We start from the raw sequence: 106,277 nt of genomic DNA, 5'->3' as shown, positions 1-106,277 counted from the left end.
CCACTAGAGTAGCTTTGCATGAGTCACAGTATAAAGAAGGATTATTATTAGTGCAGTCTATTTTTATTAGTGCTGTGTAGAACAAGTTGTTTAAACTCTCTCCTCTTTAACACCACCTACCTTTCTTCCCATTGGCTGCCCCTTGCAAACAGAAGGTTTGAACAGCTGGTGGGTGGGGCTTGTGTGCCCACAGCCAGAACAATGACCTTTGATCTCGTTATTTGAAAGTCTGGTGTATCCAGGATAAACACAAAACATATGGAAGCTTGGCTTTAACAGCGGGGATCTTTAACAAGTTTCTGTCTAAGCCTCCTGTCAATATTATTTGGACTGTTCAAACACTATTTAAACTCTCATTATGAACAATATTTAGCATTTTCATAACCATGGTGACGACTCTAGTTTTTTTTACACAATCAAGATCAATTATAGAGCATCGCACACACATTTATTATAACCACAGCGACTCCACCCAGAGCTTTTCGTTTCTTCGTCTGCTCCAGCGCCTTCATGGATCTGAGTCAGCCGTGTCCTTTGGACCAACCTGCCGTTTCCAGGGGCCGGGCGGCCGCCTCTTCTCCAAAGGTCTATCAGCACAAACATGATGGGCAGAGATTTGCAGACATATCTGGCTTTTCAAACAGAAAGCAAAGCTGCAGTCATGGCATTTGAGAAATTTAAAGGCGATTACAGTAGGAGACAGAAACCAGCGTGTCTGGCCTACACAGATGTTTGTCACCACACCCCAATCTTCCAGCTGCATTACAGGATGTTAGTTTAAAATACATTCAAATATGCAGTGTTTAAAACTGACTCTTCAATGTTTGTAGTGAGGCTAACCACAGGCCGCTGGTTGCCTTCAGGGCGTATATTTTAAAGTATTATTTACCTGAACAAATATGGTTGTCGGGTCACTGTCCCTGATATGGAATCTTATCTGCAAACACAGCCGGGGTGGTGGCAGCAGTGGTGGTGGCCTGTGGGGGGGCGGGGGGAATAAATGTATAACACATTTCTCTCACAGCTTGGGTATCTGTGCATTTGCATAAAGGGTCTGTGCTGTCTCTCACATCTGCAGCACGGTGCCGCAAAGGGCTTCTGCTGGCCACTGTTATTGTTGGATAATATTTAATTTTCCATTCAGTGGAGTGCGTGTGTGTTTGAAAGGAAGAATGGGGGTGGTGGGGATGGTGTGTGTGTGTGTGTGTGTGTGTGTGTGTGGGTGTCTGTAAAATGCCAGGCACATAAATGAACTGTGGAGCCAGCAGTCAGCAGTGTATACTTTCCTGTTATACACAACATTTGTGTATTTTATGGGCACAGAAGAAAACATTGCTACAGGGAAGGATTGCAAAAATTAAAACACTGTTAGTCCAAGTCCTAGCAGCCTTCTTCTTTACTTTAAATACACTTGCTGGCCACTTTATTAGGCACATCTGTAATAACTTAGTAATCTAATAATTTTATCAGCCAATCAAATGGTTTGCAACTTACAGCCCTTAGTCATGTAAACATGGTCAAGATGATTTACTGAAACGGAGCATCAGCATGGGGAAGAAAGGTGGTTTAAAAGGTTGTTGGTGCCAGACGGGCTGGTAAATCAGAAACTGCAGATCTGCTGGGATTTTCCCATATAGCCACCTCTGGGGTTTATGGAGAAGGGTTTGAAAAGGAGGAGATATCCAGTAAGCAGCAGTTCTCTAGTAGTTCGCTAGAAGTCAGAAGACAATGACCAAATGGCTTTTTGCTGTTAGGAAGGCAACAGTAACTCGAATAACCACTTGTTACAATCGAAGTATGCAGAAGAGCATGAATGCACAACGTGCTAAGCATTGAAGCAGACGGGCTACAGCAGCAGCAGAAGACCACGTCGGGTGCCAGTCATGTCAGCTAAGAACAGGAAACTGAGGCTATAATTTACACAAGCTATCCAAAATAAAATAACAGAAGAATGGTCTGATGAGTCTCGATTTCTGCTTCGAGATCATAAAATGGCATAAACAACATGGAAGTGTGAATCCATTCTGGCTTGTATCAGCAGTTCAGGCTGCTGTTAGAGGTGTAATCGTGTGGGAGATATTTTCTTGTCACACTTTGAGGCCCTTGGTACCAACTGAGCAATGTTAGCTCATCAGCCTGCATGAGTATTGTTGCTGACCAAGTTCATCTCTTTATGACCACAGTAGTTAACACACCTTAATCATCTTAAACTGGTATCTTGAACACGACAGGAAATCCTCTTTAGTTTGGAAACTATTGCAGAAAGAATTAAAGTGGCTATAACTTTAGCTTATAAAGTGGCCAGCAAGTGTAAAAAAAACACCAAATAAATAAATAAATAATTCCAGTGGCTCCAAACCTTGAGGTCACTTCTTATTTGGAACGTAAGCGAATAACCCATACAGAAATTTAGATTCTTTCTTTCTTACTATTTTGTTTTTCCAATCTTTTGCGAAATTTCTGCATATCTGTCCTTCCCTGTTCCTGGACTTTATTTAAATGAAACGTCAGAGGAAGGGGACTCCCTGGAACAACACAATAGCACAACAGAGTGATGTAAAACTACTTTCCCGAGAAGAGTGTTGAGAGAATCCCATTGAATACTTTAACAAAACAAGCTGTGTTATCTCACGTGGTCACAGTTTTATTATACAGTATGAATCTCTTGAAGTATATGAAGTCATTAAGAAGTCATACAAAAACCCCAAATGGCTACTTTAAAGTACAGTGGAAAGAAATTAGAGCAGCGTACAATGGAAAAAGTAAAGGGGATAAATAACAAACAAACTAGGTAACAGAGGTAAATGTTTGTCCAGTATGTGTTTGGTATCATTTTCGTTATAACACCGCTCGCTCCAGTCTCTTGAGTTCAACTGACTCATGTGGTCAGGTTGTGTTATCACCTTTGTGCCTCCCTTCCTGTCTTGTTTCAGTCCGGATTTGTGTTTCACAAGCGACCTGTTCACATGTCACACTTGCAAGTCACAGCAGAGGGTGTCGGTGCTTTGTGGTGAGGGGTTTGCCTTTCGCTGGTGAAGTTAGCAGCAGCCAGGAGAGCGAAAGGGGAGGGGAGAAGAGGGCAGGGGAGGGGTTACGAGCCCAGTCCCGCGGAACATCCTGCGACCACATCTGAGAGAGTCGGAACGAAGCTCGGCACGGTCCCCTCACCGCCACCTCCTCTTTCTGCGCGCCGATCGTCGCTTTCGTGCCCAGGAGCACGCGCGGGCCGATTGTCCTGGTGACCCGCTCTGCGAGTCGCGGGCTCTCCTGGACTTATGTTTTTATCTCTGGACGCGCGGTGGTGGGACATCCGGAATGGGGAATCCGTAGGAGAAGACTACGCTGGCTGGTTTTACTGTTTGCGATAAAAAAACAAGAGAACGCAGGCGCGTAGACGCGCTGGCCCGCATAACCTACGCACGAGATGGACTTCAAGAAGACAAAATTTGGCAAGTAAGTTGATTTCCCACGAAAAGAAGAAAAAAAGTTTGAGCGTTGTTATCTAGGAGCATGTTTTTGTTTTCGTTTGTGACAGATGCTGTGCATCCATGCGTACTGACGCGCCGGCACGTGCGCGATCAGAGGGATATGTTATAGATTAGTTTGTGTGAGAAAGCCAGAGAGAGGGAGGGAGGGGGTGTGCAGAGCAGTTATCTTTATTAAAAATATAAAAAGTTTTTTTTTGTTTTTTAAAATCTTACTGTGGTGATCAATGCGTTTGATGTATAAGTCGCTTTTTGGTATCTGTGCAATCCATCGGGCTTTCCTTGGGAAGTTGAAAATAGTTCAGTGTCAGTTAACTTTAGACAGAACCGGTCTGTGTGTGTGTGTGTGTGTGTGTGTGTGTGTGTGTGTGTGTGTGTGTGTGTGTGTGTGTGTGAGAGAGAGAGAGAGAGAGAGCGGTAATCATGAGAACCAGAGTCCCAGAGGAGATTAACTTGATCTTTGCTGTAAAAGGAATAGCCTTGAAGTCACAAATATTGGATACACACACGCACACACAATCCGTGGGGGTTTATTCATTTTACCACATTCCTTAGCTCCTTACCCTAACCATCACAGCTGAATGCCAGCATTCCCATAATTCTGGCCTTTACCCTAAATCCAAGTCTTGGCCTTGAAAAAAAAAAAACAGCGTGATCTAACTAAACTAGCTTGTGTTGGTACATTCAGGTTAAAGTCCCCACTGGGCTTGATAAAACACACACACACACACACACACACACACACACACACACACACACACACACACACACACACACACACACACAGATTCCTCTGGTGTACACTCACCACCAGCTGGGATCCAAAGGTTCTGATCCTCTTATATGCAACTGATCTTATTAATGTATGGAATGTGCTATAATGCTCAGTGAGATGAAAACAGGGGTGCCACATGCACGCACGTAACTGTGCCGTGACACATCTGAAGAGGGGAAGAGGTGAGCGCACAGAGAGGGAGACTCTCAATAGAAGAAAGGGATGCTGATACAATAATGCCCTGTCTGATCAGCCTTTGAATCTGCATCCCTCTATTTCACTTCATTACTCACACACACACACACACACACACACACAAAGCCCTCCTGTCATAACTGATTAGAACACATCAGAGTACCACATTCAGGTCCACACTGAGCCACAGTACAGCAACAGTGCTCAGAAAAATACTGCTCCCTTGTTCTGTTGCTTGGCACAGCCTGAAGGGACATCGGACAAAGAAACGAGGAATGGCAGTCACAGAGCGATCTAATGTTTTCTCGCCAAATGCTTTTTTCGCTTTTTATTACACGTTTATTACAAGTTTAATGTGTACAGAATTATTTTTTGTTTTTTTTTAAATTTTGCAGTAGGAAAACATTTAATAAAAGCACAAGAAGATGTAACGCATGAGTCCTGGTGTGTGTGGGAGCCAAATGGAGGTTGTTTGTACATGACAGAGCCCTGATGACATTTTCCACCACCCAGACCAACAACAACCCCCCGAAAAAGACTCCTGTTATGAGGGAATACATTCATATTTATGCATATTTAGGTTTGTCTAATCTCAAACAGTTATGAAAACCTAGAAATGTATCTGTTCATGCTTTTTGATCCTTCAGGGTCAGCTGGGTCCTTGCTCTTGTATTTTGGTAAAAACTATAAAAGGCACAGATGCTGATCTGTTATTAAATTCTGCTATCAGCCACTGGCCTAGCTTCTGTGTCTGCAGACTCGTGTTCTGTAGATTAGTTTGGCAGAGAGGGAAACCTGAAATTTTCCTGCGTGCGAACACAAGTCGGCCCACACGGACCTGATATCAGGGCGAAATGGCAAAGTGTAGTTTTAGCACGTTGCCTTGCTGTGAACATAGACGACGGGGAAGCCATTTTTAAGTGCAAAAAGGTGAAAAGGGGTTAAGAAGTCCACGCTCCAAAACCAGAGGGAGTTCGCTCCCTGCATGTGGGCACAAATTGAGGAAATGCTTTCTGTCTGGGAAAAACCGATCAGGCAGGAATAATGAAATAGAGGGAGAAGCTGGAGAAGTAAGTCCCGGAACAAGCATCGGGTTCTTTCAGAGCTTTGAGGGCATGAGGACAGATATCACCTGAAGGAGAATGTGAAGGAAACAGCAAATATTAACTCAAAATCTACAAAGAAGACAAAAATGAGAGGATGAGGAGGTCATAGTGAGGCTGATTGCCAACATGTTGCCATCAGTTAATGAGCACAACTCAAGCAGACTTGACTCAGCTGGCTGCCGGCCACTGACAAAGTTACATTTTGAGGATGTAATTTGCAGTTAATTAAAGGTGATAAATACCAATGCATGGTGTTACAATACTCAGCACATCACAAAATGTTAAAAATCACAATAAAATCATAACATGAGTTATAAATATTGTGATAAAAGTTTTACTGCTTTACTTACCTCTCCACAAAGTTGTGGCGTTCAAACAAACAAAACAAAAAAAACCCTGCTGTCATCTTCACATTGGTCAATTGTACATTCTAAAATCTGATATTTTTGAATTTGAAAGGAAGTCACAGTGGTTTCCTTTCTCCCACAAGCTAAATTTTGCTAAAGATACTTTCTTTTTCATAGTCACGTGGCTTTCAAAGGGTTCCTTTATCACATATCTGTGAAGCGTCAAAGATTTGGATTCAGAAAGTGTTTTTTTTCCCTCCAATGTCTGGTCAGAGTTTTGATAGCCTCATATCTTTTAGACATTTAGGTGACTAGTGTGACAAGTCATTGTGCATAAGCTTAAGCAGCCACGTTACCTTCCCTTATCTGCTCTCCTTCTTCTGCTTTACTTCCTCCCGACTTACTCTTTCCATTCATCTTTTATAACAACGCAAAGACGAGGCATGTGATGGTGAGTGCACGGCCTAAATGTGTAATCAAATAACACAGCTCACCAACAGCGACACACCTGTGGCCCTGCATGAGAGGCTTCTTTTAAATCAGTGTGTGTGTGTTTGTGTGTCCGTGTTCATCCTGATGTAAAAAAATGTGATTTCGTAACATCTCCAGATGTGTTTTTTCCCTTTAAGCTGGGATTGAGAGGTTTACTGCTGATTACGTAAATACAACACACACACACACACACACACACACACACACCTACGCATATACACACACCCGCACACACACATGTAGGAACTTTCTCATGGCAAATAATGCAATGTGGTTAATAGTTAATGGCTAGTGGTGTCCCTTTGTGGTGGTAACAATGAAGCACTCTAAAATGCAGACAGCGTGATGAGGATTAGAGAGCTGCAAATCCTTTCACAATGACCATCTCACACACACACACACACACACACACACATGAACAAGAACAAGAAGTAAGGCCTCCAGATCTCCTTTCATTATCTAAACACATACTTTCTCCCCTCCGTCTTCCCCCTCTCGGTCCTCTCTCAGGTTCATGAACTGCAGGGTGCCAGCCAGCAAGAGATACCAGCCCACTGAATATGAACACGTTGCAAACTGTGCCACACATGGGGTAAGTCTAAATAAATAAAAGCAAACAAACAACACACAATCATTGTACACTAGGAAATAGACGTGTCGCTGCTGTGTTAGCTCGGAGGATCCTCTGAAAAGATGAGGATTGTGAAGAATGAGGCACAGTGATGTGTGATGGAAGCTTTGCGCTGTAATCTGTGAATCAGCCTGTAGTTTCCTCTAATCTGCCGTAATCCCTGTGTGTCCCTATGGAAGACTGTGACTGCCAAAATCAAAAATTAAATAGACATGAAGTGTAAAATAGTGACTTTCACCTCCTATACTTTACTTTTCTGTTTCATTTACAAAATATTCCTCAATTTATAAATAAATTAAAAAGCTAATTAAAACTGATAATTATGTAAAACTACAATAGTTAGATGTTTTTAATCAGTGCTAATTAGTGCGCATTAATGATGAATCATAGATAGATCCAATACCCCACTAAATCTCTCATGACAGTTAAAATACGTTCAAACGTGTACATAGTGAATATAGTTGCAAGGTCGCCGTTTGGACTGCAGTTGAACTGTCAAATGTGCAAATATATGTAGTATTTGTATAAAATATTTGCATACACCATATAGATGTTTGCACTCAGTCCCAGAGGGAATGTTTATGTAAAGTTACGTCAAAATTGGTCCACTTGTCTAGGAGGAGATAGGGAACATACAAACATAGATGCATACGCTACGATCACTATAGTATGATATACATCGTTACTGCTTCCATAGGAATTAAGAAGGTCAGTAGCAGCCAACTGCACTGGATTAACTGCTCAGGGGGGTTTCCACCTCTATAAAAGCAGAACTTTTGGCAGTTTGCTCATCAGGAGTTCGCAGGCGTGTTAACACAATACCACAATCTTGCCAGGAGTGGACGTGCCAGCAAACTCATGCCAAGGTCAGACCGTGCACTGCTCAGAGAAGCTGTAAAACACCCAAAATTCCATATCTGGGATTCCACAGGCCTCAGTTAACATGTTATGACAGCACAATTACAGAAAGACTCAACAAGTATGGCTTGTTTTGAATGGTTACCTGGGAAGCTGCATCTGAATGAACCAGATTACTTCTGAAACAAAGGAGAGATGTGTGGCCATAATGCAGCCGCGGGACCTGGGCACCTTGCAGTCACTGAGTTGACCATGATGTCTTCTGAATACCAAATTATTGTAGACTCAAATGTGAGGCCATCTGTCTGGCGGCTAAAACTTGGCCAAAACTGGGTCATGTGACAGGACAGTGATGCCAAACACAGTCAGAAAAAGAAAAGACTTGTAGTGTTGAAACGATCCAGTCAACGTTCAGATCCCAGCCCGACTGAAAAGCTGTGGTGTTATCTTAACAGAGCTGTGCATGAACAAATACCCACAAAACTCAATGAGCTGAATTGTCGTGAAGAGGAGTGGGTGGAAATTCCTCCGGGATGATGTGAGAGACTGTTAAAGTAAAAAATGAGTCATAGTCATTTATATATGACATACCCTGATATATTTATGTATGATTTTGGCAGCTTGTGCCCTCCATACACATCAATGATACAAGCAGCGAGAGGAGACACTACAGCTCTAATGGCCGTAAAGCTTTAAACAGGATATTCTATAGCCATTTGTGTTCATGATGTATGTTTTGATCATCCCCTCTCCTGCCACAAAGCCCATTAGCGTGCCAGTCTGTGGGTCGGTGTATCTCGTAAACATACAAACACAATGGCCTACTTGTGTTACCAAAAAAAGTTCAGTTTTCATCAGTCATTAACACTTATAAAGGATCCAAGTGGACTTTTAGTGAAATTGTGGTTAATATTTTCTTTATATCCTACTTTTGTCCCTTGGTTGTTTACAGAATAACATCAAATACAAAATCCGTAAATATAGTTTATGACCTTTTTGGGAAATATACTTACCTGCTTTTCTTGCTGGGAGTTTGATGAGAAAACACGACGCCACAATGAGTGGAAATAAGGCGGAAACTTTATTGGCTCTGCTCAAAGGTAATAAACTCCTCGTGGATTTATGGGGGAGTTATACGCTGGTATAATAACCACGGAGTTATTAAGTCTGGCAAATAAATAATCCCACACATTACCCCCATGAAAGCGCAATGTGTTATTTTTCAAAGGTGTTAATCAGTGTTGTTTTGGACAGAGCCAGACTTTCTGCTAAGCGAAACTTTACTAGAGCTACAGACTCAAGAGTGCTATCAAAAAGTGATTTCTCCTGGGCTCAGAGGAAGAGAAATGTGAAAAGTTTCATTTTCAGGAAGAGTGAAAAATGCCATTTTTCATGACAGCGGTAAAGAAAGTTAATCGTGTAAGGGGATGGAGTTCTGGGTACATTTTAATATTTATTTATTTAGCTGTTTGGAACTTGATTAGCATTATGAACAATGACATGAGTGTGAATGAACTGCACATATTAAAGTCTGACATGATTGTTGGATTTTTGAATCTTTTCCAGTTGTGGATTCTTCCCAGTATGGTCGGTGGGTCCGTCCTCTACTTTCTGTCCGTGGATCGATGGCATCGTGTCGCTGCCTGGCTCTATGGGAGCGGCCTCACCGGCTTATTCATCACCTCAACTCTTTTCCATACTGCTGCCTGGAAAATCAGCCACCTCAGGTGTGTGTTTGTGTGTGTGTGTGTGTGTGTGTGGGGGGTACTTATCGTGTGGTTTACGACACAGTCAGATGAACACTTTGTTTGTTGCAACCCAAAGGTTTTACAAAAACACCAGACGAGGAACAATAATCAAGAAATTTCATGTCACTTTGGCTCACAAAAATGTTTTTTTGGTGAGTTTTTTTGTAGTCAAAGTGTCCAAAACAGAAGTTATTTGTGATACTGAGGTATGACAAGCAAATTTTATTTTGGCTAACAGCTTTTCCAAAACAACAACAACCAAAACGTCCCACAAAGGAAAGTATTGGGAGAAAAAAAAGATTGTTATGGAAAGGAGAGACAGGTTATTGATGGAAAAGATGGCAACTGAAGTGTTAGCTTACACACTTTTTATCTACTTCCAGGGGCAGTAGTCTCGCTTCTTTATATATTGGTAGGAAAATGGGAACAAGGTTATGATGATTTATTGAAACATGCGCAAAGGTACTTGAAAATGCAGTGTATTTAGGTACTTTAAGAATAGTTCTCCAGGCTTCGTGAAAGACATTCAAAGCTCTTCTTTGGATGTTAGCCGCCTTTCGTTCTGTTCTCTGTCAGGATGATCCCACACAAATTAAGTTGTTGCCAGTCAGATGCTTTTCAGATGGTATTGCATGATGGTTCTTTCCTGGGTTTGTAATTCCAAGATTTTGACAAGATCCTCAATAACACAGTCCGAATCCATAACAGATCCTCTGCTGTGTTTTACAGATGGCTGTAGACACTCACTGTTGTACCTCTCTCCTGTCCTTTCCATACATATTAAAATGAATCTGAGCCAGAAAAAATGTCCAATTTGGATTAATCACTTCATCGGACCTGTTGTCACTGCTTTTCAGTTCTTCTGCAATTTGCCGTATTTCAACCTTTTCTCCCAATTTCCCTTCCTTAATAATAGCTTCTTGACAGCCACCCTTCCACTGAGACCATTTTTGATGAGGCTTCAGTGAACAGTAAATAGGATGCATCTCTCAGGTCCTGTGTCAGGTCTTTGCAGGATTATCTCCGACTTCTTGAGGTCATGACTTTCAGATAGTGTTCGTCTGCTGTAGTTTTTAGGCCCCCCACTTCTTCTTTTGTCCTCCACTTCTCCAGTTTACTTAAACATTTTAAGGACACACTGCACACCATGCTGATATGGCAAGTTTTCAAAAGAAATGGGAACATGTGTTGACATGTTTTTACTCACAACAAGGTGGCTAAAGATACAATTTAAAATTGGTTCCTTGCTAAGGTGTCTGTTATTTGTTAGTCACCTTTTTGATCCTTGAGCGGTTCACAGGTCAATTTGTTATGTATTTCAACAAGAACAGGTATTTTAATGCTGCTATATAAAAATAAATTTCCAGGAGATCTAAAATCATTACATGGATTATGCTTATAAAATGTGCTCATAGTTTTGGTTTAACCCTGTAAGATCAAGCCTCCACGAGGGTTGATCTTAGCAGGCCACGTCACCGGGTGACTATTCTTGTATGAAGAACAGCAGATGGTTTTTTGTCGCATTGCTGCAGGTGTATAAAATCAAGCATCTAACCATGCATTGTAAATAGCTCACCAACTCTACACTAACTGTAACAGGATGCCACCATTGCAAGAAGTCAGTTTGTGAAATTCCCTCCACAATCAACTGCAAGTTATATTATTGCAAAGTGGAACCACAGCAAGGCAGCCACAAAGTGTCACACCAGGTAAAGTTACAGAGCGTGGTCGGTGAGTCCTGAGGCCCACAGCATGTAAAAATCATCAGTAACTGCAGTGCCTCAAACATGAACGTTAACACCAAAAGGCACCAAAAGCCATTTGTGTTAACGTTGTAACGTGAAGGTGATCCAGTGCATTTCGTTATACAACCCTGAAGTCTTGGATGCATATTAAGAAAAGGTGCATGATTTGTAGGACTCATTTTGACTTTTTAAATGTGTTCCTGCTCTGGTCTTTCAGCCATATTGCTGTCCAAAAAACAAACAACACTTTCCACATTTTGGTGGACAATCATATGACCCCCTATGAGTAAGCAGTTGGCGACAGTGGGGAAGGAAAAACTCCCTTTTATCAGGAAGAAACCTCCAGGAGAATCGGGCTCAGGAAGGGGCGGGGCCATCTACACCAACTGGTTGGGGTGTGGGGAGGAAGACAATAAAATCTTCATACAGCCTGAATCCTTTGAATTTTAGACTTATTATGTTACTCTAACTGAATCTTCACAAATGAGCTCATGCCTCCTCCTCTCTCCGTGTAGGAAGGTGGAGCAGCGCTTCCACATGTGTGACAGAATGGCCATCTACTTCTTCATCGCGGCCTCCTACTCTCCATGGTGGGTCACGTGACTACAGCAAAAAAAAAAAAAAAAAGACCAGAGCAGACACACTGTAACCGTGTCGTGTTTCCTCAGGTTGATGCTGAGGGAGCTGGGACCCTGGACGTGCCACATGCGCTGGCTCATCTGGGTCATGGCGTGCATAGGCTCGGCGTATGTCTTCTTTTTCCATGAGAGGTAACACAGCCTCCATTTGTGTCTGTGTGCACTAATTTGACACAGTTAACCTGAAGCCAAACACCTCCATTCAAGTGTTGACAGAAAACACAAGACTGCTGTTTGGAGCACAAATAATTACGCAGGAAAATGGAGGTATTGTTATTTTTATTATGACTTCACGGTCCGGTTTTCTACCTGCAGGTACAAGCTGGTTGAGTTGCTGGGATATGTGGCCATGGGGGCTGTTCCTGCTTTGGTCATTCTCTCTATGGTAAGTCTACATCACAAAGATGAGTCTTTCTCAGCTTCTGCCACTCCCCTTCCCCCCTGCAGACTTCCTTCCACCACTGTTACTATTTAAAGAACCAAACCGTGGCTTTTGTTTGAGTGCCCCATAACCCACAGATGCGTCTAATTGCTGGTAATAGAACTGCTGACTATTTTCCAATGCATAAGTCTTACATTGACTTCCCCTGTTGCACTGAATCACTGATTTCCATTTGATTATGCTCTTGAATTCAACTTATAGAAGCCTGAAATTGTCACTTTCTCTTGGGTAAGACAGTCAACACCTACTGAAGTAGCTGCCACATTCACTTACAGCCCGAGCCGTTATGGAATGATTTTTTTCATGTCCCCCTGAAGATAAAGGTAGTAACGTAGCTCATTCTCTAGCTCCATAAATCACGCTGTGTTTTAGTTTCATGTCTGAGAAAATGTATTTCTTGACATCTCTTTTATTAAAGGGAAAAGCAGGCATAAATCTTATTGTCATATTTTACAAAAAGGCCTTAAACAATGTGCTCAGAACCTGAATCGGATTCATTTGGGTTTGTTTTTACCCACCAAGCCCTTATGTTTCGTAGCACTTCATAGTACAGCCTGGGACTTATGGTGCAATTTTCTAATGTCTATTCTTCTTTTTTTTTTTTTTTTAATTCATGCTCTAGATTTCAATGCATAAAAACACATGAAGGACAGAAGAAACAGAAATCATTTAGGCCAGGTAGGGCATGACTTGATATACAGTATACTCCCAAAAGTATTCACTCACCCATGTAAATCACTGAATTTAGGTTTTCTAATCACGTTTATGGTCACAGGTGTATAAAACCTGGCAAATAGGCATGCAGACTGCTTCTAAAGATCTCAGGAAATCAGCGAATTCCAGCATGGTACTGTGATAGTCCAGCCCAGTCAGGAAATTTTCTCACTACTAAATATTCCACAATCAGCTGTTAGTGGTATTATAACAAAATGGAAGTGATAGGAAACGACAGCAACTCAGGCACAAAGCAGTAGGTCGCACATATTCCAACATGCACCTTAAAATCATGTGTTATTACAATGTAATGAGAAGTGGTTAGGATAGTCCGTGATAAAGCCTGGGTCCCTAATAAGTCAACGTAAGAAACATTGTTGGTCTGATCTTCTAAAATAACCAAAAAGTACTCATTACTCAGTATAATTTGTTGATTCTTTCTTTTAAAGCTTTGTTATTATGCTGTACCTACAGGTAAGGAATTTTAGGTGTGGAAAGTTACACCCTAAACTGTGAAAAAGTCCATGGTAAATGTTGGAAAACTACATCAAGTATTGGGCTGTTCGATGAAATGCTACTCCATCTTTTATGGAGTGGGCATATAAAACTGCATTTCTCAAAAATTTGGGAAACCTCTTTTAAATAAGAGTATTTCTTATTTCAGATGAATCCACGTTAATTCAACCAAAAACTGTATATATCTTTACAGTTTATTCACTGCAAGTTAAAACAAAGCGTCTTTAAATTAATTACCAGCAAACTTTCTTATGTTCCAGGTGGAGCGCACAGGTGTGTGTGAACTGGCCGTGGGAGGTGTCTTCTATGGAGTAGGCGTGGTCTTCTTTAAGAGCGATGGCCTCGTGCCATTCGCCCATGCGATCTGGCATCTGTTTGTGGCGGTTGGAGCAGGCATTCATTACTACGCCATCTGGAGGTACCTGTATTTACCGGGGACACAGCTGCAGACGTCGAGGTGACCGGCTGCCGACTGACGTTATGCGTTTCCATGCTGACAGGCTGAATGACTAAAGTGCATTTCATGTAGTCAGGACGTTAGTGTTTTGACTACGGTAAGCTTCACTTACGAAGCTGTGACACCTGGGACCAATTTTTGTACTGTGTGCTGACTATATAACATCTAGCCTGACTACACCAAATTGACGCTAATTTATAATGTATAATTCTGCTGTTTTAGACATAATTAGCGACACTGACACTGGTTTGTGTGCCATGTTGACTGTGTAGTGTTTCAGACGAGATCCAAGTGCCAGGCCTGTATTATAAAATCTTCATTCCTGCTTATCTCTGTCGGTTAAAGGAAAAGTTTCACATTTTGGGAAATGTGTTTATTTTCTTGCAGAGGTAGATGAGAAGATTGATAACAATCTATAATGTTTGTGGTAACCACGATACTGTACACAGACATGGTCAGATCTACAGATTCTACATCGCGCCATCACAGAGACATTTGATCACGTCAACGATCTGACCCTTCAAAGAGCCCTGATCCCAGACAGACATCATGGAATCAGTTTGGGATCACATGAACAGAAGCAACAGCTTCAGGTTATATTTCACCATGTTTCAAACATCCTCAGTGACAGGCATCCTGAAAAACACTGTTCAAGTGCAATGAAGGAGAACGGGTGCAAATTCAGACCTGAAAATAATGCTCAGTGTTTTGTTACGGCTTGCTGTTGAGCGTTGAGGTTGGACAGTGGTGTGCACTGGTGCATCACAGCCTGCTTTTGCCTGGTGGGTGTTGGAGGTGTTGCCCCATTACTTGTACACCCCGCCAAATTATTTAAAGCATTTCATTCCTACTGTAAAAAATAGAGATCATCTTTTGATGGGCTCTTACCAGCAAATCAGCAAACGCTCAGGAGTTAGGACTTCATTGCTACACAAGCACTCACAGTACACTTAACTCTGAACCCCTGCACACCACTCAGGTTTCTTGACTGTATCATTGCTGCTGATGCTGTCGCACTGACAGACATTTACTTCCTAAACTACACTGTTAAAAAAAAAAAGAAAAGAAACACTTTTTAATCAGATTATAGCACCAAGTCAATTAAACCTCTGGGGTATTGATCTGGTCTCTAGCAGAAGGCGTTTTCAGTCAGTTTCAACTGCTTTGGTGTTGATGAAAAAAACAACAGGTGCATTAGAGGGGCAACAATGAGACCCCCACCAAAACAGGAATGGTTTTACAGGTGGAGGCCATTTTTCCCTCCCCATCTTGTTTGATTCTTTTGTGTTTGGCTAGGCTCAGTGTCAGACAGTCATGCTGGATATCTATGCTGATATGAACTCGGTAATGTGTTAACCCATCAGCTGGATCGGTATCTGCTTCTTTGTGTAAGGAGGAACATAATGAGCACTGCCAGAGCCACAAAATGACCCCCAGGAGGCCACCAAACAATTAGAAACAGACTTCATGAGGGTGGCCTGATGGGTTGATGTCCTCTAGTGGGCCCTGCGCTCACTGCCCGGAAACATAGAGCCTGATTAGTATTTGCCATAGAATACCAGAATTGTCAGGTCCACCACTGACACCCCGTGCCTTTCTCAGATGAGCACAGGTTCACCCATGTGACAGAGATGAAAAGTCCTGAAGCAGCAGAGGAAAACATTATACTCCCAGTTCAGCATGACCGGTTTGGTGGTAGAGCAGAGAAAGTCTGGGGAGGGATTTCCATGGAGGGACACACAGACCTCTACAGGCAATGTTGGTGTTGGGATGAAACCTTTGGATCCCACAGACCCTAGGATGGTGCAGTGGGTACTGGCTTCCTCCTGCTGCATGACAATGCCTGCAGGCATTTCCTGGAAGAAGAAAGAATTGATACTACTGACTGGTCCCAATGCTCACCTGACCTAAATCCAACAGAACACCTCTGGGACATCGTTTTTCAGTCCATCCGACGCCATCAGGCTGCACCTCAGACTGTTCAGGAGCTCAATGATGCCCTGGTCCAGATAAAGATTTCAGGGTATCTTTGAATTCAGCCCTCTGTAGGTTGATCATTTTAATTTCCTTCAAACGATGTGTCATCTTTTGGTTCCTCATTACCCGGCCCATATCAGCGTAGATATCAACCGTGGTGTTCTTTCCCACTGAGATATTTTGTGGCTTTTAAAGTGTTCCTTTCAACACCAGCTGCTCAACTGTTGGTCACGACTATTCTGGGCATTATTTTACAAGCATGAGGTTACTGGAAAATCAATAAAGAAACCAGAGTATCACTGTTTTTATGCCAGAATAGTAAAACTGTAAGAGTCTTATCGATCTTCTCATCTTTACAAGAATATATATGCACTTTCCCAAAATGATGAAGCATTCCTTACAGGCATATCTGTTACTGAGCATTCCTAAGCTGTTAAACTCCCTACTTTCAGTAATCCAACCACAATTAATGTGCCAAAACTCACTACACAGGAATCCCTTTCTGCTGTTGGTGCTACAAACTTGCTCAGTGGTAAAATATGACAGTCAGGAAGTCGACCAACAAAGCTGTCATTGATAGGCTTTCAATATGGATTTGGCTGTAAAAGCTGTTACAGATTTTACCACCTTATGTGACCCCTTGAGAGGATCTGCATTTGACTTCAGTTCATTTTCACAGTACATGCACAGCCCCTGGTTTCGTAATTAAACATACTCATCTTTGGCCGACTGAGACCGAATTAAGCAATCTGCAGACAGACTTTAAGGTCACATATGTCTGTGTCACACACTGGAGCCAGACTGTAAATGATCAACCTGATGATAACAGACGAGAGTAGAACCAGCTACTCGTGTGTGGCTGTGACTCAGTTTTGTTCAAATTGAATTTTCCTAAAACTGTAATTTGATTTAAAAGACAAAGAAGTCCGTCTCATTATGAAAATGTCAAGGTCTAACGCATTTCGTATCCTGTTCGGGGGACTTTAAATGCCAGTTGTTTTGTCTAAATGCTGCGCTCTTTACTTCTGAGCACTTTTCTATCAACAGTGATGTGTAATGTAGAATTTGCTACAGTCCTCTGACTATGACAGAATCAACGTAGATCGTAAATGCAAATTTCTATTTCCACATTTCAAGATTTTCTTAACTTCTAGTACTTCATTACTTCTGTTTTAATTCTTGAAAACAGAGCACTTACTCAGGAAATGAGCAATTTTTTTATCTTTTTTTTTAATCAGATGATCTATTTTGTAAAATGATATTTCTGTCAAATCACTGTAATAAAGAAGAAACATATTACACTGCAAGGGATCTGTGTGTTTTATGAAAATCATATCAGCGTCAACATCAAACAAATCAATTACAAAAATAATGTGCAAAAACCAAATGCATTGTCAGCGCAGGATGATGTGTTTTGTACATGAGTGTGTGTGTTTGTGTCACTGTGAGTGTGTGAGGCTTGTGAGGGCTCGCAGTTGAAGCGGCAATGCCACATTAGTGTCTCTGTGCCACTGCGGTGCGATGACATGGGGAGGTGGTGTCAGGACACTCTGAGCTACGCCGGGGGCCTTCAGCAGCGACCACAACTCCTCCCCTCGTGTTACTATAGCAACGAGGTCCTCCTCATCAGAGCACCAGGCAACCGATCCGCTTCTGGTTACAGTTCTTAGTTTAGAGAGGAACAGAGACACCCTAAAAGGAAAAACAAAGCAAAACACACACAAACGATATCAGAACATTACAAAGTCCTGGATGAAAAAAAGAAATATTGCATGTTTAAAAACAAAAAGTCTGTTACCGAGGTATGAGGTCATGTGACCGTGATGCCAGCTTAGCGAGAGCGCTCATTAAAGTGTTGATGACTTTAGGGGCCGGGCAAACCATTCCAGTTGGAGGGGCAGACGAAGTGATCTCAAACAGCACCGCCTCCAGCGCTTCAAAACAGGAAGTGATGAGGCTCACGGAACAGCGAGAGTCACATGACACAGAGAGGTACTCTCCCAGCACCCACACCTGAGAGACAAACAAGCTCAGTGCTGTTTCAGCATCAGGTTTTGAGCAAATGCTGAAATGTGAGAATCACTGGGCTTTTGCACATAACCCAAGATACACAGAAGGGTCAGCACTCTCTTTACCACATGTGTATAGAGTTCCTCTTTGCTGTAGACGTTGGCTGTGCTTCCAGCAAACTCCAGCAGCTCGTGGGACTGGTTCACGACCAGAGAGGGGTGGAGCTTACACAGCCTCAACAGGTGGCAGCTGAACACCCTGCAGAAACAGCGAGAAGTGGTTGAAGCGAGTGAGTGAGGAGATGAGGATGAGAGTGAGACAGGCAGCAGCGCTTTAGTGTTCGGGTGTACCGGTGTATCTCTTTGATGTACGCAGGGATGTTAAGGAGCAGGCTGCTTCTCTCCAGCAACACCAGAATCAAATGAGCCAAAAGCTTCTCGTCAGCGATCTGAAAGAGACGCGCGACATATTTTTTTAATAAGGCGCATATTGTAAACTGCAACACAAGCAAGTACAGACGCAACAAATTTGTAAAGAATGCTGAATCTTTTCACCGTAACAATTGTGTTGAAGAAAACGTGCAACAACACGGGGACCGTCCGGGCACACTGAGTGACTCTCGGCCAGTCAGCAGCTTCAACCAGCAGCTCATGGAGCGTGCTCAGTCGGTCCATTGTGTCACCTAAACGGGGAGATGCAAAATTACAATGATTTCACTGGCTAGAGCCTAAATTTCTGCTGTTTAGATTTAAACAGATTTTTACTGTCGTTTGTAGAGACAATTCCTACCATTACCAATAAAAAGCAAGATAAATACACTGTGTGTTGATCAAAAATGTTATCATTATTTGGGGCTTTTTTGCCTTTATCATACAGTGCAGTGGAGAGAAGACAGGAAAGCAGGGAAAGAGCCTTGGGTCAGAGTCAGACCTGAGCCCAATGAACAGTTGGGCCTTTTATGCTTATTTGTTTTCTGTCTAAAGCTGTGAAACCTTTCCTTCTGTTCTGTGACTTGTCCTACCTGAGCCTGCCTCCGTTCGGAGCAGGAAGAGGAAAAGCCCTCTGAAAGAAGGGTTTCGAAATGCATCCAGTGACACGAAGCTGCGACCGACTGGCTCAGAGATGGGCAAACATGTAGACCTGTGACACATGAGACCCAGTGAGACGGGGATAAAAACTGTGCATGTAGCCAAATTGCTGTGGGAAGCAGTTTTTCTCCTGTGTGCGCCTGAACCTGTGCTGCAGGACCAGCGTGGCAGAGAGACAGGGCAGGTCAAGCAGGGTGTGAAGCAGCTCCACTGCAGTTCCAGTTGTAACCATAGACGGCAGCAGATCCACAAAGTCATCCACCATCGCTGGACTGTCCCATGCTAAAAACTACACAGAAAGAGAGAAAATGTAAGGAATCAAACGTACGTATATGATCTAACAATTGTTGCACATTTTCTCAGCTTTTTACCTTCAGCAGATTTGGAAAGTAGCGCGTGTACTGTGGAACCCGAAGCTCTATGCTTTCTAGGTTAAGTCGAAGGAAGCGTAGAAGCTCGTGTGCCAGGAATGGGTCATTGAAAAGCTCCGTAGGAAACCGACCAAACACCACCTTCCACACGTTCTCACAGTCCACTGCAGCAATCTCGCCTGATCGGATATAAATAAACATATTCAGCCTTGCATGCACAGAAAAAGGGGTCATGTATGATGTCATCGTATGAGGAACCACTTTACAGTGAACACACGTGACCCTGTTTTCAGTTCTAAACTTGTGGCAGCTGTGAGCACATGTTGCTGTGTATGCGCACCGTGGTTGAGGTAGAACTGTGCTATGGGCAGCAGGACTCTGGCATACGACAGCTCTGAGCTGAGGCGACCAAAGAGAGCCTTTATGCAGGGGAAGGTCCTGTAGACCAGCGACGCGTCCTCAACACACACGCAGTCCAGGATGCACACGGCCTCCACCAGACACTGAAACAGGAAACAGGACACAAGGGCAGCAACATAAATCTTGATAACACTGCAGAACTTTCTTTTGGTTAACACCAGTGGTTTCTCTAATGCAGGGATGTCAAACATAAGGCCCTGGGGCCAGAATCGGCCTGCCGAGGAATCCAATCCAGCCCACTGGAAAATGTGAAGGAGGCCTTAGTTTTTACACACTAACTACATTTTCGTAGATTTTACAACTTTTCCAACCGATAAAAACCTCAGTCATGGCCAATCATACTGCACTAAAAAACAAAAAGTAATAGATAAACATCTTAATGACAGAAGAGTTCCTCTTTTTTCATTATCTACAATAGAAATGTCTTTTTTTATAGTTGGTCTGAAGTTTAAAAAAAGATTTTCTGTACACGTCTATTCCTTACAATTTAATCATGCTGACAGGTTTCCTCCACTTACTGCAGCTGCATTTCTCCATCGTGTTAAAAATCAGAGACGCACTGTTCAAACTGCACTTCTTTTCTCTTATATGAAGATATCTGAGGGACACGTTGTAGTTAAACTACACAGGAAGGGGAGTTTTCTCTGGTCCGGCCCCTTTGAGGTCAGAGTGGGCTGTGACCTCAAAGGGGTGATGTCACAGCCCAGACTTGATGTCTGGTTCAGCAACATTTATCCCCAAATGAAGAATGACTGAGCACTTTATGCACTCAACAGCTGTAAACAACCTCCAGAGGGATACATTCCACCTTCCCTCTGAGTCACTAATTCACATAGTTTGGCTGTTTTTTGTTTTGACATGTTTCTATTTATTTACATTATACTGTGAGTCATTCCCAAACTGAAGTGTTACATATCCACACAAAGTCAGAAAAACAAGTCAAACTGTGAGCTTGTATCAGCAAACAGCAGTGCATCTTACAACACCATTCTGTGGAAGTGTAATGCAAAGAATGTAAAATGTAATTAGGGGGTTAGGGGCATTGTTTTGGGTTAGAAAATGACAGTGTAGATCAGCAACTGAGCCAGACTAAGCCAAGCATCCTATCTAGGTCTCCTTCTTTAAGCCTGACTTCTTAAACAGAACACCAGGAGGTGCTCTTTACTTCTTTACTACAACACAGTGAACAGGAAAAGCTACAGCTATCTACATCAACACTGTGGCTCTTAGTTTAAGCATTAAAGGAAGTCGGGCTGTTTAAGTGCCAAGTGTCTAAAAGTGATTTAAACCCCTCAGTTTTACAAACTGAACCATGAAATGTGTTTCCATAGTGATAATAAATGATACGCAGACTCACCGCTTTTTGCAGTTCTGTATCGGTCTTCTTGTGTGCCTCTGATGGTAAGAGAACAAATAAAGACCTGTGCATGAGGAATTCTGCTACACGGCTCACTTTTCTCTCACCCAGTGCAATTTCATGCGCACAAACACTCACTGCGGTCACTCTGTTCGATGAGGCGCTGGCAGTACTGGAAAGCCTTCTCTCTGAGACGCTCCTTTGGAGGCAGCAGTCGGCTGGAGGAGGACGTCGCCGAAACCATAGAAACTACGGACCCGTCCACCTCTGATCGGTCATCTGTGACAACGTGCAACGGCTCGGGAATTAGAGGTCGTGACCTTCTCAGTATAATGATTCGTGATTAAGGTCTATATCCGATTGCTATCCGAAATGATGTTTCTGATGATGTTAAGTAGAATCACTACAGGTTAGTAAAATGCCTCATGCCTCGACTGAAACCTACTGTTGCAGTCTCTAATTTCACCTCTTAGAACACAAAGGAATGAAAGAAATCAACACAAATGTGCTCATATTTTTGTGATGTTAATCAAAGCTTTGTTACAGTATTTTTAAAGAGTGTCATGCAAGGGATCAAAAGAAGCTTTATTAGACCACATTAGCTAGTAATAACTTTGATATACACTTTCATTTTAGGAACCTTGTTTTCTTTGCTCATATTTCAGGCACCAGTACTGTGAAGCATGATTTGAGGCTCTAACATCAAGTTTAACCCTTGCTTACCCGTCTTACCGGGATTCACCAGCATAGCACCCACAGCCCAACCTGCTCCAGGACAGATCCACATGTACTACCAAAACACCACCTTCTGACCCTGCTGCACAGACAGTGTCAGGATCTCCCTTTTAGAGACGTCTAAATCCAGACAAACATCAATAAGAGAAAAAATTCTCAACAGAGGGAGCATTATTCTTTTCTTTTCTTCCTGCTGGTTACAACCAAATTTAAAGCCATTTACTTTGATTTATATGACATTATAATCCAAATACAGAGAGTATTAACGAATTGTCAACTATTAGATAAGAAGGCCTACTTGCTAGTTTGAATTTTAGAATTGTTGTTTACTCGCACTCATGAAGCCCAAGGTGGCAGCTGAAAGAAAAGTCCGCTCCTACAAACCACTCCACTCCTTATACCAGCTTCACAATCGCTACAGAATCCTATTTAAGATTTTACTTTCTTTTGCTTTTAATTTACTAAATGGTATGGCTCCACTTTATACTCCAGAACTGCTAACACTAACACTGGAGAATCCACTAATGTTACAGTCCAGGTTTGAAAGAAAAGAGGACACTGGACTTTCACTGTTTTAGCCATAACACTGTGGAACAACCTTCCTCTTACTACTAGATTAGCACGATCAGTTCCCTGATTGCGGCACTGAACCGCTGTTACATGCAGGATGGATTCATGCTTCTGTGCTGTTTACACCAAATTCTGACCACCTGAATGTTGCTGCAGAAACTGAGATGTAACAGACCAGGCAATGTTTTCCTGATCATCTTTTGTCCGATTTTGGTGAGCATGTGTGAATTGTAACCACATTTTCCTGTTCTTAGGTGACAAGAGTGGCACTCGATACGTTCTTGTGCTGCTCCATCTCATCTGCTTCAAGTCTCAAGTCTCTTCTGCATATTGTATCGAGTTGTTATTTGACTTCTACGTCTTATAAGTTTGAAGCGTCCTGACGATTCCATCTTCCACAAATGACTAGATTTTCTTTTCATTTTCCTCAAATTTGTATTCTTGTGGGACATTTATGGGTTTAGCCGTATCCATGTTTGCGTTTGGTCACATGGTACCAAAACCACCTCTTTACATTGACCAGCTTATAGCTTGATTTGGTAAATCTCGGCTGACTTGTCAAGTTGACGCTGCTTAGCAGAACTATGGTAGAGCCAGATAGTAAAACAGATCCTGGATAAGTTGAACTTTCTTTGGTAATCTGTAACTGTTTCCATGCCAAATTATACAATTAAATCATTGCGAAAAATGTATGACAATTCAGAGTGATCAGAATATTAAGCTCACATAAATCATTTACAGTTTTGGTAAAAGATTCAAAACGCCATCAGATTACAGTTTTATAACTCATCCTTACAAAAACATGTTTTGACCGTGTGGAGAAAGGCGAACCATCGCTGCGTGACTAAGATTAGCTTCATATTTTGTTTGTATCTTCGAGCCAGTCTGTGGGCGACACTGATTTACCCAAATCACTCATATCAGCATCTGTTTGTATCAGTGGATTCTGTATGAGGCCAACTGGACTGGATGAGTCACACTGACAATGTAAACAAAACAGCGTCTACATTAAAACTGAACAAATTCACTTTGTTAACAGCAAACTGATGACCCAGCAGTCCCTCTGCGCACACCGGACGCATTATGATCTTTAGCTTTAACATGAGCTCACTACCGAGGGCTAGATGTAAGTAACCATACACGTTTGAGAAAGTGAACGATTATCACTGATGACACAATGACTAATAATTGTCGGAATGCTATTATAAGAAAGCAACACAGTCAAATTAGGGTCGAAGACCACAAACATCCAAACACAGAAGTTTCGAAATGAAAACGAGCTCACCGCCCACGCTTTACACAACACATGCAATGTGTGGCTTAAAAGTGGCTGCTGTCAGAGTATATTTAATCATGATTAGGAACTCATTAGAAAAATTAGGGGAAGGCAAACGACTGTGGAAAGAGGAGGTTAAAAGTCAGAGATCATGATTTCTGATTAGAGACTTGTTTGTTAGTTAAAGCTTAGAGTTGTGAGTTGATCCGTACCGCCTCCAGTTAAAGAACAGTGGGGGAGTTCAGCTTATTTAATTCTTAGAATCAGGCACATGCAGGGAAGGTTCACAACCTCTGATGTCTTACCATTTGAAAATGAGTGGGAGTGGGAGAGTGACAGGCTGAGTTGTAGCCTGTTTGCTGAAGATGATGAAAACACAGAGCAGGTCATCTGAGACTTAGTCATATGAAGCAATAACAGCCCTAATAACTCTTACCTTGAAGCAAAGGCTCCTCAAAAAATAGAATAGTCATTCTTGGACAAGTATTATACGGCCATTCAAACACCTGCCATTTAAGCTAATTCATAACTAATAGAAGCAAAAATGGCTCAGATGAACAGAACTGTGGAGCTGTTTGTAAATAAAAATACATAAAAGTGACACTAGCTTATTACAGCAAATGGTCATACCTGCATCTACTGTGGTGCTGCAGCTGGAATGGTAGGTGAGAAGCCAATGACGCAGCATGGAAAAGGAGTAGACGTTCATCCACTGGTCTTCAGTGAAGCCCTGACCCACACATAGGACAGTGAAGAAATCTCCAGACACAGACCCATCCAGCTCTGCTATAGGCACCGGCTGACAGAGGGGGAAGGAAAAGAAATCCACACATAATCCAGTTTAGCTTTACTAACTTATATATTCACTAGTTCAATACCTTCCTGGAAGAGTCACAAGCTTAATGTAATCCTTTACTTGCTAATACTAATAATACTTACCTAATACTTGCTCAATATGAAAATTAACTGCTCACCTGACGGGATCTGGGCCCCGTGAAGAATCCCCCAGAGGAAGTCCCGACTCCCTGCATGACGCTGGCATAACGCAGCCAATCAACTAGCTTTTTGCTTACAAGGGTCATTTGATCTGCAGACAGTCAGAATTGGAGAGAGATCTGAGTGAAACACTCTCCAGTGAAAACAACTTAAAGCAATAAGATAAGACACATGGAGGTGAATCCAGAGGTTTCCCTTTACCCCTCATTATCACTCTTCTCCAAATTAATTGTACTTTGAAGGACTAAACAGGCTTGAAAACAGACAAAAATTTTCTTTATATACAGTTGAATTTTATGAAATGACCAACAAACATCATAACACGGTGTGTTCTACACTGGGTGAACAATTAGTTGGTGCACATAGCAGATGCAGGAAGTGATGTGGAATTCTTTTTTGCTTTTTTGATAAAAGTCCAGATCTGTATCTGTATGTCCCGCTACCTTCGCTGAGGCACTCTGGGCTGTGTGTGAGGACGCTGTTGAGGACAGGCAGGGTGTGCATGAGCGAGTGAGTCGGCCCTTCAGACGGTCGACTCTCCAGATTGCGAAGGAGTTGAGTGCAGAGAGATGAAAGATCACCCCTGGATACAGCCTGTCAGGATTTAAAGTGTGAAAGAGGATTGGATCAGATAATGCCTTAAAAAAAATCCAACAAGTAACACACACACACACACACACACACACACACACCACAAACTGGGACTGTGTTACCAAATGTCTTCTATATTTAAAGTTACAACACACTGGCTAATTATTTTCCCAATAGCCTGAGCTGCAAAATGATGTGGTGAGTCTTATAAATACATGTCTCACAGTAATGAAGAAGTAGGCTCAACCGCTCAATTTCAGTTCTGCCCACCTGTGAGAGCAGCAGACCAGCAGCGTGACTGTTCAGCTGGTGGTTGTAATTCAGCTCCTGACCAGTGAGGGGCAGCGTCTCTCTGAGCACAGCTGCGCTCAGCACCTGATGCTGCTCCGCAGGTGATGAGAGAAGCGCTACAAACCTCTTCTGGAGCTCTAAAGGCAGCCTTGGGTTGACGACAGCAGAGGAGAAATAAGACTGTGGCAGGAAGTTTATAGCGGATATTAAATACAAAGACAACGCACTTATTTATCCCACAGTGATGCAGACCCAAGACATTTGGCTTGACTTGATTTTTAATAATTACATTAAGCTGAGGGATAGTTTTAAACATGATTACAACTTTAATTAAAAGTGTGGGAAGAAAGGGAAGCTGCTCTTTACTGTGAAAAAAAGACCACATGGAAAGTGAAAGGGGGGAACTGTTGAAAACACTACCTTTGAGAACACAGAGCAAAGGGACAGCAACTTGCAGACGTAACAGCAAAATGTAAGACCCGACATTTATTCGTTTGAACTTTAGTGGAACTCTTAACTCTTAGGTGGTCACGGTGGATGAAACATAGTTGTTGCAAGCAAACAGATGACATGATAAGATGATAGGTGCTGAGAGCAGAGGAGACCACGACAGTGTGGAAATGTGGGTGTCTGATCACCGATTTCAACCCCCCCAGTTTCTAGGCATCCTGACTAAACCACAATCCCAAAGTTTTCAAAGGGAAACAGGCATCATGTACAGGAAGTGCTACTGAAATTGGCAACTAAAAAAAAAGTGTAGTGTTTGCGTACCCTGAATCTCTGACACTAATGAGGAAAGAGTGGGAGGAGGGAGTGAAAAAAAGTGGGTTTAGAGAAAGAGATAAGTAGCTTAAGTTATAAGAAATGAATACACAAAGGTGGAGATGAATCATTAAGTTTAAAATGTAGAGCAGTGAGAATGAAAAGCTCATCCACGACATGAAGTATGAGAGGCGTGGGTGGGAGTTCTTACGTTCGGGTGTACTTGGTGGCAGAAAGGATGAGGTGCAGCCTCTGCAGGGAGTCCACTGTGTCGTGACCGAGCTCCTTGCCCTGAAGCATCTTCATTAATCTGCTGTAAAACTTCTGCAGCTCAGACTCCTGAATCTCCCTGCAAACGACAGAGTGCGGCTGGTTTTGATCTCTTTAAAGACCCCTGACAGATCTCACGGAAGCTAAACACTCGTTGAAAAAAATAAATAAAACCCTGACAGAGTTATGTGACAGCGAACACATTTCTTTCTACTCAAGTTAAAGTCGCAAACGCTTTAAAGAGCCCTGAGAAGAATGTATCTTTAAAGTGCGTTTGAATAAAATGTAGATATGTTCAACATGCTAGCTAGCTTTAGTTTCAGTAGCTAAACAGATTAAAGGGAAGCGAAATGCGGGGAGAGGTGAAAGAAAGAAAGCTATCCTTTCATTCTGTTCTTACCTTGCTTGTTTAATTAAACTCTCTGAAGCGTGAGAATACATTTTGAAAGAATATTATTCTGCCACATCTGTCTGAAGCGGAAGGTAAACAGTCCGTTTGCTAATCGAGTCCTGACTGGAATCACATGACGTGACAATAGTTCCGCTAATGCTCTCAAACCACTGTCGGACCCTCCCACTCCGTTTGTATTCAAACAGTTTAAAGAAAAGGTGCACGGTGGCAGGCATATTTACGGACGAGCCGAATAAAAATGACTGTGCCTACAAACCTTCTTCGGAAGCTTTTGAAAAGGTTCCAGGTTTTTGCGACAGTCCTTACACAATACGTTACAATCAGATGACAACGAATTTTCCCAATTATAGAAGGGTAAATTTAATTCTTGATAGGTTACATTGTAACTTTTAATGTTGTTATGTCTTTATATTTAAACATTTAACTTGGTTTGATACTTTTATGGATACATTTTTTCTTCTTCTCTCGCCTCTCCAGCTTTGTCCTACTAAACCTGAGCTGTCCCTTTGATGTGATCGTTTCTAATCCTGTCCATCCTGAAGAAACTTAGCGTCTTTAGCTCTGCCTCTATACATGATAGCAAGCCTCACTACCGTCTTGTAGTGCTGATACTTGTAGTGTGCATACTAATACAGAGCCAGCAATGCCAATATCAATACTGAGAACGATACTTTCAACTTTCATGCTAGTATCGATCTGATACCAATACCAGTGTTGGTATCAATACTATAGATCTGCGGACCCTCACATTCTGTAACCTTCGCTTTCACTCTTCCCTTCTTAGGCTATTGTCCCACAAAACCTACACCACTTGTCTCCACCCACTCCACCCTGCCTGCACTCTCTTCTTCACCTCTCTTGTGCACTGTCCATTGGTTTGGATGGTTGACCTGGGGGAAACTCCAGGTCAACCGTTCACACTTACGCTCAAACTCACACGTTCACTATCTCTACTCCTTGCTGCTTCACTGTTACACCTGTCTCCCTCTCATCCACACACGTATTCTGTCTTGCTTCTAATGACTTTCATTCCTCTCCTCTCCAGTGTATACCTCCACCTCTCCAACCTCTTTTCCACCCACTCCCTTCTCTCACTACAGATCACAATGGCGTCCCTAAACATCACAGTCCATGGAGACTCCTGGCTGAGCTAATCCATCAGCACTTCCTCTTCCATCACTACTGTCTTGCTGTCCTCGTATGTCCCTCATGCAGTACCACAGTTCCTCTCTTGGCACCCTATCATGTTCATTTTTCTTTAAATCTACAAAGACACAGTGCTACTCCTTCTAATCTTCTCTGTGCTTTTCCATCAACACTCTCAAAACAAACATCCCATCTGCAGCGCTCTTTCTCATCATGAAGCCACACTGCTGCCTACTGCTCGTCACCTCTCTTCTTAACCTATAGCTTTAACGACTCTTTCCCACAGCTTCACAGTACGGCTCATCAGCTTATCTCCATGTCATCTGGACCAATCTCCTGACTGGTCTTCATTTACTATGATAACTTATGTAAAATAAATTGTGTTTACTTCCTTTAGTTTTGATCGCTCATTGTGTTGAATTCTTTCTACAAGTCTGTCTGCAACACACAGTTTTTTTAAACTGTTTCTGAATCGGTCAAAGTAACACTTCTATTTGCTTTAATGCAAATTAGCCCCTAGCCGTGTGCTCTTTCTCCAGTGAAGAGAATACAGCTCCTTCTCTATGTTAATGATAGTCACATAATCCCACCACAACCTCTTCTTCCCCTATTCAGACATGAAAGACATTACAAAATTGCGCACTATACGCAGTTTGCGCGCGTGTAAAGACAAGTTTTTTTTTTAGCCAGTTGTGGCTGAAACTTCACTTGTATGTGAAATCTAGACGAATGGCCCATTGGCTCTTATGGACTAAAGCAAGAGATAAATAGTTTATGTAGGCTAGTGTCAGGGTGCTGAAATGTTGCCATCATCAATGTAACAATATCCCGGTAAAGTAAATATAGGCCACATAAAGCCATAAAAATACAAGCACCTATAGGCTGCCTATTTCCAAAGGGTGTTTTCACGTTATGATCGCTTGATCCTCGGGAATGCATGTAAGTGTTTCTCTCCCTGAAGCATAGCATCAGACGAAGATAATGAAGTGAAATAAAAGGGGGAAAAAGAAACTGCTGTTAAGCTGATATCACCCAGCTGAGTTTACGTCAGATTGTTAGACAAGAAGCATAACAATCCTCATATAAAACACTGTAAACTCACAGGTCCCTGTTAGAGTGGACGGGTTTATGGCAGGGCAGTGATGCCGTATCTGATCACAGCCACAGCGCAAACACTTGCAGGTCACGGCGGCTGCTGCGGGGTTGCGCTCTTCCTCACCTCCGTGCGCAGAGCTTGTTATTTCCATCCGAGCTCACACCGCCCGCCTCCTCTCTCTCTCTTTCTCTCTCTCTCTCTCTGTTTCTCTATCTCTATCTGAGGCAGTGAGTCGGGGCCGCAGCTCCCATGCGCTCTCCGCTAACTTTTTAAAAAAGAAACTTCTCATTCTTTCGGATAAATGGAGACAACCTGAGCTTTTAGGATCCATGGTGGAACAACCAGTGTTTAGATTTTAACGAGGCAAGAAAAACAACTGAATCAGGCTCCACACCACAGCTAGAGGCCAACTTTACCGTCTCTGCGACTCTTTGAAATTCACATCCGCCGCATCTCAGGTAAGCCAAAAAAATGGCCGGTATAGAATTGCCCGTCTCCCCTGCCTTTCCCCCATAAATATGCCAAAAGTTTTAATATTTATTATTGAGGGAAAAGGTTCACCAACAGCCTTGTAAACGTGCCGCACTTTTTTTGGAGTGGAAAAAGCGAGGAGTCACACAGGCTTTACACCTCATATCACCGCAGCGATGACAGACTTTCTAAACCGTGCTGTGTGTCATCTAGATTAGAGCTATGATTAAAATATAGACCGCACCAACCATTTGAAAACAAGGCAGGTATTCTCTCAGAAGAAACGACATTCGATAAAAGATGATGGCAAATCTGTCATCTGCATTTATGACTCCGTTCACCTGTTTTTCTGGCTCTTACATTAGAACATTTATAGGCTATTAGATGTGTAATATAATATCTGCAATCCTGTCATGGTCTGCTCTTTATCTGGCAATATCCAAATGTTTGGGATTCCAGCAGCAGGTGGAGAAACAATGACATCCAGTGAGAGTGAGAGTGAGGGAGACGGAAGGACACACACACATGTCACGGACAGCGCACTGAGATGTGACTGGCGTCGGCTTGTAAAAAACCAAAAACCTTATCATGTTTGCTGAAAGTGTTGAGTAATATTTGTCAGGAAATGGGACGATCTAATTTTAAAAAGTGCACAAAAAGGGACACCACCCCACCAACAGCATGCACTCTGTTTTCAAATGCTGCTAGCAGAAAAAGGAGTAATATTTACTTGCTGTCAAAGCTGGTCCAGCATGGGAAAACACGCCTACTGGACATGCCTATTGCCTATCATCTCCGGGCTCAACTGTTCATTCTTTTCAGTTAAATTAAAAGTGAGATGCAAAGTATTTTTTTGTTTATTTATTTGTTGTGCTAAACTACGAAAGCAGTGCATATCAATCTTTTAGAGATGCTCGACGTCTGCCTTTGTCTGCTGTGTTCTTTCACCGATCTCCACAGAGGGAACCCAGATATCACATTCTTATAGCTTCAGCTATTCGGCCAGACAATGGAGCCTTTATGATGGTTTGTACACCTGAACCAATCATAATCTGCCTATCAGCTAGCTGACCCGCCTGTATGAGGCCAACACTCTGACAGTAAGCCGTGACCCCCCTCCCCCACGTAGGATCATATGACCTGATCTCGTGCACCTGGATGGACTGCATTTGAAAACTCAATGCAAAACATTTATCCGCTACAGAATTAAGCAGAACATAATACAAACTGCATGTGCGGATCAATGGCACTGTCATCCTATGTCACACACTGTGAGTCTATGAGTTGCAACACTGTTAAGCTGTATATTAGATCAAAATTTGAATTATTTGTATTATTTTATTTAGAGAGGAATACCTGTGTGTCTTTACCGTTTGCATCTTCCTAATTAAATTCTTTCAGTTTTCTGATTTTGCAGGGATTTATACAGAGATTTATGTTCTCTGGGATTTACAGTGAACACCCCCCCTGACACTCACTTTTTCTTGCTGATATGAAAATTAATCTCAGCTTCCATTATGTGCTCTGATCTTTGATGGACCCGCAGAAACTAGTGTCATGCAAGTCTCAGAATGACTGCATATTCATTGTCAGAGAGTGGTCTCGAGCAAACTGATTCCCACGATGCAACCTGGTTTCACGGCAGTTTGGTGTGTTTCCAAAGTGGTTTACACCCGGCCCTGAAAGAAAAGCTTTCTAAATAGTCAGTGCACTGCAGACAAAGGATCACCATTTTAAGGACACTTTACTGCTTTCCATTACAGATGCACAAAAATGAAAACGGTTTCAGAATGAGTTTGATGCCGTTGTATTTGAGGTGAAGCACTGACGTTGAAAGCAACTGAAATCCCATTTGAAAACCATATAAAGTAAGTCTTTCACTTGGGTGCACAGGTCCTGATGTAGAGCAACGTTAAAGAAGCACTTGAAATGGAGGTTTCTTTATTTAACGTGTTCCACTGAGTGGAAATACTGAAGCGAAAACATGTAGTGTGACTTCTCCAAAAAGGAAATTCAAATTTTTTTTTCTTTGGGTGGGGGTGTGTGTGAGTGTATTTTTTCACCTGCAAAAAGTCAAACGGAGTTCTCTAAGTATAGACACATTAACAAAAAGGAAGGCAGGGTTAGACACACACACACAGATGCACGCGTCTGCGCACTGCTTTAAAATGGACAATCAACTCCTCTGACCGCAGTACTATAAACAAGAGTGGCTGTCTGTGAAGACGAACAGAGAAGAGAGGAAGGGAGCAACTACTCACATCTGGTTTGAAAAGGAGGAAGCAAGGATGAGCTTTCTCGGTAATCAAGTCCAAATTAAGAAAAGAGAGAAGAGGAAACATGTGTGTGGTTACTGAAGGGGTCTGTGCGTGCATGTGTGTTTGTGTGTGTTTATAATGTGCCTGCATGCACTGTGTATTTGTGCATGTGCACAACTGCAGGGGTGTGTGTGTCTGTGTGTGTGTGTTGGTCTGAGTGTTTGTGGTTTTATCATCTGCAGTGACTGTGGCAGGGTATGCACGCTGTAGATACAAATAATAGCTTAAGAGTTGAGAGGGTGTGATATTTGTGCTTGTATCGAACTACGGAGAAGCTTGTCATTGATTTTGTTCACTGTCTGCACAAATATCTGAAGGCAGTCACAAAATAATAGAGGTAAAGCTGTTGAGAGGAGCTTAATCTCACTTTTAATTTACTTTCACATTTACAATAAAGATGAAACCAGGGACATCAGATGCTGCTCTGGCATTATAACCAGCATATGTCATTTCTAAGCAGGACAAAAGCACAAGCTCCAGTTTTTACGCACGCAGTTAGAGTATGCAAAAGTATGCGTGATTGTGTGTGTTTACCTGTGCTGCGGCATCAGATAACCATGATTTGCCTAACTGTTGGCTTCAAGTCACAAAGCGGGCTTGTAGGATAACACCCACTACCCAAAGAGCATGCAAATGCCAGCAGTGCATGGACAGTGTGCATGTCTGTATAAGATGGAGAGAGGAAACCAAGTGGGAGTAAGAGGAAGATCAAGAGAGCACCAATTTGTCTCTGGAAAAGTAAAAATGAAAAGAGTGGAGAGGCAAATGGAAAGATGTCAGCCAATTAAAGTCTATGTCAAGAGTGTGTGGGACCAAAGTTCTGTTATACTTCGTAAGGCATGAAGCGGCTCTTTTATATGCATCGGTTATCATATTTCAGGACCATATCAGCTATAAAGGGAAATATAAAAAAAGATTTTACACCTTGGGGGTACTACAATAAATATGAGATCAGTTGGAAGTCTCAGAAGGGAGAATGACACAATAATGACATGTTTCCTTGAGTGATGTCAGTATATGCAGTTTTGGGTAGGACAAGGGATTTACCAGATGTAAGTTCTTTCACCTCATGGCTCTTGGAGGACGGTGGAGGAGCTAGAGAATGACTTAAGCTGCTTACAATGTAGCAACACAGAAACATATAATTCTTATTGTGGTTCCTTTTGTACCATTGTTTATGAAGGCCATAAGACAATCAAGGCCTAAAATGGTGGTTTCTCTCTGCATGGAAACAATGGCGGTAGTGAAGTGGTTCAGCAATAAAAACAAACAAACAAACAAACAAAAAAAATCTGCTATAAAAAAGTAGTGGCTTCATGTAATTACAGCAGTATCAGTATATACATCCTACCTGGCATAGCTTCTGGTTCTGCAGGGCAGCCACAGGTGCTCTGTGCTTGACCACTTAGACAAAAACCTGGTGCATATAAATGAGTATTTTCATATTTAAATACAGAAATGTAATAATTTAGATATTTGTCTATGAGACAGCAGTAACTGTATGCACTATATGCACTAAATGTTTCTTTTAATACCCTTTCTTTTAATTTAGCATTTAGCTTAGCATGTTAGCATGCCAACATCTGCTAATTCATGCCAAACATGCCGCTAGTTTTTGCACGTATCTGGTTGCTAAAATTGATCCACTTCCCTCTGAAGGGGATGTGTGTATTATGTGTCACTTGGTGGTCTGTTCGGAAATTTTTATTGAAAACCACAAATGTCAACTTTGTGGTAATAGTTGGTGGGGGTATCAACGGAAAAAACTAGGAGGCTAAAAGTTCAATCAGCTTCCCAGAACCATTAATATGCATCCCCAGATTTTATCTGACGGGAACCCATCAGACCAAAGAAGGAAAGCGATTCCATCTATATGCCAGAAATAAGTATCATGAAATTCATAAACAGAAATTATTGTGGCTCACAAACAAAATCAACTGTTTTATATATTTAAATACACTGTGTTATTCTGTTTGACCAAAGTAGAAACTTATTTCGGGATCATATAAATGTGTATATCTTTTAATTTGGTGCATCTTTCTTAGTCTTGTTGAAGTCTGAAAGTAAACTAAGATATCATATTTCAAATGTGGTTTCTCATAACCTAACAAATATGTCCTCTCAGTTCCTTCTCCTTTTTCATTCACCATTTTGTGCCTGCTAACTGTTCAGGGAGCATTCACAGATCTGTGATGTCCTCAGCTAACTCGCATACGCAAACAGAAGTTCATTTCAAGTAAGAGACATGTAAAAACAGACAACATGCTGCACAGCTAACCCCCCCTGTGCGTTCTGCTACTTTTTAAGGGTGTAAGAAATGGAAAATGGGACATGTGATGATGTGGAGGCATTGTGGGAGAAGGTGGAGAGCCAACGCTACAACCTGTGTAGCACGATCACACCGTCAAAGCTCACGCCTTACCTTCGTCAGTGCAAAGTCCTGGATGAACTGGATGAGGATGAGATTCTCAACTCACTAGTGCTCGCCACAAAAACAAACCGCACAAGTGGGTAGAAAGGCTTATTTCCACATTTGTTAATTTTTAAAGGCAGAACTCCTATTTTGCTTTCTTTTTCTTTGACCTCTCACATGTGAACCCTTCCTCTCTCAGGCCGTCTACTTGACATCCTCCACACTAAAGGCGAGCGGGGGTACGTGGCCTTCCTGGAGAGTCTGGAGTTTTACTACCCTGACCTGTACAAGCTGGTCACGGGGAAGGAACCCACACGACGCTTCTCCACCATTGTCGGTGAGGCAAAAATCTTTGGATCCAGCACATACACGCATGAACACACATCTTTCGTGTACTACAAAGACTCATACAGTCTTTGATGGACAGTGAAGTGTAGAAAATTTCTGAAGTGAAGCGTGACATGTGTGAGTTGAAGGTTGGTTGGTGGATCGATTGCCTGCTCCTTCTGCAAGATGCTGAACCCAAAGTTGCCCGGGAGTATTTGACTCAAATAGAGTAGATAACTCCAGTTCATAACTCCAGTTATGCAAGGAAACTGTGTGAACTGGTCGTTCTGTAGCTGCTTTATAGCTCTGTTCAGGCAAAAGCAGTCACTTCAGTTATGCAGTGTAAGAGTCTGAATCGATCCACATCAGCTTACTTTGCAATCCTGTTATAAAGTCAGAGGTGTATAATATACTTTGGTTTTTTTCTCCTCTGCTCTCCTGCAGTGGAGGAGGGTCACGAGGGACTGACGCAGTTTCTGATGAATGAAGTCACGAAGCTGCAGCAGCAGTCCAAAGTCAAGACCCTGCAGCACGCTGAGCTCAACAAGAAGTTCGTCACTCTGGAAGATGAAAAAAGGAAGTTAAAGCTGGCCAATCAGGAGCTTCAGGCCTTCCAGCAGAGTAAAGATTCTTTGTTTTTGTTTGAGATATTTCCTGACCGCAGTTTACTAGCTTCCCACCATCTGTGTTTCTACACTGAATTTGTACTCATAAGACTGACAATGCAGTTGCGTGGCTGCACTAAGGTGCTGTTTGCATCCACACGTATGTTTGCACCCAGACTGACCTGTTGTATAGAAAATATCACCGCTTCAGAATTTGATCCTAGTCCAGTTTAGTTTTATCAGCAGTAGTATATAAATTCATGCGTATTGTGTATAAAACATATGGACAACAAATCATCGAATCCTTAAAAAGTAAAAGTCGGTACCAAATTTGAAGCCATTCTCACAAAGCGTATAACTTACAGTATATCATTATTATGTTTACTGGGATGCATTTACCGAAAAGATAATGCTTCCAGCCACTGCTGCTGATGTCTTGGAGGCATAACAACACACAGACTTACTCGCTGCAGACAGTAAAGACAGGTGACCATTGTCTCAAATGGTTAAACATAAAATCTAAGCCAAAAGCTTACCACGATTTGCTGAAACTGCAACCCCACCGCACAGGCTTGGTTTGCCCTGCCTGGTGCACCACATTTAGGTTCGATATGGATAAACTCTGTTGTCTATCAAAGACTACCAGTGAAACTAGGACGCTGTGGTCTTTATGCCCCGTGCAGTTAAACACTGCAGCTGGAACACCAAGCACAAACAAATAAATACTAAAAATAGTGCAAGTACACTCTTTAGGCTTTCACTGCATGCTCACATAATTAGCTTTGTGACTTTTGTCATTTTTTTATATATTAGCATTGAGCTTGTTTTTGGATGTCATGTAATGTGGTGCAAAACAGAAAAGGACGTTAATTTTTACACATAAAGGGAAGCCATTGTCCTTATTTCCACCAATGAAACAACTGTTACCCAACAGCGAAGCGAATAAAGAAGAAGGATCTAGTAAAGCTAAATTTTTCACATTTCTGGTTGCCTCTTAGGGTACAATAAGCTGAGAGAGGAGAGGAACACCTACAGTGATGAGCTCCTGAGAGTAAAGGATGAAAACTACAAGCTGGCCATGAGGTACGCCACGCTGAGCGAGGAGAAGAACATGGCTGTGATGAGAAGCCGAGACTTGCAGCTGGAGGTACTGCCAGACGTATTAACGCACATGCAGATAAACACCGTCATCGCTCTGTGTGTTAATGATAATCAATGAACAAAAAACAAAAACAGTAAGAGTGTTCCTCTTGCTCGGTGCTGATCTCTGTGTTGTCTGCCTTATAGATTGACCAACTGAAGCACAAGCTGAACAAGGTGGAGGAAGAGTGTAAGATGGAGAGGAGACAGAGTCTGAAACTGAAGAACGACATCGAGAATCGGCCAAAGAGAGAGCAGATCTTTGAGCTGGAAAGAGAGAACGAGATGCTCAAGATCAAACTGCAGGAGCTACAGTCCATCATACAGGTACTTGAGCATTATGTAATAAAGCGCTGACATTGCCTGCTCTGCTATCATAACTTAAACCTACTGTAATAAATACATTTTCACCACTTCAGAGCAGCACAACAAGCTGTTAGCGTGAGCTGTCAAATACTTATCTCCGCATGTGTGTAAAAATATCTTAGCAGCTAAATGCTACACTGAGTTTGCAGCCCAACTGCTGTTGTCTGCTGCTGTAAGTGCGAAACAAAAGCGTAAGGTACAAAAACCATCGACACCAAAGGACTGAGCTGGTGAGCTGGGTGGGACTACCCTAAAAATAGAACCTATTATTCTTTCATCTCTCAGTTCCAATTGCATAGTTTTCTATTTGCATGGTTCACAGATAAAAGTAATCTTATATCATGGGTCTACGTGTGGCCCCTTCATTCATCTTCTATGTGAACTTTTAACTCCTCTGCATTTTTAGCTCCTCTGTGTTTAAACCTACTTTTTTCTTGGCTGCCTCTCATAAACAGAAGGCTTTGAAACCAAGTGGGTGTGGCTTCTGTGCTCACCGGCGAACTTCTTTGCATCAGACAGCCATATTGAGAAAATCTGCTCTCGCTGACATCATAGAGAGCTAAGAGTATTTTGTCATGTTTAATATGAACATGCACTATCTTTAACGGTATACATGCTCACTGGCCACTTCATTAGGTACACCTTGTTAGTACCGGGTTGGACCTCTTTTTGCCTTTAGAACTGCTTTAATTTTCCGTGGCATAGATTCAAAAAAGTGCTGGAAACATTCCTCTGAGATTTTGGTCCATATTGACATGATAGCATCACACAGTTGCTGCAGATTTGCTGGCTGCAAAACCATGATGTGAATCTCCCGTTTTCACAACATCTCAAAGCGCTCTATTAGAGGCCATCTGAGTACAACGAAGTCATTGTCATGTCCAAGAAAGCAGTTTGAAATGATCTGAGCTTTGTGACATGGCGTGTTATCTTGCTGGAAGGAACTAAAGACTGCCAAAAAGGAATGGACATGGTCAGCAACAATACTCAGGTAGGCTGTAGCATTTAAACCATGCTCAGTTGGTACTAAGTGTGCCAAGAAAACATCCCCTGCACCATTACACCACCAACAGCAGCCTAAACTGCTGATACAAAGCAGGATGGATCCATGCTTTCATCTTGTAATCTGAATGTCGCACTAGAAATTGAGATCAAGCATGTTTCTTCAGTCATCTGTTTCACCTTTTGCTGAGCAAATATGAATTCTAGCTTCAGTTTCCTGTTGTTAGCTGACAGGAGAGACATCCGATGTGGTCTTCTGCTGCTGTAGCCAATCTGCGCCAAGGTTACATAATTCTGCATTCAGAGATGCTCTTCTGCATAACTTGGCTGTAATGAGTGGTTATTTGAGTTACTGGTGCCTTCTTAACCCGTCCTAATCAAGGAAAACAAGACATGGGACTCAAAACTAAATACACACACACGGGACAGGAGGCCTCTAATATAATGATGGGAGCTTAAAAAAGGGGTTAATGGTAAACAGTAACTATAGTTACAAAATATAAAAGAAAATAAATTCTGAGCTGAAAACATCATGGAAAACCAAACAGGAACTAAAGTTAGAATACAAACCTCTAAAGAACCAAGAACAGACTAAGTAAAGAGCAAAATATTAAATGAAACTAAAACATGAAACTCAAAACGCAGGCTCACAGACTCCCGATCAGGCATTTCTACACAGAGCACTGCCGATCACTGGATGTTGTGTCTTTTTCAGGACATTCTCTTTAAACTACATAGATGGTTATGTGGGTAAATCCCAGTAGATCAGCAGTTTCTGAAATACTGATCTGCCCGACTGGCACCACCAACAACGCCACCTTTTAAACTCCCTTAAATCACCTTTCGTCCTCATTCTGATGCTCAGTTTGAGCTTCAGCAGATCGTCTTGACCGCGTCTACACGCACTGACTTTTTTTGTGCTAATAAACAGCTGAAAAGCTGTACCCAATGAAGTGTCCGGTGAGTGTATATATGTGCCATAAAATAAGGGAAAAGATAACGGACAATAGATGCATCATTTTATTTTTCTTAACTTTGGTCTATAAATTACTTTGAAGAAGGTCTACATGTGATGAGGTGTTCTATCAATAAACTCACACTTATTTTGTGACTCATTATTTCCTTGCTGATAAGCATAAAAAGGAAAGATTGACAACTGCAGTGTAGCAGCCAGTCATATGATTTCATATCTAACAGTGTTAATGTGTGTGTGTGTGTTTCTTACCCAGCCCGGCCCTTTACCTGAGTCGGACAAGGCCATCCTTGACATTTTGGAGCATGACAGACAGGAAGCACTAGAAGACAGACAGGATCTGGTCAACCGCCTCTACAACCTGCACGAAGAAATCAGACAGGCAGAGGAACTACGAGATAAGGTTACAACCACACACACACACCTACACACACACACACACACGCACAAATGTATGGTTGAATGCTGTAAGTGGGCTACATGGGAGTTTAGCGGTCATATTTCTGTCTGGCAGCTTGTTTCCATCTGTGTTTAAATGTGTGAATATGTAGCAGTGTGGTGCAGAGTGGTACACTGAACAAACAGGCTTTGCAGTAACACACCCTAGAAACCTAAACCAGTGCCCCATGAGACCTTTGAAGAAAGCCCCGTCTCAGGCCTCTTTCTGCATAATCTGGTCGCTCTTTATTTCTCTCCCGCTGTTTCTCTTCCTGTATTTCTCTACCTGTTTTTGTCTAACTATAAATAACCCTTAGCTTTTGTCTGTGTGTGTGTCCGTGTACGCAGTACCTGGAAGAAAAGGAGGACCTGGAGCTGAAGTGCTCCACACTGCAGAAGGATTGCGAGATGTATCGCAACCGCATAGACACCATCGCTGTACAGCTAGACGAGGTGGAGAAGGAGAGAGACCAGGTGAAAACACACACAACACACACGATTTCATACACGCACACACAAAATCCTTCATACTTTTGCATTAACTCCTCTGCTGCTTGCAGGCCTTTCGAGCCAGAGACGAGGCCCAGCACCAGTTCTCCCAGTGTCTCATCGACAAGGACAAGTATCGCAAGCAGATCAGAGAGCTGGAGGAGAGGAGCGATGAACTCCACCTGGAGAGTGTACGCAAAGACGCTAAGCTGGTCACTCTGGAGTCTCGCCTGCGACGAATGTCCAAAGACATCAACCTAGACCAGGTCAGACAGAGTAGTGCGAAGGGATATTGTTTCTTTTCTTCACGTATCGATTTAAAAAATGCTCAAGTTTTCGCAAAACATTCCTCCCCTTTAACCATTTAACTGTTTTTGCAGAGTCTACCAAGGGATTTACCTCCGTCCATCATTTCTCAGGGAGAGGATTGTAAACTAGCGCAGGGACAGTCTGAATGCTCCAGCGACGAGTCGCCTGATGACAAGTTCTTCTCCGAGGAGCCCCGACTCAAACGCAGACTCAACCTCAAAGCGGGGGTCAGTTATTCTCTCCTCAACCTTGTAGATTATGTGAAGCAAAGACCAAACTCAATACCTTCTAATGCACAGAGCAGAGATTAATCAAATCTCCTACACATGACAAGCTAATCAAAATGACTGTGTTTTGTGTTTTGCCTTTTAGAATAGAGTAAAGTCTCCAGTCTCTTTACTGAAAGACTTTCCAATCAACTCAGAGAACAGTCACCCTGCAGGTAACACAATCTGCCGCCGCATGTCCTGCTGCAACATGTGACCAATCCTTTTGTGCAGCTTTATCAAAGTTTATCTCCACCTTCCAGCTTCGGCACCTACCAACGGAGGCAACTTTCTGGAGATCAACGTGCCGAATTATGGCAACAGCAGCTCTCTCCCTCCCTCGCCCAGCATCCCTATTTCCCCCACATATCCGCCCTCGTCGGCTCCCCCGCTCACCTGCTCTTCGTCCACCTCCCAGCTCATGTTCAGCACGGTGGATTCACCCAGCAACAGGCACATGGTGCGACTCAGTTGTTTGCGCTTGCTTTTAATACCTCTGTTTTTGGTAAAAATAATCATCCTGGCTGCTCTTTGTAGAAATCCTGGTCTATAAAGAATCTAATGCAGTGTTGACGTAAATGGCTTGTCCAGCGTTTAACGCCGACTTCTCCCTTTCAGCTGCGTTGCCGTAACGACAGCATCCTGTCCACGCTTCCCGAACCCCCTGAGAAAGCGTCCCTTTACCGCCGAGAGAGGGAGAAGGAGCACGACTTCTACCCCCGCAGGTACTGAATAAACGTCCCAGAGATGACCGATTGAACTTCATGCCAGTAAAGTTTGAAGAATGGCTTCCCTTCAATCTGTTTTGTTTTGTCTGTTTTAGCATCTCAGACTTTGACAGCGACAACATGGAAATGGAGCTTGGTAATGCACTTTTTAAACATCTGCTGTTTGTGATCTGAGATACTATGTTTACCTTCAGTCGACCTGGTTTTTCTTTTTAAAGGAAAAAAATGATCCATCTATTGATCCATCTATTTCTATTCTTTCCTCAGAGGATGAGCGCGGTCCTCCCTCTGTGCACTCATCTTCCTCTTCCCATCAGTCTGAAGGAATGGACACTTATGACCTGGAGCAGGTCAACAACATCTTCAGGAAACTCTCTTTGGAGAGGTACAGCATGGCCGCTCGTGCAGAGATGCACACAAGAATAAAAGCGAAAAGTGATGCTGACTTACAAACACCTTCTGCTTTGTGTCTTCGTGTGCTCGTGCAGGCCGTTCCGCCCGTCTCTTTCCTCCTTCTCCAGACTCAGCGGGTCCCTGAAGCCGGTGCAGGAGCTGTCGCTGCAAGGTGACAACCTGCTGAAGGACATCAGGCTGATCGGTGGCAACGACAGCGGGATCTTCATCTCGTATGTTCAGTCTGGGTCCAACGCGGAGAAGGCGGGGCTACGAGAGGGCCACCACCTCATGTTTGTATGTCATCTACTCCCTGAATGTTTTAATTGTGAAAAGATTCATGGTGGCAGTAAGACAAGTTCAGTTAAAACAGCTGGATGTGCAAAAAGAAAAGCTCTTTAGAGAACTGAGAACGTGGATGGACATTTAGAGAGGAACGAGGAACACGCCGATTTGATAATTTTAGACACCTGCTTGTTTTACTTGTTCTATTTGTGTTCCTTTTCCTGTGACAGTTTTTAGAAGGGACTGATTGGTAATCTTTGTTTCTGCTGTGATTGGCTGTCCAGCTTGAGGGGTGCATACGTGGGGAAAACCAGAGCATTTCATTGGAGACCAGCACTCAGGAAGAAGCCCACTGGACTCTGCAGCACTGCTCGGGACCCATCACCCTGCACTATCGAGCCAGCCACGACTGTAAGTGATGTTTATATTGGAACATTTGTTTAATGTGGCTCTACTGCATACGTGAACTCAAATATATGCTCGCCCTGCAGCTTATCGCCGTCTCCAGAGCAATCTAGCGGATGGCACTTTAGCATCCGGCGACTCATTCTACATACGTGTCAACCTCAACATCTCCGGACAGTCGGACAGCTGCTCCTTGTCCGTGCGCTGCGATGAGGTGGTGCACGTGCTGGACACCAGGCACCAGGGCCGCTGTGAGTGGCAGTGCGCCCGTGTGGACCCCTACAGCGGCTCTGACCTGGCTGAGCGAGGCACTATACCCAGTTACTCAAGGTACAGACTTTGTATACTTTTGTTTTTTAAACTAAAGTTTGTGAATGAGTTTTAGCTCAGATTTTCAAAATGCAGCAGCAGCTGATTACAACTGATCTCCTAAAAGATTACACATTACACCGACGAAGCAGCATTAACCTGAAACATCTGCAGAAACAGTCTGTTGTAGTCACAGGGCATAATAGAAAGAAGCCCGAGGGTGGACGAGTTCGTACACGGAGGGAGAATTTTGACAAGCATTCAGTGTTTCTGTGTGTGTGTTTCTGTGTGTTTACGTGTGTGATTATAGAGCCCAGCAGCTGCTCCTGGTAAAGATTCAGAAGTTAGTGTATCGAGGGGGGAAAGAAGAAAATGAAATTCAACGGAACAATCGGGTGAGAAACCTCAGCCTCTTTCTTTTTCCCTCTCGTTCTCTCACTTGGTTTAAAAAAGTGCATTGAAAATTTGAATACGGGTATTTGACTAAAGCAAAGATGCGTAAATAAATCTTATAGCATGGGTTGCAAATTAAGGGTTTGCAAACTAACACATAATGTGGGGGGAAATCCTTGCTTGGTCATTGGATTGGCGGGGGAGGGGGTTTGATGTGCACAACCGGAACAACAAAGGCAGATTTCCCAGAAATGATTAATATCCGACTATTTCCCAATAATAAATTTACCATTTAATAGTTCTTATCCTAGCCATCTGTTTATAATTTGGATATTTCTTTCCTGTATTGATTGCAAGCAGGTTGCATGCAACCACGCCTGCATGATAGTTGCAACCCTCCCCCTGAAAAAAAATTTCGATGCATTTCCAAACAATCTGAGACTAGGCGATGGGTTTCCATATTGCATTCCAGATTGGATTTATTTTGCAGTTCATCCATGAGAGACCCTTTCAGGTAATTGCATTGCATGATAAACAAGCCCATGCCCATACATCTGCAGTCAGAAAGAAAACACTCTAGATAACATGCGACAACGAAGCTTCCTGCTGAGGAACTGCTTAAGCTTGGGTCAGCATCAGTTTACACTGATGTCAGGTTGGTTGCAGTAAGTAGTTAATTCAGGGTGTTATTCTGCTATGTTGTGCTCACGCAAGCGTGTTTGTTACAGTTTGGATCACAACATTCATGTATGCTTTTCATTTCTGCTTAGAATAATTTGCAACCAGAAGAAACCAGCCACTCTCCTGATCCCAGAGCCAGCCCGCGCTTGTCTAGAGCGAGCATCTTCCTCACTCAAATACTGCAGGTAATGAAGTTCAAACAAAACCTCCAGTTGTCGCGATGTTGAGAGTTGTTCAGCAGTGTGGAAACTTAAGACAATGAGTCAAGATTGGTCCTAATAAACTCTTCGTTTTTCATAAAACCGATGCGCAGCTGCCTCCACGTCTCAGTAACTTAGGCCTTTTTTTCTATGTCTGCTTTGATTTGCAGTTCGTGAGCAGGGTGGACATCAAGTACAAGCGAATGAACAGCAATGAACGTGTGAGGATCATCAACTCAGGCAGCACAACACTACCCAGGCAAGGCTTTGAGGTGCTTCGACCCGAAGGTGAGCACAAAGCGTTGCAGTCGGTCGGTTGGGGGGGAGAGACAAAACAAAGATGTGCACATGTGCTAACTACGGAAAATTCACAGCTGAAGCATTTGAAGTGGCTGTCAAAAGTGCAGAAAGTGAAAGCAGTGGAATGATTCAAAGTGGTAAAGAGCTGCTAAAGGGCGCATAGGTGCCATTTTCCATGCAAGCGCTCTGGTGAAGCTAAAGCACGAAAAAAAAGAAGAAAAAACGCTGAAAGGAGTTGAGGATTGAGGACACCGTGAGCACAGAGAGCAACTGAAGTAAATTGCGTCTAAAAGCAAAAGTTGTGGAAAGTTGTTTTGATGGTTTTTGTTGTCAAAAAGCTCAGAGGGTGTGAAGTGTCAGTTGTATAAGAAGCCTTGACAGGAGCTGAAGTAGTCATTGGAAGAGTAAGATGAAAGTGTGTGAAATGTCACTTGATGTAAACACAGACGGGTGTGCGGTGGAAACGGTTGGAAGTTGTGCTCAAGTGTAAGACTGGAAAGTGCTTGAACTGTGTGCTCTGCATGACATGTGTGAGCCAAAGCAGCAATTTAAACATTTAAATTACATAGCGAGGTGTGAAACTAAAACTGCTATAACAGTAACACTATAAAAAGTATGATAAAGCGGAATTAACTGTTTAGGTGAGAGCATGAATGAAAGGTTTTAATAGAACATGGGGGTGGGGCTGTGACTGGAAATGTTGCTGCACAAGATTAATGTTAATTTTTAAAAAGAGTACTGAAGGTGTACAATGCAGTGCTTAGTTTCTTTTCTTTTATCTGCGCCGAGCCCTTCTTTTGCTGGCTGCTTTTCTCTTTTCACTCTGTTGCTCAAATTCAGACTTTAGATATTCGTTTGCTGAAATTATTTTTGGAAGCTCTTCACTTTCTGTTCTCAAACTGACTCATAATTGTGCTATACCTCTCGTTGCACGCTGTGGCTGTTGGTGCAAACAGATGCCGCTGACGGAGACGGTGAACTGAGCAGGAGCTTGAGCCTGATTCCTTACAGTCCCGTCACCCTCCAGCGGACCCAGAGAAGAAGACCGGTCCTATTCACGCCCGCTGCTCTCGCCAAAACCATTATTCAAAAAATACTTAACATGGGAGGAGCCATGGACTTTAATATCTGCAAACCAGGTCAGTGTATGAAGGCTCACAATGAGGAATCTTTATACCTCATTGAGATAAGAAGTACATAAACTATAGAGGAGTCGATGAGAGAAGAGGAAGCAACTACTGAGATGTAGGTCAGGTATTGTGCCGTGTGTAAATGTTAAGGAGTATAACCAGAGAGACAGCAGAGGGAGGATTTAAGATGACCCAGATGATAGTTAGAATGACGATGCACAGTGATGACACAGATAGTTTATTTGCGACACTTCAGCTGACCCACTGTAATTCGAAAATGTTGCTGGAGCCGTCAGATTTTTAGAGAATTAACACTCCGGTCACATGACAAACCGACCGGTCCCAGTGGACCAGGGGCGCGACAAGTTGCCGGTGTAAAAAATGTTGAACATCTGGCGAACTCAAGAGACTGCTTGAAGTCTCAATTACGTCGACATTCCCCACGGCAAAAACCACAAGGGTTTCTGTTCCTTGTGCTAAATGTGCTGTGGTGACTGTTAACAAATGAACAGTTTCATCTCTCTGCCCTTAGAGCCACAATTTCACAAGACAAGAAACAGACATGACATCTTTTCTTTTTTTGTGTCCTGTTTCCTTTGCATTCTGCTGAGTAGACAGCTTGACCAAGGAGGAGTTTCATCTAAAACAGAACGTGGAGCCCTTCATTCACTACAAAGAGAAACAAGCCACTTTTGAATGCATCACCAGGGAAAACATAGAGGCTGTCGCCGCAAAAGTGAGTTTATATTGTGTGTGTGTGAAAATGCAATGTCTTCTAATGCGTTTACTCCTTTATAAATGTTAAGGGAACACTTTAGTCAAAGGGGAGTGCGGAAGACTGACATGACTCCCGTTATTGTGGGAATGTCATTCCAATGTAATTATTCAGACTCTTTGTAAAGTTAATAATGATCGAGACAACCTGACATTAAAAGACATACAACAAATGTAACCTGTGGTAAACCTGTCATATTCACAGGCCTAATTATCGCACACATAGAAACTATAAGGCTTTATTTCTTAACTTTACACTAAATTGCCGTGTTTTTTACACTGTGTGTGATGAGACTGAAACAAACAAGCCTTAAATGTGCTATCATCCTAACCCCAATCATATAACTTACCCCTACCCCTCACCCTTTAAGAAATAGCTGTAAAAATGTAGCAAACATGCTATAGTAATGTAGCTGTCTATGTGAGTACAGTGGAAATCCTGATGAATATATTAACAGCAAGATATATATATATTTTTTTGAAATATTGTTTCTTTTAGTAAGCACACATATTTACAGGAATTCAAAAGTTAAGTTTAACCCTTTAAACCCTAACCTAATTTACCCTTTAAACCAGGGGTGGGCAACTCCAAGCCTCAAGGGCCGGTGTCCGGCAGGTTTTAGATGGATCCTTGATCTAACACAGCTGATTTAAATGGCTAAATTACCTCCTGAATATGTCTTGAAGTTCTCCAGAGGCCTGGTAATGAACTAATCATTTGATTCAGGTGTGTTGACTCAGGATGAGATCTAAAACCTGCAGGACACCGGCCCTCGAGGCCTGGAGTTGCCAAACCTTGCTAAAAATGCTAGGGTTTAAAGGGTTAAATAATTAATTTATAAATATTTTGCTTGTTATTTCAGTTATTTTGTGTTTAGTGGTGTAGTGGTTAGCACTGTTAACTCAAAGTAAGAAAGGCCTGGCTGGTTGGAGCTGTGTGGACTTTGCATGCTGGGTACTCGAGTTTCTAAACTGGCTAAAGGTGTGAATGACTGTCATCTGGCTCTCTGTGTTAGCCCTGTGACAAACTGGCAACCAGTCCAGGGTGTACCTGTGGCTGTCTGAGGATAACACTGATATAGTGTCATAATATGAAAAATTAAAACAAATAAAATAAACATGAGAAAATGAGAGTCGCAGCATTTTACAGTAATAAACTGTTCATAGAGATTACAGGGGGGAACTAAAATAGTATAATGGTAACCAAACATCTTTTATTCTATACAGCATGGTTATTTAAAAACTTATTTAAAAACAAAGCAATATTACAGTTCAGTTTTAGTTTTATTTGCCATGTGTGATTTACGACAAACAATGAAATGTGTTTGATGAGATGAAAAACAAGATAATTAAGATAAAAAAAGTAATAAATAAGGTTAAAAAAGTAATGCATAAATGAATGTACATGGGATGGGGTGTGTGTGATATGCAGCATGTTGCACATGAGGAATCTGACAACTGTAAGCAGCAGTTGGGTGTTGCTGTAGAGGCGTCTGATGGCTTGATAATAAAAAGTGTTCTTTAATCTACTAGTTTGTGCAGCCATGGCAACACGTTTCATCTGCCTAAAAAGACTGCTGTAAAAAAAACAGTTAATGCTGGTAAATCCAGTTTCTACATCCAGACACGGTGCACACAATATTAAAACACAGACACACAATGAATAAATATGCAAAATAAGGAAACATTAAAGATGTAAAGTGTAGTTGTTCAGTGCACGTCTCGGTCTTTTTTCTTCTCCTTTTTGAAAAAAAAAAACAAAGTCAAAGAAAGTCAACTGCTCTAAAAATGACATCGTTGTTTGTCAGTCCTTTTCATACCTTTTGAAATAAAGTGGCCAGTTAAGTGTAAAGAAATTGAACTGCACATTTAATCCCTCATATGTTAGTATGAGAAAAAGAGGTGGAGTTTCAACAATATGTTTTAGTTTTTCTGGCTAATAAAAAATGCTGCTCTATTAAAATAAAGTGTAATAAAGTAAAATGTGTAAAATTACTTTAAAAGTTCTGGTAGCTCATCACCCAGAGTGACCTGTAATCATAAAGCAAAAAAATAAAAACAACACCCCCCCAAACAAACAAAAAACCCCAAAACAATAAAACACATATTTTGATGGTAGGTTGTGAAACAACAGGACTTATCTCTTACTTAATTACTTAGGTTTAGTATGAATAGCCATGGAGGAGCTCTTTATCATTAGAAAAAGCTGTAAAACTTATAGGAATATACAGTTAAAAGTTAAAAGTCTACTTCACGTATTCTAAAGCGATCCACTGGGCTGAATGGAAATCTGTGCCGAATAGACTGATAAGACTGTCATTAGTCAGTGCGCAGAAATGTAAAGCAACAAGCCTGGCTCTGCCAGAGGGTACCAAACCCAACTAGTATGATTTGTGAAGCTTCCTGACTGACAAGATATTTCTGTTTTAATAAGTCTATACAAAAAAAAAGACAAAAGATTGTAGCCAAGTGGTGGCTTGTCTTATTTCTGTGATGATCCCACAGTAATGACAGTTGAATCAGTGGTGCAATTTCCCAGGCGAATATGCTGACTGACTGGCTGTAGTCCAAGTAGTGCTAGTTTGTCTGCACCTGTGCTTCATATGCTGAAGCACGGAAACACCTGTAATACTCGAAGTAGGGGAGCTGAACTGGAAAAAGTGTGTCCAGTGGAAATGGGGTGCAGGCTTCTCAATCATAATGCTTCTGAGGGAAGTGTGAGTCAGAACGCAGCGCCTGTAGGAAGCTAGTGCCCTCTGAATGAGCTGTCACCGGCTGTGGCTAATTAAAAAATAGACATTATCTAAAGGCTAACCACAAGACACACATTTAGGTCTGATGAGCCTGTGGTAGGCCTACCTCAGCTGACAGTGTCTTGCAGTTAAAGGCTGAAACACAGTGGTGTCAAGATGTTAAGCCTTCAAGACCGACCTCATTTAATTTATCCGTAGTGCAGAGAAATCAGGTTGTAAGACCAAGTCCTCATCTAACTCAGCAAAAGAATGAATAGATATATACGTGAAAGCAGTTAACTTTAAAATCTTTTAATAAGACTTCCTTGTTCATGTATGTACGTAGTAGATCTGTATTTGTCTGTAAAGGCTGGTTTTTTCCACCCGTCACCAGGGCAAACACTGCCTGCTGGAGGCTGAGCTGAGCTGCGTCAAGGACCTTCTGCGGAGAGAAATCTACCCAATCATCATCTACGTCAAGATCTGTGACAAAAATGTCAAGAAATTAAGGTAGACCTAACAAAGCTTGCTTAATCTCGCATGTTTACCCTGTGACTCAAACCACACAGCTGCAAACCGCAATTCTTTTTTCCAAGAACAAAAAAAAAAAACAGTCCCTGATATTTTGATATTTTGGCACCAGATAAGAGTTGGCGTTGAGCCGAGGATGTCAGTTTAATGTTGTTGTTACTTTTGAACTTTTAATTGTAGCTGGCTGCAGTTACCTTTCTTTCTTTGTGTGTCTTGCCCAGAAAGGTAGCAAAATCTAGATCCTTACTCAAAATATCTGTGTGCGCGATCCCCTCAGTTGACGGTTACGTGATTTCAATGAAGCCAGATGTTTGACGTATGTTATGGTGGATTGTGTCTTTAAATAGCAGTCCAGCTTATGAACCCATTACCGTCAGCCTTATCTTTCTGAGAAAAAGCATGCAGACCGCTGCTGCAGACTGTCGACAGGATCTCATCAGAAACACTGGGTTCTAAACCACACTCACCACCTCATCGCTGCTTCCTTCCTGTTTCCTCTCCACACAGGAAGTTGCCTCTGCGCGTGGAGTCAGAGGAAGACTTTGTGAAGCTGTGTCGCGCAAAAGAGAAGGAGCTGGAGGGCATCCCGTGTCTGTATGCCACCCTGGAGCCGGAGGCCTGGGCAGGGACGGAGGACCTCATCAGGGTGATCAAAGACCGAATACTGGACGAGCAGAAGAAAACCATCTGGGTGGAGCAGGACCTGCTGTAGGCAAACACAGATACACGCAATAGCCTGTACACGTGGAGTTAAACACAGTAAAACACAAAAAGCCTTCTATATCATGCTTTCCTGCGTTTATATTTATGGTGAAACTCACAAATGTAAGTGTGGAAATTGTTAAATAAATAAATGCATTATATATTTTGTAAATATGTCTTTTATTTAGAAAAATAAACAGAGTGAAAACATGAAAAAGAATCCTTTCTTTGCCTTGAATTGCATGTTAAAAAAAAACGATTAAAAAATGAAACTGAGCTGTACTTTCAATAAGAGTGAGACCAGACCTACATGAGATTGTGCTGCCCTCTAGTGACTAAAATTGGAACGGCCCCATAAACAGCTTCATTCATTCAGCATGACAATGATCCCAAACGCACTGCCAGTGGAGTCAAATCAAACTTGGATAGAAAAACACAGAGTGGAACACTATCAGTCATGGATTGGCCTCCCCGGAGCGCAGACCTCAAAATGATTGAAGCAGTGTTTGATCATGTTGACAGAGAACAGAACAAACGGCAGAAACATCCAAAGGAGAGCTTCGAATGTCCTTCACGAAGCCTGGAGAACTATTCCTGAAGACTACTTAAACAAATGACAAGAAAGCTGCCTAAGAGAGCTCAGGCTGTGTTGAATAATAATTACATCTGCCGTAAAACTAACACAGCAAAAGATCATCAGCAACAGTCGAACATGGTGGTGGCAGCGTGATGGTCAGGGGCTGCTTGTCGTGATTGATGACAAGCAGCTCCTGAATGAATTCTTCTCTCTACCAGAAAATCCTGAAGAAGAACGTTCATCCATCACTGTGTCCTGAAGCTCAAGCGCGCTTCACTTATGCAGCAGGAAAAACACGCCAGAAGGTCAGAGTTTGGGCTTAAATCCGATTGAGATGCTTTGGCATGACCTTAAACAGGCCGTTCATGCTTGAAAACCCTCCAGTGTGTCTGAATTAAAACAATTCTGCAAAGAGGAATGAGCCAAAATTCCTCCACAGTGATGTGATAGACTCACAAATGCTTGATTGCAGTTTTAGCTGCCAATTGTAGCACAACCAGTTATTAGGATTAAGGGGCAATTGCTTTTTCACACAGGACCAGATAGGTTTGAACAGATTTTTTATCGAATACGAAAATCTGTTTGATGATCTGAAACATGTAATTGTAACAAACTATAATGAAAAAAATAAAAGGTTTCTTGCACACTACAAAGACATAAAGGGTGGCTCTAGACTTTCATGATATTGTAAAACGTTCTTGCTCACAGGTCCACGTGAAAAGAACTTCTCTAACTCACTGAATGTTTATCATGTTGTTTTCTAAGGCTTAAAATCAGTGCCTGGATGTTTTGGGTTTTTTAATGACCACATTTGGGTTCAATCTAGTGAGAATGAGGCTGCCAGAAGGGGATTTAGAGTAAACTCTTTCATATGGATGCAGGATAATCTCCTCATCTGCGTGAAAAGACATGCTTGTGTCCATAGTGATCATAACGGGCACACACTGAACATAACAAGCTCACCAGACTTTAACTCCAGTGTATTAAAAACATATAACATACATGCACATTATAAAATGAATAGAAGGAATACATGGCTTGACATTAAAATAATAGGATGGATGTGCCCCCACCCCTTTCTTTTTTTTATAATCCACATCTATCTGTTCTTAGGAGTGATGTTATATATAATCTTAGTTGTGTGTGTGTGCGTGTGTCCAACATATAAATACTGCCAGAGTACAGAGTACAAGGTTATATTAAGTAAATTTATGAGAACACAGGGGCCTAGGAGCAGGGTGAAATATGTGATGCTGATTGAAAACAGATGATGATTTTGTGTGTGTGTGTGTGTGTGTGTGTGTGTGTGAGGGGGATGCAAAGTGAATCAGCTGCTCTGTGGGGGCTCCTTGCTACGTTGGAAGTCACAGGATGAAAAGAGTTCACAAATAACAGGATTTTAACCGCATCAGCCCGAGGCAACGGAAATAGTCACACGTACCCACGAACACATTTACTTAGGATCATTCTTTGGGTCTTATTTCGTGTTTGAGCGGAGGGTGACATTTAGGATTGCAGGTACAATAGGTTATTTTCAGTACTCTGCTCCTGTGGGAGGTTGGGAGGGAGGGTGGAGAAGCTGTCTCCATAAATCATCCCCGAGCAGAGACACGGTATGCTGGAGCTGACCCAGAAAAGTGAATTTTTCCCTTCGTGCGCTCAATCTGCAGAAAGCTCAGCTTGTGAACTCTCGCGGTGCTTTGGGTGCTCGCGCTCCTCCAAGAGGACACAACAAGAAAAAGCGGCTGGAAGCACAGACAGGTTCAGCTGACGCGGCGCTGGGAGCTAGTGGACACAGAGCGAGGTGAGAAATGTGTGTTTTTCCCACGTCGTTCCTGTCGTTACATAGAAATCTTTAAAGTAACGGAACGTCTCGGCTCTTATTAAGCAGCTAAACAGTTTTGCGCGGACCTTTTCTCCAGCGCCGAGGACTACTTTAACACCAAGACACACCGCTAGGCACTCTATCAGCCCGTATTGGTATACCCACAGGGTGTACGGAAGCTCGTTGCTGCCTTTGGCTTCTCTTCATTATTTCCCACGAAAAAAAACCCCCATAAAGGACAAACAGATGCACGCGACGCTTTAATGAACCGAAACCCCCTCGCGGAGAGCTTCCCGGCGCGAGGAACAGCCCGTTCCCGCGGAGCTGGTTTCGCGTCAAAGGCTACATTGTGTCCGGTCTGGCATCCGCTGGAGGCGGCTGCGGACAGGACGGAGTGATTTATCTGCCGCCCGGTCTACCGGTACACGGCTTTGTCTGTGGTTTACACCGGCGGGGTTACACCGGCGGGGACGTGCCGAGAAATAAAACAAACGCGAAAGAGTTTTGAAGCGACCGTTTAAATCGCTCAGAGGAAATGTTTCCAATAAGTCCGTCGAAAATCCAAAGCTTCAGCCTCCTGTCCACGGATAACGGTGCAACCTTGAATGAAAGAAATATCCACACATATTTTACACAAGTTTTCTTACACTTAACCAACTTGATTAGCATAAAAATGAAGTAAATATAATATTAATGAACAGAATTGGGTAGTTTTAATAGCATGAGCTTCATATGTGAATTCTTATGTGGAAATCGTGGATATTCAGTATCGAATAGAAAAGATTTGGTAAATGTACTCGTATGAATGTGAATTTGAATGTGAATTTCTTGTTTTGCTGTTTGAAATGCACCAAAAAAATTCCACACAAACATACAGTGCAAGAAGAAGAAGAAGAAGATCCAGCGGATTAATTATTCAACTAATAATAATAATGATAATAATAAATCAAAGCGTTTACAAAATTCACAGCAAAAACATCACATATAATGAGTAATATGACTAGAAAAGTAGGCAAACTAGGAATATAAAAACTGTATAAATATATAACAATAATAATGGACATAAATACATATAAAATTAACAAATTATAAAACAAAGATATTTAAGTGCCATTTCTTCTATTATTATTTAGTAATGATGATGACAACCCTGTGTAGCTTATTAATTTATGTGTTTTTTGTGGGAGCAGGGTTTTTCTAATGTGCTCAATCAGTTGTGAGTTTTTTTTAATTATTTCATAGACCTTTATATATTTTTGTGTGTCAGATCTAGACTTAGAAGTACTTTAGCTGGGTTTTTCAGAAAGTGTGCCTCTGATATGTGGTGCAGCGGAAGTAAAGTGCAATGAGACAGAAATACTGATTGAGAAAAAGAAGAAGTATGTCAGAACTGTACTTATTTAGTGGAGTTAATGTACGCTCATTTAGTGACTGATGAACTTAATGCATTTGAGTTTATGATGTACATTATAGAACAGCAGTTAATTTGTGTGTGCACAGAGAAGTGCCATCTGCAGGCTGCCGAGTAGGCTGATGATGACTTTCCATGTCAATGGACCCCTCTTAGCTTCAGGAAAGAGGAAATAATATGAGGACTGTTGCAGAGAGCTCCAATTTTAGACGTGCGTAGGAATGGAAAGTAACGCCCTGCGACTTTTAAACTGAAAATGAAGGAGCAGATAGACTGGCGGTGGATTAAAACACATGAATTGCGGCTGAATTAAGTCACGGGGAGGACAGATCCTTTATGTATTCCATCACTTCCAGGCTGTTTTTTTTCCTGTAGCTATAGGAACAGCCCATTTTGTGCATCGCTTGAAGACAGAAGGCTTCAGTGTGTTTTGTACATGCAGACTACATCATGGTCGGGTGTGTAAAACATTTGGTGTTGACCTCCTTTTTCACTGTGGGCTTTTACTTCATTACTTCACTGTTAACGTGCTGTGCCCTAATCAGCTGAAAAGCTGCTATGGATACAGCTGGATAGCTGTGCAGTGCAAAACTTTTATGGCGTGCATAGCCTCCTAAAATGGAAATATTTGACAACCACTCGTGATTTTACTGCAGGGAGTGGGAGTGAGGTCAGCTCCGAGCACTGACAGAGAGATTGAGTGCGTGCCTCATCAAAAAAGCGAACTCAATAAACTGTCATGCTCGCTTGAGTTTGTTTTAGACTTCAAGTTCTTACTAATAGGAGAACCGGAATACCTCAGTAGGTTGTCATTTTACTTTAGCATCAACATGTATGCTTTAGTAGGTGCGCTTAAATGTGGGGAAAAAGTGGAAAAACAGTGAAAAGAGAGACAAAAGATTTATCGTTGCATTTAAAAAAAAAAATTTTGTCAGTTTTTTTTGTTAGATAGTTTGAATCTTTTCACTGTATGAAAGTAAAATCATTAGAAAGCTTCTGTCATCCAGGCTTCAGTTCTTTGCTTTTTAACTGGACCGAATTTGCGAAGCAAAAAAATGATTAATTTAATCATTTATTGTTTCTGTGTTAGTGTCAGAACAGGTGTTGAACCCGGTACTCCAGCTGGAGATGAAAGACTATGCTTTCTGTGTGTGTTTGTGTGCGTGCAGGTATGACACTTAGGTGAGAGTTTATTGATGTTTGACCGCTTCTTCTCTTGTGCAGCGCGCTCCTGCAATGCACCAGCACCACAATAAGTCTGATGCTACCACAGACTCCGTGCATCTATCGCCATGGTGAGACAGAGAGGGAGAGAGAGAGCGCTCCTGGACCTTGACTCTGTTGCCATGGTGACCCTGTAGCAAGCAACAGTCACCATGGGAACGTCCAGGATGTTCCGCATTTTTGTAGTCCTGGGCTCGGCCTTTATGATCCTTCTGATCATCATCTACTGGGACGATGTCGGTGCCTCCCATTTCTATTTGCACACTCCTGTCTCCCCGGGCCCCAAAGTCCCGCACCCCGTTCCCCAGAAGAGGCCACAGACCTCTCGAGCCCCGTCCTTCCTGTCGGACATCGATGCCTTTGTTAACCAGTTCTTAGAGCCGGGAACTGGTGAGCCCACTGACGCTGCCCCGGCTGACACAAGCAACCAGTCGGAGAAAGCGGAGGAAAGATATATACCGCGGCGGGAGTGGAAGATTCACCTGACCCCACTGGCTCCAGAGCTCCGTGACAGACAGGTTAACTCAGTTTTTATTGTTCTTAGTAGTAGTAAATGTTCTACTAGTTGCTTAAAAGTTTTACTGCTGACATTTTGAGATGTCTTAGCAAGAAAAGCACAGTTGCTGCACAGAAAATGAAATATTCTGGGAGCCGGTTTCTTGCTGCTTCAATGAGATATCTTAAATAGAGTCACTTATGTTGTTCTTATTTCCACCTGTGTGCTTTTTCTCTGCTCCGGCACATCCAAACGTCTGTCATGTAACAAAGTCCAGTGAAGAAATCTGTGCTAATGAGCAGAACTTTCACATTTCTGGGCTGTGAGTAGTTGACAGGAGCAGAGCCTCTAATTGAGACAGTGTTAACCTAATCGCAGATTTAAGAAATTCAAACTGGCATTAAAGAAAAAGAGCCTGTCATAACTATAATCACGTGTGACAGCGGTAACCTTAAAGGCACCCACAGAGGCCTTTAACATCAGGAACAAAAACAGTTACTGGAAACCTGTTGATACTCCTTGCTGTAGATATAATTTTGGTTAATATCCCTAAGTATATAAATGAAGGAGCAAAAGCTCCCCAGTCAGTGAGCAATGTCTGAAAATGAAGTATTTATACCCTTGGTTGGTAATTGTTAATTTTCCTGTGCTTCACCAATGGAACAATAGGAGCAGAGGCGGAGGTTGCTTCAGGAGATGTGCGCCAATGACAGCGTCTTATTTCATGGCAAAAACCGTTCATTTGACGACATTCCCAACAAGGAGCTGGATCATCTAATTGTGGATGACAGGCATGGTATTATCTACTGCTATGTTCCCAAGGTATGCAAACACATGCTCCTGTAAAACTTGATAAGGCACACCTAACAACAGCTTATATAGTTCCCTCCTGTCAGTAGTCGCACGCTCATAGACGGTCTGTATCTGCCTGTTTCACTGTGACATCTGAGTGGACAAAAACTTTCCCTTCTCAGGTAGCGTGCAGTAACTGGAAGCGCATCATGATAATTCTTAGTGAGAGCCTGCTGCAGGAGGGCGTTCCTCAGAGAGACCCCCTGGCCATCCCCAGGGACCTGGTCCACAACAGCAGCATGCACTTCACCTTCAATAAGTTCTGGAAACGTTATGGCAAGTTTGCAAGGCACCTCATGAAGGTCTGTCCAAATATCCCACCTTCTTGTTCTCTGTTTGGTAGTAAAAAAAATAATAATTTAACTTGGTAAATGTGCTGTTGATTTATTTTTTTATCTTTTGATGAATTTGCTTCAAGCTACCCAATTGTGCAGCACAGTGACTGGAATGTTCTCTGAACCTTTTACCTCAGTTAGATGTTTTTTCTGCAAAGTCTATGTTTTATATAAGTCCCTTCAGTGTTATGGGGATGCATGACTGATCTCTCACAGGGACATTATTGATGCAGCACAGGAAGATAAATACTGCTCTCTGCTCTGTTCTTTTTTTTTTTTCACCTTTACAGTTTTGAAATACACGTGTGTATTGAATAATTGAATGTTAAGAAAACTGTAATTTCTTTTTCCCAGGTGAAGCTGAAGAAGTACACCAAGTTCCTCTTTGTGCGCGACCCTTTTGTCCGTCTCATTTCTGCCTACCGGAATAAGTTTGAGCTGCCCAATGAGGACTTCTACCGCCGCTTTGCGCAGGTCATGCTGCGCCGTTACGCCAACCAGCCGACGCCTCCTGCTTCTGTGGATGAAGCCTTTTCTTTGGGTATCCATCCCTCTTTCTCCCACTTCATCCAGTATCTCCTGGACCCTCAGACAGAGAAGGACATGCCCTTCAATGAGCACTGGCGGCAAGTGTATCGACTTTGTCACCCATGTCAAATTCAGTATGACTTTGTGGGACACTTGGAGACGGCAGAGGAGGACGCTGAGCACTTGCTACGACTGCTGCGGGTAGACAACGTGGTGGAGTTTCCCACCTCCAGCAGGAACCTTACAGCCAGCAGCTGGGAGTCGGACTGGTTCAGCACAGTTCCGGTAGAGGCACGCAGGGAACTGTACAAGCTGTACGAACCTGACTTCAGGCTGTTTGGATACGAGAAACCAGACTCCCTCCTCAATGAGTGACTCGTGATTCTACTGAGCTGACGGAGCCACGGAGACAAGATGTGTTTTGATTTTATTTGTTTGTTTGGTTTTTTTAAAATTAAATGCTGACCCCAACCACAGTGACACATCCCTCCTTGTTCTGGGTTGTGCAGATGTTTTCTCCAGTGTTGTTTATGCTAAACTCAACGTGAAAATGATTCAAGACACTCAACCTTCTGAGGAAGCACACTGAGTCGAAGCCATTATCAGTTATGTTAAGCACAGAGGTTAGACATGAACAAACGGATGAAGTGTGTTCAGTGTAGTCCTTAAAGAGGACCTATTGTGTTCTCTCCTTATTTTCTTTCATATATGTGCTGTTACATTGGTGGATGCTGATATGAAACATGGCCAAAGTTTCAAACCCTTTTCAAGCCCTAATGTTAAATTTCAAACTGTGTTTTTTTTTTTTTTTCTTTTTCTTTTTTCTACACTTGAATCTGAATGACATCAGTGGGAGCAGCTATTCCTAATGTTGGTTATCTCATAGCCAGCTACTCCACCCCTCTGTTGCTTGAACCTCCTGTCTACAAAGGGGAAAACCAATCAGAAGAAGAAAGCTGACAGGTGAACGGAGGTGAACAGCAGATGAACTGAGGCTCTTCACCGAGGCCCAGTTTTTTGTTTTTTTTAAAACTCTGAATCGTGCGTAGTTGTGGCAGTAACATGTCCCTTTTAATTCAAAACTCCATGCTGCGTGTGCTGCAGTCTCATCTTTGATGTCCCCTTCATGCCTGCCATTTGTGGTCACAGTTGTGTTGTGACTAACTGTGATGATCAGAGAGGCTTCTGTAGTGCGACGTTTGAAAGATCCCACCTCTGCGCGGGCACGGAAACCATGCTCGTTGTGATGCTAGCACGGCTGCAGCAGTTTTGGAAATTTTGGCCTGTTTAAAAAAAAAAGAAAGTCTGTTGCTTGATTAGTTTTAATTGTAGTTCCTTTAATTGTAGGTTGGCTAATTTATTTCACATTGTAAAAGTGCAACGTTTATATTAGCCATGAAAGGGATTTTTCTGTTAAATGCATACTAATGACAGTTCAGTTATACCTCATACACGGACTTGAAGAATATGTTCATGTTGCTAACTCTTAAAGAGAAAACCCTGCTGCTTTTTCACACCTGGAACATTTGCACAACCCATTAAATGATGCCAACAGAATTTATTCTGACAACATTTTAGCTGCTTGCTTTATTTTAGCAGTTTCAAAGCATGATGTAGCCTCATCGTACAGAAGCACAGCAGCTCCAGTAGGCAGCACAGCAGGCAGATTAGTGGGATTTGTCTCAGCTTGTCTTTTAAAATATAAATCCCCGGCGTGAGGATTTTTTTTTTTTTTTTTGGGTCTTCATAGCTGTAGTTGTTCAAATGTGCCTCTGTGTATTTAAACAGTTTGTAAAGGGAACATTTTCGTTTGTTTCATGTTGTTGCCATCAACACTTGCTTGGTGTTTCCATGCACAGTGTGCAGTTTTTAACACTGAATTATGCTGGGTAACCCTGAAGACTGCAACAGTGCCATAAAAGGCTGATGGGGTTGAGGGGGGTAACCGGGGGGGTGTGGACACCCAACTTTGTCAACATGATTGTGAACACGAGGCAACTTAGGAATTTCAAATTGATACCATAGGTGATAACTGACCTCTTCTAAGGTCAGAGGTCAAGTTTTCTGAAAATCTTGTGAATGTGATAACTGAAGAAGGATAGGTGCATCTAATAGGAGGCTGAGGGGTAGCATTGATAGGCAGTAATTTATTTACATTTTTTTAAATCTAAGGGCAGAATTTTCATGGGATGCATTGTTTTTGTAGCAAATGAGCTGAGCACATTATATAAAGCCAGCAAAACACAGTTTTCAGTTGTGCAATGCTACTGCACTGCTATGAGATGCATCGAGTTGGTTTGATGATAACATCAAAGTACAACTGTAACGTGTAATGAGGCTATACTCGGCGCTAGCTGAAAGGTGAAGGCGTGAACACGGTTGGAGTTGGAGCTTTGCAGCATGAGGCTGGGTTAATTTTAAGGGGGGGAAAAGTGCAAAGAGAAGACAGTGCCTTTGGTTGCAAAAGTTTACACAGCAAAAAAAAAAAAGTATTTTTGTAGGACTTAATTTTTACTTAAATCCAAATACAGTAAGAGCTGTATGAAGCCACAGCAAAGTATGCTCGACGTACTGGCCTGTGTTTCTCGTGTGCAATCATTATTTGGGGGAAAAAAGGAAACACAGGAGCCCTTTAGGAGAACTGTAAATGTCTTTATGTGTGAATTTGTATGAATTTGTTTCTCCAGTGTGCCTGTGTTTGGTTCAGACTGTATGTGAGGTCATGCTCTGTCCGACATTATTCTGCACGTTCTTATGTGTGTGTGCACTCACAAACAAATACATACACACTGAGTCAGTGTCATTTCAATGCTTTTTGGTTTGTTTTGTGCAACTGTGGGGTGTTGTGTTACTGTAAAAAAACAAAATAATTAAAAATCTAATGTCATCTCAACATCATTGTTCTAAAAAAAAAGCCGGTTTGTATGAAGATAATGGGGAAAAAAAAAACTGCATTTCCACCTTACTCGTTTGTTTTTGTAAATCAGTCATCTTTAAAAAAAACAAAACAAACAAACTTCTGTTTGGTCCTTTTCTATGTGAGTGTCCACATTCATTCTGTTAACAATGATATTTTTCATTTCTGTGAAAGTGCAAAGAATTGACTTTATTTATTGGCAGAAATAAAAATCATGAATAAATGGGAGCCTTGAACACTTTGTTTGAACTGCAGTGCAAGAACCATAGCCTACTAAATCTCAACCAATGTTAAAAACACAAAAAATGTCATATTTGAACTTGATGGCACATTTTAGAAATAATCATGTAGCTGGAATTTAGAGAAATAACGTTGTGGGGCAGGAAAGATTAATCTGCTCTTCTTTAGTGTGATTATGTGCAATACTAACATGAATCTACCAGACTGTGAAAGGTTACGCAATGTAAAGCACAACTATCACTTGGAATGAGAGCTGAGAATGGTGGTGAAAAATACATGGCTTGTAAGAGAATAACAGGAAACCAGTGCAGCCCACAAAAATGTTAACAGAAAATGCTGACCATGTCTCAAGTGTGAACACTTCAGCTCGCCACTTGCTTTAGTTTGTTTATGCTTGTATATAATTGTGATTCATATCACAGGTGGGACAAAAATTCTAGTCATCAAGATTGGTCAGATACAACCGAATGCAGTTAAATATGAAGCACCTCTCATTTTATTCCTCAAGGTGTCAGTGTGGACAAGTTTATCACCATCTTCCAGTCATTTTGTCGCGGATGGCAGTGCTTCATCTGGGCACCGATATACTAGAGCAAACAGACATAATCATGGCTTTAATTCAAACTGAAAAGACAACATGTATACCTTAAACTCAGACATGGCTTAAACATGCTTCCAGACTATGCCCAGTTTTGTGAGGCAGGTAAGGTGCTGTGATTTAAGTGTGACTGGCTGGAAACCCATCTTGATGATATACCCTGACAATAAATCAACAAATCCAAGTTTAATGATGCAGGTTCGAGCTGAAGGACTGACCCTAGGGACACATTATGGTAATGTGAACAGGTGAATGGAAGAAAAATACTTTAGGTGAGTAGAAACAAATGAACAGTAACCCTTTATCTGCTTCTTTCATTTATTTTATATAACTCATGTCAATCTGTGGGGACTGACATGAGTGGACATGAAATAAGAAGGGCTCACAGTGAGAATTACATTCGACGTGTCCAAAAAGATGTTCTTACCATTATTGTTGCTATAAACAACATTCACTTTTTATTCCAGTCACGGAATAACCAAAGCTGGGTAAGGAGTGTTCACTGCTGTTAGATCATCAACGCCACTACCTTAAAGGTGGAACAGACTGTATATAAAAGATGGATGTAACCGCCATGACGTCACCCATGATGAGTGATCATGCAGCAGGAGTTCAGTTAGCACCGTGTTTTAGCAAAACTCACTAACAGCAAATCTTCCCAGTGAATGTCATATAAAATGCTCCTGAAAACCAAATACAGAACATCGACTTCATCATCTTTTTTATAATTTTGTTTTTCTTGTTGAATAAAAAATATTGAGCCTGCATCTTTGTAAAGTTATTGCTTTGTTTAATGCATCTAGTTTTACACATCAGGGGCAGGAGTGATGGATTATAAACCAAGACTTATTTGATATTTGATGGTTTAAAAACATGTCTGTGATTGAGAAACACAATGAAATTGCTTTGTGGGTTTAAAAAGTTATATAAGTGCAAACCTTTTTTTTTTTTTCCTGAAAGGTTCATAAGAATATATTTACCTCTCTCATTTGGCAAATATGAAACTACAACTGCCAGCTTAGCTCAGCACAGTGGAAACAGTTTCCCCACCTTTAGGTAAGGGTAACAGAATCTGCCCACAGTCACCTGTAAAGCTAACTGATGTGCGTGTTTCACATTTGTGAGAGCTAAGACTAAGCACCATCTCTTCCAGGCAGGTGTGGGTAGTCATTTTTTTCCCTTTATGAGCACAGCTGAAAGTAATGAGGGTCTGTTTGATTGATGCTGGATCTGTGTATAAGAGTCGTTGGTGCAAGGAGGTGATGTGACTCATTGTCTCGGTTTTCCAAAGTCGGACTGACTTTGGTTTTGAGCCCCCGGCTGAAGAAGAGAAGGGCTTATGTTACACTCCTGTCAGAAGCTCAAAGCAGACCCTGCAACCTTATCCTGTGATACCTGTTAGAGTGGGAATCTAATCTAAACACAGATTTCAGGGCCTAGGCTATTGCACACCTATTGTTTGATGTATCCTGTTTTAAATGATTTTATTTTGTCCTCCCTGAGATAAAGATTTTTAATTCAAGTTTTTCTTTTTCTTTTTTTTTTTTTAGAGTCATACAGAGCATTGCCCTTATAGATACCAATCTGGTCTGGTTTTAGGGTCACCAAACCCTTTCTTTCTCTTTTTTTTGGTTCTAGACCGGCGATGTCAAACTCATTTTACAAAGTGAGCCACATACAGCCCGCTTTGACCTGTCAGAGCAGCCAAACTGTGTAAAATGACTTAAAAATTTAAAGATAGTTCATTGCACACACTATCCTGTAATTATATAAGATAAAATTGTTGTTAATTTAGTGTGGAGTTAGTGGAACCACAGGAACTTGTCCTGTCATTTAATTGTTTATCTGTTAGTTAAAAACTCTGGTGTTGTATGAATGGCAACAGGGGTGGGCAGTCTTTATTAATAAGAAAAGTTGTAAAACTTATGGAAATACAGTTAAAAGTTAACTATGTATGCACTCCTTACATTTACTAAAGCCGTCCAGTGGGCCAGATTCAAGTCTTCGCTGGGCCGATTGTGGCCCCAGGGCCTTATGTTTGACTAGACAGTGGAAGCGCTGCAGAGAGCTGGTGTGGTTTTTCTCACTGCTTCTTGCATACAGTGTAGTAGATCTAAGCGGCAGAGGCCACTTGAGACTTCTTGACAGATCTTGCTGCTTTTTGGTCTGCAGTGCAGTTGACGTGTGAACATGTGGTGATTGTTTTTCTATACTTACTGCAGAAAACACACTGCCCATTTCATTTAGTTAGGCCACTCACTGCTGTGCAGTATTTAAATTATTTAATATTTAAATCATTATTTGTTGATTTTGTTAAATGTTTTGTTTTGTTTTCTTAAATCAGTGACGACTTCATGTTTTCTTAATATTAATATTGAAATTTTAACCAGAATCCGCGTGTTTGGCTCTTCTTGAACCTAAAAAGATTATAGTAGTATAAATTTATACTAGTGAAACAAATGTTTTAATTTTATACTATTAACAAAGTGTTATTGGGTCGCACACTGGCTCTGGTTTATCAAAGTTTTACAGTGTTGTGTGGATTTTTTCAGCCCACCAGTGAAATCTGGTAAAGCTAGGAGTCTTTCTTATTATATAGACATTTTTATCATGTTGAATATGTGTTTATCTACAAGGACAGTTTTGTGGTAAATTGCTTTTGAGCTCGACCGTGTACAGTAATACTCAGCCAACTCATTCCCTCTCTTCACTGGGCTTGATGAGGTATCCACTGAACGTTATGTACATATCTACATCGTCACTGTAAATGGCGTTCTCTCTCTCCCTCTTGTACAGACGGACCCACACCTCATCGCTCAGCTCCAGCTCCAGCATAAGGCTCTGACTCTGCATGATGGAGCGGTCGCTGGGCTGAGCGTACACAATCGCCCGCTCCGTGTCGTTCTGCATTATGTGGAGGTAGGTCTCCTTGAAGTTCCACGTGTGGATGTTGACGTTGAAGAAGTAGATCCCTGGGATGTGGCAGATGAATGTTCCCTTGAACATGTTGAAGTGGTCGTCGAGGTTAACGAAAACCGTGTCAAACACAAGCGTCTGATAGGAGTCAAGGCTGTGGAGGGATTTTCGACGGCCGACGGAGAAAGCGGAGTACTGGACTTTGCAGGGGTCTCCTGGGAGACCAGCCTGACCCTTAGAGCCTTTTGATCCCGCTGGCCCAATAGAGCCTGGAGGTCCTTCAAGTCCAGCTTTGCCTGGTGTCCCTCTCTCACCGCGGTCTCCTTTGTCACCTAAAGTGAAAATAATTACACCACAGTATGAGATCATTTTTAAAAACTCCAAAATCACGAACAATCATTTGACCCTGTTTGAAACTGTACCCATGGATGGTAGAACCATGCCCTTCAGAAAAATGGTGTGGATGAATTTAGCAAATAATTTGTATGATGCTGTCATTTCACCAAGGAATGTTTCCAGCACCTTGCTGAATCTGTGCCATGAAGAATTAAAGCAGTTCTGAAGGGAAAAGCGGGTCCAAACCAGTATAAACCTGGTGGCCAGTGAAAGTTGAAGCAGAGCTTTTAACATGAATGTTGTTGGGGGGGGAATTGAACTGTACATATAAGAAAACTGTCATCTTGCAAATGAAAGAGCTTTGCGAAGACAGCTGGTCTAAAATTGTCTTTAAGGCTGTCGGATAATCATTCAAAACCTGCAATAAGTTCTGTGAGTGGTCTGATGCTTCCTTCTGATGCCAATGATCAACTTGCTTTATTATAACAAAGAGTATTATATTAGCTGATGTCTGCACTTGAAAAAAAACAAAAACAAACAAAAGACAGGCAACTGGATTTATTTAAGATTCTGAACGCTTTTCACCTCTCATCCAAGATGAGATCCCGTTCTAAAAACTATATTTACTGATATTTTTGTTGAATAAAGTATTGAAATAAATAGATTTCCCTCTTCGTTCATCATCTTTATCTATAGTCTCAAATACAACCAAATACTTCAGCAAGCCATACTTTCTGTTTTTGCACTTTATACAGTGTAGAAACACTGGGCCTGTTGTGTTGTCTTTGGCTCGGTTGTCCAGTGACCCGCATGGCTTCATAAACATGTTGCCTTGACCCTTTTTTGTTGCCTTAAATTCCAGACAAAATAACTCGATGGGAACATAAAACAAGACCTCTCCTTAAATTTCAAATACATATATGTTTAAAACTGTTTATTGTGGAAACCTGTGAGTCTGCAGATGTGGACTTCTACTACATATATTACACAGTTTCACAGAAAAATGCTTTGGTGCTCGGTGACCATGATGACCATGACTCCTCATATGGCTGCTATAGATGTGTTACCTTTCAGAATGGTCATGTTGATGTATGTGCGGACCTCTGGGGCATAACTTCTTGGCTGGGCCCCGCTGCCCTCTGCTGGCTCCAGGTGATCACAGCAGTGTCTGCAGGGGACTGGAGGAGGCACCGTGGCCACCAGGCAGGATAAGGACAGGAGGAGGAGGAGGATGCCCGACATGGCTGTAACTAAGGTGAGAGCAGAGAGTTAATATCTGCTGAAGAGACTTTACTATATTACCTGGAATTTGTGTGTCATCATTAGCAAAACGGTGTCCTGGTGACACTCACTGTAGCAGAGTTTCATCATCCAGTTTCCCAGACGTATGTTAAGTCTGCTTGTTGACTCAAAGACAGACTCATCAAAGATCCTTTGCGAGAAAGGTTTCTAATCCTGGATTATTCCATGTCTGGGAACTTGAGCCCGCACTTCTATCTGCCTGTCTACTTTCTCAACATGATAAGTCGCACAAAGCATGTAAGATAAAGTCATGAAATTTTACCAGTTTGTAGCTGAAATCGAAATGAAACCCAAGTGGTGTAATCTCATAGCGAGATGGCCTATAGCTGGAATGTCAGTTGTTGGACAGCTGCTTTGAAAGTGAGATAATGATGTCAGAAGCTGGAAAAAGAAAGAGGAATCTGAAGCAGTGAGCCAGCGAAAACATGCATCAACCCGGGAAGAAAAATCAGGAGACTGGAACTGTGGAAAAAAAAAATCAAGTAAAGCTTTTTGTTTTTTTCAAGACAGTCAGTGAGTTTGAATATGAGTTGACCAGGCAGCACAGCGGCCTTTTAATGGGCGGTTAAATGTGATGCTGAGAGTATGCCTCAATAATAAAAACAAAACTGGGCTTTCTGTTATTTTCATGCCAAAGCAGATGGAGTCATTTTACCATGACTGCACAACCAGCTAGACAGTGGCCAACACTGCATGTTGGGTAGAGAGAGATACCTCAGGAATGTCAGACTGGGCGTGCTGGTTTTGCCTCATAAACACCTGCTCCTCTTACTTCCTGCGTACTTTACTCACTTCTTCTGGGTTAGACCACACCAATCTTTGTAGCTGGTTTTTATTTCAATCTCACCATCTGTACCATCCACAGCTGCAGAAAAAATCTATTCACAGACTGGCCTACATATAAACAGATGTAGCAGGAACTACCACAGACACTGTTTGTGGTAGTTCCTGGTACAGTGTGTGTCACCAGAACCAACACTTTCCCTCCATGACAGACTCGCAAATAAGCAAATGAATAAAAACCAGCTGCTTAACCTAGTCATTATGAAGTGTGTGTTATCCACAAAGATTTAACATTGCAAAAGGAATCTGGGCTGCAAGGACCATAAATCGCTTGAAAAATGACCCTGGGCTTTTTTTGTTTTTAGACAGCAAACTCTGGAGAACTGGGAGATAGGTGATGGCCGTCTGCCAGACTCTTTGTGTTCAGAACAGGGTGTACTGCTGTGTTTATAGGACAGCTGGGTCCATACCCACAGCTGAATCAATTACACACAGGTGGCTGCTCAGCTAAAGACCACGAATGCAACTTCTGCACACGCTTAAAAATAACTTGCTCTTGTTGTTTTGCTATAATCAAGAGAAGAAACAAAGTAAGAGCCACCATGAAATAAAGTAAGTCTGTAATGTGCCTTAGCTAATATGAAATGCTGGTATCTACCTTCACAGCAGCCGATATTTTCCGAATGTATACTCGGCACTCTCAGGAAAGGGTTCTCGTGTAACGCTGTATCACATCGTACGGGTTTTCCTGAAATGCTACATTCACTTGCATGCATCTATGGGACATTACTTGTAATAATCATGGGGGCAAAATAGAGGCGCAACCACAGAGTACTTGAGAAATCAGGAGACTATCAGTCGTAGAGTCCAAACTGTGTGTGCTTTACATTTTAAGGTGAAGACTTGGATTAAGACTTGACAACAAAAACAGGATTTTTGTAAACTGAACTAATAATTTAAAAATGGAATTAAAAAAACAATTATTTACTTATGTTTTTGCCTTTAATTATTCCTGACAAGGACTTATTTTTTAGGATTCAGCTGTGTCTAACTCTCTTTCCTTTTCTTTGACAGTCCATTTCAAAGGGACACTTTGCTAAATGAGAGAAGCAGGAGGTTTTCTGTGTCTGAGTCATATTTTATCACTCATGTGTGCACCTTTGTGCTACAGACAGCTCTGAGAGGGTTTGAATGGTTGAGTTGCAGTTGATACAAACTGAAGGTCAGCTTTTTTGTTCATCAAATCCAAAAAGTCCAAGGGTAAAATGAAATGAAAACACAAGGAGAAAAGAAGCAAGAGAACACGGAGAACAAAACAGGAACAAAAACAGATGACACGACAAGAGCAATGAGGAGGGCAGGGCTATTTATACACAGAGGACTAATTGGGAGAAAGTAAACAGGGAGGGGAATGAGACGCAAGTTAATGTAATCAAGACAACCAGGACAGACTGGAGGTTTCAGCCAAAACAAGATGACTCACTTTAAACATGAGACTAACAAACAGTGGAGGACAAAAGTTAGCACAGAAAGATGAGCCAGAGGGCGGGAATGGCAGAGAAACACCAAGGATACTCAAAGTACCCCCAATAAAGATCAAGAGCAGAACCAAAACAAGAGAATGCAAAACTATAAAGAAAAAACAAGTAAAATCAAAGGCTCGATGATAACATCAACAGAAATAGAGAATGAAAAGCAGGAATGAAAAGTTCAAACACAAAAATCAAAGCACAACAATAACAGGATAACCCGAACTCAAATATCTTTACAGAGAATTCAAAATCCAGAACGAACACCATGAGGAAAATGATCCCAGAGCACCTCTGTGAGCAGTCTAATAAAACCAATAAATCCATCCCCACGGTGTGAGTTCAACTGACTTCAGGAGTTTTAACAATAAAACTATGACTCCATCCTACAGTTCGTCTGTCTGAGGTGCAGAAAGCACCATATGTTTGGAGCAATTCATAGTTACGTAATGCTAATCAAGGGTTGGATTTAGTGCTATGTGGGTAAATGTGCTCTGCTTTGGAGACAGTCTCACATAAATTGTGCTGATCTGCTGCTGCAAATGAAATAAAGTAGAAAGCAACAAAAAACAAAGCAAAACAAACGGTCCTTTCCCAGGTTACAGGTTACATTATTGGTCATTTGTGCTTAAACTTGAATTTATAATAATTGATTGTGATTATGGATTGATGATCCTCCACCCCACCCTCACCCCGACTGCCTGAATGGTGTTTTCTTCCTTTCTCACAGTGGAAATGCGCTGCTCGCTTGTATTCGGGTTCTTCTGGGATTTACCCAGATGGCTGCTCGGTGTTTGACATGGCTCACGCTCTGACCAAGGGTATTACATAAGATTTCCGTTTTTTTTTTCCTTGCGGAAAACTCTACTTGAACTGGAAACTTGTAAATCAAACGGGATTTTCTTCAAATATCATGATGAAAGGCATGTTTACATACTGATGCTCCTTATTTCATAGCATCCATAAGTACATACAGTTATTATGTTGGCTGTGTAGTACATATTAAAGGTTTTTCTGCAGCATTATACAAGTTAAAGCCGAACTGTAGTTCGTGAAGCCTCCGTGCTTTCAAGCTGACTGTCATGCATCACAATCTCACATCACCTCCACAGCGCTCCCATGCAGCCGACTGATCTCTATCTGAATGACTCACCTCGTTCACGTCTGTGCTGCCGCTTCACACCACTCAGAAGACGGGGACGGAGGAGGGGGAAAGTCCTGAGTCAGCAGCTCCCTCCCTCCTTCTCTCTCTCTCTCTCTCTCTCTCTCTCTGTCTGGACCTCTGTGTGAATTAGATGTGAAAAGTTTCCTATAGAAAGGAAGTCCTTCTTTTCTCCCTGACCCCTCCTTCGTGGAGCAAGTACGAGTCCATTTATCTGACAGTGAAAGATGCTCAGTGATCCGGATCTCAGTTTTTTCCCCCCTGAAACATAAAACTGATGAACATGTGAAGCACCTAAAGCCTTTCAGTAGCTCAGAGTTGTATCCCCAATCTGCCAGATGCTAATTAGAATCAAACAACACGCCTTGTTAAAGTTTAGCAGCATGACTTAACGATGATAATACCACCACCAGCAGCTGGTATGTTTAGGGAAAACTCTTCATATCCTCTAGGGTGTGAGCTTCCGCTGCTGAATTCCTGCAAACTTCCAGACCTCTCATCAGGCGCAGCTGCCAGAAGAGAGAGAAGGAGAGCAGAGAGAGAGCAGGAGTATAAAACAAGAAGGAATGTCCTAAAGCTTAAGTAACCTAACGTCATACTGTGTATTATATCATATGAAAGGGCACGGAGGGAGCTGTGCAACACACTTTTTATATATTCAACTTTACAGTGACATCAGAAAGTTTTTCAAAATTACACACGGCATGAATAGATCTTAAAATCTCAAGTTTTTACAGCTTATAGAAGCTAAAGATTTCAGCCAATTCTGCTTTAATCATATGGGTAAAGATAATAAAATACACCATTTTAGTATGTAGTGCTTAAAGGTCATAGGTCAAAAGGTCAGACATCACCAGGTTGTTATATAAACAGGCACAGTTTGTGTTTTTGTTATCTTTATAAGGACCAAGAATAATAAAAACACCATAAAATATGACATTTATCAGGTACAAGCAGGTGGATGTTGCAGTCTCTGGACAGGTTCGATGTATCTGCCAGAGCCAGTGTCGCGCTGACCTAGTAGGTGTGGCTGTTGCTCTTCTCTTCCTCCTCCTGCCCACTTCACTTTCTGTCAAGACGAATCCCAGAAAAATGGCTGCAAAGCCCGGAGGGCGCTGGCCAGCGAGCCCTCAGTGAAGGAGTGACTGGAGCTAAAGCTTAAAATAACTACTTTGCTGTTATTTGAATGTTTTTTTTTTAAAATATAACATTGATTTAACATTTGAAGTTAAATGAAACAACACTTTCTTCTTTCGTTTTTTTCATCATTTCATGCGCACAATGAAAACTGGCACAAAATTTAAAAAACGATTACATGTTTGAGCCTCATTCTTCAGCTTGCAAACAAGTCCGTGTCTCTTCAGTTTCAGACGACATGCTATGTTACGTCAAAGGTTTTGGTTTTTTAAAATACCTTTACAGTCAATGCAGCTCATGGTGATTTATCACTGAATTATTTGTGTTCATTTTGTTTTTACAGTTACTCCTGTGGAGTCCCTGAAGTACCTCAAGGTGATCTGTTTTATGTTGAGCACACATTAGCCAAAGACAAGGATGCAATCCAGAATTTCAAAGAAGAAGAATATCATTGTCTCCCTTTGACTTCCCCACTATGTGCATTCAACCAGGCATTTAGCCACTGTATAGCCTGAATACCAATGCCTTCATAAAAACAGTGATAGTTGTAATAATAATACCTCATTATCTATTGTAGCAGATGTGGAGGAGGATGAAACATCAGCACCTTACTGCTGTTGCATTGGTTTGTATTTAGACGTAAAGTAAGAGGAGGTTTGTGCACATGTGGCATGAGAACAGCTGTTGAGCATTACTGCCTGTGGGGCCCGAGGGTTGAGGCAGACTGTTCTTCTGTGTTGGTTACACCCGCAGAAAATTCCTGTGCTTTTTCCGGCCACTGTTGGCTGATAAAGAGCGACATCTGAAATCAGCTGATGCATCTCATTTAGTGTCTGCAGTCTTTGAGTGATCAGACACTGACATCCCAGCACAGCTCACATTTCCTCACTTTGGTGTCTTTCTGATAGCTGCATCAAGTATTTTCCTGTAGATTTCTTTTATAGAGGATATTTTATTTGGAAGCATCTGGTCTTAAATAAAAAACTCTAATTTTTCAAGCAGCAGGAAGAGCATCTCAGAAGCAGCATGCTACTCCACACAGCTTATCATCTAAGGAGCTGTGGTGATAAATATCGTATGTCACTGACGTTTGGCCTTGCAGGTGAACCACACACACCCGGCTTTAAAATATACTTTAAAACATGAAAGATACTTTATTTGGCATGAGGACTTTATGCATTGCAACCCTACTTTCCTCTCAATGTCACCGACCACGCTTACTAGATAGTAATTATTTGCAAATCTCATAAACCCATTATTTATTGATGACAGAAGATAGAAAACGTTTAAACTGCAACAGTTTAAAGAAAAGTACCGGCTCATTTTGAGTTTGATGGCAGCAACAAGTCTCAAAAAAGTTGGGACAGTCCCGTGTTTAGCACCGTGTAGCATCCCTTCTTCTTTTAACAGTCTGGAAACATGTGGGAACTGAGGAGACCGGCTGCTGGAGAGGCATGTTGTCCCGTTCACGTCTGATGAAAGATTCCAGCAGCTCAACGGTCCCGAGTCTTTTTTGTTGCATTTTTTATTTAATTCCATAACCTCCATACCATCAGAGACGCAGGTTTTTAAACCGAGTACTGACACCAAACTGGATGTCTTTAGTCTGGAGGACGTGGAGTCTACATTTTGCAAAAATTATTTTGATTTTTTTGATTTATTTTTATTCATCAGAACTGTTTTCCACTTTGCCTCAGTCCTTTGTAAACGAAATTGGACTCAGATAAGATGGCGATGTTTCTGGATCGTGTTGGTTTCTTCTTTGCATGATGGAGCTTTAAACTGCGTGTGTGCATGGCGTGGTGATCGAGTTCACAGTGATTTACATAACAGAATAATTCTTGTTTTTTTAAGGCCAGGCGATCACAGACATCTAATGATGATTTCCAGCCTTTGCTTTACGCACAGAGATTTCCCCAAATTCTCAGAATATTTTGATGATACTATGCAGTGTAGATGATAAGATGTTCAGTCTTTGCAAAGTCATTTTCTCACTTTAAACATTTGATGTTTTATATGTCTATATATGTGAGTAAAATATGGGTTTGTGAGATTTGCACATCATTGTATTCTGATTTTATTTACATTTTCCACAATGTCTGTCCTGTCCTCTGTGCCCAAATGATGAACCTCTACTCGAAGACGCTTTGCTCTTTTCCTCTTTGTCTCCTCTTTGGCACAAAATCTGAATCTGACCGCTCGACGCTTTCATCCACAACACAGAGTAGGATTAAAAGCGTGCAGCTCACCTGTGTGGAAGCAACTGCATTCGTTTTACAGCGACTGCAGTTGTTTAGGCAACCAGGAAGACGACTGCAAAACCTATTGTTTCATTCTGACATAATTATGGGGAACTGCATTCAAATATGAAAACCAACAGAGAGTTGAAATTTCAGACCTCAAAGCATTCTTGTGGTTGAGCTCAGGAAAAACAAAGAAAGTTGGTGACAAAGCTCACTATTGCTATTTTGAACAAAATCCTATTGATTTATAAGAAAACGCTTAATCACTATTCAAAGTGTTTTTTCAGATTTTTTTAACAATACAGGGAAGCAATTTTAAAAAAGCAGGAATGCATTGCTGCTGTGTTCGTTTAACGGACGAGTTGTATTTGTTGAGAAAGTGTTTGGCCTCGGACGTGATCACGACTCATGTGTATTTTCTGGTTTCTGTTGCTGCTTCGTGAGGAGAGTGAAACCCATGGTCACCTCGACCTCACACCCTCCCGTTTCACTGTGGCTTAGATCCAAAACACAAAACAGCCTGTGGTTTTTCGACAGAATCTACAGTTTTGTTTTGTTTTTTTCAATCTCTCGGTTTATGTTTTTGCACACATCTCGCTCTTCTCTCTTGCTTTTTTTTTAAAATCTTGGCCAGCTGAAAATCGAAACTTAATGAAGCGAGGTGGATTTAAACGCATAAAAACTGCAAGCTGAATGCCAAATGGATACTCCTGGCATACTCTACACATAAACATAGATTTTGTTTTTTAATAAAAGTGGAAAAATTCATGAATAACGACAGAGACACTTTGGAAACGATAAAACCCAACAGACTTCAAAGGAGAGGGAGGACTCGCTTTTTCTTTTTTTGTCAGTTTTCTAATATCAACAAAACACTTTGGGTTTCTGTATGACTTTATCAGGTTCCCACATCATTGCGGAGGATATTTTTGCCCACTCTTCTTTACCATTCTTTCAGTTTATTGAGGTTTGTGGGCATTTGTTTCTGAACAGTTCTCTTAGGGCCCAACCACAGCGTTCAGACTGGACCTTGACAGGCCCATTGCAACACTTCGATTCTGCTGTGGGACAGACACATTTAACCCTAGGATACGCTGGTATACAGAGAAGTTCACGGTTGACTTAATGGCTAAAGGTGTCCAAATCATCACCCCTCAACCACCGTGCTTGACAGTTGGTGTGAGGTGTTTGTGCTGATGTGCTGTGTTTGGTTTTCCCCCGAACATGGTGCTGTGCGTTACGGTCAAACATCTTGACTTTTTTCTCATTTGGCTAAAGGACAATGTTCCAGACGTCTTGTGGTTTGTGCAGCTTTGCAAACCTTCAAAGCTGTTCTGCTATGTTTTTTTGTAAAGAGGCTTTATCCATGCAACCCTTCCAAACAAGCCACGCTTGTTCAGTCTTGTTCACGAACTTTGACATTTAACATGGTAACTGAGGTTTGTAGAGTCTGAGATGTAGCTCGTGGGAACAGTCTGACCTTGTGGTGAATTGCTCAGACGTCCACTCCTGGGAAGATTGTGGGATTGCATTAACAGATTTCTAAATGCTCCAGACCAGCAGATTTGTTCATACTTGCTTATGATCAATTAATCAAATGCATTTGATTGGTAGCAGCACCCGGCTGCTACTTAATCTCTTAATTTCCATGGAAGCAGTAAGGGCTCAAAGACGCTGGTGAAAACTTCTTTTTTACACTTGAATGTAGATGAGAATTGAAATTCACTCTAAAAATAAACTGGGCATGAATCTTGTCAGCATGCACAAAGTCACTGGGTATAAAATTACTGGGTAACCAGTCAGTTTCAATTCAATGAGCTGTCCTGTTTTAACCAAACATTAGTGCTGTTTTGCATTGTTCTTTGATCGTTTTCCAAAAGAATGGATGTGCAACTGTGTGTCTTTATGTAATACTACTAAATCATCACATATTGTGACAGTTTGCCTTTTCTATGGTGTGTAATGCCTTCTAATTTGTGCAAATACAACATGTATGAGTATTTGCCTCTAGTGTGTCTGTATCGTCGCCATAGATTGGATGCTTTAGTTGCATAATGACTTAATGTTGGTCAGCATAATAGGGCACCTAATAGCGAGCAACACTAAAAATATACAGGCACAAATTGCTCTTTTTAAAACTCATGCTATTTTCTGTGTATTTTAATCAAGGGGCTCAATGTAATTTATCCCTGATACAATACGTTTGAAGCTGCTGTGACTCTGAAGCAGACAAACTGGTGAGGAGCAGAGTCTTGCACGGCAGCACTGACATGGCTAAATATTGTAAATTGTGTGTGAGGTGAGCGGATGTTGCCTGTTGTGTCAAAGTTAAATGTCAAACCACACTCTAATACACACGCTCACTCACACATACGCTACCAGGACCACCTGACAGGACATGTAAAAACTCAAAAGTACACACAGGCACACACACACACATATATATAGAAACGTGCAAACACACAGGCTGTCTCCCACACTCTTTCTCAAGTCGGTACATGCCCACCCCTCAGCCCTCATTCCACAGAGATACAGGAAGTCAAAGGGTGACCCATTTCTACTAGAGCTTTTACTTTGTTTGGCGTCTGTACAGATGCCACTGAGTGTAATGGAAACATGCTGCTTGCGTAGAGGCAAGGTGACATTTCACACTGACCTCAACGGCTTACACTACACAAATCTACAATGAGCAGTCCAGTGAATTTAGCAGATCTGCTGAGCCTGTACTGTAAGCACAAACACAATTACTCGCTCTGTAAAGTTTATTTAGATTTATTGGCAGATGTCAGCTCTGAGTGATTATAGATGTTCATCATTACAGACAGAAGAATAAAGACTATATGAGCACAATAGCAAATATACATTAAAAACAACACAAAGGCAAACCAGCTGCCTTTTTTTTCTTTCACAACAACAGGTCAGTGTTAACTCGAATCAACGTAATGCTTACTGCTGGTGTAGACTTGGTCCCTTCTCTTTCAATTTTATGCAGCCGAAAGGCATCATGATTACCATAATAAGCACACACAATACTTCATCCAAAAAAGAACATTTCACTACTTCAAAAGTTCAAAATCAACCTGCAGCAACACATCATTTTCTGTCTAACAACAAAACAAAAAAAGAAGTAGCTTTAAAGCGCTCTCATACTATTTGATTATTTGGAATTCATTTAAAGTAATAAAAAGCAAACTTTAAAAGGGCATTTATGTGTTGTTGCTTTTTTTTAAAGTGGCATTTATACATATTTCTTTTGTTCAAGGCTCTTTTCTAAAAGTACGACATGATGATGAGATGCTAAGTATGAGGCTAAATGATGCCCCCGCAGCAGCCTACATGCTGGTTAACTGTGCAGCTTTGTACTGCTTTCAGGAGCAGGTTGCTGGTTAGCATGCTCTGTCAGAAACACTGATTTATGTGCATATTTTTCTAGCTATGATACCAGTTATAGGTTCCAAAACATCTAAACAAAAGACCAGAAGTGTGAAAGTGAAAGCTACATTAACCGATTAGCATGTAAACAGGAAAGCTTGTCTACTTTTATAGCAACAGCTGATTAAATGACTATATATGTTATATAAAACTGGCCTTTGTTATAGTTTACTGGCAAAGAAATATCACTGGAGTTCCCCTTAGCTCTATGTAGCTTTTCTTTCTTTATTAATGTTCCTTAATGCAAAAAAGCTCAGATCAGCTTGCTGAATGTGAGCTTTCCAACAAAAATACATTCACCACTAGCATTCAGCAGCTACACAGCTACATGTTTGATGAAAGGAAACGATAGAGAGAGTATTACGCTCACTTTCACCATGATTACACTGGGTGATTGCCGGCACACTTGCCATAAAGCTTTATAAAGTAACGCTTTGCTTCTGGAAGCAAGTCTAAGCACTCAGCAGCCATGCTGAAACAGATTCAGGCACTTATTTAGGCGCTTGTTATCAAAACTGCATGGAGATTTGCCATGTAGCCCGCTCGTGCTCAACATCTTTGTTGATATGTCAATTTTGCATTTTCTGTTGTGTCTGCAAAATAACTCGTACACGAAATAAATCATGTAGGCGATCGTAGAATTAGTTTCTTTGTCAGACTAGAAGTTACACTTTGTTTGTTGTGTAAACAGAAGAAGCTTTAATTGCCCACACAGAAACTCTAATCGCAACTTTTCAGATGGATTTGTTGCTGAATGTTGCCTGCAGCTCTTTGAGTGTCAGGTAGCCGGTTTTACCGGGCTCCACGGGCATGGAGGAAGATCTGCACATGGCGCCAGGCACGAGCCAGGCTGAAGAGCTATCATCGCTAGCAGCTGTCATGGGTGCATCCTCCTGATGGCTGTCAGAGGACATCTGTGGTTCGACAAGGAGGCTGGGAGGTGTTGGAGGAGAGATGGCGGGGCATGTGTGTGGAGGAAAGCGTACAGGAAGGATGAGGAAAGGAATGTTGTGATCATCCAAGAGAAATTGCCCTCCTCCTTCCATGTACCTTTCTTCCTCATTGTCAGCTTCAAGTTCGATTCCGAAGCCCGAGTCTGGGCTGTGCGGCTCCCTCTTCAAACTCTCGTAGGTTGGAAAACCCCAGAGCGAAGGGCAGAGGGACGGGTGAAAATCATCGTGGTAGGTAAAGTAGGCCGGGGTGGGGTCAATGCAAGCCAACCCACCGGAGGAGCTGGAGTTGAAATAGCTCCGGTTAGAGAAGACAGACGAAGAGGCGGAATTGTTGACGATGCCACTGGTGCCTGAGTTCTGGGAGTGAATCAGGGCGCTGGTGGAGCTGGAGGAGGGAGAGGTGGATGGGACTACATCAAAGTCCTCACACACCTCCACGGGGGAGATTTGGTCGATGGGCTGTACTGTGAAGAACGACTCTGAAACTGAGAGCGGATTCAGCCATTTCTGGGGGGGAAAAACACTCAGACTATAATATTCACCCAAAGAATCACAACAGTATCAGAATGTGTGTGTGTGCATCACACTTTGCATGAACTGAAAGTTGAATTAGCACTTTGCATAGTAAGGACAGGTTTCAAGAGCTTAAGTGCATTTTTAGAATATTTTGCTTGAACAAGGACCAAAACCACAGAGCAGGAGGGATCAGGAAATCTTATCTTTTGCTCCCACTGATGCAGCCATTAACATCTGTTCTAATTTCCCCCTCAAATTGTTTGAATTTCACATTTACATTAAGTTTTCATGACTGATGCAGAAATTAGGCTGTCCAATTAACAAAAAGGCCTCAAACCAATTGTAATCCAAGCTTCTTGGTACCTGCACACACTGCTCTAATAATAAAAATGCTGTTCTCATTTTGTTCAGTTTGAGAACAACTGTTAGAAATGTCTCATTCTTAATGATCCGTATGCATCAATGATTATTTTATGAAATATGGTGCTTTTTGGATGCTCAGACTCACATTTATTCCAATGCTATATGTATTTATGAAGGTGAATACTTTGCTCAGTAGAAGTTTGTGTGAGATTTTGAATGCAGGACTTAAGTTGTGCGTATGTTTATGTGATGAAATGACTCGTTTTTTCCCATAAAAAGATGTCAGCGCTTCTCTTTTGGGATACCGGCCTTACAGTTTGTGTGATGTAGCCCAGAGTGAAGACGTCCAGTGACAGTTTAACCGGTTGAATCTTGGGGAACGTGCCAGAAATCAGAAAACTAGAACTTTACAAACTATTTCAGGTGTGGCAGGTATCCAAACCCATCGCCACAGACAACTGTGCGGTTCACGTCTTTCTCCCTTTGTTGTGGGCTGTGGGAATCGGAGCCTTTGATGAAGAGCTAACTTTATGACATTTTATCGTTTTAACCAAACTTCATTGTCTTCATTTAATAAACGTTACTGAGAAGTAAAGGCAGGTCAGAAACTAACACCATGGCCTTTACATTATATGCTTATATGTTGTTTTGATCCACGTCTAAAGTGAACAAATTCAGCCAGCGAACAGCATCTCACACTTAAGAAGTTACAGGTGCCATGAATACCACATAATATACTAAAAAAAGTTGTGTTGTTGTGTGTTGACACTTATGCAGTGAAGCGGTCTGTGTTGCTTGTGGCTGGATATTTTCGTAAATGGATTCTTAGCTGAGAACATTTATTATTTTTACCTTTAGGTTTCCTTCGTGGACAGAGTGCAGCGACTGGAAATACTTTGAAGGGTTCGGTACTGCCTTCCCTTCGGGCAGCCTGAAACAACATGGGGTCGAGCGCATATATCAGATATACTGAGTGTGTAGATATACACACACATACATGCAAACATATGCGCACTGCGATAACAGCCAAAGCCACAGTTCACTCACCCCCTGGTGTTGCAACTTTTGTAAACGCCCAGCACAACAACAATAATGAAACAGACGGTGCCGAACAGTCCCATCTTCACCAGCGAAGACAGACTAATTCCCCCTGAAACAGAGAGCAGACACTGTAAAATGCACGTATTCAGTCGATCTTTACTTTTGTTGCCCAGACAACGAAGCAGAATGGATGCATCATTTCTTCCAGCTGCACTTATTCCCAATGAAAAATTTGAACTTTGATGCTGTTAAGACTGATGAGAGATAGGTACAGTTTTCACCCAACCCACCATTAAATACGCTGTTTGCGTTGTTACCAAGGTTGTCCGATGAATTCACTTTCCAGGATGATGCTGGACTCCATTGACTCCAGTGGCTGTTATCATAGCTAACAGGTTTGACTCTCACTCTGACGTCCCCATGCCCCTTTAGCTGAGACCGAGGCAATCTCAGCTCTGTTTCTTCTGTGTGGAAAACATTGGCCTCCTGAAAAATAGAAAATTCAAGACAGTGTCAAAATAAGGGTGTGTCTCCAAAGAATTTTACTTTAACTGAAAGTAAAATCAGTTATGAGGTATTTCTATAATTCTAACCAGCTTGAAAATCTGTATTTGGTACGACCACCTTTATTCTTCAACACAGTCTGATCTCTCTTAGGCAGCTTTCTTGTCATTTCTTTAAGCAGTCTTCAGAGATAGTTCTCCCGGATTCTTAAAGGACATTCAAAGCTCTACTTTGGATGTTTGCTGCCTTTAACTCTGTTCTCTGTCAGGATGATCCCACACTGCTTCAATGACGTTGAGGTCCGAGCTCTGGAGAGGCCAATCCATGACTGATGTTCCAATGTGTGTTTTTTCTATGCTTTTACTGCATCGGCAGTGTGTTTGGGATCATTGTCATGCTGAAAAATCAATCAGACACTTTCCAGGTGGTATTTGATGGTGAATCAAACTCTGATGGTGGTTTTCTTTGTTGATAATTCAGTTTGACAAGATCTCCAACACCACGGGCTGAAAAGCAGCCCTAATCCATGACAGAGCCTCCAACATACATCCTTTTTGATTCAAAAAATTTCAAATTTTCTCCCTTTTTCCTTTTGTTAAGAATGTCTTCATCTACTGCAGATAGTATTTAGGCCTGCCAACTTCCTCTTTTGTCCTTTACTTTTCCACATTTATCAGTTTTTTAAGCGTATGGCTTTTTGGAGTCTTTGGTTTTATTCTTGTCCTACTGTATTATCTGATGTGTTTTTGTAACAGGCTGCTGAGAACAACGTGCCAAGTTGTCTGTTATGTCAAATTCATCTGAACATGATCAAGTACAAGAACTGGACTAAAAATGAATGAAGAAGCAGCAGATGTCCAAAGCAAAAGCCTAATAATTTTGAGAAAGCCTGGGAAACTTTGCTCAAGTCCTCTTTAACCCTGTAAGACCCAACCCATCAAAAAAATAGCCAGAAAACTCTGATTTTTTTGGAACTGAGATGTTTAATAATCCTTATAACAAAATCTACAAAACATTTTTTACTGTATCATTTTGTTTAAGATATATTTTTATTATATATTTATTATGTAGTTTTTGTATCGCATTTGATACAGTGGGCATTTTTAGCAACTTTTTGTTAACAACAATGTTAATTTTACACAAAAAAGAGAGTTTTGTCCATAACATTTTGAAATTATGGCAAGTATTGATCATGTTCATGAGATAGAGGTCTCAGAAACTGATGAACATGTAGCAAATATGATACAAATGGCATTATAGGGTTAAATATGGAAAAAAAAGTCTGTCATTGGATGCCATGAGGTACTTTTGCACAGCCCTGCACATGCTTTATTGATTTACTCAGTAATTTGAGGAAAAACTCTGTGACTGCATGTGTAGATGCTCACCTTCCATTCTTGGTCACTGGTTTTGGCCTGGATTTGGAATTTAAAGGGTGACAAGTACTCTGTGATTTTTTCGCCTGGGCTCCACGTTATGTAGAGGTCTGTGCCGTTGATGCTGACATTGGGAGCACTTGGAGGATTCATTATAACTGCATACATAGACGCACAAACAAGGCAGGTTATTAAATGTTGGTAATTGCTGCAGTTATTAATCCATCATTGTAACTTATTCCAACTGTGCGGTGTATCAACAGCAGTTTGAATAGAAGTCAGAGCTACTCACTGCAATCTTGTGGGCGATAGTTTTTGAGGGCCTCCACTAACACTCCATTACAATTCACACTAAAGTTCAGTCTTTTAAAAGGATTTAAAATCTGGAAGAAAGCAATAAACCATTAAATAATGAGGATAGAACTTGTGTGAGTAATCCAATTTGCCATGTTTGCATGTGTCCGATACTTACTTTGTTTTCAAAGACAATACTGCAGCCAAACAGAGAGTTCTCATGTTGTTTAAGCTTGCATTTTTGACTAGATGAGAAAAGGACAAAAAAAGGGCAAAATCTTCACTTAGCACTGACGTTTTGTAGCCAAACTGAGACCCATGATGTTTCTTTTTGTAAAATTAAAAGCTTTGTCCCCCAACTAATCCACACAGTTTTCCGTATGTGAGAAATATCTTACATATACGGGGTAGGGTGGCCCTGTATCCAGGTTTTCATCTCAGCCGAAAGCCAACAGTCTGCACCGGGACCCACGGCAGAGCTGTTCAGCGTGCAGCTGACATTGTTGTAAAAGTCATTTGCACAGGAAAGTCCTTGAGTAACAAAGACACAACAGAAAACAGGAGTTGGGATAGTGTTGCTTTATCAGTATCATGAGACTTTACATTCAGATTAGACTGAACTCTGTGTGCACTCAAATTGCAGATATACACTCATACCATGTGAGATTCTGTGGGAGTGGGCCGCATGCACTGAAATGATAACTATCAGGAGGTGTGAGCACAGCAGCACCCCCATCGCCGCGAATGTGGTATGACTGTAGGCAGAGAAGAGCGGTCATGCACTGTGCATTATAAGGCCGAGAGGAATAAAAAGTTGTAAATACATCAGCTTAGACCTGGAAGTCAGCTAAATATAATCACCACAAAACTTCTAGGAAGTGCTGCATTCACAGCTCGAAAAGCTGTAGCAATACATCAACTGTGTTTTACAGTAAGGACCTCCTCTAAGCCATACTGTTAATGCAGGCAACACCTGACTTCATACTTTGCAGTGTGTGTGGCTTTATGCTAATGAAACAAATGAGAGAAAATGAACAAACGAGTCTAAAAAAACCTCGGGGGAACATTATGTGACCTGAAAGAGATTAATCTTCCCGTCACGCTGACTCCAAAAACTCACTAAAACTATCCAATACAGAAAAAAATCATCATTTCCAAGCTGAAAGACAAACTTGTATTTGTGTGTATGTACTTTACAGTTATTACATCAGCAAATTATTGTTTTTATTAATTAACATAGTAATTTTTCCTCCTCCCCTTAAACAGGACTAATAAAAAAATGATTGAAGAAGTAATTCATTACCTCATGAGTCTTGGTAACAGGTGGTCAGGAAACACATTGTTGCTTCCTCTTTTGGACTGACGAGACGATTTCCTTCTGTTCCTTTCTATTTGAACATCGCCGTCTTTTCTGGTGCTGTCGTTCTGTCACTCACAGTCATCCCTCTGCCTCCTCCTCCTCACCCCTCCCTCTTCTCTTAAGTGCCCAGTGATATTTTCCACTTGAAACCACAGCTTACAGGGGCTTACAGGAAGCTTCGTGCAGCGGTGAGTGATAATGAGAGACGATGGGCCGGGGTGGAGAGTGAGATGATGATGGTGGTGGTGGGGGCGGTGGGGGCTTGGCTTGTTGTACAACACCTCCTTCTGCTCGCCACCAGCTGCAACTGCTACCTGAGGCCCCGTTGCCTTGTTTAAGGTAATAATAATTGTACCGAAAACAAGAAATCCAACCACATCCTGTTTCAATCACAATTGTAAAGTGGGTTGTATAAAGAGAAACTTGCAAATTGCTCTATGAAGTGGTTTATGTCAATGAAACTCATCTTAAAAAGGACATTCAAAGGATTATATAGGCTAAAGCTACCCGATTTAGAATCGTGGGGTTATTTTAAATGCAAACGCGAGAAGCTGTGCATGAAAACCACTGCTGTTACAGCCGCAACCACTGCAGACACATACTGAAGTACTTCCAAAGAGACAGAGAGTAAAGGAGGTTGAAAGTTAAAGCAGCAGACAGCTCTTCAGTCAGTGGCCACCAGGCATTTCTGTAGTCAAAGGCCACCTGTTATTCCGTCTCACTGTGTCAAATGTTAACCCTTACAGTGAGGGCTATATGGCAGTTATTAATGGTGATATGGTGATATTTTTGATTTTAGAGTGACATAGGAAGGAAATACAACATCAAAATGACGAGCTGGAAGGGCATCACTTGTTATATAGCAACCTCAAAAGGTTGTCACAAGAAAAGTGACCATAAGAAACCTGAATTTGTCTTTGGTCATTTTGCCAGTAAAATCCGAAATATATAAAATTGTACCAAACAAGCTAAACGTGATAGGTAAAGTTGAAAAAAAGAAAAGAAACAGAGAATCCCCCTGTTAAACAATACACACAAACTTGCAGGTTTGTAGGTTGCGAGAACAGTGATTGTGCAAACCAAATCAGTGAGATCAATTTAAGTTTGCAGAACGTTTTTGTTCATCTTTGTCTTAAAGGTCACTGGAGGCCATTGTGTAACGTGCCTTTATACTAAACATATAGGCCTACAAACCACACGCACAAAAAAACTTTCATGCAGAACATTACAACTGTTGCGACACAGTGCTTTTGAACTCAGCTATACTTTGTCTGCCTGAGTGGGCTTAGGCCTTCAGTAGTAGGCCAGAGGGTGATGGCGTGATGCAGCCGCCACGGGTTCCTGCAGTTACTTAGGTGTCGGCATCAGTTAGAGCCAGCGAGACGAGAGCAGGGGAGGGTTTAAATGTGCAAAGCAGCTGAAGGGGGGGGGGTTGGTGAGCATATACGACACTCACTGAAAGGTCAAAGTCCGCTGTGCCTGTGGCAGGAAGTCGTCGAGAAGACCATAGAGATGTTTGTGCTCGGAAGGCAACAAAATCATCATACCACAACCATAGTGGGGAAATGTTCAGTGGCGAGAAGGTGAGAAGAATAACAAGGGAGGGTATACTCATAATACGAACCCTACAGCTCTATAAAACAAAGCACAGTGCTGCTCTTGAAAACTACTGGGTAACACTTAGACTGTTTCAAGATTAGTTCACCTAACTGACGGAAATACATCATTTATTGACTCATCTGTACTTATGACCTTTACAATTTTCATCCAAAATGATTTAACCATACATTCAGGGGCGTAATTTCCAGGGCGGTTAGCGGGGTTATGACCCCCCCAAAAATCAGACCCAACTAATATAACCCCCCCAATAAAATTATGAATTATCTTGCATAAATAGGCTGTTGATTTTCTTTACTTATTTCAGGTATTACCAGCAAAATAGTTGCATCTTTAATCATCTTGGAATTTACCCAGATTTATTTATTTATTTAGTCAGAGATATTGACCCCCCCAATGTTCAGCACAAAGATACGCAGATGCATACATTCATATACAGCATTATTGTACATGCTTTAACAGAGCTAAACTCACCAGTTAACCTAACTGGTGGGCTGTGGGAGAAATATGGGATATTTTTGGGACAGGGAAAAAATGCAGGGTCCATGCAAAACAGTCCCAACTAACAGATGGTAAATGTGCTGCAGCGTTATTCAAGTTTTGGACTATCGACTTCGCTGATGAACAACAACAGCGTGTGGAGCCAAAGACTAGATAAGTTGCAAATGTTCAAAACAAATGTGGTAGATAGCATGAGTGCCATCTTATCAGTATTTTCATCAAGTGAACAACCCAATGTGTTGGGCCAAAGATAGCATAATCCTGTCAGAATTCATGCACTACACATGTATATGGTGTATATATGTGTAGTTTCCATATATATAAGTATATACAAATATATGTGTGTGTATATACACAAAATTGATATGCAACTTAAAATAAAGAGAGAAAAAACAAACCTTAAAACATGTTAGCTTGCTGTGATAAACCAAAGCTAGAAGCTAGCAATGCTGGATTCTCTGTAAAAGGGAACGTGGCACCACAACACGGAACTACACACTGAAAGCATGAACCACTGGACTTTTAATTCATTATAGTGAACTGATGACATTTTGTATCTGCATTAAACTTCTGCAAAAACGTCAAATCAGCTTCACACAGGCATCATAACAGATGAGCTCAGACATGAAAGCTGTACTATCTGCTGATCAGTGCACACTTAACACATTGAGGTAGAGCTGAATTTGACAGTTTATGCATTGTCTAGTCAGCATATGCAACTTCAAAGAGACCCCTCCACCTCCTATCTTTGTGTAGTAAAGGATAGATCAGATTGCTACTACAGTTACTTATTATATAGGTCTGGGTTGACAGGAGAGGCAGGAGGTTGTGACAAAAACACAAGTTTCAGTGGTTTCTGTCGAAACCACCTCCATTCTACTGCCTTTACACATCACACATAGAGACAAATAACCGCTTTAGCTACTACTGCCATTTACAGACCTAGTTCTCCAAGTTGTAATATGAATTGGGACTGCATTTTATAAAAGTGCTTATTTTATTCATTCATTTTTGTTACACAAATCATATTGCTTTTGTTCTGCAAACTAAAAAAACTTATGCTAATTAAACCAGATATTACAGAACTTCCCCTGAATAACCAGCAAGCTTTTATTTCGAGCGCAATATTTATCTCTGTTATGTGCATGCTGAAAGTGCAAGCAACACCATCTCCAAAGTAACCTACAGTGAGTCATAAGACTGGCGTGTGTGTTGTGGTATCAGAGTAGGAAACGGGACCTCGTTTTGCAGTGCCCTTTTTTTTCTCATTTTCATCACATGCTTGGTGAGCTGCAGTTTCTTTCTGTTATACAGGCAAAACAAACGATATATTAAAAATAGAAAATAGTGTAATAGTACACCAAAAATTAGAAAATTAAGGTCAAATAAATATATGTAAACCGACAAAGTAGAACAGGAAGAGAATGTCTCTACCGACTTCATCTGTCTTGTGACGCTACCACAGATGTGGTCTGCCAATCAGAGGGCAGTAGCGAGGAGTTACTATGATACAAGGACAGAATATTTTGTGTAACATAATTAAGAGAAAATCTGACTCAGACAGTCATTTGGAGCTGTCGGTATTTTAAGTGTATGAGTAATTGGTGACTTGAATCGAAGACACTCTGGCTGCAGGTGGTAGCATAAAAATATTTTCAATAATAATGTATTATTATGATTATAAATGATAATTATAGGTGCCTTTCAACACACTCAAGGACATTTTACAAGCAATTAAATACCAAACTCACAGTATTCATAAAGTAACAACAATACAGCATCAAACAGAATAAGCGAGCTTTAAAGGCTTGCTTTTAAAGCCAATATTGTAAATGTGGTGCAGGACGTGCCACTCAGCTGTAAAGCCCACAGTGGTCAGGTAAGAGGGTGGTATAATCTCAGCATACGGGAAATACGAGCACCACTGTGCAGAAGATCACAGAGATAGGAAGGTGTGAGGTTACAGAGAGATTAAGTAAGAAGCAGAAACTTAAAATTAATGTAACATTCATCAGACATATGGTCGATGGAAGAGGGTCTGGTAACACAAGCAGCCACATACTTTGAACCAGTTTTTTGTGCGGTAACCCAGAGAGGATAGAATTATATTAATCAAGTAATGCAGAGCATAAGTGAGAATAGCGGCACTGTCGTGAATGGGTAATTAATATTATGTAAGTGGAGATATGAAGATTATTGATGCGTGGTTCATTGAAGGAGGAAAGAGGAAGGAGAGACTAGAGAAGTCAGTGCACAGAGAGAATTTATCACATATATCCTATCAAAAGAACCTCTATTTCGTCACTGTTAATTTGACAACCACGATTTAATCTTCCGTAAACATTCAGTAAGAGAATAAGGCGGGAAAGTGGAACTAGGCTTAGTGGAGAGATAGAGCTGTATGTCATCAGCATAAGAATGAAAAAATATGACAAGTTACCTAAAACTGTGGCCTAAAGGTAAAAGAAATGATAAATATAAGGGGGACCAAGGCAGAGCCCTGGGTAACACCACTAAAAATTAGTCAGGTGGAATCTTATGACATGGATATAATTTGTGGTCGAAATGATTGAAGGTGAAATCACAGTTTAGCAGCCCCACAAGCAGAAAGCCATTAAGGATATTAACTAACTTAAAAAATATTTGTGTTCCATCAACGTCTATCTAAAGCTTGAGGACTGAAAAAATATCAACTGGTAGGTTGTTGAATTTGGAAATTCAGGTATATATATCCTACACCTAAAGAGATTTAGTTCATTCCATTGAAATGTTGGATTTTGGCATGTCAAGATATTAAGATATCAAGATAACAGTATTTGGAAGAGAACTTGGAGAGAAGCAGAAGCAATACATTTGTGTGAAAAGTGGAGTGAATTAAATCCGTAAATTAATTTCTGCTAGCAAACATTAGCAAGAAAAAGAGAAATAATGTTATTTCACCGTGTTCTTCTGTCTAGGTCTGGTGAACAGATCAAAGTGAAGGAAATTCAAAGGACTTTTTTCCACCACTGTCGTCAGCACAAACTGCTAACACTAAACAAACCTTGGAGTTAAACCTCAATTGAGAAAGACTGCACTCTTCTGCTAATGTGTTGGGGGTTTTTTCCTAAATGCTGGTCAAACATTAACATGGATACAGGAAAACAAATGAGTCATAAGCAAGTGTGTCAGGCAGTTCGGTCCGTTGCACATTGCAGTGGACATGACTATTCTGATATTCATACATTGGTGTGAAAAAGTACCACCTTACTGCTTCCACAGGAATTAAGAGGGTGAGTAACAGCCAGATGCTGCTAATCAAATATACTTGATTAGCAGCAATCATCAGCAAGCGGAGTGCCTCTATAAAAGCAGAGGTTTCGACAGTTTGCTGTTCTGGAGCATTCAGGTGTGTTAACAGGGTGAATGTCATGCCCCCGTGTTGGTGTTGGTCATCATAATAATGCTGATCCAGGATCAACATTGCAACTGACCAATCATGTTGGCTTTGCAATGTGTGGCAGGGTCTCGTCCCTGACCCGGAGTAAGTCTGCTAATTAGCTAATGTCTTGGCTAACGTTAACAGCTTACACAGTGTCCTTGGTCAGTTTCTCCTGGACCAACATTGTTATGATGTGGAAACAACACCATCACCATCACGGGGATATCCAACCATGTTGACACAATGCATAGAAGGAAAGACATCGGCCATGATTATAGAGAAGCAACTCTACAGGCCTCAATTAGTACATTAACATTTAAAGTTCATGAAAGCACAATTAGAAAAAGGCGAAACAAGCATAGTGTTTGTTTGGAAGAGTTGCATAGAGAAAACCTGTTCTCTCTAAAAAGTATATGGGAGCATGACTTAGCTTTGCAAATTTGCGTCTGAAATAACCACATTAGTTCTGGAACAATGTCCTTTGGACAGATGAGGCAAAAGTGGAAATATTTGGCCATAATGCAGAGCGCTATGTTTGGAGAAAACCAAACCCAGCACATCAGCACATACACTTCATATTAATTCCCACTGCACTATCCATCCATCCATCCATTTTCTTCCGCTTATCCGGGGCTGGGTCGCGGGGGCAGCAGCCCAAGCAGAGAAGCCCAGACCTCCCTCTCCCCAGCCACCTCCTCCAGCTTATCCAGGGGAATACCAAGGCGTTCCCAGGCCAGCCGAGAGATATAATCTCTCCAACGTGTCCTGGGTCTGCCCCGGGGCCTCCTACCGGTGGGACATGCCCGGAAATCCTCGCCCAGGGGGCATCCTTTTCAGATGCCCAAACCACCTCAACTGGCTCCTTTCGATGTGGAGGAGCAGCAGCTCTACTCTGAGCCCCTACCGGATGGCTGAACTTCTCACCCTATCTCTAAGGGAGAGGCCAGCCACCCTTCGGAGGAAGCCCATTTCCGCCGCTTGTATTCGCGTTCTCGTTCTTTCAGTCACTACCCACAGCTCGTGACCATAGGTGAGGGTAGGGGCGTAGACCGACCGGTAAATTGAGAGCTTCACGTTTACACTCAGCTCCCTCTTCACCACAACAGACCGGTACAGCGTCCGCATCACTGCAGCCGCTGCACCAATCCGTCTGTCGATCTCCCGCTCCCTTCTCCCATCACTCGTGAACAAGACCCCGAGATACTTAAACTCCTCCACTTGGGGCAGGGTCTCGTCCCTGACCCGGAGTGGGCACTCCACCCTTTTCCGCCTGAGGACCATGGCGTCAGATTTGGAGGTGCTGACTCTCATTTCCACTGCTTCACACTTGGCTGCGAACCGTTCCAAGGCGAGCTGGAGGCCATCACCTGATGAAGCGTGCATACCACTGTATTCTAATAGTTCAACCGTGAGGCCATCTGTCTGACAGCCAGCTTGGTTATAACCTGACTCTCAACATCAGCAAAACTAGAGAAATGATAGTGGACTACCGGAAACGACCAGTCAGGGAACACCAGCCCATCTACATCAACGGTGTCAAGGTCGAAAGGGTCAGCAGCTTCAAGTTCCTTGGAGTCAACATCACTGAGGACTTCTCCTGGACCCTTCACACAGACACTGCTATCAGGAAAGCTCGCCAGCGGCTTTATTTCCTGAGGAGGCTGAGGAAGTTTGGCATGAGCGCCAGCATCATCTCAAATTTCTACAGGTGTGCAATTGAGAGTTTGCTGACGAGCTGCATCACAGTTTGGTACGGAAGCTGCTCTGCCAGCAGCCGTAAATCACTACAGAGGGTGGTGAAGGCAGCAGAGCACATCACTGGCACGAGGCTTCCTGCCATTCAGGACATTTATCTCCAGCGATGCCTCCGTAAAGCACACAGCATCATCAAGGACCACAGCCACCCAGCACATCAGCTGTTCTCCTTGTTACCATCTGGCAGACGTTACAGGAGTCTGTCTGCTCGGACTACAAGACTTAAAAACAGTTTCTACCATCAAGCCATACGACACCTCAACCACAACACTTAAACACACACAACACAGGACTCAGAAGCTACCCTGCAGCTTCACAAGTACTCTGTTTAATCTGCACTGGTCACTTCACTTTATTGTTATTGTAATTTATATTTAAAAAGTGCAATACTGTAATTTTCTGCTGCTCATTCCTGTGCAATATCCCATCTGCCCTCCCGTCATATTTCTTTTCAAGATTTTCTTATTTAATCACTAGTGTACATATATTTATATTTATAGATACATATATATTTAGTCATCTTTTCTCTTTTACCACGTCTCTCTAATATTTTGCTCTTTACTATTTTTCTATTTTTTATTTTATTTTATTATTATATTATATTTTATTATATTTTCTCCTACTGTATCATGCTGCTGAGTGACCGCTGCTCGTCAAACACATTTCATTGCAATGTTGACCCTGTGCTAACTTGCATATGACAAATAAAACTGAAAACTGAAACTGGTTCAGACTGGCTCAAGGTACAGGACAATCATCCCACAACAGAAAATCTACAATGAAAGAGAAAAACAAAAAAGGATTAAAAAGGTGTGGTTGGTCGTTAAAAGAGCTGCGCATAAACAAATGCCCGCATACCTCAATGAAGTGAAGCAACACTCAGCCAAAATTCCACAGCAACAATGCGGGAAACTGATAAAGTCACAAAGAAAACGATAACTGCAAATTATTGCAACTAAAGGTGGTTCTACAAGCTATTGAAACATGCTGTTTATTTAGTTTTCAATACGGTTGAATAGAGTCCTTTTAAAAATTTTAACCCTAACCTTATCTTTTGCATGACAGTATATTAAATATTCTGCAGGACAGCTAAGACAGATTACTTAAAATAATGCAAATGTCATGTTGGGATGTTGGTAGAAGTGGTGGTCAGTGTGACAGAAGCTGAGGATCTATTCATCCTCACAGGAAGGCCCAGTCTCTGTGCAGTTACCTGCCAAGTTAGAGTCATTTATACTTCAAAGGAGGCCGTTGATGAAACAGAAACATTTTAGAGACAAAATCCAAAGTTAACCACGTAACTGGCAGCAATGTGCTTAACATAAATTTAGCTCAGAGGTGAAAAGACCTCTGGTAGTTGAAAATTCATTTCAACCTCATGTGGTGACACAAGGTTGATCCTGGACAAATTTGGTGATGCAATAACAGCTTTCAACTTTCAACTGCCCTGACCTTATAGCACAGTGTGGTCAGAAGAAACAAACAAGAAAACAAAAAACCACTTTGCAACATTTTGATTCCTTTTTTGGTCAAATGAGATCATGCCGAGATAAAAAAGAAAGGAAAAAAAAACCCACAGCAGAGGGGAAGCAAAACAAAAGGTGTTATATTTCTTAAGAATATCATGCAAGACATCAGAGGACATTACACCCTTCTGATGATAATAAGAAAGACAAGAAAAACATATTGGTCCGCAAAGGAATTGTGCTCCAGATTTACTTTGAACTGTAGTGGTAACGACCCTCGCTAGCAGCAATAAGCCCGGAGAACCAACGACACGGGCTGGAATCTGTTAAATCCCTTTAGGCACCTACTTTCAAATCTCCAAAGAACAGCTTTGACTGACAACTAAAGCACCACGGCTCAGTTTTCCTGATCATTTTTCAGTGGACTGCATTTTTCTTTCAGCCTGTGATCGTTACAAGCTAATCCATGTCTGGGAAAATGGCTGCAAAGGTGTGCAAAGGCTCAAAGATCAGCCTCATACTGGATTTTTCCTTTATTTAAAGCCAGATTCATACAAAATAAAATACTAATGAGTAACAAGTTTCATAAATACGGAGACGATAAATAGCCAGACACCCCCGGTTCCCCGAAAAAAAGAGAGCTGTGCAAAACAAATGTTTTTCTTTGATTTTATTTCACAATTTGATGCATTTAATGTGTCCTTTGTTATAATACCACACACAAATGTCAACTGGCTAAAACAATATAAAACATAACTTCCACAATTTTCCGTTATTTATATTATGTACATGCACTCATATATTTAGAGGCAAAGAAAGAAAAATATCTCAGGCCATCTCTCACTCTCAAGTGCACTTTCATTTATCTTGTTTGCTGGCTGAGAGGCCATTCCAATGAGGATCCTTCAGCTTCAGTTTTTCCACGTGGACTTGAGTTTGGACTTTTTTTGTGAGCACTGTGGCATTAAATAACTGGGTGGACGGGGCCAAAAACAAACACACAGCAGTAGTTTATAACCTTTACGATGCAACTTTTCTACACAGCATGTTTGGAAGGTGATGACACACTGATGTCAGATGGGTGTAAAGTTTGTTATGGTGACAGTTTCTCTTTTAGGTGTTTTTTTTTTTTAACACCATGTGGTTTCACTGCAATAAAAGATTATCAAGGCTCAAGGGAGGAACCAAAGGCCTGACTTAAGCGCCTTATTACTCCAAAGTCAAGCTATGGAGGTTATGTTTTCAGTGTTCAACAGGGGGTATTTGGTCCCTGTCAAACTTGTTTTGGAAAACTCTCCAAATACTTTTAGTGGTCTTGGTGGAAGTCTGCACTCTCTCCCCTCCTGTTGCTTCTTGTTACCCTCCTAAGTGCAACGGCTTAGCTGAGCACATAAGAAGTGCCAGGATTGTCTTTTAGGTGCATTTACGTTTAGATGGTTTTTGATGGGTCATTGACAGTTTTCTTTAAGTGCTTTGTGCCAGATGGTATGCCCGTGTAATGGTCACGATAATGACACAGTGGGTCGAGAGAACAAAGGAAGAACAGACTCCCGTTGTGCTTCTGCTTTGTCACGGTGAGAGCCCACATTCATGAAACACTATCTACAGTACTCCTGGCCTCTGATGGTTTGATAAAGCGTTTAAGGTTACCAATAGGGCAAATCTCTGCTGAACATCACACTGAGTGGGTTGGGCATGATGTCTTACTTTTACAGCTCTGTCAGCACATTAGTGACACGCAGTTTTATTGGAGGCATGACCAAAACCGGAGATATGGATCGTACACATATTACAAATGTCATACTGACAGCAGGATTATCAGTTATGCACTGAAAATGCATAAACACTGGATTTTTTTTTTGAGGACAGATAAAATGTATGATATTACTGAATTGTCAAAAGAAGGGAAAAAAAACAGGCTCACTTGTAGCCTGTATCAAAAAATATATTTAGAATACTTAAAAGTGGATTCTTATTGGAGTGGTCCTTCAGGTGCTGCCTGCCACCTGTTTGCGAGCTCTCGGTTCAGGCTGCTCAGGCTGAGTCGAGGCCGCCTCTCCGCTCTATGTGGGGGCAAACTTCTTGGCCTGTGCCCTTACCCTCTTCTCGTAGTCCATCCTGTTCTGACTGAATGATCAAATGAAAAGAAAGTGATACAACAGCATTGCAACCACACTAATAACACATCATGGTGTAAAACACAGGTGTGATTTCCTCTTAAAGCTTATAAAATTATATTAATTTTAACTTGAATACAGATTTGACCTTTGGCAAATAGAGGCCTGTTCTTGCTGTAAAGAGGCTGATGCAGTTAAATGCGCACATCTGGTAATGTAAAGAGCTAGCATTTCAACTCAGCAGTTTTCAGCCATGACTTTGCTTATAAGAAGCGACGTTTGATTTAGCAGATATTTTTACGCCGATATTTTTGCCCCTCCTGATGCAACCCCAAAAGAATGTCTATCTCTGGGGATCAGTCATTTGTTAGGCTAATTTGCAAACCACAATCACTTAAAAAGCAAATGTGGTTATTAGTAGTCATCATGTCGCTATCAAACCACATGACATTGCTTAATAATATCACAACATTGCTTAACAAAAAATAATAATAAAAACAATAATAATAATTTCTTGATTCTTTGTTTGAAGAATCCACTGAGTAAATCAAACAACCACACCTACCAGTAAATTGTGTAAGCTTCCGCTTGTGCTGGATCTTGAATGTTGGGCTCATTCAGCAGCTCCTGGATTCCCAGAAGAATCTAAAAAACACAGCAATACAACCATAATTACATATAACTTAAAAGCAAAGCAGCCAACTCCAATGCCATTAAATTGAATCATTATTAAGGAACACAGGGCTGTATAGAGAAAATGCAGATGCACTCCTTTTATGCTCCAACAGTGTGAAAGTAATAAGTTTATTAGTCATGAAAACAAAGCTGCATTTGTGGTGAAGTATGGAGGACGAGTCTATGAACACAGGAGCCTTCAAACCTGTTTGATGGTGATAGCAGGTCTCCAGTCTTTGTCCTCCTCCAGGATGGACAGACACACAGTGCCTGATGGGTAGACATTTGGGTGGAATATCGGTGGTTCAAACTTGCCTGAGGACAAATTATTGAAGACAAAGTTGTACAATGAAGCACGGGAACACTGACGATATCGGCCACAAAATACATTAGAATCACTATAAGAAACCATCATTAGTTAAAACTAAAATCACAAGAGGCTGTGTGAAAGTGAATTTACACAATAGTGTTATTTTCCTTTAATTTTGTCTCGAAGATCAATAACAGGCCTTTGAGTAAATCATGGGATTGTAGCGCTATTGTAGCACTGTTTCCCAACATCAGAGAGGTACATTTACGCATATAATATACAACATGTGCTTCAGAGGTTAACAGCACAACGACACCAGAGAATTCTAGAATTGAGCATTGGCTATACACTTTCAAATCGAATGCTGTGACTAAAAACATGACGCTGTCTTATATATGTAGAGATGATACAGTTATTTATTTTAGAGTCATGCTTTGACCAAAGCAGTTTACTGACCACACCAGCTTCATAGCCCGACGCTGTTTTTTAAAGTTTCTGCTTCTGCTGTCTGTAACTTTCTAACATCAAACATTACACCGAGCCCGTCCTTTTTCTAACCATGTATCTTTTTCATTGTTCTAATGGATTATTTCTGCTACAAAAGCTTTTATATTTTCATATAAAGGAAAACTACAAGTTATTTTATTTGTTTGCAGTGTTTCGCTTTAAACTTTCCTTTAATCTTGTTCTCTTTTTGTCTCTAATGTGTGACTTTCTGTATGAGTTTAATGTTCTGCTTTTTTTGCTCGCTTCTGTAAACCCTGTTTTTAAAGGTGCTGTTTGAATAAAATTTTTATTATTATTATTACATACCAAGAGTGGGGACAAGAGATAAGGCGTACTCACATTTGGGTGGAGATGAAGGGTAGTCATCCTTGAACAGCATTCTGAGTTTATACAGTCCTCCTTCCCACAACGTCTAACGAAGAAGAACGAAAACAACTGTGTCAGCAAAGTCACTGAGAACATTCCAAGGTTATTTAACAACGGCAAAGGAGCGTTACAGAAGTAACTGCATAGACAAAACATTTCTAAATTGGGGTTTTCCTTCAGCTCATCTTTTTATTCACATTGTTTGGGAGTACAAGAAAACACATACAATGTTTTAAAAGCATCACTTCCTAGATGTTAACACTAATTTTGCCTTCACAGTAATTGTCGCCACTACTTGCAATACTCTTGACTGTAAAGTTTTGCTATTAAAGCTTGTGAAGAAAAGCAATGTTACTTTTTATTTGAGAAAAGAGTGGCTTGAAGTTGTTTTGATGATTTAGCCGATGTGTAATACTTCAAAAGAGAACCTAGAATAGAAGCAAATTACTCAGTTTATGTGTCAAATGTATCTGATCAGCAATGAAGACATCCTGTAATTTAGCAGGTTTCTGTCCTGCATACACAACTGTAGTTATACTAAAGCATAGCACAGATTTCTACTTATCAAAAACACAAGAACATGTAGAGATTTCAGACAAATAAAAGAAGAGACTGTAAATGCTCTCACTGAACTAGGACTGTTGGTGCTTATGTGCATGGGCACGTGCAAAAGGCTCAGTGTGATCCTGTTTAGTACTAATGTGCAGACAGGTTGGGTAATAAAGTTGGTGATGGAAATGGGGTTTGCATTTTATGTGTGTGCGAACAAAGTTTGTGCTTAAAATCCAGCATCTTAGAAGGCCTCCTGCTGGTTATTTCCAACTCTACATCCAGCTCCAGGTAACTTACTCCTTTCTTCCCTGGGATGGCACACTCCCAATTCATCAGGTTCATGGTCCCATCTGGATTCTTAGTGGGAACAGCAACAAATCCCTGTGTGGTTTACATGACATGCAAAACATCAGCTGCCAACCCGAGTCTGGTTTGTGTCAGAAACACTCACAACAGTTAGTTTCAAAAACACTGGACATGTAGTTGGTGCAGATGACAGATGCTTACAAAAGGGTGGTCTTTTCTCCAGGCTTTGCGCTCCTGGGACAGTCTGCTAAGAGCGATGCCAGACATTGCTGCTCATCAACGCCCCCCTGTGGAAAAACAACCCCAAAACAAATTGATAAAAGGCGAATCGTTAACAGGCGGGTAATGTCCATGGTTCTACTAAAACAGCGACACATGTTTAGCTTGTTATTACCACAAGTATGACTTGTTTATGAGTCCTGCTGTAACGCAACGCTAAGTACAGATGAGCTCCCACAATGCTAACAAACGCTACACATGAATCACCTCGCATTACTGTGGGTCCACTGTCTAATAACATCACTTCTAGTAAACTCACCTCGTGTTTTATTTGACTAAATACCAAAAGTGAAGTTATATAAGTCTCAAAGGTGGCTTGTTTGCTTCGCTAATGCTAACGTTGCCTCCGTTACGACGGCGACCGAAAAAAACACACCCTTCGACGGTAAAAAAAAAAAAAAAAAATACAACCGGGCTAGCTAGGCTACTAATGACCAAACCGGAAGAACAGTTTCTTTTATCAACATTACTAAAAACACTTTACTCAGATTACACTGGAGGAATTTTTCCCACAGTTTTGTAAAACAATGTGACTCTGAAAACCGTTTCGCCTTGCTAGCCTATCGCGAGGAAGGACCCCAATTTGTTTATCTCGTTAGGACCTTCAGGCAGCGTAACGGGCAGCCTAGTGACACACGTCAGAGATGACGTGATGCGTAGTTCACAGCCGTCTAGTGATTTAATCATTTTGAGTCACGTCCAAACCCAAAATGCATCACTGGTCACGTCGCATTTTTATATTTACTTTAATAAAAACCCACCTTTGTCTGACTGATTTTCATATCACCTGGATAGCATCATTACTAGCAGTGATAGTTTTATTGTGCACCATTCCATCATTCACATCTGCTTATCTGATGCATGATAAGCAGGGTATTGCAGATGCACGTCTCCCAGTTTTATCTTGTGTGATCCGAAGATCCTTCCAGGACAGGTGAAACCTGCTATTTGTGTCTCTACCTGCTAGTCTTCATAAATCTTTACATGCCCAGAAAATGTCCCAGGGAAAGCTGGCACTTTTCAGTGCACAAGCTCTTGAGTTCCTCAACCTATGGACAAAAATTATGCTTATGCTTCAGCGGGAAATATATGTTGTAATGTAAAATCTAACCTAACGTGCACCTCCTGAAAAATGTAACTACAGTTCCAGTTAATGCAGCCTGGAACTACTGTGATTGGCCTGTTCAGCATCGTTGACTCCTGAGCATTTCCAGCTAGTAATTTGCTGCAGTATGAAGAATAATCATAGCATTGGTAAAACGACTCAAAAATACCAGATTCCTGGAGGGAGATTGCTGAAAGATCCAGAATGAACATGAAGGAAGGTACGAAGAAGTGGAAAAACCTGACAACTGCACAATAATTAACAAGTAATGCACCACACATGAACATAAATGAAGACAAACACGTCAGCCACTTGGGAAGTTGATTTTAGGCTCTCCAAAGACTCCCTGCAGAAATCCAATTAGCAAATTTTGTTTGCCTTGGTTATGAATCTTTACAATAGATTCATTTAACCTTCATATGATTGCATGTAATCTATATCACAACATACCTTTTAGGTCAAATATATATATTAATGAGGGTCAAAATAAAGGGCAACAGTGATATATCTGCTGCCAGTTACAGAGCAGAAAGTTTGATTTGTTTTTAGACGATGCGTTCAGCTGCTGCCTCATTTTCAGCCTGAGAAGAATCATTTGAAATGAGCTGTTCGTTCCTTTTCGCCCAGTTGGATCGCTCTTTTATTCCGGACTCTGCATTTTTTTATTTACCTCAATGAGACATAGCAACAGCTGACATCATACACAGTGGCTAAGATTACCCCTTCGCTACATTGTTAATGAGAAACAAAGTGCTACTCTAGGAAGAATAGGGTTGGAATAAATATATAATCTGATCAATTTTTTATGAAGCTTTCAAAACAGCAGTCCTCATGATTGATTTACTGATTCTTTCTCAAACTGTAAATGCGTATTAGTGCACTTACACTTCCTGATCACCTACATGGTGTGCACAGAACAGCTGCACGTAGCTCACCCTGGCGTGAGCTATAATCCATAAACTTTATTTTGTAAATCGGGCATCTTTCCAGACACCTCATATAAAACTGCAAGAACCGGCTCAAACTGGTTTCCATTTCCTCTGTGTCAGCAATCCATTTTTTTTTTTTTTAAAAAAACAAAGAACGCTGTGCGTGTTTTAGAAAAAGCTGCAGTATTTTTAATTAGATTTTTATTATCATTATTATTATTTCTTGGGTGCACAATAACAATGAATTACATTTCCAAAACTTGCAACTTTAACACAGTCCCATGAAGTGAAAGCAAAACATCGAGACATTTTAACCTACAGCCCCCCTAAAAAAAATCAACACGATCTGAAACAACATGATTTCCTACAACCCTGCAAGGTCACCTGAGGAAGCTATATCTGATCAACAGCGAATTTTGCCCTGTGTGGCCTTCTAACAAAGCTAAATATTTACTTTACTTGTTACCCAATGCACATTTTCCTCCACCTCATGAGCTAGACTTACTTTTAAAAGAAAAAGAAGATACCCCATCAAAACGGAAGCACATAACATATTCAGTTTATTGTAATGGAAAACTAATGCATCACTGTTGGTTAAAGAAAGAACCAAAGCAAAACATATGAAATGGCACTTTAGAATGTTACATTTGCATAAAACATTACTTATTAATTATCTGAAAGGTTTCTGACAGCTGAGGAAACTTACAACCTATAGTGTGTATAATATCCTCAGAAAAAAAAAGAAGGACATTAAGGTGTAGGTTTAAAGTTTAGGCACAATCTGCTGTCACCGTGTTGGTGCTGTTCCTACAGCATAATAATGCATGTTGCTCAAGAACAATCAGTGCAAGTGACCAGTTACAGCTCTGCAACTTTGATAAAAGATGGAAAAAAACCCCAAAACAAAACTACATCTTTTTAATTGAACTCTAACCTTTAAAAGTGTGTAAAACAAATGTGTGTGTGTCATGGGGGAGATGCAGTGGTTAGAATTGGTGCCACATAACAAGAAGGTCGTGGGTTTGAACCCACCTCCTGGGGGGAGTTTGGGTGTTATTCACCTGTTTTTATGGGTTGTCTCCAGTTTTCTTTCACACTCCAACAGTCCTAGGTTAACTGGCAATTCTAAATGTGCTGGTGCGAACATGACTGGCTGTTTGTGCTGCTTAGCCTTAGACCTATCAAGGGTGTTCCCTCCGCTTCTTGTCTTGACACCTGGGCTCCTGTTAACCCAAAGCAATTTGTCTCCCCTTCATAACATTTGTGAAAAAATATGTTCCTAACCCTAACTAAACAGTTTAAGCCAACCAAGCTGTCAGATTGGCTTTCAAAAGTTATGTGAGGGGAAATAAAGAGCAAAGTCTGAAAGCAATCACCTCACACATCTATGCAACTGGTCATTTGCGATCGTCGTCCTAGAGCAACACTGTGATGCTGTGGGAGAAACACCAACATGGTCAGGTCAGATACACCTGTAGCTTATCTCTCTGTAAAGAAGTGACTTTCCCCTCACGCTTTCTTTCCCTCCCCCTCTGAGATGATAAGCTCTGGTGATGCCTTTTGAAACCATTCGCACCAGGAGCCATCATAAAGGCAAACCCCGGGGTGCCCGAGCAGGTGGGCGGCCAGAATGACTTGACACGCCGTGACGCCTGAGCCACAAGAAGCCCAGAACGGTCGCGTCACGTCCACCCCTGCATCCTTGAAAATCTTAGCCAGGCTCTCGGCATCCTTCACCTTTCCAGAGGGATCCAGTAAAGTTGTATATGGTATGTTGATCGCTCCGGGGTAATGTCCAGGCAGTATGTCTGTGAGCGGGAGAGAGAAGAGGGAGAAATTTAGGGGACGTATCAACATGTGACAGATTTTTAGCTTAAATTTCTTCCATAGCTTTTTGCAGCATCTCCTGGATGTCATCAGTGGATGTTTGCTTCAGTGTGAACCACCAAGATAGAAGCTGAGCACACAGTATCTGCTGGTTATCTCCACGTGGCTCAAAAGCTGTAATTAGCAGCTGAAATAAAATTTGGGTGATGGCTTTCTACATGGCTCACAGTTTCTATCAGCAGTTGTTTTGTGTCCCAGCATCCCTGAGCTGAGGCAGCCACGTCAACCCAGTCAGCCATCCAGCCATTTTATTCTACTTTTTCCAATGGGTGGGCTTTAGCCTATCCCAGCTGTCACAGTGCAAAAGGCAGGGTGTGAGGTAACGGTCCTAACCACTGCTCCACTGTGCTTATGGCCACACCGCCCCAAGCACATGGATCTCATCTGATTTTCAGACAAAGCTGAGCAGGGTTGGGCTTGGGAATATCACATGTTGTAAGCTCAGCAGTGTCAGTGACTTTACTTCACGTCCAGATTGGTTTTGCTCGTGCCAGTTTTTTTTTTGCTTGAAAATATTTTGTTTTTATTAGCTTCAACATAAAATCTGCTTTTCTTAACTATTAGAACACAAAGGGCGAGATTCAAGAAGTTAAGAAAAATATTAAAGGACAAATGGGCACTTTAATCACAGTCGTGTAGACATTCCAGGTGCCGATTAACCCTAGAACACTATCGCCGGGTGATTTACACCCGAGCAAATACATTTACATGATTTCTCTCTCCTGCAGCTGTTTGCGTGTCGAGGAGCCTGTGCCTTCACCAGGGAAGTCTCAAATTTCCCAGGAATGGGTGGACCAAAGACCAGCTTTCCAGAGTCATTATTTTGTTTTAGGAGGTTTTTTTTTCATTTTGTTAGACATGGCACAGTTGAAAGTAAAAGAACACCACTGTAATTTGTCATGTGTTGTCATATTTTGATATATTTGATTACTTTTTATTGGTTATATTATATCGGGTAAAAATCACCCGGCATTAGTGATTGTGTTACTATTTATAGCGATAGTGTTCTAGGGTTAAGAGCCATCTGCTCATCTCCCCAGTAACACTTTACAGTTCCTGGGGCATCCCAATGTGTACCCAGGCCATAGGGGATATAGAATCTCTCTCAAGCTGATTTTGGGTCTGGGCTGGGGTCTCCAAACGAGGTGGAGCAGCGTTTCTGGAAAACTTCCAAATGGAAAACTACAGGATCTTAACCAGCTGCCTGAAACACCCCAACTGGCTCGTTTTGGCACAAAGGATCAGCGGCTTCGCCCTATCTCTGAGGGTGAGCCAACCCGCCCTGCACAGGAAACTCATTTCAGCGGTTTGGATTGCCAACCGTTTTCTGCAGTTTTACTTTATTTTAATAATATTTGTTTTTTAGTTATCAATTATCATTACATTTTTTTCTTTTCGTTTCACATTCCGCACCTACCTCAGATTTTACTTTAGTTTAAGTTCACTATAATAACCTTAGTGAAGAGTTATGTTCATTGACAAGAAGCAGGAGCAGAGGGCACGGTCTTTGATAACAGCCAAAGGTTTCCAAGATAACAGCCAGTGTATACGGAGTACCTTAAAAACAAAGTACAAGTACCTCTAAAACTCAGTGCTGTTTCAAAGCAAAGATTGCTGAAGCTAATTTCTTTTCCTGCACTTTGTGTAAAAGTAGCTATTAAATAAAAAGTGCTGATAGTAGTATTTTTGAAAGCATGTTCACTTTGGAGTATTGCACACAGCACTGTGTACAAGATAAATGACAGCAGCAACATGTAAAGTATGCAAAGCAGATCATCTTTCTTGTTTTGATGCAAAACCCTACATGTTGTATGCTCACAGCTGTTTTTTTTAACCCTTGGAGAACCAATACGACTGATAGATAAACTGTTGGCCTCTTCTTAAGTTTAAACGCTTAAAGTCTGACTCACCCTCTCGGGGCTCTGGCTCAGTACCCTTGAACCTGCCAGGAGACCTGGCGTCCACAACCTGGACCTGCTTGGTTCTGATGTTTTCCAGCACGTCCTCGTAGCTTTTAACCCACGACTGGTTCAGAGTGGCCTTAAACTCTCTGCTCTCCGGCTTCAAGTACTCGGAAATCACCGGATAGCCGTCAGCCAGCCAGTTCTTGAAGCCACCATCCAGCAGCGACACCAAACTGTGCCCGAACAACCGGAACATCCACCACACGCGGGGCGCGCTGTACGCCCCGGCGTCGCTGGTGTCGTACACGACGACGTGCGTGTCATTCCCGATGCCCAGATCTCCCACATACTGCGAAAAGTAGCTGGCAGTTGGCAGCATATGATCAAACGCAGAGCTCTTGTCGGAACATTCGTCCAAATCGAAAAAGGACGAGCCCGGGATGTGCTTCTGCGCAAACTCCTCTCTGGTGTTCCGTTTGGCTTTCGGCAGGTACCAAGAAGCGTCGAGAACGCGAAGCTTGGGACCGATCAGGTTATTTCTGACAGCATCTGCCAGCCACTGACCTGACACAAGAGCACGGGTCCGAGCCGCCATGACGAGCCTCTGCATGAAATACAAACCCGGAGCGCTAGAGGACCGAAGTCACTGTGCACTTTTGTTTTGGAGGAGCGAACAAGTTCGGCACGTAAAGATCACGTGGGAGATTAAAACAACCAAACAAACACTGTAGAGCCTGATTATAAGACTGCGTATTAAGGCTATATTAAGAAAAATAAAACACATTATTGATAATCGACATTTCGAATTACACTCCAGGTTAAGACGGTTAAAACTAACCTAGACTAAACTTTAAAACTATTCAAACTATATATATGTATTTTCCGGAAATCTAAATGACAAACTGAAAAACTAAGCTTCTCTCAGTGGCCATTTGTTAGGTTCAGCTGCTCATTAACACAAATATCTAATCATCCAATCACATGGCAGCAACTCAGTGCACACAGGCATGTAATGTAGACATGCTCAAACGAAGCAAAACAGAGGGATGAAAGTTTAATTCGAGTGACTCTGAACATTAGTGACACACTGGTTGGTCTTAGTATTTCACAAACTGCTAAGCTGCCCACCCGAGTACAGTTGCTGACCATGTCCATTCCCACCTTGTGGCGACAGCAAGTTAACGCACCACATCACAAAGCTGAAATCATCTCAAACTGGTTTCTTGAACATAACAATGAGTTCACTGTACTCCAAAGTCAGCACATCCTTTGGTATGTGGTGGAACTGGAGAGTCACATCATGGAAGTGCAGCAACTTTGTGACACTATCATGTCAATAAAGACAAAAAATCTGGACTAAAATCAAAGAATCAGAAGTGTCCTAACTTTTAAATTAGAGTGTTGGAGCACCAGAATAGCTTCAGTGTGTTTTCCAAGAGCTATTTCCTATTTTGGTGTCTGATGATGGTGGTGGAGTGCTGTATAACACGAGGGTCCTCCCATAGAAGGTCTGCTGGGCTGAGATGTACTGACTGAAAAGCCTCATTTTCATATTCATTAAACCACTTCCTGACATCTCGTGCTGTACCTGTTGAAAACACCAGGATAGAAATGATTCATCATATAAGACAATCATGACCACTCAGGACACCTTTGCACTGATTTGCAGTCACCCCTTCCTGTTAGGTAAGAGTGTTAATCGTTTTAGATCACTGGCTATATACAGCTCAGTGTCATCTCAGGTAGACTGGACCAGTAAATCATTTACCTCATAAACTATATTTAAAAAAGTAGTCTGATTTTAAAAGGTTAAGCTGGATGTACTAGTAAAAGACACACCCCTTACCTTACTTGCCTAAAAAATTACCAGACACTAGAAGATGTATTTAATTTCTTTTAAAAGTATTTTTCTTATTTAACAAGTAGTTCATTGACAAAACAGAAGATGAAGAACCTGAGATGTCTTAAGAAACATAATTGCACTTTAAAAATATATAAGTCACTTTTTCTACTGTTACTGTGGAGCGGTGGAACATCTAAATTAACATGTAGAGTTTCTGCAATGAAACAACAGTATTTATATAACTCATTTAGATACAGACATACTTTTCATTGCATCAGTTCTTATGAATACTGGCATATTAGTACTTTTTAGCAATGCAATTGAATCAATGACCCCACTGCATTTTTCAAACTTTGCACAGCACCGTCATCAATGAGATTTCCCCCCTTGGTTTTGAACAGTTTCTTCTGTTCCCTACAGGTTTATTCTCTTTAAATCTCTCTCTTTTGAGTTATGAATAAATGTCTTTATCAAGCACAAAACTTCTTATGCATCTAATATTCATGGGAAAATTGCCCAATAAGTACTTTTTTGCTTTCTGAGTTTAAAACCGAGGTCACAATGAACTAAAGAGTCAGATTTGTAATCTGATTTTATTTTTATCATTCATAAATCACAAATAAAGATCATAAAGATTAATAAATAAAGTTGTGTCACTGCGTACTGTCTGTTCTCAGACGTTCTGTTCTCAGACATGTGAAGCTAGAGACACCGGCAACCATAGTCAATTGTCTTCCAGGGGCCAGAGCAGGCGACATTGAAGGAAATTTAAAACTGCTGGCTAAGGGTAAACGTAAATTCAGTAAAATCATAATTCACGTCGGCAGTAATGACACCCGGTTAGGCCAATCGGAGGTCACTAAAATCAATATTGAATCGGTGTGTAACTTTGCCAAAACAATGTCGGACTCTGTAGTTTTTTCTGGTCCCCTCCCCAATCAGACCAGGAGTGACATGTTTAGCCGCATGTTCTCCTTAAATTGCTGGCTGTCTGAGTGGTGTCCCAGAAACGATGTGGGCTTCATAGATAATTGGCAAACCTTCTGGAGGAAACCTGGTCTTGTTAGGAGAGACGGCATCCATCCCACTTTGGATGGAGCAGCTCTCATTTCTAGAAATATGGACCAATTTATTAAACCCCCCAAAATATGACTATCCAGAGTTGGGACCAGGAAGCAGAGTTGCAGTCTTACACGCCTCTCTGCAGCTTCTCTCCTCCTGCTACCCCCCCAAAAACCCATCTCCATAGAGACTGTGTCACCTCCCAAAAAGACAAAAAACAAACTAAAAACCAGCAATAAACAACTTAAACATAAAAAATCACAAAGAAAGAACAATACAGTATCCACATCTGAACCAAAGAGTAAAACAGTGAAATGTGGATTATTAAATATTAGGTCTCTCTCCTCCAAGTCTCTGTTAGTACATGACTTAATAATTGATCAACAAATCGATGTACTCTGCCTTACAGAAACCTGGTTGCAGCAGGATGAGTATGTTAGTTTAAATGAATCAACACCCCCGAGTCATTCTAACTACCAGAAATCTCAAAGCACAGGCCGAGGGGGCGGTGTGGCAGCAATTTTTCACACCAGCCTATTAATTAACGAAAGACCAAGACAGACTTTTAATTCATTTGAAAGCCTGATGCTTAGCCTCGTCCACCCCAGCTGTAAAACTCAGAAACCAGTCTTACTTGTTATCATCTATATCGTCCACCTGGGCCTTACACAGAGTTTCTCTCTGATTTCTCAGACTTTTTATCTGATTTAGTGCTCAGCTCAGATAAAATAATTATTGTGGGTGATTTTAACATCCATGTAGATGCTAAAAATGACAGCCTCAACATGGCATTTAATCTGTTATTAGACTCAATTGGCTTCTCTCAAAATGTAAAAGAACCCACCCACCACTTTAATCACACTCTAGATCTTGTTTTAACATATGGCATAGAAACTGAACATTTAACAGTGTTTCCTGAAAACCCTCTGCTGTCTGATCATTTCCTGATAACATTTACATTTACAATAATTGATTACACAGCAGTGGAGAGTAGACTTTATCACAGTAGATGTCTTTCTGAAAGTGCTGTAACTAAGTTTAAGAATATAATCCACCCACTGTTATCGTCTTCAATGGCCTGTACCAACATAGAGCAGAGCAGCTATCTGAACGCTACTCCAACAGAGGTCGATTATCTTGTTAATAATTTTACCTCCTCACTACGTACGACTCTGGATACTGTAGCTCCTGTGAAAACTAAGGTCTCAAATCAGAAGTACCTGGCTCC

At 41.5% G+C, this 106,277-nt stretch overlaps 8 protein-coding genes across 11 annotated transcripts; 3 read left to right on the top strand and 5 right to left on the bottom strand.

Moving 5' to 3' along the window:
• The first annotated feature begins 2,941 nt into the window (after positions 1-2,941).
• mmd2a (monocyte to macrophage differentiation-associated 2a) lies at positions 2,942-17,433 on the top strand. Its single transcript, XM_039610891.1, has 7 exons — positions 2,942-3,453; positions 6,911-6,992; positions 9,456-9,616; positions 11,898-11,972; positions 12,051-12,152; positions 12,336-12,405; positions 13,953-17,433. The coding sequence occupies exons 1-7, from the start codon at positions 3,425-3,427 to the stop codon at positions 14,151-14,153; spliced, it is 720 nt and encodes a 239-aa protein (XP_039466825.1). The 5' UTR covers positions 2,942-3,424; the 3' UTR covers positions 14,154-17,433.
• On the bottom strand, positions 17,423-27,414 carry ap5z1 (adaptor related protein complex 5 subunit zeta 1). Of its 3 annotated transcripts, XM_031749552.2 has the most exons (18): positions 27,264-27,414; positions 26,805-26,942; positions 25,811-25,979; positions 25,393-25,543; positions 24,928-25,040; positions 24,584-24,752; positions 24,259-24,312; positions 21,511-21,651; positions 21,373-21,410; positions 19,936-20,098; positions 19,596-19,774; positions 19,371-19,513; positions 19,158-19,276; positions 18,691-18,818; positions 18,487-18,584; positions 18,262-18,394; positions 17,925-18,139; positions 17,423-17,818 (listed from the first exon to the last, which is right to left on the bottom strand). In XM_031749552.2, the coding sequence occupies exons 1-18, from the start codon at positions 27,302-27,304 to the stop codon at positions 17,566-17,568; spliced, it is 2,445 nt and encodes an 814-aa protein (XP_031605412.2). In that variant the 5' UTR covers positions 27,305-27,414; the 3' UTR covers positions 17,423-17,565. The 3 variants fall into 3 exon arrangements, with proteins under 3 accessions (XP_031605412.2, XP_031605413.2, XP_039466824.1); XM_031749553.2 differs by lacking the exon at positions 24,259-24,312; XM_039610890.1 differs by lacking the exons at positions 25,811-25,979; positions 27,264-27,414.
• A 2,309-nt stretch (positions 27,415-29,723) lies between these two features.
• On the top strand, positions 29,724-50,404 carry card11 (caspase recruitment domain family, member 11). The gene is made up of 25 exons (XM_031749497.2): positions 29,724-29,975; positions 34,614-34,813; positions 34,919-35,056; positions 35,491-35,667; positions 36,650-36,798; positions 36,939-37,118; positions 39,389-39,535; positions 39,919-40,044; positions 40,131-40,325; positions 40,440-40,595; positions 40,741-40,810; positions 40,898-41,094; positions 41,253-41,359; positions 41,458-41,498; positions 41,630-41,747; positions 41,851-42,052; positions 42,325-42,451; positions 42,532-42,775; positions 43,065-43,149; positions 43,918-44,013; positions 44,199-44,316; positions 45,285-45,467; positions 46,073-46,194; positions 49,359-49,474; positions 50,003-50,404. The coding sequence occupies exons 2-25, from the start codon at positions 34,624-34,626 to the stop codon at positions 50,205-50,207; spliced, it is 3,489 nt and encodes a 1,162-aa protein (XP_031605357.2). The 5' UTR covers positions 29,724-29,975; positions 34,614-34,623; the 3' UTR covers positions 50,208-50,404.
• A 2,034-nt stretch (positions 50,405-52,438) lies between these two features.
• On the top strand, positions 52,439-60,590 carry chst12a (carbohydrate (chondroitin 4) sulfotransferase 12a). Its single transcript, XM_031749551.2, has 5 exons — positions 52,439-52,578; positions 55,235-55,752; positions 56,400-56,552; positions 56,705-56,884; positions 57,272-60,590. The coding sequence occupies exons 2-5, from the start codon at positions 55,387-55,389 to the stop codon at positions 57,818-57,820; spliced, it is 1,248 nt and encodes a 415-aa protein (XP_031605411.2). The 5' UTR covers positions 52,439-52,578; positions 55,235-55,386; the 3' UTR covers positions 57,821-60,590.
• Positions 60,591-61,504: 914 nt separating this feature from the next.
• On the bottom strand, positions 61,505-69,727 carry c1qtnf6a (C1q and TNF related 6a). Its single transcript, XM_031749555.2, has 3 exons — positions 69,220-69,727; positions 65,520-65,702; positions 61,505-64,448 (listed from the first exon to the last, which is right to left on the bottom strand). The coding sequence occupies exons 2-3, from the start codon at positions 65,692-65,694 to the stop codon at positions 63,895-63,897; spliced, it is 729 nt and encodes a 242-aa protein (XP_031605415.1). The 5' UTR covers positions 65,695-65,702; positions 69,220-69,727; the 3' UTR covers positions 61,505-63,894.
• A 5,637-nt stretch (positions 69,728-75,364) lies between these two features.
• On the bottom strand, positions 75,365-82,629 carry il2rb (interleukin 2 receptor, beta). Of its 2 annotated transcripts, XM_031749539.2 has the most exons (10): positions 82,391-82,629; positions 81,745-81,842; positions 81,486-81,618; positions 81,266-81,332; positions 81,086-81,176; positions 80,806-80,951; positions 79,204-79,399; positions 78,920-79,022; positions 78,725-78,803; positions 75,365-77,500 (listed from the first exon to the last, which is right to left on the bottom strand). In XM_031749539.2, exons 1-10 carry the CDS (start codon positions 82,393-82,395, stop codon positions 76,775-76,777), a joined length of 1,644 nt encoding a protein of 547 aa, XP_031605399.1. In that variant the 5' UTR covers positions 82,396-82,629; the 3' UTR covers positions 75,365-76,774. The 2 variants fall into 2 exon arrangements, with proteins under 2 accessions (XP_031605399.1, XP_031605400.1); XM_031749540.2 differs by lacking the exon at positions 81,745-81,842.
• A 9,233-nt stretch (positions 82,630-91,862) lies between these two features.
• Positions 91,863-96,914, bottom strand: LOC116327847 (SUMO-conjugating enzyme UBC9-like). The gene is made up of 7 exons (XM_031749519.2): positions 96,579-96,914; positions 96,242-96,327; positions 96,032-96,115; positions 95,156-95,228; positions 94,205-94,314; positions 93,890-93,969; positions 91,863-93,334 (listed from the first exon to the last, which is right to left on the bottom strand). Exons 2-7 carry the CDS (start codon positions 96,305-96,307, stop codon positions 93,271-93,273), a joined length of 477 nt encoding a protein of 158 aa, XP_031605379.1. The 5' UTR covers positions 96,308-96,327; positions 96,579-96,914; the 3' UTR covers positions 91,863-93,270.
• Positions 96,915-98,517: 1,603 nt separating this feature from the next.
• Positions 98,518-103,043, bottom strand: mpst (mercaptopyruvate sulfurtransferase). The gene is made up of 2 exons (XM_031749520.2): positions 102,151-103,043; positions 98,518-100,161 (listed from the first exon to the last, which is right to left on the bottom strand). The coding sequence occupies exons 1-2, from the start codon at positions 102,752-102,754 to the stop codon at positions 99,863-99,865; spliced, it is 903 nt and encodes a 300-aa protein (XP_031605380.1). The 5' UTR covers positions 102,755-103,043; the 3' UTR covers positions 98,518-99,862.
• Between the last annotated feature and the right edge of the window lie 3,234 nt (positions 103,044-106,277).

The sequence above is a fragment of the Oreochromis aureus genome, linkage group 4 (assembly GCF_013358895.1).
Source record: "Oreochromis aureus strain Israel breed Guangdong linkage group 4, ZZ_aureus, whole genome shotgun sequence".
NCBI classification, from domain to species: domain Eukaryota; kingdom Metazoa; phylum Chordata; class Actinopteri; order Cichliformes; family Cichlidae; genus Oreochromis; species Oreochromis aureus.
Note: the sequence above shows the minus strand (reverse complement) of the source record. Positions and strands in the feature narration are given on the sequence as shown.

Coding starts and splice junctions, on each gene's coding strand:
- mmd2a (XM_039610891.1), top strand. CDS start 3,425: ATGGACTTCAAGAAGACAAAATTTGGCAA. Junction 12,153..12,335: donor GTCTTCTTTTTCCATGAGAG/GTAACACAGCCT, acceptor TTCTACCTGCAG/GTACAAGCTGGTTGAGTTGC. Junction 12,406..13,952: donor CTTTGGTCATTCTCTCTATG/GTAAGTCTACAT, acceptor CTTATGTTCCAG/GTGGAGCGCACAGGTGTGTG.
- ap5z1 (XM_031749552.2), bottom strand. CDS start 27,304: ATGTATTCTCACGCTTCAGAGAGTTTAATTAAACAAGCAAG. Junction 25,544..25,810: donor CTGGTCTGCTGCTCTCACAG/GTGGGCAGAACT, acceptor AAATCCTGACAG/GCTGTATCCAGGGGTGATCT. Junction 18,395..18,486: donor TACATCAAAGAGATACACCG/GTACACCCGAAC, acceptor CTGTTTCTGCAG/GGTGTTCAGCTGCCACCTGT.
- card11 (XM_031749497.2), top strand. CDS start 34,624: ATGGAAAATGGGACATGTGATGATGTGGAGGCATTGTGGGAGAAGGTG. Junction 35,057..35,490: donor ACGCTTCTCCACCATTGTCG/GTGAGGCAAAAA, acceptor GCTCTCCTGCAG/TGGAGGAGGGTCACGAGGGA. Junction 35,668..36,649: donor GCTTCAGGCCTTCCAGCAGA/GTAAAGATTCTT, acceptor GTTGCCTCTTAG/GGTACAATAAGCTGAGAGAG.
- chst12a (XM_031749551.2), top strand. CDS start 55,387: ATGGGAACGTCCAGGATGTTCCGCATTTTTGTAGTCCTGGGCTCGGCC. Junction 55,753..56,399: donor CAGAGCTCCGTGACAGACAG/GTTAACTCAGTT, acceptor ATGGAACAATAG/GAGCAGAGGCGGAGGTTGCT. Junction 56,553..56,704: donor TCTACTGCTATGTTCCCAAG/GTATGCAAACAC, acceptor TTCCCTTCTCAG/GTAGCGTGCAGTAACTGGAA.
- c1qtnf6a (XM_031749555.2), bottom strand. CDS start 65,694: ATGTCGGGCATCCTCCTCCTCCTCCTGTCCTTATCCTGCCTGGTGGCC. Junction 64,449..65,519: donor CAACATGACCATTCTGAAAG/GTAACACATCTA, acceptor TTTTCACTTTAG/GTGACAAAGGAGACCGCGGT.
- il2rb (XM_031749539.2), bottom strand. Junction 81,177..81,265: donor GTATTGTCTTTGAAAACAAA/GTAAGTATCGGA, acceptor GCTTTCTTCCAG/ATTTTAAATCCTTTTAAAAG. Junction 77,501..78,724: donor TCCACGAAGGAAACCTAAAG/GTAAAAATAATA, acceptor TTTCCCCCCCAG/AAATGGCTGAATCCGCTCTC.
- LOC116327847 (XM_031749519.2), bottom strand. CDS start 96,307: ATGTCTGGCATCGCTCTTAGCAGACTGTCCCAGGAGCGCAAAGCCTGG. Junction 93,970..94,204: donor CTGCTATCACCATCAAACAG/GTTTGAAGGCTC, acceptor TGTGTTTTTTAG/ATTCTTCTGGGAATCCAGGA. Junction 93,335..93,889: donor GAAGCTTACACAATTTACTG/GTAGGTGTGGTT, acceptor TTGATCATTCAG/TCAGAACAGGATGGACTACG.
- mpst (XM_031749520.2), bottom strand. CDS start 102,754: ATGCAGAGGCTCGTCATGGCGGCTCGGACCCGTGCTCTTGTGTCAGGT. Junction 100,162..102,150: donor TGAGCCAGAGCCCCGAGAGG/GTGAGTCAGACT, acceptor TCCCGCTCACAG/ACATACTGCCTGGACATTAC.